Genomic DNA, 144,179 nt, shown 5'->3' on the forward strand with positions numbered 1-144,179 from the left:
TTTTCTTTTTCAACAGCACAAATGAAAATGTTAACAAAGAAGTGTGCATGAAGTTAAATTCTTGCTTTTTCCTCTCTACAACATTTATGATGGATGTATATTTTTTAGTAATTTTATATATTAGTATTAAAGGTTAAAGCAAAGCATCAGTAAAGTCAAAATGAACGTTTATGTTCCAGAGTAAAGCAGTCAAAACCCATCAAAAAGAAGTCATAACGGGAGAAGTGATTAAAAAAAGCGGGAGGGGGGGATTAAACCCATGACTATTAACAGCTAAAATGATACACTAGCATGAAAGGCTGAACATGCTTGTGTTATGCAACATGCTTCTCAAGTCCTGAGTGACAGGAGTACCCAAAACAGGGAGTGATGAGGACTTGGGTGCTGACCACCAATCTGTACCGCCAGAGATTTTTCTTATGAGACAACAGAAATAAATGAATCGTGCAGTTTGTTCTTTCTTCCCTGCCTTCTCTATTTCTACATCCATGCTCATCTGTTTCTCACCCATGCTTCTGTGGGCTGTTTGATCCAGACTTTTTCTCCTCTCCACCTTAGTCTTCTCCTTGTCCCAGTTCCCCTCATAAACTTCAAGAGGTTGCAAATCACAGGAAGTGACAAAGGTTCAGAGAAATGGTTGCTTAAATAATCTAATCTGTGTGAAGCAGTTAAGGTGACATAGTTGAAATAATTAAAAAATGAGTAAATTAAAGGAGTGTGAAGAATTTGAGCCCAAAATATTGAAATCTGACAGCATTAGAAGCAAATTAAAAAAGTATGATGTGGCCTTTAATGAATGAAGTCTTCCTCTCGTGGAAAATTCAATACAAACTCACATATGTGCACTCATCTATACATATATATACTTATATATAAAAGCAGATCCTTAATTTATATTTCAGGTTGGGGGAGGTTTTGGTTCTTAGTCTGTTCTTTTTTAAATTATTCACCTAGGTACTGCTTTTGTGAAAAGTTCTTAGCATAATTCTATTGGATTCTCCTAGGAAAAGAAATAAGGTATTTCTGGAAAGTTTATTTTCCTTTCCTTTGAACTGTAGGCCTTTTTTTTTCTTTTTAATAGTAACTCAGCGGTTTTCTTTCACCCCTTTCACCCCCTCTGTTGCTATTCCTTGAGAACTGTGGGTGGCCGATGAAGTGGTGAACATCACGTGATGTCACTTAGCAACCTGATGTTCATAAATAGCAACAATCATTTTTCTAATGGCTATTTTTCTCCATCAGAAAAAATGTTTAGACCTATTCCATTCTGAGAGTACTGAATTCTTCATCTGACTTCCAGTATATTTATTGCTTATGCTTTCCTTTCTGAGGGTCCAATTTTACATGATGATATCATGGCTGGTGCTATTAGGATGCTTCTAACTTTTTTCTGAGCTTACTGGTAACATGTAATGACAGTAATTGTTAGCATCATTAAAGCTCTTTAAGAATAGTGTCCTCTTCCTAAATGCCTGCATTGTGTAAGTCTCAGATGTTCTCAACATACTGTTGGTGAGATGAAACCAGAAGGGTGATCCACAAATTATTTTTTATTTTTAAATACCTTTGGGGAATTCTCAGGAAGCTCAGAGATTTATCAATTCTTTCAGAAAGAATCTGGTAGGATTTGTGTGTATTCTCTTAATATTAGTACAATCACTTAAAATATTTGCTTTGCTGTGAAGGACTGTCTCTGTTGATTGACAGAGTTTTGCAAACATCTTACCTTCACATGTGTATTAAGACAGAAACCAGAAGATAAGATTATAAACTATGGAAAGTAGAATTGTGCAAGCCTTTGAAAAGTATCTTGCAAAAAATTGCTTATGAAATGCAGTGAAATTATGCAACCACCTAAGCCCAGCTTGTCCTCAAGGAGTTCAGCCCCAAATCCTGTCCGAGCAGCATCAGTTCCCCTCTCCCTAACCATATGGCTGCTCCTCACAAAGCTGGGGGCTCTGTAACTGAGAAGAGGGAGTAATGTGGGTGAAACCAAGACACTGTCGTCGTGTGTGCGTAACCGCTTCCACAAATCCCCCAGCTACTCCCTAAATACTCCTCTCCCTCTCACTATTTGCATTGGTAATTCATACACCAAGTAAGTAATGGCTGAATGACACAGATAGGGAAAAATATCTGGCTTTCTTGCTCCCTTTATTGTCTCTTTTTTTTTATTTGATAAAAAAAAATTATACTACAGAACAGAGAAATAAAGAAGACTGTACTTCCTTTCTATTTCCAAAACATCTTTGTCATTCATACCGTCTTTCTGTGGATCTGCATTTCAGTTCTATGAAACTGGAGGGAGGAAACCCTCTGACAGAAACACTTATGATGGCCCAGAGCTCTCAAATGCTCTCACATAGATGCAGTATCTTGCATCAGCAAAGTATTGCTATCTAAGCCACTTTAGGCACAGTGGCTCATGTCTGGAGGACATGAGCTTGTAGAGCTTGTAGAGATTTCAGCAATGAAATCTCTACAAGCAGTGTTGAAATTTCAACTTCACTGTGCCTGGTGGAAGCCAGAAGAATAAAAAAACTGCAGAATAAACTGCTTCCTCTTGTTGAGGGAAGTGAGGACAGAGGTACCAAATCAACAGCTCTCCGTCTCCTAAAACCTTTCAACTCAGCTTAACAGGAGCGGCAGATAAAGAGATATATGTAACATATTATTTTCTGTGTTTTCTTCCTGTGAGCAAGCAAAATTCAGACTACTGTAATGAAAGATGAATTAATCCAAGACTGGATTTGATGTGAATTATGCAGACTGAGAAAATGAATGAAAGATTATGGCCTCTGCAAATGCAGTTTTTATTCTCTGCCAATACAAGGGTTTGTTTTGTTTTGGTTTTTTTTAATTAAAATTTTTATTACAATATACATGATAGGACTATTCACAGAAATCATCACATTCAGGGTGTGCTGGCTGGAGACATCAGAAGAGAAAGTCTTTAGGCTGATTACTTCCCAACACATTTTTATTTGCCTCATAATCCTTTTGCATTTTATAGTGTGAATTAGAGTTGGAAGACATACCTAAATCAAAGACAGATTGTGGGGTGTAACAAAACTAAAATCTCAAAATAGTTATGAGCTGCAATGAAGATAATTTAGGAAGGAAGAGTATTTCATGCTCTTTGTATGTCAGTAGATGGTGCTCTGTATACTATCTACACACACAATGTATATACATAGAATGTTTTTATAGATGGTGGTTGTTATGTAGCCTTCCCTTGGTGCAATGGAAAGAACTTCTGGAGAAAACCCCCTATATATTAAATTCAAGCTATTCACAATTCTAGTTACATTTCCTTGAAAAATATACGTTTTGCTCCTTATTTTCTAACTCGTCTTTGAGTTCAGGTGTGTTCACTGAGGGGTATTTCCTCAGTAGATCTGGATTCTGAGGCAAAATATCACATAGCAAGTAAAAACAAACTAGTAAATGTTTGCTTTACAGCTTAACTGAATTTCATTGTAAGCTCCATACTCAGAGCTACATGCTGCATTTAGATCCATTTAGAGATCTGATATCTGAGAATGCTATTCCTTCATTGTCTTTTAAAACCCCCATTTTAACAATAAACTTACCTTTAAAACATTTGATGTTAGCTCTTGATGCTGGCCTTCCAAAATTATAATTCTCCTTATTTTTTTTGAAAATTAGGGGACATGTCTGACACATTGGTGTTATTTAGGATGTCTTTTGTAGGAGCTTTTGATCATCCTTATTTTATTTTTTTACAATATAGGCACTCATTCAGACATCAACCTACCTAGAAGATTTCCAATCATAAATAGGAATAAAAAGTAAGTAGTGCTGAGACATGACCAAATTTTGAGATATGCTGTTTCCTATTTATTTTACTAAATGAAGAGTTCAGCATGTTGCAAGACAGGTAGCTCTCTGTTTGTTGCAAATCACAGTGTAGAAAGAAAGTAAAGAAATTGGTTTCACTGAGAAATTTCAAGAATTAAGTCTACCCCTACCTAGCTGCATGCCTTGGAAATGTGCCTTTTTGACACAGCAAGTATGTGTTCCATAGAAGAGAAATTTTCTAAAGAGAATTTTCAGAGAGCCTGATGGATGGAACAATCGCCATCACTTAGGAGCACTAACACCAGCACTGATGGGATCCAGGCCTGGCACTCTTAGCCCAAGGGGTCACTCAGACAGGCTGAACTATTGGCACTAATTCACACACCTTCCTTACTGGAGAATTTTAGTTAGCAAATCAAGGATCGTAGATGAACTATGAGGAACCATCATTTTGTGAATCCTGGCAGATCCCTGGAGTTGCCCAGAAACTTGCTGTTTGATATGACTGCAACCTGATGCACCTGTATGTCCAGCCAATGTATAATATAAATTCACATGTGAAATATTAAGGTGCTTTTTAATGTGGAGTGGATCAGGCAATTGACTTGTCTGTAAGTGCCTACAGAAATACCTGAGGAAAAAAAAAATCCTTGCTTTGAATTTAGCTCACAATCCCTATTGAGACACAGTTGGCTGTCCATGAAAAGGGAGCACCTCCTGGAAACCACTTGGCAACAGTGAGAAATGTAGAGGCAGTACAACTGTACAGAAAGGGGGGCAGGTTAATGTACTTAATTAACGTACTCTGTTGAAATATAGATTTCATCTGGAGAAAATACATTTTCAAACCAAAATGTTAAGTAAGTTTCTTCCTAGATTCTACAACAGTAGTAAACATTTAAGAAGAAATGACCCATTTGAGAATCAAAAGGAAGATTAACAGCTTTAGTTTTATATGCTAGGAGCCAAATTAATTTCTCACTTTGTGGAATTTATCCAGGATTCTACTCTCTAACTTTAGTGAGTTATTCCAGATTTAAACCAGTGTAAGCAAGGGCAAGTTAAAAATACTTGTGCCACAATTGGCCTTGAAAATACATTTCTCCATGACAGACATTAAACTGACTGCTGAGGCAGACAGCATGTCTTGCCCATAATAATTTTGTATTTGCTTCTTTTCCTCAGCCCTTAAAATGAGTTCATGACTTCATGACTCTATGAGTAAATGCATTATATAATGAATACACTTTTATTCAATATTTGGGGGAAATTAAAGTAAATGTTGTATGTAATAATACTGCTTGGAAAAAGCAGTGATAATCTGATAAGGGGGTCAATAGGAAGACAGTTAATCCTGTGATTTGAGGTAAATGGCAGACAATCATGTATGACTAACTAACATCATAAAACAAACACAAACAGCAGTAGCCCAGTAGTTCTTGGCTAATCTCTTACTTTCTTCAGAATACCATTGCATGAAAAGGTTAGGGTTTATATACTCAATTAAATCTGATTCCATAAATCATGTGTCATGCTTTAGCCAAAATTGACCCAGTCTACACTCCTGCAAGGAGATCTTACTCACAGAGATGGACCTTTGGAAACAAGCTTTGCCTGATGGCATTTCCTCCCTATTATTCAGGTACCTGAGCATTGCTCTGAGAGAGGGGGAGTAGTGACAAAAGAGAAAAACCGCACAACCGTTGCAGTAATTGTGACGTCAAATTTCAGTGCAGACAGTTAAGTGAAAGGAACCTTGCTCAAGCATCAGCACCTGAGAATGAGTACATTTTCTTTGATTATATTTTTGGTTTGGGAGAAGAATTTGTGACATTTTCTTTGGGGTTTTATAAAGCAAATATCCATAATGTATCAGCAATTTTAATTTCTGGTCATTCTGTTGTTTTCTGCTGCTCTTCATTAATCCTGGAGGATTTTATAGCATTTTTAAGTAGTCTGCCCATGAATATGGCACTGTGGCTAAACATTATAAGATGTACTTTGGATGTCTCAAAGGCCATTTCTTCACTCGTACCTTTATACACAGATCTGAACAGAATATGAGAGGACGAACAATATGAGACTTTTTTAAAAACTACTTATTTTTCACAAATTAACTTAGAATTGAGTAAATAGGAATCTCAGAAGGATTTTTGAAAAGTGAGTATTTCTTTATCTACCTGAGCATCTGAGATAAACTAAACTTCAGCTCTCAGATGAGGACGATTATCAGATTAAAACATCTACTAACACAGTATGATGAACTAGCATGTTTTACCTAGGGAAAATGGTAATACTGGTTTTTTGTCTGGTTTTTGCTGTTGTTTGTTTTTCAGTTTGGGTTTTTGTGTGGGAGGGGGGTTGTTTGTTTTTCTGTTTGTGTAGTACATATATCTTGTTTAAGAATAAACAGTTTCCTTATTTCATCATGTAAGCTGTTAAAGGGTGAAACGCTGAAATCCGGTGCCAGCCCTGAATCCATGTCCCTGTTCAGTCCTGACCTGGCAGTTGGCCATCCCCAGCAGAGTCAATGAGGATTTCCCCATGAATCTTAGGAGCCACAGGGAAGACTCACAGAAGAGTTGTCCATCTGCTGCAAATCTCTTTTATGTCGTCCTGCTCAATTTTACCTATGTATCTTCATTTCCAAATGGAAGAGGAAAATAAAAAAAGACTACTGGAACAGAGAACAGCTTTTCTACTTTCAACTCAAGAATTTATGCAAAATATTGGGTGCTTTGTACATGATTCACGAAATTTGATGAGCTTTAGCTACAAGCATTACAATTTTTTGTTTTGCACAGATGTCACTATTACAGACTTTGAAGATTCTTTCGATGCATTTTGTATTGTCATACTTTGTTAACTGTATTGCTCTTTCCTGTTGCCCTTCTTGAAGTATTTTTTCTCTTAATGACAAAGCAGAGTGTAATTAGATTTGTAAAAAAAATTACCCAACAATTAGTCTTTATTGAGTACTAATAGAGTAAAGAACTCACTGTTAAGAAATAAAACAAATTAAGAGGGATACGTGCATGTAGTAAAGAGGTGTCATGGAATGACCGGAAAAGGGCAGCACCTTTAAATTAAGAAAGGAAAATGATGTAATAATGATTAAACCACAAAACAGAACTCCAACACAGTGAATGAGCAATGAAAATAAGGTAATAAAAAGGAGTACTGAACTAGCTCATGAGACATGTTATTACAGTGAACATTATGCTAGGACTGTTTATTTTGCTTAGCATTATGGCCACCTTCAAGGTTGCTATGACAAATGTGTGAGCGTTTAACGGAAAATGAACATTTTTTCAACTAAAAAGGCATCTACCAGCTCTCTGCCTACTCAATTTCCTAAATTACGTGCCACATAAATTTAACTTCATTGGCACTAAACAAATGTTAATGTTAACCACTTATGGGTTAAAGCAATTTTTGAAGTGTTCGGTGTGTTTCTCTGTTGACATTCCTCATTCCATGAATTTTAATCCATGCAGTTTTGCTTTACCCAAAATGTAAGGCACAAGAACAGCACCTTAATAAGAAGTTCTACAAGCTGAAGGGCTGATCTGGTTTAAAAATGAATATATACAGCTTCTACTAGATTTAAGAGATATTAAAGTTTTTTTCATAACTGGCCTTTCAATGACTTTTTTTTCCATGGCACTGAAAGGGTCTTATTCATGTGTGACTAAGTGACACTAAAATTTATGCAAGGTCCTTACAGCAGAGGGAGTAAGGGAAGAAAAGCACAACAGGGTTTCTCCATGCAACTTACAAAAACATTATCAATGTACTTCATTCATTGAGCAGTGACAAACTCAGAGGCCTGTTACCTGCTGGAATAGAGGTGCTGAACCAAAGAAAGTGGGAAAGTGGAACTGGGACAACCACAGTCTGAAAGTGAGCTGAAAACAGCACAACAAGGTCATTGGAACCCAATGCACAGGAGGGTTGCACATTTACAGGGCTGTTCTCCCTGTTGTAATCCAACTTGTAAACATTAAGATGCACCTCTAAAGATTAAGTCTTTGGGATGTTTGGTGACATAGGAAGCAGGTAAGGGGTTCTCACTTGGCCTGTCAGGATGTCTAAGGGGACTGGTAGAAAGCCTTGCAGCATTTGAAGCTGTGCAAGTAGTGCTTATTAATGTAATTAAATAACAAAAATACTAAATGGTGAGTGGGGTCACAAGGGAAGCTGTGAGATAAGAAGAAAAGATGGTGTAAAAAGTATGTAAGATCAGGAAGCCCAGCTAATCACAATTCAGCATTTCAAAAGGAATAGATTGATTTCCTCTGCTGGGACCTCAGGCTGAAGCTACACTGCCCTCTCACCTGAGAAATAAAGATATTATGTGTGATATTATTGACAGAAAACTTGTTATATGCTTTTTCCTTCCTGAAACGTTGTTTAAGAGTAGCTATTTTTGGCAAGGTTTTTTTTTTTTTTGTTTGCTCCTCCGGTATGACTGGAAGAAAACTGCCATGGTTTGTACATTGTAACACACGATTTGCAATTTCATCGAGGTGAATGGTACTTGCTGCTCAGAGAACAATGTACATAAGCAAACAAGTGACTGAGAACAAGAGAGAGAGAGAAAAAAACAACAAAACACAAAACAACACAAAACACTTTTCTAGGATGTACTTAGTGATGGGAAAGAAGCAGAATCTCCTGGCTGTGGAGATTTTGCTTGAGACACCACAATTTGTTTATCTGGCTATGGAGATTTTGCTTAAGACACCATAATTTGCTTCAACATTGGGTTGGGTATATTTGCCATTCCTCAGGACATGCTGTGGTTCACTAAGCTCTGCTCAGCTGAAAAGAAACTTTTCATGCCATGCCTCTGCAGAGTGCTGCATGCAATATTTATGTTGGTAGAAGAGCTGAAATGACTGTGTTTGAGTTAAACAGATGACCAGAAGTAATGCAGGGGTTGAGCAAGGCTGAATACCAAGCTGTTAAGGTAAAACCCAGCTCAGTTTTCTCATTCTGGTCAGTTAATGGCTTGAAAACATTGAAACGAATTCACACAGATTATGTGTAGCATCAGCTCTCAATAACTCATCTGGAGGTATTTCTCCTGAAGAAGACTGTCAATAAACCACTGTAATACACTGTTTACATGTTATCTCACTGACTGGTGAACTGCTGCTTGCTCGCTGACATACATACTGGATGGACATAAAAGTCTTCAACAAGCATAATTTTTTTATTAAACCAAGACTGTGCACTCAGCAGTCCTTGGTATTCACCACATTGTATATGAGCCCAGTTAAGATTTTAAGCAATTGTACATCCCCAATGCCTGAGATCTATGACTACTCTAAGTTTCTGTAGTCAGACATATAATTGACTTGGAGGATACTATGAAAAAAAGAACATTTGGGAAAGATCTTTGCATCTGACATCGCAAATTACTATCGGCTGTGATTTAACAGTCAGTATCAAAAGAAGACAAAGGTAAGTTTTTCATCTACATGATGAATGTTAGGCTTTTGAATAACTCTGCATAACACAGCTATATCCATCTATCTAATCTAACTATAAATAACATAGCTAGACTATGCCTACTGACACTGAGCAGCACCTGTAGATATCTACCTCTTTATTATCTTTCTCCACTTTGGTAAGAAATCAAGGTAAGAGTGAACTGACAGTCTTTTGAGATCTTCAAAACTCTTGCTGTAGATGTGTTATTGGCAAGTAACTTACTGTCCAAAATAGGAGGAACTCACTGAAAATTCTATTAGCGTGTTGCTACCAGCCACATTTCAGAAGTTGTTTAAAGTCTACTAAGTGACTATCCAAGCTGGTGAAATTACTGCAAGTAGAGTTGATCTTTAAAGTCAGAGATATAGTTAAGCATTTACTGCGCCATGTAGTGGAAATAGGGAAGAAAAGATCATTGCAAGCCAACTGCAGCTGATGAGGTGCCATCAAATCCTCCATGTAAATATGCAATCTGAAATTCCTCTTGGGCTGCATCACAGATGTCGAAGTTCCATCAAGTCCAGGCAGTGTGTTCACCAAATGCTCTGACAGCCAAGGCTTTCATCTCGAGTGATGTTGTGATAGTGTGTCAGTCGCTGTGTTTTTGCAGACATGAATCATTAATGATGTCAGCCTTTCCTAAATGACCTTTGCAACACGTGGGAGCAGTTCCATTTAAATGTTCTTACGTCCAGTGGCCACACACAGAGTTTTCAACTGGGCATGCTTGAAGATCTTTTCTACAGTACAATCACTGATTACACAAGGTGAGATTTTTCACTTACGCAAAATTTGAAGAATCCCAGAGGAGGTCCACACACATAGCAGCACCTAGTTTGTCCATTTACAAATCTGTATCTTTTTGACGTCTCCCAAAGGACAGTTCTTTAGCCAACAAATTGATAAGGGAGCCTACATTTTTTAAAGGTCATTTGTGGATAAATTATAGTAATACAACCCATCACTGATTTAGTACATGCTACCTATGAATCAAAGAGCAAGCCCAGGTGGTGTTCTGTCCAGGGCTACAAAAATACTCCACTGTATTACCTTATGATTGCCTCCTTTATGAAGGGGAAGGCTTCTTTATCTCCACCAGAAGATTAAAAGTAGATTCTCAAGTGCAAGCACTTAGGAAAAGTGAAAAAATACACAAATCAAGGGAGCAAGGACTTGCCCAGTGCAGGCAGCTTTGCACTCAAGATGTAACTGAAGCCTGTTCCAAGGGCTATGGTTAAAGGTAACTTCTATGTCATATTTCAGTAGATATATAGCCAAGTGGGAATACCTGCACCGGGCAAAGCACATTGTAAAGGTTAGTTTGGAAGAAACTATTCTATGTCATCTAGAAATATAAAAGGCATCTGGTTGAGCATTTTCTAAATTATTCCAAGCAATAGCAACTGTCCCACCAAACTGTTACAACACAGATCTGCTCATGTTCTCACCATACTTTTCCCTGTAAATGTAAATGTTTATGTTAAAGAAATTCAGAGGGAATGGAGATAACTGCTGCAGTGAAGGAGTTTCAGTAGATACATCTGGGCCACACATTCAGGGTGTGAAGTCAAAGTGAGTCTTGCAGCTCCAGTGCCTTACAATCCTAACTCTGGTGCCAAAGGTATATTACCACAAGACTGAGGAGTGATAGCATGGAAAAGTACAACCAACATAACCACTCCCACCCTCCCTTAGCTTACTTCCCACCTTATGGGAGGAGTAGGGGATTTTTTGGTTCATCTTGAGACAAAATCCTTCTACTTTCCTGACACTACTGTAAAGCCTCACAGCAGCATTTACCAAGAAATATTTACAATCAACAATCATTGGAGGACAATACTATCAATAGTGAGAACTGCCACCACAGTCATCATGAATGTGAGTCAGTTTGGAGGTATCAGACTGAACAAATGAGGACTGAGGGGAAAGCAAAGATGTGACCGGTCTAAAGGGAAGAGAAACTTTAGGCAAGAATTGAGCATTTTTTGGAGACACTGGTGGGTTAATGGAGAGAAAAGCTACAGAGAGCACAAAGTCATCAAGGATAGTGCAGGAAGGACTTGAGTCACGATCAGCATGTTATTGAGTAAGCAGATGAGCCAGACTTACCACCTCACTGCTGGCTGGAGGTAAAATAGCAGGAATCGGTTTGCAGCAAGACACCCAACAAGCAAATGATGCAGTTCAGGTACTTTTGAATTTTCCACAAACACAAAAAGGGCCAAAGTTTTTAGAATTTTCTAAATTTCATTTTTCTAAACCTCATAAGAGAGAAACAGGACTAAGAAATGTGAACTGGCAATTATATAGTTAAAATCTATTTTAGTAACCACTTCAGAAAAATGTCTGTCTAAAAACAGGATGAATATTTGTGTGCAGTAACATTACTTCGATTTTTTAGTAGTGGCATGAAGGGGAATGACTCAGTCTTCTCAAGTCCCCACCCATCCTCTGGCTCTGGCTACTAAGAACAGTTTAAATTTTGTAGTAGGTACAGGGTCCCAGATTCACTGACTAGCTGCCAGCTCTGCCTGTACTCACCCACATCCAGTCTCACCCTGCTGCTGATGCTTCAGCCTGACCAGATGTGTGTGCCTTCCAAATATAGTGTGCACAGGCATTTTTACCTAGCTTGGCTCAGGCCCCAGATTCTAGCCAGAACCTAGCCAGGTTTCAGAGGTGCTTTTAAGATAGATTGGTAATCTGGAAAAAGTTTGGAGGTCCCGAAATTATTTTTTTTAACTAAATTATCTTGAAGTTAGCAATTCTGTGAAAACATTTTTGTGCCAAAAGAGCATGTGAAGCAGCAGTTCAGTACTTATGCAAACACCTGTGAATATTTTTAAGCTTACTAACACTTAGCTTTCCCCCTCACCTCAATACCATGCTAATAGCTATTACTTATATTGAAAAGCCTTTGTTCATGAAATATATTCATATTTTAATAATTCTGACAGTGAAAAACATTGAGTTATAATGATGACACGACTAAAATGACAATCCTTTGATCGTAACTTGAAATATTCAAGCATTAACAGTAGGATTTGCCTCAAAATTAGCGATCAGATTTAGCAGGCACAAAATCACATTGGTTATTCTGAAAGTATATTTTTTCTTCAAAATTCATAATTTTCTTGAAAACCACAGAATTGCTGATGCAGTAAGCGAATTCTGGAGTTCACCTGGTCCAACCTCAACTGCCCAAAGCAGGGTCAGCTTGAGCAGATTACTCAGGGACCTGCTTTGGTGAGTTCTGAAAGTCTCTGAGAATGGACACTCATCACTTCTCTGGTCAACTAGCTCTAGATTCGTTAAAGCCTTCAGAACCATGACTTTAGAAATATAAATTTTCTAATGTAGCTACACACAGAGAAATGTGTGCAAGTCTGCCACAAACTAGAATTAATCAGAAGTCTGCGTAGCACCACTGTTTCAGAACAGCACTGTTAATTGAAATGTCTGGCCAGCAGTCAACCTTCAATACCAATCAATTAGCTATTCATCTGTGAAAATCCCAGACACGCACCCTGTACAAAGAGGAGTGTTCTGTACTTTGACTTGGCAGATTTCTGAGACACTGCCTGTTATGGAAGAGCCAGGACCTTGACTGTATCAGACTTTACTTATTAGTTCAGGTGTGCAAAAAGGCTCAAAGGTGCTGGGGAAGTCAGAAACTGCATGGCTATAAATCAGAATGTTTGAAATTTCTTGTGAATGCTTCATCACTTGCCAACACATCCTGAAGAGATTAATTTTGTGAGCAGCACGCACATGATGCTCCTCTTCCTCTTCTCCCCTTCTCTATTCCCATGATTCCACAGAGGTAATTTAACCTCAGTCCCACAGTGTACCTCTTTGCCTTGCAAAGATCACCATTCTCATTTCTTATGTCTCCACCAATTTCCAGGCTTCCAAGAACTATCAGAAGACCACTAAGCCCAAGCAAGCAGGAAGAGTTACTCAGCATTTTCATGAGAGAAGTAGCCCTGAAAGAAAAAGAGTTCTCTCCTTCATAAGCAGCATTTTTAACACTTAGCTGTAGAGTCATGGAAAACAAGAACAGTGGATCCTGCACAGCTGGTGACTCAAGTGTCTCTAGTACTGTTGAAGGCCAACAATGACAGCATTCCCAAAGTAATTTGTTCCACCTTGTAGTTTCAACATAGTTCCAACAACCGTAAAAATTATTTAACTCTATTACCAATGTGATTGCTAGGGCAAGAGAGCAAACCAAGGGTTGTTTAGAGCTTCAGTGTTTGAGTTTTCCTGCTCCCCTTGAGAAGAGTCACCCAATAATGTTTTGTAGAATCCAGTCCATTACCCATATTATAAACAGTTAAATGCAAGTAGGCAAGAGACAAAAGAAAACTTAGGTGAAACCGTATCAAACTTGGAAAACAGTTCTTTGGTTTGGTCAGTCTATGGCTGAATGCTCATGGAGAATGCTAATGGAGACAAGTTCTCAGCATTACCATATTCAAGAGTGATGCAGTATTTCAAACTCTTTTGAGGCTTGCAATACAAACTATTTATAATGGGCATTTAGTAATCAGCAGCTATCATCATCAGATGCACACACAGACTATAAAAACTCTATATGCTGGCAGCGAAAGCTGAAGATGATTCCAGAACACACATCAAGAGAAAGGGAACAAGTTATGGAGAAAAGGCAGGGAAGATCAAGTCACTGTAACACTTCCCTCACAGGCAATAGAGGCAGCAGAAAAGCACCTAAGCACATTGTCAGGTACAAAGAGACAGCCAGCTCCAGCAAAGGGCAGTGATAACTGCTGACAGCAGAGATATATTTTCACAACCCTTTTCTACTTCAGAAACAATATTCTCATTTCTTCAGTTTGAAAGAAGTAGTTCACTACACCACTTGCTGTTTACATGGGATACAAAATAGCAAGTTATTTACACAGCAGGCTAGGAGGTGTCAGGTGTAAATAATTTGTATCCTACAAATGTAGTACTGGAAGGAGAGAGCTAATACAGAATGGTTTGGCAGTTTGCAATATTGGAGTAAGGAAGATTAGCCCATAACTCAAAGCCAGTGTAAGATGCAACAGTAAGTTTAATCATCTTAACAGGCTTTCTTATAGCTACTTTTAGCATTCAGCACAGAAACAGATTTGATTGATCAGTACTGGGTCTACATTTAGAAGGGTGTCTCCTTTCAAACAGTTATTATTTGGTCAGCTTACTTACCCTGATTCATATTATTCATGATCAGAATGCAGAAGAAGTTTTTATTGGTGGTTTAAAAAACAAAAAACCAGAAAATACCAAACATGAAATAATTGTTCCTGTGCATTACCTCAAACTGACACAGATAATTGCATATCGCTAAGAACATCAGATATAATTTGGTGGGTACTGAGATGTGCCTGGAGTCTGCCAAACCACCACTTAGCTGAAATCACAATTAATCCGAGAAGCTTATTCTGTCAAGGCATTATTTTCTCAAATATTCCCAAACCCCTCAAGTCAGGGCATAGCTATCTAGAGATAAAAGTTTCTTGAAGAACTGGCTTATCTTTTTTTTCCCCTTTTCCTTCTAGGTAAAGCCAAGGATTGCTAGTGATTCACAGTATGCGTTACTTAAAGCACAATAAAATCAGATCCCATTGTGTGTGTACACACACTGTGTACTAAAGGTATAAAATGTGGATTATTTTTAATTGTCATTCACTTACTTGTTATGTCTGTTTCCAAACTGTTAAATTACAGCTCAGTTTTCTCAAATTATGGAAGTGACAATAGAATCCTACAGATTGAAGTCTTTCTGCTCTGGCACAGGATCCCATAGTGATTCATCACAGGAAGCCAAAAGGTTCAGGAAACAGTGATACAAAAGGCTAAACATTAATTGCTAAATGACTTAGATATTTTTTGTGAATTCTCTTCACCAGCTCTGCGAACTCCTGCAACTGAGTTTGACTCAGTTGTAAAGAAAAAAGGAACAAGGAAAAAAAACCCCAACCTCCCTGCCCCAAGCCCCAAAATAATAATAAAAAGAATGAAAAAAAAGAATAAGAAATCACCAAGCAAAAGAAGAATAACCCCTTGCCTATCCTTTTTCTTGTTCAAACCCAGAAGACTGTGCATTAACCATGATATTAAGGTTGATTTTTCCAAGATGTAACACTAGGTTTCTAAATTGTACGAAATCATGTTTAATGCTGAACTACTTTCTCATATGCATTTTTCACATAGTTCTATAGTTTTCTCTACTAACTCTTCACCTTATTTGCCATTCAGCTCATTTGTCTTTCTTTTCTATGGTAGAGGTACATTTTCACATCATCAATTAAAAGCTCAAGTATCTATACTTAATAGTCCATGTAACATTAGCACCTGGCAATAAAAATTCTTCAAGTTAGCAACTGATCAAATGAAAAGGGAGAATTACTCTATTGGCTGTAACCAATAAGAAAGCATTTGTAAAACCTAGAGGAAATACAATTCAATTTAAAACAATCTATCCTAAACCCTGACCACTGAACTTTCAAATTATGGTCTCACAGATTTCTACTTGTTCATTTTTCTTCATGGATTGATTCGTTTTCTTTCCTTTTCTGGTGTACATCTTATTCTGTAACTTACACAAAGCTTAGAATTATAATCAGAGATATGCATTTCTGTGGTGGGGTCAAGTGGGAATAGAGACATATACGTTTTATGTAAAGGAATCTTGACCTCCTCAGCATGATGTCAACAACAAGTACTGCTGTGCATAAAAAGCAGGCTGGTATAAGCCCGTTTTTGTTTAAAACATTATAGTAACTCTTAAAAATGGTTCCTATAATGAAAGATGCTGGAGTTCGAAGGTAATACTTGTAATTTACTTCTTTTTATTCTGTTCTTGAGCTGCAACATTTCATTTCATGTTCACTGTTCGGAGCAAACCCAACACAGAATGGAAAAACGTGTTATTTTTTTCATTTCAAGATAGTTTTAATCAGGTAATTACAGGAAAAAACATTGAAACAGTTTTTATGGTGTTATCTACTATGTCAACTTACAAGGATATGATGTATCCTTACAAGGATATTGATAACAAACCAGTTACAAACTTAAAGACATATTTACATTATATACTCAAAGTAGCAAGTTGTATTCGTATTCTTTAAGCAAACACCTGTGGAATGAGTTAATTAAATTATACATCATTTAGTAGACACAAATAGCAGTTGAGGTTTAATGGAAACAATATACACATGAGGCACTTTGAGGTCATTAGGGTGAAAAGCATATGGCACCAAGCAAAAGAAGGAAAACCATGAACAGCTTACACTGCAGCTTTAAACATGTAGGCTGCTTTTTCACCAAATGCTTTGATTTCTTTAACGAACCATAACTTTTGCAATTAAGGGAAACTTTCAGAGGGAAAAACCCCCCAAAAACAACAAAATGAAAAAACCCAACAGCCCCTTCAACCCCTCTTTATACTTGTAAATGCACCAACGTAAACAAGTTTTATCCACCCAGCTGCTGGACTAATAGTACCATAAGGCATCTTTTTCAAGTTCTTGTTTTTGTTGCCAGCCAGTGATCCTGATCTTCATTTTACTAATATGAATGTATAGCTGTACTGGCTGCACACTGTGCCATAAGCTTGGGAAAGATTTAAAGTCTAATTTAAACCTGGGCATTATTTACACAAGTGTTCAACATTATCCTCCAGGTACACACGAACAGATTATTCTGAAGAGAACTCATCTAAAATGGGAATGTTATTTCCAACATGCACAATTAAGGCATTCTTCAAAATACCTTTGCTTCTCTAGAAGAAATTTTATTGGTTAAGACTGTTTGAAACATCTCTTCTATAGGCTCTCAAAGAGTTTTATGACAGCATGCTCTTTACTGAACAGTTACCATAATAATTGTAGATTATTATTAGATACTGCTTTAACCATGCACCCAGCTGTAGGTCTATCCTTCAAGCTACTGAATTTCATGTGTGAGACCACACACCCACCTCTGCATACTCACAACTTGATTTGTATCACAAACCAAAAGGTCAAATTCCCTTTGCATGAGCATCAAAACTCCATCATTTTGCTGTGGGAAGAACCTTCAGAGGGGAAATAAATAAAATAATCATCGTAATAAAAAATAATAATAAAATCCCTTTCTTATAAGCCCAGTGACACAATCAAAAGAATTTTCATTTCATTATTGGTTCTTATGCTCCTGTAACAGGCTATGGCAACAATTTTAAACCTAACAAAATATATGGTTAAAAGATTTTTATTTCAGTATTAATGAAACTTAAGAGGCATGATGTATCCCAGTCAGACTGCAATGACTATTCTGTAAATTCATGCTAAAGCGTATCCTAATGGTGTACCTCGAGCCGTGCACAGACAGCCCGTTAACTGCGATGTCCCCAAGAGCTGTGCCTGAAGGCCGCCCAGCCTTTCCCCGGCAGATGGTGCCCGAGCGCCGCTCGCCCTTGACTTCCCCCGCTTTGCAGGGAAACATTTTCACAGTAACCGAGGCTTCCAGCCAGAGAGGGACTTAATATTCAGTGACGGTTTCCAAAGGCTCGGGTCCCCTCCAAGCAACACAAAGCTCTGCTGCTACATGCCTGACAAACTACAGCTCCGATGTTATTAAGGGCAAGGATCACGGACTGGGGAAGAAATTTCTCTATTTCCAAATGCTCAAGAAAGTATTTCAGAAGAGATAGGATGAACAGTTAAGTGCCGCCAAAACCAGAAGATGTATGGATGCAACAAGCTGTTCTGGAATGGGTTTGCTGTATGTCTGCCTTCCACTGCTCATCTTCTAACTAGAACAGTGGGTAAGATCTCTAGCATCAGAGAAGTACATGTGCACGCCACTAAAACCAAGCCTTATGCAGCCTCGGATCTTTGCATCTGTTTGGTCTCTCAAACCAGGCAAGCTGCCTGACACTTGCAGCACGACAGGAACAAGCAAGCATGGGCCCATTCAGTTTTTTAGATGATACGAATCTTCAAAGAGAAAAGCAAAAGGTGAAAATATTTTAGCAGCAAAGTGGTTAAATGCAAGGTGAAAATATTAATGCACACATTTAATAAAAATATTAAAGTATATGTGTCATATAAAATACAGTACAGGACCAGGAGTTTCATTATGTTGTATAGTGCTCAGAGGAAATTGCTAAAACTAATTTCTTTCTGAAGTATATATACAATATGATTATATAGCATTTTCTTATACAGCCAGCAAGTTCTTTTCTTAGGTTGTTCATACCTTTCCACCTTGAATTAGGAACCTAGCACTTAAAAATATTAAATTCCTCTCATTCACTAGAAAAACATCACCATTTTAAAATGAAAGTTGTTTTTAAAGTTAACAGTCTATTCTAGGTAACCAAGTTTAGCTGAAAATGTCTGAAGCATGAAAACCAACCAGTGTAGCAGCTTTCAAATACATAAACAGTAAAACCCAAGACTGCTGCTACCATGTCATATTCTTGGACTTCAGCCATCCAATCAACTATTAATACAAAACTAGAAGCTCTTCCATAACTTCTGTAGTTATCAAGATATTTGTCTTCTTTTTCAATGTGAAATAATACTTTGAGATGATCTATGTACACAAGGCGGTCAATTCAAGCTGTAATATAAATATAAATGTTTTCTTTTAAAAAGTAATTTACAGACAGATAGTTATATACATTTGCTCATTTTACTTCTGGGCTGATACATGAATTAAAAAAATTACACTAAATATACTGAAGAAATGTATGTAAGTGAGAAAAGTAAGTAATGCATTTTTTAAACGAAAATTATTTGGGTCTGTGTTTAATAAAAAGGGCATACTAAACACAATCTATCCCACTCCAGCCAAGATGTCAAACAGGCACCTGTGCTAATGAATTATGACTGTCTTTAGTGTTTTACAGGTTTTTAACAAGAAGCAAGTTATTCTTATTTCATAACATAGCACAACATGTAATGCTTTAAAAAAATTCTCTGTGGGTTAATTGATTAATTCTTACCTGAAAGTTAGACTTACTAAGTACAAAACCATAAGAAATACCATACACAATATACCAGCACTCATACACATACATACACACTCTCTCACTCTCCAGCCTCCCTCCCCAGCCCCGCCTTCAAATTTCCCCAATTAAGAAGTGCACTCAGTTTTGCCTGGGCTGGAATTTATTTCTCAAGCTAAGTCTTTTGTTGTTCTTTTTGAACAAAACACACAGCACTTTTGTTCCTGCCCGTTCAAATTAGCAAAAGTTGTGGTTCAAAATAATGAAAACAATTTCACTTTTGTTATTAATCTTTTGTTTTAATCATAGTACTTGATAAACAGCTGAACAGGATCCTAGTTTAACAGAAGGATAAACAAGAACACTGATGACAATTTGTTACAACTGCCTTAATGTACCTTTTGCTTAACGAACATTTGAATATGCAAGAAAGTATTTTTGGAGGACACCCCAAAAGAAAACAACTTGCTGGTTGAACAACAGAAACAACGTCCTTTTTGCTATTATGTTGAAATCAAAGTCATTTATATATAAAAATAAATGTTATGTTCTAACAAGAACATTTTAGACAATTACATCTGTGCTTAACAAAAAAAATATTGGTCACTCAAGACTAGAATAATTAATATTTTAAAGGTTTTTAGATTATCAGAATGCATGGATACAACTCAACACGAACTGTAGCTGAAGGGAACCAGGACCGAAAATACCAATTTGTCCATCTGGAATAAAAATGCAACTAAATTAACTATTTAAAATACTACCATGGAATGTGACAGTAGATATGGTCCATACCTACTATATCGGAGGGAAGGAAAGTTTAACATGTAATAATTCGTACCTTACACATTTAGTTAAATATAAACATTTGTTATTTATACATAAAGTTGCTTCCAAAAAACTATTAATAAGTGATTTAGTTGCACTTAAAATCAGTTTCATTTCTCATTTGCTGAGTATTAACTTTTCTTAATCTTAAATCAACTGTCACTAGTGCACTTTTAGTTAAAATTTCCCCTCAGATAAGTTTTAATCCTTTTAAAAGAGCCCCCTCACCTAAACCATGAATGTACAAAGTGGCAAAAGTTAATCCCTTTTAGTATAATCATAGTTTATATACTCATTTTATAGCCAATAATAAGAACAGGCTTTCCTTTGCAAAATCTCCTTCACAACTCGCAACAAATGCCACGCACTCAAAAGGAAATAGTTAGGCGTGGCTAGCACTTGTAAAATGCCAAGGTCTGACAAGTCTTGCTGCTTCCTCCACATCAAGCATCTCTTACGTGAAAGAAGATTCCCTTCAGCTTGCCAAAAAGCTTCCACAAATCCAAGTTAGATGCTTCCTGGAAACAAAGATTTTTCAGCTCTGTTTGGCACAAGACTGATTCATCCTGCAGCTTTATGCTTTCCTCCACAGCACCCACACACCTCACCACAGTGATGGCATGCTCTCAAGGGGAGGTAGCAGCACATACATGGAGCAATGAACGAGAGTGCCACCAGTGCTAACCAGCGTAAGCAGAACTTGTCATCACTAGTGTCACACGAGCAAGGATCAGAGAAATCTCCTTCAGAGTCTGACATGCAGTGATACAGCATGCTCTCTGCGCAAAGCATGCAACTAACTTGGTAGATACATCTTTTAATAGGATCTGGTGCATCTTGACATTTTCCTCTGCCATTATCTTCATGATTAAACCTTTCCTGGCAGTATATACAGCGGGAACGCTCACCATCCTCTTTTCTTCTTTTTGAGTTCTTAAATTTTGATGAGGAAGGCTGAGTTTTAAATACCACAGAACTCTTTGAGTCTTTTAGGGAATTCAACTTAGTTCCATCCCCACATGGGTAAAAATAGTCAGATTTTTTACTGTCTGATTTAGAAAATGGTATATTTGAGTCTGCGTCATCCCTCTCCAGGTCATTCTTCCACATGTCAGGATGCCTGTAGTCTGCATAACGACGTATCAAAATGTCACGAGGGTTTATTCTGACAATTTCATCTTCGTCCTGAAAACTAACGTGTCTGATTGACTTCAGTGGAACCTGAAATGGCAAAATAAGAGAAGTTTACTACGCTGAAGTCTCAAATTTATGTCCACCTACAATGTAAAACATAGATTAGAAAATTAAAAAACCAAGACTTTTTTTCTCTTGCTGCCTGAAGACAAAAAACTCAGATTATTTTCTCATTATTATAATTTACAAACATCCCCACCATAATGAGTCTTCTGCAGGGTATTAGGTCTGTGAGCTTTACTATTCTTTCCTGACTTTTTAGTGTCTCGTAAGAGCTTTGGGTATTTTGGTATCCGCATAAAACTTGATGTTTCTCTGTGAATTATGCTCAAAATTAGAGTGTTAATATCTTAAAGTGAAAACTAATTCCACAGATTAATTTTGCCTTATGTGCTGATTTCACGTGATGATCTGCTGCTTTAGGACTAACTCCCCGATGCATTCACTCTTGTGTTATCCAGGAGAAGCTTTCCTTAATTCCTGTTCTAACTTTTCAAACTCTCTCCAATTTATAACAAGACTATTAAATACTGGTAATTTCTTACCAAAGCTGTGTTCTAGATAAGGATTTTGCAGTGTGAAGAACAACATTCAGTATGATGATCAATCATTAACCGCATCTTCTGAATGCATCTCCCCTTAGCTGATCTACAGTACTTAAATTGATTAGTTTAGAACACCAGCCCGCAAAGACCCAAGTACTTCTTAAATTCTCAGTTTGTAATAAATTGACCATAATTTAAAGACTTCTTACTTCAAAAGGCAAGTAATAAGGAATGTGCTAAACACATACGAAACCAGCAGAGAAATAAGATAAAGTTCATGTTTATTCCACCTTACAGTGGAAGGGTGTGGGGGCATGAAAAAGTTGTCAAAATGCAGAGAGTCATCCAAACTGAAATACTGCAGGCCTTAGATATCCAAGTGTAAGATAGTGGATTGCCACTAAATGTTACTGAAATCACATTGCAAGTGACTTGCAAGAAAACATGCAAATAATGACAGGATAAAAATTTAGCATATGTATAAAAGTAGGTCCAGAAATTGCAGACAGTGCAGCAAAAAAGCAAGGTTGTCAGTATGCCCCAGTATTTCCACCTTACAGGCAGGCAATTATTTTCCTGCACTGTAGGGCTATTATAATCCGAGCCAGATTATGAATGGGCTTCAAGTCAAATTCTGCCTTTTTCTCTGTCAAGTGCACAGCCTGAAAACCATCTCTCAGAAAAGACAAAAAAGCTCCTCCCCTCCCTAACCTATTAGTCTTACAAATTCTTCCAGAATCATGAATTACTTGGGAATAACCTTTGGCATCAGTATTGTTGCTTTGAGAGGGTTTACCTTATTAGTACTCAAACTAATGGGAATCAATGTGTCAGCATTCCATAGTCAAGAACAACAACTGAACTGCACATTTCTAATCTGTTGCAGTGCGTGAAACTGAAGATGATGTTTTAGGTTAAAACACTTGTAAGTCACTTTGCATGTGTCTATGTTCCTACTGCGCTGAAGTCTGCATGTCCTGGTTTTGGGGTAAGAGACAGAGAAGGGAAAAGGGAAGGCAGCTGGAAAAGAGGAAGGAAGAGCTTCTGAAAATATGCTATCTTCTGATTATGTAAGAATATCTGTAGCCTGCTCTAACCACCACTTCCCTGCTCAACAATCCTTGTGTGATGAGTACAGAACTGTAATTAGAGATGCTTTGCCCTGGGACTTTCAACTGGAGTACGCTAACTTTTTTTTTCTTGGCTCCAAGCCTCATAGTTGAACTTCCACAAGGCTTCAAGGATACAGGGAGGTTATATCCTATTCAGCTAAAAACTGATTCTCTTCCATACTTAACTGGGCTTCCAGGCAAGCAGTTAGGCTTCCCCTTTGCTTATAAAAGCAGACTGTTTCCTAGCCCCATTCTGTTTTCAAACAAGAGGAAGAATCTATTGTTTAGCAAAAATAACTAACTATGGCTAATTGCCTTATTTGAGCACTTTACAGCATAAATTTACTTAAGGAAAAAAGCCACAAAAGTAATTAGAATTCCATATGTTATAGGCATGAAGGATCCTTACCCCACTGTCCACACAAAATATTATGCGTGCACTTAAGACAGTAAATAAAACCCATTGTTTAAAAGAAAAAAACCCCAAAATCCTCAATACAAAAAACCCACCCACCCTCAACATCCCATTGTCCAGACTGCTAATAGCCATTAAAGATCACTACAAATACTAACAACTGTAGAATCTGACCTCTCCTTGACCTTTCAAGGCTTTTTATTTGTTTGAGCAGAACACACCACATCCACAGAACTCTTATTTTTCCAAGTCTTGAGCCCAACACCTAAAAGTGCTTAACTGGCATGTTACAAATAAGGCACGACTACATTCTTTATGGCACTGAATTAAGAATTATTTTTGAGCAGAAGAATAATTTTTCATCATTATTTATGATGAAAAATAGGCAAGCTGGAGAAATGCTGGAAAGAGGTTACTCACTGTGTATTAAATGGGACCTCTGTGAATGCAGGAAGCACATGAAAACTTAGGAACAATTCACAACCCAAATTCAGATAGGTACAAATAGCAGCAAAATTTAATGAGAAAAATGCACTCAGTCCTCTAAATAGTCAAAATTAAAACTCAGTAAAATGTCATCTATGTGAAGCTGAAGCAGGAAGTGAGGAAGAATGTTACAGCAAACTGAAATTCCATAGAGAATCTGATTCTGAACATGATTAGTCAGCTGGAAATTAGGCAGAAAATTTTTGTTGACTCAACTGAATCCACAAATATTGCACCTTACTTGAAGGGTGCACCTTTAAACAAGGCACAGCCACTTCCTTGGTACTGTAGCCTTTGCTTTTTCTCTTCAAAGGGGTATGCCTGACTTTGCTCACCTTGCAGCTTCTTAATATGAAGATGCCAGCAGCTGCCTACATCATTGCAAAGTACTAAGTTTAACACACATCGGTGTATCAGAAGCTAGAGGGCTGAAGGACTTGATTATTTTTTTACTAAAAGTCAAAATATTACAGGTAAAATCTGAATTGTCATTAATCACCTCTTTAGTTGGAGCATGTACTTCTTGAGCTACTCAACTTGTGAGCACACTCTTAAGTAAGAGTGATCAAACTTATTTACACAAAATTGAAAACAAACATAGTAATTAGCTCCAGATCTGCTGTGCCACCTGATCACATGCATGGAGTTTAGCAGAGCCAGTGTGCAGTGTGTGCACATGTAGAATGAGAGGTTTTGGTGACCTGCCTATGTTCTAAATGTGTGTCTCACAAGACCATGCAAAAAGCAGAGTGCCTGTTGCTTGCAGGTGATGCTACAATATAAGAAGAATATTTTAAATATCTCCTTAAATTTTCATGGAATCGCCATAACTTCACTTTTCAAGAACTGAATTCTAACATTGTCATCTGAAAGAAATTTCTATTTAATTTCTATCAGAGAGACACAGACTAATCAGTTTAACACAACCTAAATTAGCGCTTTCTCAGTAGTCGATTGTATACATGCTTTTAAAACATACACCTGTATTTTTATTTTAAGCTACTGCAATTTTCTTTACAATGTAGGGAAGACTAACAGGACATACATCACTGTTACTGTAGGCATTACATATTAGCTGCAATAGCCTAATCACCCATCCAGCCTATTCTAAAAAATATTTACAATTCTCTTGGTAAGTAGATGGGAGGAAGGAAAAATATGTACCTTAACAGAAACAAAAATATGAGGAGACATACAAAGAGATAACTGGAGTAGATCCATGGTTATAAATCAAAAATTAATAATTTCAAGCTTCTTAGTTCTCCAGATAACACTGTTTGCTTCTTTTGCCCAATAAAGCAGCCTAAGAGTAGCTGATATAAGACTTAAGTACAATCATATTTTTCTCTGCAAAAATAACCGAGGGCACTAAAATGCTTTCTTTCAAGCAGCAGAAATATTTTTTAAGTCTTCAGAACTACTTGAATTTGCATTCCATTTTGACTTCTGTTATTCAGCATATTCTAAAAGCTTCCCATATCTTTGGTTCTAGACATAAGACCATAAAATTAATTATAATCCAATTTACTAAGACTACTTCTACAGTCTACAAAAACTGTCAGTTCTTTTAGCTTTAGAAACGAAAAGCATATAGTGCTTAAAGGAAAAGCTGTACCAATGGCTGAATACTTTTCATACATAACTGATATATATTTTTTCCTTCCTGCACCAAAACAGAGTACTTTAGTTTAAATAGGTATTTAGAAAACATAAGCAATGTTTCAATAAAAATATTTAGCAGAAGTGCCCTACTGTACAATGCATCTAAGACATCAATTTTAAAGATACTTTTCAATATTTCTAAGCAGGACAAGATTAGTATACATGTAACCAAGATTGAGCTAATGCCCAATTAACATTTTCTGAAAAAAATTAAACAGCTTTTTAAGGCTTCAGATAATGAAATCTGCAATACAAAAACAGACTTCAAAGAAATTAGAGATTTATTCATGTAGTCTGGTGCACTACAAAGACAGGTAAATACCTTCACAAAACTTTAGCTCTGGCATAATAATGCTATAATATTTCAGCTGCAAAGTTTATATTGAGCATTTCAAGAAGCTGAGAGTACATTGATTTGGAACACTGTGATTTCTTGCAGAAATTACATCCTGTGCCATTAATGCAGCAAACAAAGTAAGGACTGCTTTTTTATGGGTATTCTTACCTGGTTAGGTTGGCTAGGAAAACAGGCTCTCCTGGTGTTGAAATCCTCAAATGTTGAAGGCCTTAAATTTGCACTGTTGTAAGTTTCACTGGTTACTACAGTTTCATGTTGAAAAAGGTGATCTTTCATTAGTGCACCTGATGTATTTTCTTGAGCAGTCTAGAATACATAAGAACTCCCTTGAAATGATTTTTGCATTTATATAAAAACAACACCAAACAAGTTCATACATAAAAGCGTTAATATTCTATATAATGTGTGTTAGAGAGACCTATAAATACAAGTATTCTTAAATGCACATTTTTAAAGCATTTTGAAGCAGGCAAGTATTTTCTTTACTTTGAGTTAGCCTTGGTAAATACAGAATTTCTCAGTATATATACAGAATACAGTACACAACTTAGGCACTAGAGATACATGCCTTTGAAATACAGTTGCCAAATCAGACTTCTTTAAGGAAGTAGAGATTAACCTGTCTTGGACATGATGTTTTCTCTTAACTACCCATGAGGCTGTCAGTATTTACAAAAACACAATTGGAGAAAACATATTTGAGACTAATAAGGCAAAAGCTAGTCAGATCTCTTAATAAATTAAAAGCAAAATCAGCTGAAAAGGAAGGGAAAGTAATTTTTGACCTATACTGGCTCAGTTAAAATAGCTAATTGAGCAAGTGTGCATTAAACATGTAATGACTCTTTGCAATTAAAGTTTTATCAGGAAATTTGATACAAAAGTGAGACCATGAAGTAATATATGATCAGATAGCTGCAGGACCTGTGCCATTCAGAAGAAGGAAGAGGAAGTATGTTTGGGTGGAATACTGGCTTGTAAGATGATCCAATTTCTGAAATGAATTGAAAAAGAAACAGTTCTCATTCTTTAAGCTTGACTGACTAGGACATACTTAGGATATGTGCTCTTAGCAGAGCATTTTGACACAAATTCCACTGGGTCACCAAAAATGTACGGTATGTTTTGTTTGCATTGAGGGATGCTGTAAAATTAACTGGCTGTCATCATGGATAGCACTGATAAAATTCTGGCATCATCAAGCTTCCAGTAATGAGAATGTTTCATCTTTATTATAAGGATTTGTATGTAATAAGAAAACATTTAGAGGAAAAGAAGAAAAATACTACAGAGAAATACTGAGGCAGAGGCAAACCTAAAATTTTGGCAGCTTAAGTATTAACTCAGAATCATTAGTTTCCACTTATCAAAATACTTAAGGAACTTACTCCAAGATTACATTAGCACCTCACATACATAAAAGCCTAATTGTATCAAGTTCTAAGACATTTAGATAATATGAAGTAGTTGGTCTATAGCTGATTTTGTAGGAGAAAGAAAAACATCATTAAGAATTTACATATTGTTTCAGAAGCACCATGTGGGAAAACATTAAATATAGGAATTAATTAATGAACAGTGTAACTAATACTAGAGAATGTACACCACAAGAAAGACAAAAGCTCACTCAATCAGGTTAAAGTTCCCCTGAAAAATTTTGAAGACAGGCAAAATGCCAAAAAAAGTAGCATTTGCAGATCCTTGAGCATGACACCGCAACAAAGTAATTGACCCTGTTATTGTCAAAATTAAATTTTCTGGTCAAACATTGTTGGGAAAGGAGTCTAAAAGAAGTATTGGAACAACTGACAACAATTAGACTTTATATATGCATACTTATTTTAAGAGCAAAAAGCATCAAGTATTAGTGCAATAGCAAACATCTTTGTAGCAGGAGGTACTCCTGCAGATACGTTGCCCAATGACATAAAAAGCTTCCAAAACAGTGGCTCAGACCACAGAAGAGCTGTATTCAAAATGAGCTAGAAATGCCTACAACTATTTTTGGTCTGAGCAATGTTTAAAATGACTACAAGCATTTAAGCTAACAGCTAGAAGCTATTTTACAGAAACCACAGTGATAAGCATCCCCTTTCCCCTTCTCTTGGTTATTACAAATTGGAGTGGTCTAGGGAGAAGGGAGCAAGCTGCAAAAACTTCTACTCCTTCCTTGCCAGGGAAAAAACACATACTACCCACAAGCCAGTCTTTATCACTGGGTGAGATTTTCAGCAGCCTGCATTACTTCCTGTCCCTGCAGGTGATTCATACTTCTTTAGAAACAAACTATCTCCACTATAGAGCAAAAAGGACACATGCACATGCTCACACAGGCAGACACAAGTACCCCCCTTGGCAGTCAAGGAGGGCTCCATCTGAGGAAGGACACAGGCACAGATCATCTCTTACGGTGCTAGCTAGCAGTTCCAGATGATGTACAAAATCCAAACCTTAATCTTAAAGCAAACCTTTGTGCCCTATACACAGCAATTATCAAAGAATGCTTTTAGAAAATTCCTACACAGATACCACAATTCAAACTAATTGACTTCAAGGACAAATTTCGGGGTGGCAGCAGACAGAGGAAAGCATGTGACCTTTTGTAAGGCAAGAACTCGCCAGACAGCATTTCTGAAAGCACAATGCTCAGCTTACCAACCTATACACGACAGCTAAGTGGACACAAACTAACTTCTGTGTGTTAAAATGAAAAGCAATCATGCCAATTCTTTAGCCAATAAATATTCACTATGCTGAAATACAGAAATGCCAGATGAACATGCTGAACTCTCTGCTTTAATCAAACTGTAGTTTAGATGCAGTCAAACCACGTTTATTAGTATCCAAAATCCTTTTCCTTGGACAACACTTTCTGCTCCAATGTGATGTTTTATTACAACACCTGAAAACCCACATTTATAATGGAAACACTGACAATCTGAAATAGGAAGCCCTAGAAACAAAAAGGGTATTATGTTGAAAATGCATTTAAGTAAGAAGCAAACATATAAGGTTTTCCACAAGAACATATACAGAACAAATATACAGAGTATCGCACACTAACACAGATGCACACATTCTCCTTTTCTACTGTCCAAAGCAATTACACCGCCCACATTCAATATTCTTTAACCATAGCCTGCAAAGTACAGTACTGGCATAGGTTATTCAGTATCATCTGTAAAGTAACCTACGCCAGTTTTTAATGCACAACGGAAATCTGGTTTGCTCCCAGCTGCTGGTATAATAATTACTGTCCTATGGTTGCTAAGAGATACTCTGAATTTTTTTCCAAGACTACTAAAACATTTCTGTGCGCACAAGCAAAAGGATGCTGGGTAAAGCAATAAAATGACTCCAGCTGTAGCTCTCCAGCAGAATTCAAAGCCAGATGACAGCTGTAGAGAAAATGAAAACCAGACTGAGCTTCTCTTGTTCTTCAAATTTTCTCTCCTTACTTCTCCCAGTTTGCCAGAGTTAAGTCTGGGAGAGAATTCAGCATTGTTCTGCAAACATTGTTAAAAATGTTCTCCTCTAAGGAAGTTTAATGATTACACAGAAGGATGGATGGGAGACCACATTTCCGCTGCATCCCAGTTCTTGCATTTACTTCCCATGAGGCCTGAAAAATCTGCTGTTTGATGCTAACAACACAAGAAACATTTAAATGCTTTTTCCTTAATTTTTCAGTTTTGAATAAATGATACAGGTTTCAAAAACATCTGAATGACTTCCTTGTGCTTTGGCTCTTTCTGAGATTGATGGAGCAATATATTTGGCAGAGAAGCTATTATTTTCAGGTATGTGTTTCTGACATAGGCTGAAATATTACCTAGACTACTCTGAATATTTCATACAGTTTAAACTAAAAAATAAGACATTTGACACGCCTCTTTCTTCAAAAGCTTTTCCACCTGAATATATAGAGAACACTACATGTAAAGAGGTTGCTAGGAACACTGGTGAGGAAAAACAACATTAATTCCTCCTGATTTTTAAGATACAATTTCAACAAAAAAAGCTTAATAAAGCTTTTATTAATTATTTATGCCAAAATTATTTAGCATAATATATGAATACATTTATTTGAAATTAGTAATATGAATTAGTATTACTTTTAGTTTTAAGAACTGGACCTAAGTGATTTATTAACTGCACTAAATATTTCTCATCTTTCTACTAAAGATAGTAGTAGTAGTTACACTACTACTATCATGTAGTATTGTCTTACCCATAGAACAATAGTGTGTCAAGGGTAAATTATTTCACATTTCCTTACAATACATAATGTTATTTTTGTAAAATGAAGCTTCTGCAAACATTTTGTTAGAGACAAAAGAAACTGGGTGGTCATTAAAGGCCCTTATGAAGAGGTCAATAAACAGTGTATTTACAAAGTGGCACGTGAACAATTAATATCTTCCCTGCCTCCACCAAAACCTCTTAAGATGCATGTAAGCTGCAGGCCTTTCCCTCTTCCTATTAACAAAAAGTCCAATGCACTTATTTCTGAAAAAACAAGCCAAACTTTTTATGTTCTGCTTACAGTTTATAGTCTACAGTTTTCTTCTGCCAGTAGTAAGAAACTCAAAAGAGTAAGTGATCCAATTCCTATTACTTCAAAACTGTTAAAATATGTTGGTAGCCTATAAATAACATCAATATGGCTGAATCAATAAAAACTGAAAGAAATTAAAGCCCAACTACTCTATTTTTCAGCTCACAAAAACAAGATTTATGCATTACAGCATCCAGAACCTCCACAAAAATAATTTTAAATGTATGAGCTCTAGATTTCATTAAAAAAAAAATTTCAATTAAGCTAGGTGAGTTTTAGAGCATGAGGTTTATATCTGATAGAGGAAAAGAACCTGAGTAAATCTTTTAACAAATAAGGAAACTGACTTACACAAGCTGCTCATTTACTACATTCAAAATGCAAGGTTTTCTACCAAAACCATCTAAACTTCCTAACAAAACAAATTTCCAGTCTATATTTCCATGTAAGTACATACTCTTTTCCAGGTTCCATTTACCAACATTACAGGAAGTCAGATAGCTCTGCCTTAACTCATTTGTGCAATTCTGTTTGAAATTAATTTGGTAAGACTAGGGCTTATTTGATGATATGAACAATTTGCATCTAGTAAGTTAATTAAATAACTAAAAATAATTGGAATAATTTAAACAACCATGAAAACCCTTAAGTGATCATATTCTTTGAATACTAGGATTTTAACATTATTTGTAAACAACACAGAGGCTAAAGAAACTATAATGAAGCTATGTCTTAAAATGATAAATTTGATCTTCAGCAAAAAAGAATGCTTTCTGTGGGAGATTTTATTTACAAAATGTAAATTAAAAAATAAAAAATTTAGTGAACCAAAGTATAACACAGCAAGCCAATTGCTAGCCTAGAAGGCACAAGACAAGAGTTCAGTTTCTGGATTTACATTTAAGATATGCACATACAACTTTTGGACAATCACTATTTCTGCTAACTACTTCTATAAAATGTGATAATACTTATAACAAAGAAGCACTGACATTTCACACTGAGATGATAATTTTTGATCTTCTTTGGATCATTTTATTTGCTTTGTAGAACCAAATATAACCACCCAATAAAATAACCAATGAATCATGTTTAGCTTTCTTCCTCATCTAGTAATCTTCATTAAAAAAACTAAACAAAAACAAGCCACTGTTAATGAAATTTATGTACAAACTAAATACTATATTTATATTGAAAATGTGCACTAAATATAGGATTCCTGCTGTGTAAAATGACTAGAACAGTATAGGAAAAACTACTCTTTAATACTGTATCCTCCACAATGCCCTCCACAATCCAAAATGCCCTTGCACAGATATATTCCAAAACACACTCAAAAATACTGATGGAGACTTTGGAAAACAGCTTATAAAATAAACAGGGAAACAAAAAAACATTAAACCTTTTAAACTACGTAGAGATGGCAAGAGGTAGGGGAGAAGTCAATATGACTCTTCAAATACTCAATACATTATCTTTAAAGAATGATGGTCTTATGCATGAAGTTAAAAAGACCCTGGGATTATCCAGTTTCACTTATTAGAGTATCAGTCTATCAGTCTTGGAAGAGGAAGGAACTAACAATTTGAAAGAGAACGTGGACTATTGGGCATTTCAAAGGTATTCTTGGAGACTAGACCTGATGCCTATAACTAAAATGGTGTAGCTTTTCTACACTCATGTTAATAACGCTGCAATTACAGCTTTGTTAGTGATACATAAATCTGGTTTAGAAGAAGCATAGCTAAACCAGGGTAGATTCAGTTTTCTCTGCATTTCTGTTTTTTTTTCTCTCTTCTGGTATTTTGGTTGATAGGCAATGCTAGTATCACTTATTTCACTTTGGTGTGCAGAGATATGGTAAAAGATATTGGCTAGCTTTTTCATTTCTAGAAAACAGGACATCTGTCCACGACACAAATCTACAGTTAAGCAAAGTCCATCGTGATGAAGTCATTAAATGTGACTTCCCATCTAGAATGTAAAAAAAGACAGTTCTGCCAGCAGTTTGTACCACACAAGACTGTTTGTACCTGTAATACATATATATGGTGTGTGAGTATAGGTGTAAAATCTGGTTTATAGACATTTTAAAAAATACATACATTTGTTTTTTAAAATGGAATATGAAGTAAACCTATATTTACATATGTAAATAGGTAGTGTATTGATATTCACATATATATATAATAGATGTTGTAAATACACTTTTCTCCACTTCCCCAGTAACAAATTTGTAACTATAATGAATCTCAGATATTTTCCTAAATTTTGGCATCCTTATATAGAAACGTAGTAAGTAGGCAGCAAAATCAAGAGGTAATTGGTTTGTTCTAATCTCATTAGACATGTAGAAACTGTTCAATTATTTATCCTTGCAACAAAGTGCGTTTAAGCAAGTCCTTTAATAGCTGATTAAGGACAGCATTAACTTTGGCACACATTTCCTTCACCCTGTCAAAATCTCATTTCTTTTTAAAATCTGAAATATCTAATATTTATACCAATTTTACTTTCAAGTGCCTTAAAAAAAAGCACTGCAAACAAAGAACAACAGGTTGTTACACAGGCAACACTTACACAAAGAACTACATTTCTTCTACCATAAAACAAAAAGACACCAGGAGACTTCTGTACTGCCACTGCATTGCAGTATCCTTTCTAAACACTTGACTCTCAGTCTCCTATCATATCTAAAAAGTCAGCTACTAATTTTCTTGATTTTGTGTTCTAGAGGTTCTATGATGGATCTATTTACACTGATACAGGATTTATTATTGCATAAGTGACAAGATTCTTTCCCAGAAGAAATCACTTAGCAACAATATCAGTTTTCTGAATAGTCACTAGGACTGCTGAGTCAACTTGTTTCTTTATATTAATTTAAATTTCTGCACTCTGAAAACTGAATATATGTGTGAATGAAGACACGGCTTTCCCTAAAACCATAAATAAGAAGGAAAAATGACAAGCATACATAGACACAAGTAGGATTTACTCAGTTATATTATAGTTATTTACTCTGTGTGTGTATATATATCTCCCCATAATATCGTTTTATACTGGCTTTTTAATTACATAGATTCTTGGATATTACTAGGCAGTGCTAGGCATCAGTGTTACAGTACTTATGGTATATGATATGGTATATGTGTAAAGCACTGTAACTCTGAAGCATGGTTGGACATAAATTTTTATCTAAGCCATTATGACCTACAGAAATTGAATAGTGCAAAAAAGGATCAATAAAAATCTTGAATCTCAACAAGTGACTACTTTATCTTCAGTGTGTTTTTAAAAATTGTCTCAACATCTGTCTTTTTTTTGGACTAGATTCTCTTAACCATTGTCTCTCATCTTTTCAACTCTAACTAATTAATGTTTGAAGTGTTGTATCACTGCAAATTGAAATCTAAGAAAACAAACATGATATACAAGTAAAAAGATTTTTCATCCCTCTATTTTCTGTTTCCCAGAAGAATAGTTCATATTTCAATAAGATCAAAGAGGCTGTATCATATAACTTGAACAGACATTTTGAATCTAAAAATTAACTCAGGATACTTAATGATCCTATGGATTAAATAATAACTACTTTGTTTAGGACAGACATTATTATAAGTCTTCTAGATAATTCTTCTGGAACTTATTTCATTAAACTGAATTTTGCTATTGCTCTTATTTTGCTTATTCATGCTAATGAGAGCAAAATCTGTTCAGTACATTTTTAAAAGAAAAAATGCACAACTAATTTAAAAATTTACTCACTGGAAAGCAGTCTTCTGCCACTTCAACATCATTTTGGGAGGGTGGATAACCTTCATATAAAGAAAAAAAGTAGACAAGGTTATTTGCTTTGTATTTACTGCTTACTGCTTCCAGTAATCCACAGCATCTCCCAATATCCAGTGAAGATGATATAAATACTCTTGTTTATTTTTTTAACCTATAGATCACTGCATTTCAAGTTGATTTAGTAAGCATCATTCATTTCTACACTCTGCATTTTCTTTACTGAGTATTCCTAGCCACACTCCTCTCTCTTGTTCCCACCTTCCTTATAAAAGCATTTTCAAAGTGTCATCAGCAGTCAGAAGCTTTTAACGTAGCATTTTGAAAATTAAAAGCAGACACATTTGGTTGGCATGAATGCACACTGTGTTGTATTTTGCTATAAATCAGTAGAGATTGAAACTCTGAGACCCTAAGAGAAAAAAAAATTACTCGCATGTTCTCTAATTATTTGTTTTGAAGGGATATGGATCATACCAACACAATTCCAAAGCAGTTATTACAGTATGTCAAAAAGCATTTCCCTTCAGAAACATGCTCCTCCCTTCATTAGTAGGGTAACACATACAAAATCCCTAAAGTTATTTTTTACAAGCCTGAAATTGTTCTTTCAATTCAACAGACACCTGTTTTCTTCCCTCCCTGTCTCAATCCAGCAATACACTTATCATATTTTCAGCTCAGAATCTAGGTTTGATGATATCCTTCAGGTTGCTCACTGTACAGTGAAGCTCTGGAACCACTGGCCATACTGCTATCTGAGTAAATTCTTCTTCTGTTCCTAAAAACCCCTGTCCTCAGAACTATGCTGTCAGCTGTTAATGAAAAATAAAGCTATTAACTGAAAGTATGTGCAGATAAAGAGAGAAACTCAACAGATCACAAATCATTCAACTTCCCAGCTTATCCTATAAGAACACAGGAGTTGCAAGAAGTTTCTAAGATCCAAGTGAGAGAATATAACACTCCAGCTTCCTTCATTTCTTCATGTCTAAAAGAAAGAGGCAATGCTTTATTATGTAGGGATGTTTCAGGAAATTATCTTATTAGTGTTTGTGAAACAATTTAAGACACTTGGATGAATGGCACCTTAGAAATGCCAGAAGTACTATTTCAAAACCTATTAAAATCCCAGTATACTGTAGTTTAATCCACATCCTTAAATACTTCAATGTAATGTTACACAAAGTGCTTTGACATATTTTCTAGTAAACACTCAGTATATCCTCCATTCCATCAAATCTTTCACCTGAAATATATACCTTGAGAAATATCCTCTACTGCTCTCCGAATACCTCTATCAAATGCTCTTGCATCAGCAGGACTCTGAAATGTGAGGCCAAACTTTTTGTCATCAATCTTCCAGTGGTAAAAAGTAGGAGTAACTTTGTTGTAAACGAGGTCTTTCTTTAATGTGCATTCCAAGACCACCTTTCAGAAAGAAAACAGAAGAAAAATATATCAATGACCAATACATCAAATTTGAAAACAAAAGGTAGTCTTGTGAACTACCTAATAACCTGCACCATAAAAGTCTCTTTTCAAATTTCTTCCTGCTACAAGAATGTAATTTTAACTTCATTTCCATTGTGGCCAAATTGTTCACTATCAGTTGCTGATAAGTGGTATGGGTTGAAGACACTACTTTTCTGAGCCAACCTTCCTATTCAAAAATCTCATACCCACAAAAGTATCTCATACCTGCAACAACCAGTACAGACTTGGTAGATGTTCAGCAAATGAAATAGGTCACATCTCCCCCCCACCAAAAGCATTATGTGTCCTGCTACCAAATTTTACTGCATCACTGGGATCTACAAAATCTTTTAGCAATAGACAAACTTCATGCTGCTTTCAGATTTCTCCCAGAAAGGCTACTAGATAAGTGAAAGTAATACAAGAGGATTGTTTAAAAAATGGAATTAATAAAATCTAAAATCTTTATGAATGCACTACTACCTGCAGCTAGACAAAAATACACTTGTGGCTCATGTTCAAGTATAAAAAAAACCTAGTAACTGTGAATAATTAACAGAATTATTAGGCTACAAGACCATTACAGGTATACATGCACATTCAGTTTCAAAGCAAAGTGACAGTCTTCACAAAGAATCATAAAATGGTTTGGGCTGAAAGAAACCTCAAAGGCCATCCAGTTCCAAGCCCCCTACCATGGGCAGAGACACCTTCCACTACACCAGGTTGCTCACAGCTCCATCCAAAATGGCCTTGAATACTTCCAGGAATGGAGCATTAACCACTTTTCTGGGCCACCTGTTCCAGTGCCTTACCACCCTCCCAATTCAGAATTTTTCCTAGTATCTAATCTAAATCCACCCTCTTTAAATTTGAAGCCATTCTGCCTTGTCCTGTCTCTATATGCTCTGTTAAATAATCCCTCTCCATCTTATTTTGCAGGCTCCCTTCAGGTACTGGAAATCCTTATCATTTCCCTTTAAATAGTCTGGTTTTAAAAATATATTTGCATATTAACTTTACCAGCAAAAAACATTTTAAGCAACATTGTTACACTGAGTGTTTATTGATTAAAAAAAAATCCAATGTGAACAAGAAAGTATGGAGGGAGATGCATTGATCTGCTCCCACAGCAGCATAATAAAGCTCCCAGCAAGACAACGTGTCTCTCTTTATTGGTATTTGATGATGAAGGCCTACACTGACTAATGATGAATTTCAATATTCAGTCATTTCAATACTATTCTTTTATTTCATTGATGCATTTTTAGAATTTTAATTTTTTGTTTTGTTACTATGTGGCTTTTTAGAAGAAAAAATACAAAATTCCTCACAGGATATGGTAAAATTAGTTTAAGTATAAACAACTGAGAAACCCCCTCAAACTTAAAAAAAAAAAAAAAAATATATATTTATCTGTACTTGGGTTATTCTTTGTGTTCCTCTTCTCTTTTCATTGTCTAATTATTACATAGGCAAATAGGTTTTTTTCTCTTGCTCTTCATTATTTATTGCCCCTCCAATCCACCAATAATCATCTCCTCTCAACTGTTACTCCCTTTTACCTCTGCCTCTAGAAGGATAATATTCTTCCTGCACATAGAAACTCCTTCAGCATTGAAATAACTTTTTGTTTCTCCACTTGGATCTCCCTAAATGGTCAACAACATGTAGGTAAAACTGCCTACAAGAAAACATAAAAAGGAATCCAATTGCTGTAGGTCTGCAGGAAAAGTTGTTGCAGGAAGAAAAGAAGGATAATTCTGCAGGTGTAAGCTGCATCAAATAATTGTTCTTTGTTCCTGTGGATCATTTTAAACTTGCTTCCTCTTTCAAAGAGCAGTTAAAAATGAAGATTTCTCACATCACTGCCTTTTCTAGGTCTGACAGCTCTTCAGGGGATCTCTAATACATTAACACCAACTATTTTCACAGTCTATTTTGTGCGCAGTGTCATCCAAATCATCAACAAAAAGTACTGCAAGCCTGATTTTTTAGCATCACAATCAACTTCTGGTTCCAACGGGATTAATCCAGATTACTTCATACTGAAAATTCATACCCAGTAACAATTTGACCACTAGAGATAAAAACTGAATTAAAACTTCACTGAGTAGGAGCTATGGTTTTCAAAGACACACAAACCAAACTAGAAAATCCCCAAACCAATGCCCTCCAGTCCAAAAAGCAACACTCATTCCCCACTTCCAACACTCACATTTTATACAAGCTATGATTAACAAAACAAGTAAACATCCCATCCAACACTGTAATTGTTTTCAACTTGATTCAAGGAAACAACACATTTGAGGGGGCGACACTGATTTTTTCCCCATCTACTCCTGTATGAAAACAGACTGCTTAACACAGAAGATATAAGTAAAAGGGCACTGAAAAGGGAAAAATACAGTGCATAAAAATTGTATGTTTTATCAGGTATAAGAATCTATACAAGCAAGACTTGATACCTACCCTACCTGAGAGAAAATTTAAAAGCTATAGGTCTCAATTAGCAGTGGGACACAAATTTATAAACATCCAGCCCTTCAACAGTATTTGTTACATCCAAAAAAATCCAAATCAAATAAAAAAAACACACCAACCATCCCTGGAAGCATTTTCTCCCTGAAACCCTTCTATGTTTTGCAGCAATAGTGAATTTTTAAATTGTAAAACCTAATTTTGCCAAAAGCTTCTTGATGCTCAAGCATGCGAACTATCATGGGGAGGAAGTATCCTCATACACATATTCTCCAAGGCTTGGAAATGGAAACCAAGCTTTTTCAATGCAGATGTAATTTAAAACTTCTATTATTTTTTAGTGCACTTTGCTATGATTCAGAAATCTTCACGTCATAGGTGAAGATCATATAGTCTTCCACACGGTTAACTCAAAACATGCGCTCCCAAACATTTTTAGGTAGACTTTCCCCAAGATCTCCCGGGATAAGCATAACAAAGACCTGAAAATTTATAAATAAAGTGCCCACAGCTTCACTAAGTTTCATTAAAAAAAACCACCAAAACCCCATGGGTTACTGTTCAGAAGGTTTTCTTCATTTGGAGACTTAATATAAGACTTCCATGCCAATATGAAACATCTACCTTGGCACATAATGGAAAATATTGCAGAATCGTCAGACCCAAGACAGAAGAAAATCAGATCCACATGACCAAAATTTAAATACTCAGAGCAAAAATAGAGCTGTATGTCTCCTGTTATTTAATGAAAATATCCTTTTAATATCTAGATGTCATTAAGTGTAACACTAATGCATTCATTGCTACTCAAAAATACTTGTTTGCTTAATGTTTCTTTTCACTTCTAAATATGCAATACTTCAAAGACAAAAAAATCTATTTGGCTTACGTAGACAAGATCAATCTACAGAGTCAGAAATTTTCTACTTCAGCACTTAAAACCCAGACATTTTTAAACCGAAATAAAATGAGTATTTAAGATCTAACATCATTATTTAGAGCTTATTAAAAAAAAAAAAAAAGGAAATAACTTTTGAATTTGATACATATTTCTATCTTGGTAACAGACCCAATAATTGAACAGTTTGAGATACTGGTGCTTTTTTTACTGGTTTCTAGCTGTACTTCCAAAGCTTACAAGAGCACATGTAAGATAGACAGCTTTACTGTTTCTCATTCCCAATCCAAATCTACAAACATGTAAGCACATAGTTTTTGAATGCCTTTTCTGCTTTACTCTTGGGAACTAGCAGCACGACCTGAGTATATTCATGCTAGAGAGCATATGAACCCAGTGCCACAGTAACCATATGACATAATTATTCTGTGCCTACTTCTTTTGATTCAGTTAGAAAAAGATGATGTAAGAGCTGTACTACAGCCCATCAGAATCAACCTTCCCTCAAACTTTAAAGACAATTTTAAAAGTAAATATTTAAGTTTGCAAACAGCAGATTTTTAGAAGAGAATATTTATATTCAATTTTTGCTTTATGTCTCTCCCTTTACACAATCAGTTTTTATTCAAAGGAAAGATTTTAAACCTTATCACTCCTGATTCATGATGTAAAAGATAGTAGTAATATTTTTTTTCTCCTTTGATAAAAACTTGCATGTCAAAGGTCTGGAGAAGAAAATAAACCAGAGAAGTCTTTTCATTCAAGAAGGCAAAATTCACCAAAGCCTAAACACCAGTAAGTTTGAGCCCAATATATGTTTAGCACTCTTTTGTTATTAAGACAGAAGAGAGCTACTGTAAACACAGAAAGAGAACAGCAGATCTGACCAGGTTACCACTGAGTGCAATTGTTCCAAGCAGACTGGCTGGAGCCCATTCTAGGAAGGTGATTATAATAAAGGGGGAAATGTGTAATTATGTGAAAAGTCTTCATGAAATTCTCTTACATTCCAACACAAATATAAACAACCTGAGAAAATTAGCAGGGAGCATTCTCTCTCAGATTAATTCAGTGGTACCATCACTTTGATTTTCTTCTCAGATAACTAGGATGCTTTCTGTGAATGCCATAAGATGCTTTAAATAGCTGGGTACTGCACAAAAATTTTGGAAGTTCTACATGTAGTCTGAAGTTGGTTCATAGAAAGGCTGACAGCAATCTGCCTCTCAGGTAGCCCTCTCCAACAAGTATCTTCAATATTGTGATGTTCATTCAGGAGTATTTAATTTATACAGCACTTACAGACTGAGATCTATAGTTGTCATTAAATGCCTGCACAGCCTATAAAATACATGGGAAGATCTGGCACACTGGAATGGAACTGCAATGTAGTGTCAGAAGCAGCAACTAAAGCTAATTAATTCCTCTTCAGTATAACAATTTAAGAGGCATTTGGAAGACACCTCCATCAAATACCTCACCTATGGATTTCAAACTGCTTTGCAGAATTCCCCCTTTCTACTGACGCATTAGTTAAACAGTTATACTGGCATTATGAGTCCCATTTATCTTAGATAAAAGCCACAGATCTGAACTCTGTTTACTTTCTAACCTAAGATATTTCAAAACCTATGCTTCCCCATGTCACAGGAAAGCATTCCAAGTTCCACACTCTAAGTTTCCTGGGTAAGCGAATTTTTGTACATTTTCTGGAAGCTAAGCCAGTTCACAAAAGAAGAGACTTAATGGCCAGAGAAAACCAACATATAATCTTGATTAGAAAGATATTTTAGTGATGCATAATGTGACTTTAGAGAATGTGGGGAAGTTTATTTGTAAAGAAGGCTTTCTTTTTTAGTCCATAGAAGCTGTGTGTACCTTGCAAAAAATTTAGTGAACTGGAAACCATGGTCCAACTAACTTGTAGATATTACACTAGACTATTAAACATTTCTGAAGACACATGTACGCAAAGTCTGAAAAACTGAAATGCTAAAAACTGTTTAGGAATTTTTTTAAAAAAAAAATTGTTACACTCTCTTTTCAAATATGGCACAGCAACCAACTAAACAGCATACTACTAACTTCAAAGATTATTCAGGTACTGAGATTTACCAAGGGCATTCTAAAATGAGACTAGAGGGAAACTGGTGCAAAGAAACAGTGGATTCAGCATAACATGTCCGCAAAATCTGAAGATGATCAAAATATTTGGTATCTACTCAATAGTAAATACAGTGGCTTCCACTTTTAAATAAAAAATAAAATATATAATTATTATGAAATATAATAGTCGTCTGTCACTTCTATTTGGACTAAACCCCCAAAGGTTTGGCTCCATTAAAGAAAAGGTTAAATTTTGTGCTTGAACAGTGAATCCGCAGGAATCCTAAGAATGAATGTAAAATGATTAACCATATTGAAAGCATAATCATCAGTGCAGTTTTAGAATCAGTGACGTGTCCAACAGAACTTCTCTTTCAGTGCCTGCTATCTTCTGCCCTTCTGAATAAGTGTCATGACCTAATTTTGCATCGCATATCTTGGCATAAGATCTTGTTTCTTCTGTGCCAAGTGGGGTCTTGTTGCATACCATGCAACTTGGTCCTTAATTCACTACACGTTAGCTGTTGCTTATAACTGTATTATCTGAAGTCTGTGGAAATACAGGAATACACTGCAACCTTTCATTCAGTCATCAAAGAATTACTGGTTTTCCAGTGTTCTCTATACTCTAAATGTGCATTTGTTACTTCCCTGAGCTTTTTTCAATATACACAGGAGAGATGTTCATCCTAGCTGCACTTCTTCCACCTTTTATTCTGTGTTTTTCAGGAGCTGAATTCTAACAGAAACTTCCCATAACTACAGCAACAATCTGCCCTGATAGACTAGTTAGGTCATATTTGGGGGGCAAGTACAAGGAAGACAGATGGACCTAGGATGGGGCACACACAAAAAACTGAAAATAAAACAAACTATTCAAGACAATAGAGGTTTGGAAAACATATTCATGCTAATTCATGAGCTTGATTTTAGACAGGAAGAGGATGAGAAACATTTAAAACCTTCTACCAGAAGTGGAAACAAAACAAGTCTTGCCTAGGGGAAATGGGAGAGAGAACATTGCAAACAGATCAGGACACTGATGGCTGCACATTTTTATATGCATGCAGTCAAAACATTAAACCAGTCTCTAGTTCAGAGCATTTATTCTTAAGGCAAGCTGTGAATATTCCAAGTATTAAGAATTCAGAAAAAATTATTAAGTATCTCTAAATGCAATTAAGCTTCTCAAAAAGATCTTCAACAAGGCTAAAAAAAGTTCTCAAAGGAACTACTGCAAAGTGAGGAAGGAACTGCAGGTGCACGTAGCTGTGCGGGAACACAGGGTACTCTCCTAATAGCGCTACGCCCCACTGAAACAACTGAGTCAGCAGAATTTCTATTTATATGCTCTCTTCCTACAATAGTCACAGTCAAGGCACAAAACTCAGCAGCCCTGCCTCAGGGGAGAAACTGGTGTGCTTGAGGAAGGGTCAGCAGTACAGTGTAAGAAGTAATTCTACCTTCTAAGCTTACAAAGGAGTCAAAGGTCATTTGCAGAAAAGAGTAAATTCTTGATAAAGGTCATTGAGATGGAACTTTTGTGCCTTCTCCACTTCTCTCTGTTTCCACAGTAAGACACAGTCCCATTCAGAAATCTGTTTGCCACACAAGTAACGAAGCAATCCTTAGTAAGCCCATTTTGTCTTCCTTAGGTCTGCATGTAGAAATGGCTGAGTCCTGCACCAGTTTTCCTTTCTGAGTTTGATTTTCATGATCCTTCTTAAGAGACGTTTATTACTGGTATTTTATGTAAGGTAAGCTGGTGATTGGATACTGTCTATGTGTTCAGAAAACCAGGTCAATTCTTGGACCTGTCAGCTTCATGCTATCTTTCGATACGAAGCTGTTCTCATGTAAAATGGCTTCTTTTTGTCATAGACATATTCCACAGCTAACCAAATCACTGTTGAGGAATTCCACCTGATTTCACATTCTTAATAAAATTTTCATTTCCAACACTCCTCCTAAATGCAGTATCAGTGGTATAGAAACAAGATTTGAGTCTAATCTTTCATTGGAAGAAAAATTAACAGAAAAATTTTTCCCCAAATGGATGCGAAGCTCCTAAAAATTCAATGTGCTTGATTCTAAAAAAGCAAAGGGTAAAAGGGTATCACATTTAAAACAAATAACTGGCTCTTTTGGCACACAATCATTGATATGGACATAGCATTAGACTGAGACTATACATTTACTTTGTAGTCTACAGGCTACAAGCAAGCATCTACCCTTATGTCCCATATAGTTTTATGATCATTAAAGAGATGCAAATTGTTACCGTTTTATCCCTGAGTCGTTCTCCATGGATAAGAAAATCAGCACAGCTATTCTCTTCCTGGGGAATGACTTTGAAGACTGTGACACAGCTTAGTCCACCCCCTCCAAGTGGTAACCATCCACCACTTGAGTCATCCCGGGTCATCACCACAGCTCGCACTCGTGCATAACTATTACTGAAAGAGAAGCATAAGAAGAAATTAGTTATTCATAAACATAAACAACCTAAGTCTAGTAAAAAACAAAACCAAACCAACAAACCCACAACCAAGATCACAATAATTAACACTGTCTTCCTACAAACATCATCAAGAAAAAAACAAATTAAGAACACCCTCAAAAAATGTTCCTCTATATTTTTATGCCTTCATTAGGACTTCCCAGAGCTCAAGATTTTTTGTAAAGAGGCTTAACCAGAGAATACAGTTGCCAAATCAAAACTCATTTTCTTCTAAAAACTTTACACTCAGTGATCTAGCTAGAGGGCCGGAAAGAGAATAAGAATCAACTTCTGATTTATTTTAGACTAATCATGAAGCCAGTCAGCCACCATGAAATTGTGCAGAAAAGAGAACAAGAAAACAGAAAGAGGTCAGGCCTTCTGTCACTAAAATATAAACAAGAACAGGCTTCTAGCCAGAAACCCTGCTTCCCTGCATCCCTCCCTCCTCCCCATGCATATAATCTGTCCTTTGCAAGGGTAGGTCAGGACACATACTGTGGGGTTTGAAAACAAAACCAGTTACAACTACCTAAAATCCATATCTGCAGTGTCTACTTGCCACTCCTGTATTGGCATAGTGTATAAAATTACTTGCATTTTACATTTTAACATATTTTTCCATAATTTAGTATTTTTATAAAATAAACAAAGTATTATCATGTCATTACTTAAAAGCCAAATTCCAGAAAAAAAGGGAAAAGAGGTCATTTTGGTAATTTCCCTCTCCCTCTGCTCTTAGTTTTTTCTTTTAAATTAAATAAAAACTTCTGGTTTTGGTTATGAATTTGCCACTACATCACTTGGCAAAACCCCAGGGTTTGTTGTAAGGGATGCTGCCAGGGATGTTGTAAGATGCTACATTTGAAGTACAGTTTACTGGGTGAATGTAGCAGTTGATGACTGAACATATCAGCACCTTAAAATAATGTGTTATCTTTTTGCAACATATTGCTGACTGAGGATTTAAGTACTTATGCCACTTAGCACCAATGATGTCAAATTTAAGGGCTGAAGAGGAAATATTAGAAGACATCAAAGTTGTTCCTTCTGTATTTGAGATAAAACTATTCACCAAGCTGCTGCACTTTTAAAAGATTACTGCTTTATTTCCAACACCCCCCCAAAATCCCCAAAATAACAAAGGTAGGCTTTTTTGTGTAATTAATATATTACATTCTCATACACATGTATGATTCACAAATATGATTCACTTGTATGTGTGTATGTATATATATATATATATATATATATATATATATATAAAAAAGAGAATTTTGCTGCAAGCATCTAATGCTTAAATACATAATGGTTTGTAAAATGGAAAATTATGCAAGACTATAAATTTTTAGCTTATAGGCAGCTAAATTTTATTTGCTGCCTCTGAGCAAAGCCCCCTCCTCTCTCTAAATCTCATAGTTAAAATGATGGTTCAGTCAATGTTGCTCACCATTTCTTTACCACCATCTTTTACTTAAGTACTCAAACACAGCAGACAAATCTTTTAAAAAAATCCAGTCCTTCGTTGTATGTATCTATCACAATTCTAATATCTGCAAATAAAACTGGGTACATCTTGATGCTTAATATTATTACTGGAAGTTGAATCATTCATTCACTGGTCTCTATCACTGTGGTTCACTCAGATCTAAGATCAGACTGTAGCTGTACATTTCATACACAGGTAGTCTTTCATCTCATTTCTCTCAGAAGAGCCTCTTCTGACAGAAACTGAGGACTCCAGGACTCTCCTCTAAATTAAAAGAAATAGAATGCAATGATTGGTTAAGCCCCAAAACTGTCTTTGCTATTCTCAATTTAAGTGAACCACAAATTTAGCTTTTAAGTTATTCACTCTATACTTTATTTGTATATCAATCAACTGCAGCAAGAGTACAGTTAAAGAGAACTTCCCTTAGGCTGCATGAGAAAACCTACTACAACATTAATTTTTTCTTAAAATCAAAGTTCACACTCCAAATCTATTTTCTTTTCAAGAGCTGCTAAGCAGAAGCAAAGACAGAGGCTTAAGCTACTTCCATTCAATAGAATTCTCTGCCAGTGTTGGGGGTTTCCCCCCTATGCTACAGTGAGATCCCTAGTCTGGTCTAGTTAACAATCTTGTGATTTGCTTTCCGTATTTTCCAAATGAATGTTTTAAGCATTTATCCTTTCAAATATTTTAGAAACTACTATCAAATCCACTGCATTAGTTCAAAATAAAATTCCCCGAAACGTAATATTTAATGAACAATCTCTTAAATTGAAGCAAGCCATTTTTCCATATAACCACCCTGTAGATTAATTAGACAAATTCTGTACTTATAATAACGCCTAAGTCTACAAAGAGATTTTTAGTTTAATGTTTCTTTTGGTGGCTGGTTTTTAATATTATTTTTTATATTTGAATGGAACTCACGATTAGTAACAATAGATATTTTTAGCAACAACACAAGCTGGATTCCAATTAACCAGAATGCATCTGGTTTCTTTAACATTCATCTTTACTCTTTAAAATTCTTCACAAATATAAAAAGTACATTTCTTTAGAGAATGCTTCCCTGAAACATTCAGATATATGATTTAATCCATAAAGGTGATTGTCCATCTTGTCCAGAAGCAGAATTTAATTTTTGAAAATGTTATTCTGGCAGGAGCCATGAATGATTCCCATTTCCAAAATCCTCTGCAAACAAAACAGGATCTGCCTGTCACACTCCTGGCACTACAAAAGCACTCAGAAGTCTTGTATCTGTAAGCATTACAGTCCATCTACTCTTGGGAACTTTAGAACAAATCATTAAACTGCTGGTGTACCTTAGCAGTGGGGAAAAGGCAGACAAGGCCCTAGTGTTTTCCTAAGACAGCCTAAGGTTTTTACCTGCTCTTGCATGTTTAGCAGCTCTATCAGGAATACCTGAACAAAAGAAAAACCAAACAAACAGGGCAATCAGTTGAGCATTGCTCTTAGAAAGCCTTTTACCAGAGCTACCACGAGCATGTGAAGATGGAACATGAAGAGCAGCATTGCAACAGCAAGGTCCAAAGCTACTGTACTGAAGCCAACCTTTCCTGAGACTCCCTGGTTTTGGTTGTGGCCACTGGAAATTCTTGAGGCAGAGTAAAGTTTAAAGGAAATGATATTCTGGCCAAAGGAGAATGCTGCTTTCTTAAAGTCAGTACTGAGGATCTGTAAGACTCAGGACAACACCACTGGAACCCAAGATCCATTTTTAACAACTAAGGAAATAGATCTCTCTAACATCTGAATGCCTCAGGAGATAGAGTACGGTATTCTTATGTGATTAAAGGGAATTATAAATTGGAATAAAGGAGAAAAAAAAATAAAGGTTATCTACACTGTTTTTTCCCTCTAGCAGTGAAGACTTACTGAGGAGTACAGCATGTGTCTGAGTGCCATGCCTAGTAAACTTGAAACAAAGCTATTTGAAGACAGCATAATAATGTGTGAAGTTTCATTCTAAAAATATAATCAATTGAAGATTATTCTTATACCAAAATCAAAATCTGAAGTGGGGTGAATTAAGCAGCCTAAGAAAGTATTAGGGGCAAAATCAAAGGGTTATAAACCACAAGAGGACAGGAAAGAGATGACCTAAAGTCCCCTTGCCTGCCAGCAGCAGGCATTTTAGGAGCATCAGGCATTAAAATCTGACAAGAGGTTTTAAGGGCTCTCTCTCCTCCGTCCAAAAGCTGTGTGTTTCTATCACTGCAATGCTCTTGGGACCAAACTGACTTATGAGCTGGATGACCAAACTGTTGTACAAGCTCAGGAAGCACCGCGCTGGCCAGGACAGGCTGGGACCTTCAGCTCAACAGTTAAGGAACAAGCCTGCTTTTGGTGGCTGGGAAGGAACACAATTGTAATTTCATCTCCATGATTATTTTCTTCTTTTTTGTGAAAAATAAATTACTTTGATAATTTGGGGTATTTCTTACATTTAATATCAAGACAATAAAGATAACAAACTTGTCATTTATGCCATTAGTCAAGCAAAAGAGAATGAATATTTGGAATTTTCTGCCAAAATACTTTTCACAGAGAAAAAGGTGAAGAGATGTTGGGGATAGTGGGGAAGCAGCCATCTTGTTGCTTTACATGTATTTTAAGCTAGTTTCAACAGTATGCAAATCTTCCCTCTCCTAATTCATATTAAACATTGCCATTTTTTTACTTTTACTGCATTTTGCACATTTCTATTTTAATATAGAACTGAGAAACAAAAGTGATTTCAGAAACGTTGCTTAAAGCAATTGTACTGTTATTACAAACTGGTTTTTTTAGCACTATACAGCTACTACCGTTACCATCAAGAAACCTGAATCTGCAAGTGGAATTATAAACTGAACCATACATATAAGGAGAAACTGACTCTGTCAACTTCGGTAAAAATATTTAGAATTATAATTTCTTTCAAAGGTGGAAAAAAGATTTGAAGAAAAGGACCTCAAGTTTCATACGGACACCCAAGCTGAACACAAGCAAAAAACATGCCCTTGGGACAAAGGAGGACAACAATGTCGCCAGCATGTCACAGAAGCTGATCCTGTCTCTACTCAGCCCTACTGAGGCCACATCTGGAGAGCTTTGTCCAGTGTTGGGCTTTCCAGTACACAAGAGACATGAAGCTCCTGGAGTGGGTCCAGCAGAGTGTAACAAAAATGGTTAAGAGACAGAAGTATCCATCATATGAAGGAAAGCTGGGAGAGCTGGGACTACTTAGCCAGAAGAAGAAAAGATTTGTGGGTTTTTTCTTAGTGTATACAAATAACTCAAGGGAGGGTGCAAAGAGGATAGACAGAGGCCCTTTTCAGTTGTGGCCAGTGAGAGCACCAGAGACAAGGGACACAAACTGAAACCCAGGAAGTTCCATTTGAACATCTGCAACCACTTTTTCACTGTGAGGGTACCTGAGTACTGACGCAGGTTATCCAGAGAAGTTGTGGAGTCTCCATCCTGGGAGAGCTTCAAAAGCCATCTGAACACAATCCTGGATAAGCTGATTTAGGTGACCCTTCCTCGAGCAGCAGTGAAGATGACATCCAGAGATGCCTTCCAATCTCAAATATTCTTTCTTTTCTTTAATATCGTATTTCAGAGCACAGTAATTTCAATAAAACACAACTTCATACATATAACCCATAAATATATGGGTTAACATATAAGAAATCATGATACTTTGAAGCAAGAGTTGTCACTGTGCAAACTGCTACTTAAACACTTCTAGCAAGGCTAAGGGGAAAAAAAGGCTTTCTGAAAAATTGTGACACACTCTGCTATGAAATTACACTATCTTTGGTGGCACCCAAGTAACAGCTCCAGGCTGGTCTCCCAATGTGACACGGTCATAGATCAATGCTTTTTACCTTTGACTGGCACTTTACACAGGTACTTTAGTCCCTCCAACTTCTGGTGCAATATACTTTTGTGTTTGTAGCCTTACCAAAAGAACATGCATGAACCACACTTGGCTTTTTATGGTTCTTATTATCCAAACAGCTCAGTGGAAGACTTTAGGATTCCCTGCTAGAGAAGTGCTCACGAGTACATGCATGTCCACATAATAAAAGGTACTGTCAGACCACTAAACTAAAGTCTGTTTTACTTGCAGATAGCATTTTTTGAGTATTGACTCAATATAGAAAGAAAAATAATGTCACCAATACCACATGACCTTATCAGTCCACTGCTGATGTTGTAAACCCTTCATTACTAAAGGTTTAGAGAATGAATGCCACTGGCACAAAATATTAATGACTTACCTAAAACAGAGGGAGATGCAAATGTAGCTCAAGTGCTAAAGACATAATTTATATCAAGAAAATGTATGACAGCATATCTTACTATTTTTTAATGAAGACGATATTGCCATAATAACAGCTAATAAATGTGGCTCTGCTTAACATGACTGTTACCTTTCTCCTCTCAAAATTATATCAACACATCAGAATACACACCAAACTCTTACGCTGGTGGAATGCAAGACTTTTCAGATTTTCTCCTTTAAAAAGAGGCAAGAGACATTCCTCACAATAAACAGAAAATGTGCATGGCCACTATGCCTAGGAAGTTTATTTCTGTGAGTAGTTTAGCAAAGAAAGACATGGAAAGACATGTAGTTCCAGGAGAACTACAGACAAATGCTGTTACATTTAGGACAGGGGTAACTGATTTACTGAAGAGCTTTGGATTTTGTCAAAAAACCTGAATGGAACATTTCTGCTCAAATGACAAACCCCAAAAAACCAACAAAACAAAACAACAACGAGAAAACCTATTTACAGAAACCTGAACTACCAAGCAAAATGGCTTGAACTTGAAATGACAAAAGGAAACAGCTACATGGGAAACAGTATTATGTAAGGAAGGAACAGCTGGTCTTCTCAAAGAGCCAAAAATACATGACTACAATTATTATTTAGTAGAAGAGGCTCATAAAACAAGTTGTTTAACAGCGCACCTACAATTCAAAAGCGAAAATGAAACACAAATGAACAAGTGTCAAAATACTATGTTGCTCTCACGAATTGTTCTCTTGTACACAACATAAGAATAATTTAAAAAAATTTTAAAAGTATGAATGAGGTTCTAGTGTTAATATTTGAATATAAACAATTTATGTCCATGTAAAGTAATCAATACAAGGAAGAATGGCTGCTGCTGTAAAGCCCTTTTGCAAAGCACAAGAGCATATGAAGAACAGAGAAGCTGCTAAGATTTGAAATGCATCAAAATCACATATAAAGTACATTTTTGACATTTGTATGAAAAACATTTTAGCCCTGTTCCCCAGCATCTTCTCTTGTTTCATAATTGTAGCTGGTTTTTATTACTTCTGTATGTCATCCATGAGGGCTGGTTAAATGAAGTAATATTTTGTCACACTAAAGGAGATCACAACACATACTTGGATTCTACTCCTTTTAAAGAAACTGCCTTCTGAAGGTCTAAGTTTTCATTATAGAAAGAGGTCTCTAACACCATTTGGGTAAAGCATATTACTTAGAAAATGGCATCTAATATAAAATACACAATAAAATAAAAAACCCAAACAAACTTATTTTTCATTCTACTCCTCTCCACAAAAATTAAAAAGAATCAAAGTAATGTTCAAAGATGGCTCCACAGGTTTTGGACACATGTAGCAGAATTAAATAAATAGCACATAGTATGTCATTCCCCTTTGGAGTAGTTTATGAGATGAACTGGACACAGAAGATACTTTTTGACCATTTCCACAGCTGCCTGTTCACAACAGAGGACTGCTGGTACCAAGGACTACTGGATTAAATTCCATCTAGTTCTAGGCAGACGGGTAACGTAATTTGAGTGGTCAGACCCTGGCATTCATGTATCCTCCAATTTTAATGGGCTTCTTCCAGAAAACCTTAAATTTGCCTAATTTTTAAAAACTGACAGCATAACTCCAAAAATATCTACTCTCAACTCTAGCCTGTTTCCCTTCTCTGCATATATTCTCAAACTTATAGCTTCTTCCTTACCTCAGAACTTCTGAAGATCTATAGGAATCTCTTAATTCCATTTATAGCACAGAACTGTCTGTACAATCTTTTAATACTGTAAAATCATTGCTTGTTTCTTACCAAGCTATTGGGTACTGATGCCATGTATTCTGATTTGCTTACCATGGAAGCGTGTAGAGAAAGAGCCCACAAATGAAACAGAAGAAAGAGGTTTAGTTTGGGATTTTCTTAGTGAGAAAAGTTACCATCTCTTTCCAACCTTGCAAAAACAAACATTTAAAGAAACGATGGAACACAAGCTTTTCACTTTCTTCAGCTCTTCAGCAAACCTTAGGACAAGCACAAGTCTGCAGCCTAAGGCAGGTTCCACTGAAACTAAGACAACTTGACACTTCCAGTAAATTTCATCAGACACAACCATCCAGTCTAGTTTGTCTGGGTTTTTTTTTAAATGAAGCTTACAGATTCAGTTGTGCTTTTCATTTTCCTCGGAATAGCAGTGATGACTACAGTTTAGGACAACAATTTATGGAAAGTTTTAGGTAATATTTGTATCTCTACAGGTCAGAATTCTCTTTTCTTTTCCAGCCATTTTCCTCCAGTCTTACATGCTCACAAAGTCCAAGTATGAAGTATCTAAGTGTAATGAGATCACTCTCATTGTCAAAGCTGGTCATCTAGCCACTGAAGTTATGGATGCCAAGACTAGAAACCCTGTTAACAGAACTGAATACATTAATCAACAAGCCATTTTGTAATAAAGTTCTTGACCACTACAATAAGATGCAGGTAAGTAACACGTTCCGTATAAACAATTTAAGCTACCCTAAGGTACAACAGACTGTACTAAGTATGTTATTTTTGAACAAGTGCCTGTGTACTTTTTATTCCACTGCTTGTTGTATTTAGGTATAGTACTCCACAAATGCTCAGATAGTTAGTATTTTCCTCCCATAAGAACTTATATAGCAAAAATAAAGGACAAAGCTGTTACACTTTCTCAAACAGGTCAGAAAACATCGTCACCGATTTTTTTGTATTCATTCTCCCTGAATTTTTCAGGTTGTCCTAGACTACAGACCATTTGAGCCAGAGAGCATCTGTACTGAGCATCATTCAGTGAAGCTCAGAGTAGCTTGTTGGTGTACAGAGCTTAGGGGGTGAGCTGCTATATACTTTTGAACTTTTGGCAATGTATTATGGAAGAAAAAAGCATCAGACCCACTGAGCTTACTCACCTAAATTAACACTTGATATTAGGTAGACAAGCACAAAATCTTAACTTTATTCTTATCACATTAAAAGAAATTTCTAAAAGGTACAGGTCATTTCTGGCATACATTTCCCACTCAGACTGCACAGAAAAGGAACAGAACCTGGAACCAAATAAGGTATATCCACACTTACAAAAATATTTTAGCAGCCTTGCTGAGCTGTGAGATTGCTAATGAATGTTGTATACAAATAACATTCATGTGTTTAAATCCATGTGAATTGAAGTTGTAGCATCACTTACTGAATTTGTTAAATCTAAAGCTTGTCTCAACATTTACATTGACGTGGATTTCCAAGGACTTTATCCACACAATATGAAAGTGATCTTGCAAAATAGATTATATCCTAAGGAAATCCCTAATGCTAAATTTCTCCTTTTAACATAATAAGAAAACAGTAAACATTCAAAAGGATGTTTCAAACACACACAAATGGACAAATCATAAATGTCTGCATTGACAAAACAGAAAGACTACAAACAAAATTGCAAAATGTTTAACACCAAAGTCAGAGTAAAAAAGAAAGTCTGAATGAGCCTTAAGAAAGAAGCTTGTGAGCTTACAGAAATTTTTGAAGGTGTACTTTCACTGACCAAAAAGAGAATTCCCTTGCTACACAGCACCACATTTCATTGCTTGAACTAGTCTTTTCTGTAGTTTTAAAAAACCATGAATATTTCAGAGAGAAGAAGTAAACAAAAATAAACAAATGAAAGACAAATGCAAATACTTCTATTACAATAATCATCAAACCAGAAAAAAATATTACTAAGATTATACAAAATGTTTCAGTAGTATGCCCTTTATATTTGCCATACATCAGCGTGAGTAATGTAACTTACATAGCCACTATATAACTGCATGATTATGTTTGATATTCTCAGTAATAATTAGCCCCTAACCAGCAGTCTAAGCATAGAAATAGGTGACTCATGAGCCCTAAGGTCAAAACATAGGAATTCTAACAGCACATCCCAAAAAAAAGTTTAACCAAGCTTTGATTTACTACATTCTCCGTTCCAACTACTGCCAAAGTGTTATTCTTCACAAGTTTCTACAAAAAACTGCATGTAATGAATACAGGGGTCATGTATCAACATTACACAGAGCCAAACAATAATAAGGCAATGCAACACCTCTAAGTTCAAGATGAAGATTCTTTAAATCCATTATTTGCTGCTTTTCCAGAAGAAAAGTTTAGAAACTCGTAAGCAACTGCACAGAAAAAGAATAAGGAGTACACACGCATTCCCCTTCCTCACCAAATATGTACTAAACCAAAATAAGAACTAATTTACACTTTATAAATGATAGTCATGAGAACTACTACAATAATCACTGAATCTCTACTTAGCAACTTAAAAGGTATCTATTAGATACATTTTCCTTGTTTTGGCAACAACACAATCCTAAACAAAGGGTTAGAACCGAGATAAGGTGAGATAATTTAGTGTTATAATCACATCTCCTTGTTTCTTCTTTGGACTTTTAAATTCATTAACACCATTAAGCGCGATGGCCTTAAACTGATGAAGGATGAGTTTAGATATTAAGGAGAAGTGTGGTGAGGCACTGGAACAGGTTTCCCACAAAACTGGTGAATGCTCCATTTCTAGAAGTGTTCAAGGGTGTCTTGGATGGGGCTTTGAGCAACCTGGTCAAGTGAAAGATGCTCCCTGCCCATGGCAAGGGGTTGGAACTAGATGACCTCTGGGGTCCCCTCAAATGCAAATCATCCTACGATATATTATGGCTTAGAGTGAAGCTTCAACCTAAGGAGGAAATTCTGAAAAAGGTGATGGAGACAGCTAAGTCAAACTGCACAAAAGATATGATGAGAATAACAAGAAAACAAGTGCAACACTGTGCAATACAAGCTCAAAACAGTTTTTAGACAGTAGAATCCAACCAAGGAGTGAAACAACGGCCCTTCAGCTGCAGTCAATCTATGAGACAAAAATGTTACGTTGGACCAACTAAGCAGATTTTTTTTTTGTGCAACTGTGACATCAATGTTGCACAGCTTTACTAGACAAAGCTGATTGCTATCCACTGTAAAAATGTTTTAAGTGGCTATTTGCATCTTTTAGTATACAAAATAAAGTGTAATAGCTTATAAAATATAGGCTAAAGTACAAAGCTAAAAAAACTTACTATGTTAATGAGATATACATTAAGCCATTCCAAAAACATTTGTGTCCTTGTATTTAACAGTACTGGAAATGAATCATGACTGCATAACTGAAGAAATACAACCAGAAAATTAAATATCTCTGCTTAGAGAGACAGAAGACATTATATATTCAATAAACATAAGGAGAAATTAAACTGGTAGAACAGACAAATAGGTGTAGATGGAGAAGATCAAACTCAAAGATTTCAATTTGGCTCTTTTGTTAGTACTCACATCTTTTCTTACAGACCTTTGCTCTTACTGCAGCAATGGAAGGACCTTTTATATTTATACTCCAAGGACAGGGTCTACGATCAAAACAGTGAGGATTACAAATCATTTTCCCTTATTATAAAAAACAATGAATTTTGAGTACTTTTATCTGCAAGGATACTGTCCAAGTAATTCAAATAAGCCAGGAGAAGGCATTAACTTTTATTAGCTGAGGCAATCAGCATTTTACTATGCTGAAAAGCAAAGTCAAAAGACTAACAGCATATTACAAGTAACTGCTTTAGAGGTGCTAACAGTCTCTAAATTTTGAGCTAAAATGTTCACTATTTAGGAATTTAAGTCTCAAGTCTCAGCTGCATCACACAGGTTCATCTGACAGAATTCTGTACATTTTGCTCAAAACCCAACATTGGGAATGCATTTATCACATATGAGCTTTCCATACAGGATGTAAACTAGTGTTTTTGAAGGTTCTGCTTCTTAAATTTAGTTGCTCAAATATCAAGAAATTAAATTCAGTTGGAAGGGAAAAAGAATCTTCTCTAGTCATGCAGCAATTCCTAGACAGATTCATTTACCTTTAAGTTCAATAATACTTGGAGGAATGGATAAGAGACTTTTTTAGTCAGTAAGTTCTTAAAAATAATAATACTGACAGAAGTGATTATTTGAGTAGAAGAATTTTACAACTGTCACTGCAATTTTAGATACATTAGGTAGCTAAATCCTTGAAGCTCAGCCTTGTTTTTCTTCAGCCCTGTCTTGACTGGGAAGTGCGTGCCCAATACTCAATCCAACCATCTGTATGAGGCATTTTCACAGAAGACTGAGTAAAAATCTAATATTGCCTATTCTACATAAAAAGATGATAAAAAATACCAAGCAAAAAAAGCTGACACAGCTTTTTCTTTAGGAAGCAGAAAAAAAATTGCCTAAGAGTTATTTAAGGGGAAGAAGAGGGAGCTAAAAATGCCAGGACTCAAGCAGCCAAAATGAAGTAATAGATATTTCAAAAGTCAGTGACATGAAAAGATTGGGGTGGAAAATATGGTTTCTATAAATTGTCTGCTGCCAAGTAAGTAACAGTAGTGGAGTAAAAAGAAAGAAGGAGCAAAAAAGAAAGAAGGGATGCAGAAGAAGTAGGAAAGAGAAAGGAAATGGTATCTCCTTTTCCCAAACAAGAAGCAGACACGCGAAGAAAAACTAGGTGCCCTTCATCAATGACAAGCATGATCACAATGCACATCACTGTTTAACATGCAACTGTAGCTTTCTATAAGGCTGTATTTCTGAATGGCTTTCCATAATACACTGATTTTTTTCCTGGATTAAAAGTATAAAATTTTGTAGCCAAATTTAAAATAGGAAAAAATTGGTTAGATTGGTTCCAATTAAAAACACAGAGCAAGAAAGAATATATTAATTTTTAATTGTATATTGATTAAGTAATTTCCAGCAAATACAAGTTATTGTATCAAAATGTATACCATACTGAAAGTTTTAACAGGTGGAAAATTGGTAAGCATCATGAAGAAGTGGAAAGAATGGTTTTAAGGTTTTAAGAAGCATTTCCAAAGAGTAAGCAGAGACAGCTGGAAATGCAGAGCAATCAAATTTCTTCTAAAAATCTTTTGTGAAACTACTCTCTGCAGCATGATGTCAGGAGGTCCTTTAACAGAGAACACAAAAAACCTGACAGTTCTACACGATCTCCTGCTAATAAATCCAAGGCAACTTGCATACCAACACCACAATTATTGTTATAAGCACTTTAAAGTAATATGATCTGGCACTATTGTCAGAAGCACTCTCCATCCTTCTCCTCCACTGATCATTTATTTCTATCATGCACTTTCTCTGCTGCTTCTACAGCTTTGCAGTGATCAACACCGGGAAAGCTGATGTGAATTAAGAATAATCCAGAAGAAAGAGCAACTTCAATACAGAACAATTATCCAGCCTTGATCAGTAAATTACAGCCCAGTTGGAGTTTGCCTGCTTATCTACATTACATATGTATTTTGAGATTAGAACATAACTAACAATATCAACACCCAGGATTTAAGTCACCAAGTTTGGCACTTTTGACCCTTTTCTGCAGTATAAACCCAAAGAGAAAATCTAATGATCAACTTTTTTTTGCTTCATATGGGAGGAATTATGAGGACCAAACATGTAAAAAAGTAATGGAAAAAAATGTTCTTCCTCCCAAGAAAGATATATTTTCTTTCTCTGAATTCTTACTGTAAGAGGTTGTGGCCTTCCTTGTATTAGTGAAGTCCAGTTTACGTGCTAATAAAACATTTTCCTTTATGTAATGACTGAATACACAAAAGGAAAGCAGTCTTGAGTCCAGAAGGTGCAAAGGGATTAACTCCAGTAGCACAGAAATTAGGTATTCCAAACACTAAAAAGGTCATCCCTTAATGTAGTGAGAGAAACCACAATTTTCAAGAAATACAATTGAAATACATCACAAGAAGAGAATCAATTATAAGCACATATAACCTGCTTGTAGCTTTAAATCTGCATGTCATTAATCCATGCAAAACCTCATAGTTTCAGTGCAGATATAAAGAAATTAGTACCACCCTTCTGCACATTAAAATACTGATACAGCATATATATGGCCAAACTTTTATACTAATAAACTAATAATTTAAAAAAAAATCAGCACTAAAGATAGTAGTCCTACGGTATGAATTTCGAAGTCTGAATGCAAACTACCATAAGTTTCAGAAAGGGTTAGGAGTATTCAGTCTGGATCTTTTCACTGGAAAGGAATTATATATAGCAGCCTCTGTTTAGAAGCAGCTTAATTTATACCAAACAAATGTGATTTGCCTGAAGTGATTCATCACCTCATCTTCATCGATGCATAGTCACCAATACTCAAGGAAATATCACCCAAAAAAAGGTTTTCAATTAGAAAAGTCGCCTTTAAAAACAACCAAGCAAAATTCACTTGGCAACTGAACCTTTTTTGCATTTATTCACAATAAAGAAAAACAAAAACTGATAAAGTGACATACCATTAACTAACTACTTGTAAAGGAGATGTTTTAAATTGAGATTAGTCAATTTATTGGTAAAACACATTTTCCAAACTACAGTACTACTGGCATCATGAACCACTGTTGCTTGTAACCACTTCGCCCCCACCTCCCCCCCCAGTTTGTGCTCCTGCATCATTATGCCAAGCACATAAGGGAGAGGAAATACAAATCCCTCTACTAAAGAGGAAGAAAAGAAAAAAGCCCCAAACATGAAAAAAGAAACCCTCCCCCAAAAAGCCCCTACAAGTTTTGCAGCTATTCATCCTTTAATAGGGATCATTATTTACAAAAAGTTATCCAGCATTTGTTGAGAATAGAAGGAATACAAATACAAAATCCATGGATTCCAAACTTTAAACAGTGCGTTCCAGTAAACTGGCACTCAAAAGAAAAAAGATTGCACTCATGTAAGCATTTTGAAACAGACAGACGATGCATCTCCAGGAGACAAATTAAAGGGCGATGCTCCATTGAACAGTTATGTGATAGGAGTACACTGTACTGTGCATAGCACATAAATGCTATGTAGATCTCTCATTTTCTGAATTCTTTGTTAATTGAAAGATGTTATTCATAGGAGTTGTCTGAGCAGCCATAAATGTAGAGCTCTATCAGTGATTCAGCATCTGTAGGTCTGCAGCAAAAATTATGTGCTTTTACGGGATAATGGGAAAGCAGCTAAACCTCTGCACCTAAATCCAGCCTGAATTCCTACACCTTTCTTCTCCAGACTTGGGATACAATTCTCCTACCTGCTTTGTGCTAACTTAAATCAGCATACAGCTGCAAAGAGAACTGGTTGTACAACCAAAACAGAAAACCCATCCTCCCAAAAAGGTTGTGTTCATAGGTCAGTGCACCAACTTATCTTTAGTCATGTACCCCTTATGTCAGGGCCAAAGCTGTGTAGGTGAATACAAACTATGCCTTTCATTGGCAGCTCAAAACTATATTTCATAATTAGAAATGCAGTTTACATAGGTTTTTAAAGACTTATCTATTCATTTTAGGGGACACACATATGTATAAAATCATTTTTTTATCCACAGGAAAGCCATAGAAGTTGCTCTATAGTCTAGACAAATTTTATAATTCTAGACTGCCCTTTCATTGTTTACTACTTTAACTCAGTAAAGCAGTAAAGATTTAAATCAGACTGAAACTGATGACCAATATCCAAGCCATTTGTCTAATATAAAAATCCATTTGTTCCTCTGGTATATCTGGGAAAAAGTAACATTACCCCTTTGCTTTAAGGGACTCAGAAACCAAGAAAAAACTTCTGTCACATTTGGCATATTTCAATCACTGTAGATCTATTTATGAACGTACCTCCTAGGTGTGAACCCTAGGAAAGTCTCATTCAGTCAGAGTACTGCAACAGCAGTGTTTTCCAGATAAAGACAGTATTGCATACACTCAGTCAAATGTAGAGTTTGAAAAAAATGGAAGTTAAAAACAAAAAAAATATCAAGTCATGATTAACTTCACACAGCTAGAGGCTGAGAGCACCACAGCCTTGTTTCAGATATGAAATAAACACTTTTATAATTTTAAACTGAAATGATCCCTTTAAGTCTATTTATGCATTTACTCTTCATACTCATATTCTTCCTCAGCAGCATACACACAGTTAAAACCCGACACTTATTAGAATAGACTTCTGGTGGGAAGTGCTAAGAATTCACCCCACTGCCTACCAATCTATCCAGAAATCTGTTCTCACTCCTACTTCCTCCTGTCTGTTCCTTTCTGAAACAGCAGTAGGGGGGTTGGGAGTTTGCCTTTCCTCTACTGGATCACAGTTGTGTACATGAACTATACCAGACCATATGGCAATCTCTCTCAATTCCTAAGAGGCAAAACAAGCTTCCTACCAAGCCAATCTGAAGAGAAGCAGGTAAGAGCAAGAGCCTACAGACACCAGTGTCCACATGCCTATGTTCACAGAGACCAGTTACTACATGTATGCCTAATGTAACAAGCAGAAAGAACAGAAAATGTTACTTCAAGGATAAGAGCAGCCCTGTCCCTACTCACAGAAGCATGCTCCAGCTTCTATCTAACTGCCTACATGCAACTTCAAGTGGTCCAGAGAAAAACCAAAGACTTGGGGATATTGTTTAGCATGCAGGAAGGCTTCGACATAAAGAAAACACAGTGCCTGTTTGATGAACAATGCATGCAGAAGATAAGCCCACTGCTGGAGAGTGAGACTAAAGAGAAAGGTTAGAATCGGAAAAGAAAACCTCCATGGCTGCCTGGAATCTGCCAGACAAAACCAGGCCAATCAGAAACATTGTGAAGATGGATTTTTCTTTCATGAAGGGGAAGCACTGAAGTTTTTTTGAACACAAAATTGCAAAAATCCAGTAGGAAAACCACTCCAAGACCCAGCACCTGAGGAGATATTCCACTACGCACTCTCAGTAAAGAGCTGATAAGATTCCCAAAAGGGCCCAGCCTTTAGATCCATGAAACCTGTGTTTAACTCTGGTAAAACCAGAATTGTCTAATCAAATGTACTGAAATAGGATCTTGCTCATGTTCTTTTCTGGGAAGTTAAAAATTATTTTTACGCAGATTTTATTTTCAATCTAATAAATTAATAATTGCACTTTGCAACAGCTTTTAGCCCAGCAACCAAGTTCTTGTGTAAAATAGTACAAAATTTTATCACCATTTTTATACTAGGTTTTAGGGTATACAACATACATGAGAATGCAAGAAGTGACTTGACAGAAAACAGTTCCCTCAGCTGGAGCCATGTAATTTTTACTTTTTAATTTAATTCAACTAGTAGAGTCATTATATCTGTATAACAACACAGTCATCTAATTTTCCTATTTAACTTCTCTGCTCACTGCTATGTTCTTAAATTCTTTACTGTCACATAGACAACTTACTGAGAAAACAAGAAGCAGCTTTACTAGAGGGAATAGGGAGCTAAACTGAAGCAGCAGAAGGCATAGCCTATTACCTGCCCTAAAGAAACATAAAAATCACCAGAGACAAAGACCTGTCAAGTAGCTGGAGATACATCCGGGATCTGACTATATTGAAACATTACTGCAATAAGGACCAAAATGAAACCACAGTTTTTCATTGCATCATTTCTTCATCAATATCCTACACAACATGGTAATAGACATGGGTCAGTCACTCAGCATAAGAATTGCATGATAGTCTGCCTTTAATTTATAAGTATTAATGCACCTGTAACCTGCAACCTATGACATTTGATACACTAATATCAGAAGTGTTATTGTAAAGAACCATTCCATCCTCATGTTAAGGTTAAATATTCAGCCCTCTCAATTTAAGATTGTACACTTCAGTCTGTCCATATTACATTAAAAAGTACACTAACAATAAAGAAATAAGGGATTTTAATAAAATCCCTAAGCACTAAACTAAGAAGAAGCCTGACCACACATGTATTTCTCTTAGAGAGAAAAAGTCGTCTTCTACTGAAACACTGCTCTAGATATGACAGAAAAGTCACACTTCCAGAATACCAAGGAAAAATAATTTTCTTTTCATTGATAAGCAGCTAGGAAAAGATGGCACCTTTTTATTTTCTTGGTTCTGCTTTAGGTCATAACTTCACATTATGAAGATTAAACATCCGAAAACCTTAAGGGTTCAAATGTTAGTGTGAAAAAGTTGAAGGGTTGTAACTTCCCCTCACCTAAACTTTATAATGGATACTCTCTGGCAATAGAATGTCAAAGATACCACTAGCCTATCACATTTTCAACCTTCTGAAGACAGCTGTAAACAATAAAGACCCAAACAACCCCAACAAAAAATCACAACCCCCTTCTCCCCCCACTTTTGACAGAAACTTAAAATCTGTGTTTAACAGCAATGAGTTTAAATACTAAATCTTAGAAGTCCTATACAGCAATACAGATTTGAGAAATCTCATGGAACCTCTTTAGGAACGAGGTTCTCTAATTCACACAACAATAATTTGAGAAACTTGAGGTTCAGTTAGCATCAAACATTATTTCTTAAGGGTTTTTCCCAGACAGATTATATGTCAAATAAAATTAACCCCAGAGATGTAACACGATCTTATAATAGTATGACTAAATTACAAGTTTTAAAGTAGACAGCCATCAAAGTCTGGAGAACAGGCAATCATGAATTCAGGAAATGTACATTGCCCCATAGTCAGCTAATGGCAACTTTAATAGGATGTGATGGATTTTTCTCCACCAGGAGAAAATACTGCCTGCATTTTTGCTTCAACAACCCACGCCAGCTGACTAATGGAGTTATATTTTTGTCTCATATGAGGATGGTTACTTGCCCATCCTCTAGCAGTTGCAGAATGAAACATTAACAACAGCTGTGCGGTGAACAGAAAAGCTGCTGTATTTGGTAGCCAAGATCCAAAGTACAGGCCTTTCCTCTCAAACAGTGGAGCTCATTTTCTGTCACAGGGTGACGGAAAGACACAGCATGGAACAAAGCCACTTCTAGGGCCTGAAGTATCTAACTGAAGGTACTTTTAAGGAGTAACACATCTTCATGGGAGAGAAAAGTAAAGGATTCACAGAAATTAAAAATAGGGTACTTGGATACATAGTAGCCCTTGGCAGCTTAGAAGTTGTCGCTGAAAAGAAATACCAGTGGATCCAGACAGGTTTCTTTAAAATCTTATCAAATGCTATTAAATATAAAACTGTTTAACTCGGCATTCTAACAATCCTAATTGTAACAAACCAATCCCAAAGAAACACTCCTGTCACGCTACTGAATAATCAGCATATGCCTGCAACTAGAAACATCTTTTTATGCTAACACTTGGGCTTCAGTCCTGCAAAAATTTAAATATATCACTCTGAGTAGACCCACAGATCTCTGTGGAAGTCTGTAGAGTTTATCACACACATAAAAGCTAACACATATTTATAAGTCTTGCAGGATAATTGCTTTTGGCAGAATATAAATAACATTGCTCTAATGCGCTTCAGCATCATGGTCTCCTGCTTTAAGAGCCAGACATTCTGGTGAAGCCTGTCATTCTTCATACAAAGAGTGGCAGCTGTATAGCCCACAGAGACATTTAAACTTCTCTTTGCATTTTCTTTAAAGTTTCAGAATAGTGTTTGGGCATTCTTTTAAAGTAGCAAGACAGCTAACAAGTGAAGCTGATAAAAATTGCCTAAAAATGCTTCCTTACTAGTGCCATGGATACCACTGGTAGGGCTGGAAGCAATTCTTAGACAGACTATCTATAGCTTCCAACACTGCCAAACAGAACACCAGTTAGGCTGAGGAGTTTACTAGGTATTTTTCCAGAACTCAATGCACTGGCCAATAGCACAATAATTCAATATGAGAAGCAGTCTCAATAAATGCTCTAATTGTCTAATGTTCAGTGTATTATATACTTCAATGAAAAACCTTAAAAATCTGCTAAAAGAAGAGCTTTTAAATTGCAAGACAGGCATCTGAAATAATTTTAGAAATTTAATGCCAGCAGTTTGCCTAATTGATTTTTAAATGCACACCTAAAACTAGGCCTCAGATTTCTCTCCTTGTCAGTCTCTCTTTTTTTTTTCTTTTCTTTCAGCATTGTCTTACTGTCTCTATTGCCTTTCATTTCAACTCCTAACAAGGATAGACAGGACCAAAGAAAAGTAGCTTCAGGTTCCACCAGTGCCATTGAGAATTAAAAGAATGGTATACATCACCTACTGCAAGCCCCAGCTGGAACAGCAGACTTGTCTTGGCAGAAGGTCTAGTCTAATTAGGGGAAAGGAATTACTATGTTTTGTAGACATAGGTAGCCCTTACAGCAGCTTTGCTTTTGCCCTTCCATGCTCCTGCCCTTATTTTCATTTGATACCTTCATATCTATAATACCACCTTGAAAAAAAATTTTACAGCTGAGGAAGTGTTGCATGCAACAAAACCAGCTCTGGTATAATTTAACTGTAGTTCAACAACACAAAAAATATAATTTAAAACACTCAGCAGCTCTCTCTAACCCATATGAATTACATTTACAGTCAGTATTGCCTTGGCCCAATAACCAGTTAGAATTTTCTTGAATTCAACTGATTTCCTTATTATTATTTTGTTACGGTTAAGTGGAACATACAAGTAAATTTTGAAGTACCTAACTTTTAATCAATATATTCTTTGTTTGTGCCTCAATTGTATTTAGTGTAAAGGAACATCTTAAACCCCCCCCCCCAAAAAAAACAAACCCCACAAAAAAACCCAACAAAACAAACAAACAAGAAACCCACCCAGTTTCCAAGCATTAATGAGTGAGCCTTGGCTGAATGGAGACTGAAGGAATGCGACACAGGCAATCTCCCCCCTACTTCATGAGGTCCTTGCTCAAGGCCAAAACCCAAGAGCACCAGCACCTCCCAATCCCTTCCTCTATCTGCTAAAACATCACCTTCCCATCAGAAAGAAAGCAGTTGTCACTGACATGACCATAAATTCAATGCATTTCCTAACAAAACTGAATTGCTAAGTTCTTCCCTAGAACATCATGCTTACCACTTTCCCTTATCACCTTGTTCACATGGTTCTTGTGACACACGTGGTTTCAAAAAAAGAAATACCCATGCAGTACACAGACACAGGAATATTTCATTTAGATAAGACTAATTTCAAGTTCTACCATCAAGCATGAACAGCAAGCTACATCAAAAGATTAAAACTGCATAAGCTGACATAGCTATCTCATTTTGCTTGAATTTATAAATGCCTGAAAACACAACACTTCAATTACAAACAGATAAATCACTCAAACCTAACTTTCTGATAAGATCAAATTAAGCCCTACCAAACAACCACATGGTAAAGTTCCCCACCAAAGAATCCAGAAAGAAATAACATATTTCAGCTCGAATCTCCTGATGAGGAAACAGATACATATGGAATTTAACCAAGTTCCATAGCAAATGGAAAAGTCAGAGGAAGGATGTCAACAAAAATTTTTGCCAGATCCTTTATGCCAACTCTTATGTTTTTATATAAAGCATGATTTTCAGGTAACAGCAGCATTAAGAAGTTAAAATAATAACATATAGTACTAAATCATTATTGGAACACTGTACAGATATTAATGGTATCTCTGAACATCTTCAGTGTCTATTGAGTTTCTCAGACATTTTCAAAGGGACAGTTCCAATCTCCCAGAAAGGAGAAACCATAGCTGACCCCTCTGTGGTCCTTCAACAGTTCTAAATCATCTGCCTTGTCACAACTTCCCCAAACCATTTCAAACCACAGATCTGTTTTACCACTAAAAAGCAAACAAGTGAGCATTTAAGTTCAGTAGATTTAAAATAAATCTACTCCCACTCTCTCTCATTAACTGATTTCAACTGTAATTTGCTTTAGTTGCTTTAAGAGGGGACTATTAACTACATGGAGACAAAGTTATTTTGTGTGTCAAAATGACAGCACCAGTACTCTTATATTTAGTGAAACTGGATTTTTCAGTGTTGATTAAACACAGTGTATTAATGGAATTCTCTTTTATTTCTATTTTAAATGGCTTGTGTACTTATACAACTGTAGTTTATTCTGAAATACTTCACAGGTTAACAAACAGGGTCTGAAAAAAAATCCAAATCAAATCCTCAAACCTATCCTGAAGAGTTAAGTATTTCAAAATATGTAGGCTATCAGAAACCTTTACAACAAACCCACCACTAGCACATATCAGGTATACCATTACAAATCTTCATACTGGTTCAGGGAGGGGGCATTTACTTACATCTCTTAAAAACACCCATAGAATTATGAAGATCTGCTTGTGAGTATCCTTTTCTGTGTACTTTTACAAAGGAGCAACAACTTCGAGACCTTTCAGAGCCACAGATAAATAGTTTTGTGTAATCTCAAGGAATATGATTAATACTGAATTCAACCTAACTTCTGCGGATCTAGGAACCTCACTTGGTAGCAGCCAAGACTGCAGGGAAGGCTAGAATTGGAATGAATAAAGCACACACACAGCATTTTCCTTTGTGAAGAAATGGTACATAATGGAACTTGAGAAACTGAAGATTAATGAACCTAAGTTTATCATTAAGAAAAATCAAACCTTAAAAAACAGATAAACAGAAGGAACACATAAACCTCCCTACTTGCACTACCAGATGCTAGAGCAATTTCTGATCATACTGTCATGGAAGTTAAGGCATACAAATAGTAGCTGGCTATTTAAACTGTGAGAACTATTGATTAGAGCTTCTCATGATCTACTGGAATATTGCACGAAGAAAGGGTTTGACCAAAAGATTTTCCTACTTTTTGTCCAGCACTGTTATTGACAAAGGACAAATCCCAAAGACAAACAGGAATACATCCTGACAAAATTATTTGCTGAGTTATAGTGAGAACTTATTGCAGAGGAAAGCAAAATCACTCCTTTGGAGAACACCATTTCCCAGCGTAAATAAAGCTAACAGAAGTTATATCCTACTGAAAACATGATACAACCAAATTTTTTTATGGTTAATGATAAAAGATTGAACAGCATCTCTCATTTCAACTGTTACGACTGAATTCCACAGGAATCAAATATACTGTTTTATTCTTTAGACAAAATAAGCGAAGCCAAGTAGTAACAACACTGAAAAAAACACCTCTCACCAAATACACCTTAGATCATGGACATTAACGCTCTAACTGAGAAATGAGTTATATTATCTCCACTGTAAAATACACAGGTATAAGTGAAGAAACAAAAAATGCAGAAAGCAAATAATTTCTACTATAGGATACTACAATTTCTGCACTACCTGATTGTAATTGCCTTGAAAACAAACTGTGAAGCAATCTCAGAAAAGCTGACCAAAATCTCACTTGCCCTTTAGAAGTGTCACTTGATCCTTCCTCCTTTGCCATGTGAAATACAATTACAATCTCTCTTGCAACTTCTCTACTGAAACAATCTTTTACTGAAGTACATGGCAGAGATTTGGATCATCATGCCTTATTTGGGATGCTAAGTTGATCCAAGCTCATACTGAAAGAAGCATGAGGATCTTAAAACTAACTAAAAGCTCTTACTTCATCCACTGAGCTTCAGTTGTGTGGCGCAAGCTCAAGCAGCATAGATTTGCCAAGTGGTAGAAAAGCCAATCCTGTATCTGCCAAGAGCCACTCAGGCCTAAAAAACCAGCTGAAATAACAGACTTGCTAAACTTATTTCCAGTTATTCCTCCAGTCTAATCCATACATTTTGGTTTTGTTCCAAAAAGGAGCTATACATGTAACTGCAGTTCTACTTCAGAAAGATTTGTTTGCAAATATCAAAAAAGTTGAGTCACTTCTCTGCTACAGAAAATTCAGCATTGATTTTCAGCATTTCTGTAATGTCTTCTTTCACTGATGAAAAGAGGATGAACTTGTAGCCTGTGGGAAGCATTCTCTCCTTCTAGAGCAAAGGAAAAACATGTTTTTATTTGGGTTATGTTTTTATTGTTTCCGAGTGGTAAAAGACAAGCTTCTTGCAAGGACTGCTCAAGGGTAAACCCCTGGTATTAAGACCTGTAAGGATGCTCAATGGGCCAGTGAAACATCTCCAAGATTCACTAACCAGTGGTTTACTTTCCAGAGAAGCTTTTCAGGATAACCTGTATGAGAACACTAATAGAGAAATACTCAGAAAAAATGCTTCCTAAAAATACTAAAAATAACCGAAAACCTATGAAGATGGCTAGAAACCCACACACTTCAAAACAAACATATTTAAAACATGGAAAAGATACATCACTTTCAGCAGTAATAAAACAATAAAATGAAAAACAAACAAACAAACCCCAAAAAGAATCAAAACAAAATAATTAATGCAAAAACCTACAGTTTTTAAAATGTATAGCAGAGAAGGGAAGAAGGGAGGACCTGAAAAAGCTCCTCTAATTAGCTGACTAAGCTTATAAGTTTTCCCCTAGTTAACCACAACTTACTCCAGAACAAGGAAAATAAAAGGCTCCACAGGCAATTACACTATACTAAAGTACAGCACTCTAAATTCAAGTGTTGTTCTGGAATAGCTTCCTTGAATAGATCTGTCCTTTATCTGGAATTCAACTAACAGATGAAGAGCTCATGTTTTCTACCTTGCTTGAGGGGAATGAATGTGGACATGTTCTCCTTGTGCAGGTTCTGCAGGCATCTGTAACTGAGAAATGAAAGCTTGTGAATTCATGCAACGTCAGCCCGGGTAGTTTCAAGAAAAGCAAAATGAGGTTTGTGTCAGTGACAAACACACATTTGCCCAAGCCTCTCCTTTACATGATGCAGAACACTCTAAGTATATGATGGAAGATGCTTAAAAGTACATGATAAGGCTAGACTACTTCACCTTCTGAAACCATTACCAAAAAATCATCTTCGCCCCTCAGAAACCTGAGAACAGGGAAGCACGTAATCCCATAACAAGATTCCCTTAGCCTGCCTGCAGCCAAGAGGCTGGGGTGCAGGTATGATCACAGACTCAGTTTGCCGTGCCCCAGGCAGATGCTTACTGATTTCTGCAAATCCTCCATTACCCAACGCGGGTTGTTAACATGCACGATTCTTCTGCATCACCATAGTAACAAATCACGTACATTTTAAGGTGCATATGGGGGCTCTTCTAGAGGATGTGTCAAGTTGAATACACCTAAGACAATGTAGGATATTTTAAGCTAGCCCCGTTCAGTACAAATACAGAAAGCATGAAAGTACTGTGCTAGAGATGATCACAAGACTGCTCAAGCAGTGGTTACACATCCATTAAAAAGTTTTCTGGAGGCTGAAAGAAGTAGAAGGTGAAGCAAGATTCAGTCAAGACATTTATGGGTCTTAACGCATTAAAGCAACTGTATAATTAATAATGGCATGATTTACACACACTAACTTCTTTGGGAATCACAGAGCACAACACAGTAAAAGATTTTATGAACACAGTTTACCTACAAGTTTTCCCACCCATCCCACTGCTCCAGAAAGAGGAAAAAAGATCCAGATAGAAAACATATTTACTCATTAAGAAATGACAAGCGACTGGCATTTTCATATCAGTGAGAGTGGCAAGTACCTTGCACTTACAGGCCTGAACTATGACACCATTGCTATAGGAGACATGAGGGACAGAAAACCCAGGCTTAATAGCAACCCGTACATTAGGTGTCTCCACAGCAAATAAGCCCATACATTGTTAACAGTCTCACTGGCACATTGTGATGCACATGTCTAGTGTGCATGACTTCTCATAACAGATGCCATTACTGCCTTAAAAGAACCAAACCAAAATAAAGTCCAACATAGCAAACATATTATTCCCTCAAATAAACTTCTCAAAAACCTAGAGAGGTTCCAAACTAGTGGGAAAAAAAACCCCAACACCAAAACCCCAACTTTCAGATAAGAACTAAGAAAATCACATTAGCAGAAAGAATATAAAAAACAGCATGCTACAAGTCTGGATGAAATCACAGCAACATTACCAACATTTGAAATACTCCCATAGTTGAATCTGAAGATTAAAGACTAAAATCAGACTAAAGAAACAAATCAAACAAAAACCCCCTAACAAATCTGTTAGACTACTGCTTTACTTTTCAATATTAGTATTTATAGAATTTTAATGCTTACTAAGATGCAGTCTTCAGTTACACAGAATGACCTGTGTATGACCAGAGGACACAATCCTCCTCGCTGGCACAGGAGGAGAAGTAAATGAAGCAAGGGGTTGAAAAAAATGAAGGTTTGAGAGCTGAACCCAGGCAATCTGATCTAAGCCTGTATCTGTTTTATTACCAAAATCATCAAAATTCATACACCCTGGCCACACGGATTGTATCTGCACAAAAAATCTCAGTTCTCAAACCCAAAATTCTCAAGCATTTAATGTTACAACTTTGTATCCCCTTAGCATACTCATTATGTACAACTGGTACCAGCAATCAATGTTTTTTTAAAAACATTCCAAAATTAGAGACAGCAATGCCAAAATTTTTTTGCATCATCAGTAGCACAGTCATACATCAGTAGCACAGATCAGTATCATTTGAATCAAAAGTGGAACTTATAATGAGATAGTTAACTACCCCCTAGAGAGGACACAAACACACCTATCCAAAGCCTGTCCTACTATGAAACTTCCAAATTATTGTTGGTCCTAAAGCGAGCAAAGACCAGTGATTACCAATAGTAACTGGTGCTTACAAACGTAGAGTTTGTTACTTAAGGTCAGCTCTATACATAGATTAAGAAAACCCTCAGAATTTCCCATTTAAATGTACAAATCTCAGCTTTAAATCCTGAATTAGTTCTTTTCACCTTTTAAAAATGTATTCCTCTTCAAGGTTCAACATATACCAGCCTCCATCACAGGCCTCATATTAAGACATGGTGTACTGGGATCCAGAATAAGCACACCATGCACAGAAAGGAATATCCAGGGCTCAGAATACTTTATCACATCTGAGAGGCTAAAAAGTTTCTAAGAAGCTACATTAAAATTCCTAAATCAGAGCAGATTCTATACTCCACCTTTCACTACTCTTACTTAATCCTTTCAAAAGGCTAAGGAGAGAGAAATCACTTCTGCCCTCAAGGTTTATACCACTTCACCAAAAAGTTCTGCACAATTTCTGAAGGAATGAAAATGTCTGGCAGGAATCCTCACTGACAGCTATATCTTACCAGTTCTGAGGTTATTTAGGGAACACAGTCAGTCTCCATAACAATTTTTAATAAACTTTGCACTAGATTTCAGTAATTACTTGTTTCTTTAATGAAATTCTTGTTGGTACGCTTATTGGACGACAGCATTTGACTGTACTTAAAATTGAAATAAATCAGTTTCATCAGTCAGATCATCTTGGGGAAGGCCTATTCATTTATTACTGTTTTTCTGGAGTTTAAAAAAAAAATCAAAAAACCCCAACTCTTCCATAGGCTTTAATGATATCTGCTCTTGCAAATCATTCCAGTCAAAAACTGACTCCCAAAACCACTCAAGCCAAGCATAATTCCTTCAGGTGTTCTGAACAGGTGAGCGTTAAACTTGCTCTAACAGAGTTAGACTTCCTTACTTAATTAAAGCACCATGAACAGCAGTAGTCAAGACAGAGGAATGAACACATCCTGGGGGGGGGAGTGGGAGAGAAGAAACAGATGCTATACCACCTAATTTTTAAGATAGATGTTTCAATGATACACATTTGGTGAACTCTTGCATAGTGTACACATGACAAATATTTCCTTCTGAATGGAAGTTTGGTATAAGACAGCAGTGCAGAATGGAACACAGCAATTGATGAAGTTTCTATGGCCCATTTTCCCTGTTTGAATTATTTACTGTAATATGACAATGAGTTCTTACAGAGAAAAATGCTTGTGAGTGATCTCCTTTCACAGACAGATTAATTTACTCTCATTATATTGGGACAAAATTAATAATAGTAATAACAATAGTAATAATAGTATCATCATCATCTGTTTTCCCCACCTTAATTGGAGCATTGGGAGTTACGGCCTGTGTGTAGCAAGTGAATTGTTATTTGATCAGAACCACACTTATACACAAATTCTAGCACTCAGAGCACTTAAATGCAATATTTTTGTCCTTTACCATCTCTAAAGACTTGCAGGTTGCTTGCGTTTTCTTCTTTTTCTTGTTCATATGTTGGAGAAAAATAAAATAAAGTAACAAATATAGACAAATTGATATCTATTTTTAAGCAAATTGATATCATTTGATATCAATTGATACACAGCATGAACATTACTGTAAAGATAAGCTTGAAAACACTAGAAAAAACATGCACTTAAAATGTCTGCTTACTTTATACAAGTATAAGTGCTGTTCAGTATCACCACAGGCCTATACATTGATTCCTATTACAACTTTCACGTAGGAGAAATACTGTGCTTATGCCCGTATGACATTCCATAAAATATTTTACATATTTTATGGAATATAAAATATACAAAATGTTTTCACTTTATGAATGAGAAAAACCATAGGGAATAGTGACAGCCAACAGTTTTACTAAAGCATAGTCTAAGCATTAACAAAACAAACAAAACAAAACCCCCAAACCACCTTCACTTACAGAGTACAAAAAATCAAGCACAACAAAGTATGTATTGCTATTGTCACAAGTCTAGAAATGTATAGCAATGCACAAGAGCCTTCAGTCCTCTTCCTTCCACCAAAAAATAAGCATTGCAGAAGACAGGAGACACACCTAATAAAGTATTAGAAAATACAAAAAAATGTTGCAAATGTGTTTATGTCTCATTGAATTATAATTTGAAAACTTTGTAGCACATTAGTTGCCCAAAATTAAACAGACACCTAACAACAGAAAGTGCTTGCAGAAAGAGTTAGGGAACATTCCATTTTTGTTTGCAATCAATTCCAGACATTCAATACCTGTGCAAACTCTGCTAGTTAAAATTTACTTGCTGAAATGTTGTTGCACACTAGAACAGAAAGGAAAAAGAGAGAGATTTCCTTCTTAAAGCAGCCATAAAAAAACCTGGGATCCTGAACAATATGGCAACTTCCAGACATCTTTCAAATTCCTTTAAGTAACCTGTGACACGTTCTAACTGAGGAAGAAGAGTAGAAGGGAGAGAGCAAACATTTAAACAACAGCATTTAAGACAACATACACTCTATGTCATATCATAGTCACTCTTTTTGAATCAGTGGAGTAAAAACCAAAAGACAAAATTTCTCTTCTTTTTAAACTTGTGTTAATACACTGAAGAGGTTTTTTTTTTTATTATTTCTGGGGAAATAAAAAGAATGAGATTATGTTTGTCATAATCCCATTCAGTCATCACCTATACACACAATTTCTCCAGATACACACAAGAAGGGGTAAATAACAAACAAAACTGCTAGTGTTTATCCCCAAATGCACCAGAATTGCCCTCACTCAGCTTTAATCCTGTGACTTCTGATCCTGTCAGGATATATTCTTTTCAAGAAACATCTTTACTTTTAAAAATCACGCTGATGTCCTCACAGTCACTTTAACACATCAAGAGCATTACATTTTAAAAGAACGAACAAGGGAAACACTCGGCTTTACTGAATTCAAATATTATTGCTGGTTCCAGTTATGCTGAAACATCCAAAAGCATTTTTCTGGAATATCACAGTAATCAAGGACTGTTGCTAGGGTGAGGCTTTTTTAAAAGAAAAAAGTAAAAATAACCACCCCCCCAACTGACTCTCAGATTATGTAACATGCAAATTCAGTTTCACCTTCAAAACAGTGTCATACCACATAAAGCCAAACACACAGCAAGAATCAGTTCATAAGGAAAAGCATCCCAAGGACTCTATAAGCAACCTGCCCTCAACTGAAAGTATATCAGTATTCCAATGATTTAATATAATCAGTTGCGTTAGAAAAACCTTTCCTTCAAAAAAAAAAGAATAAGTTCTATTTACAAATTCCTTTCATTAAGGGATGAAGAATTTCAGAGTCTACATATGCCCTTAACAGCAGAAAGAAAATTAGCCTGCTGAAAAGTGTTAAAATCCTCCAAGAACTAATAAGCTCAAAGTAATAGGCATTACTTTCTACAATTTCACATTCATCTTTCAGTATCTGGGCTTGTAAGACAAATTCAATATGATTCTGAAGCACAAATGAAGTACAAACAGTATTTTCATATATATTGAAGGAGACATGAATAAATACCTTATTTAAAAATTTAGTTCACCTTTACATTTTCAAATCAACACTTGAGGATGTTTATAGCATCATAACCTGAGGCTGTTAAGCACACAGCATTAGAATATACTGTGTTTCATTTACAATCTCTTTAATTAAATTACCTAGGAAAATGAGTATATTTATGTGGTAAAACAAGCAGCATGTGACAGTCTGAATCTGTAAAAATACAGTATGTAAAAACAACTCTGAATATGACTGAAGAGCAGTAGCATTCCCTAAAATAAAAAGCAGCCACCTGCAATACAGAGGAAAGTAAACAAGCCAGTAAAGCAGTGCTGCTACTTTTCGATTGCAGCAACTACGACTCCATCTTAAGCCTGTCATCATTCATCCCTACTGAATGAGGACTACACAGCACAACAACTATTCTGTTTTCCCTAACACTGAAATTCAGTCACATCTCTAGACAGCAATTAAAACCTGCCACCAAAACAGGAATTTAGTACAGTGCTCACTGACATGCCTCCTTTAACATTATTATGTTAAGTTGCATGAGTAGTGAATTGACCAATGAGTCAAAAAATTCTACTAATTCCTTCACTTAAAAACTGATTGTTTTTGGGAATATATTGTGTTGATGCGACCATTGTGACTGCAAAATATCACTGAGGAAGAAAAAGAATAAAATTACCTGGAGGTATAGAAATACTTTCATTTAAGTAATACCTAACTGACGAATACAATAACATCATTACATGAACAATGTAAAAATCACCAATGAAGACTCATCCGTAGTAATCAGAATTTTATAAGGCTGTCTTCCGTATGTTCATGATCAAGAAGAAACCTAGTAGTCCTCAACATAGCTTCTTAATAATCTTTCCCACCACCACTGAGAATTTATTATTTATTGAGGTCAAACTCTAGACACCACAAATATTTATATCTGACTATGTAAAATGAAGTTTTATAAACAAAGAATAACGCTCAATTACCAGAATATTCCTGATAGCTACAATGACACAAAATGCATTGCAAAGTACCCGTATTCACCCTCAAGGCCATTGATGTCATCAATTCTACTGATAAAATTCAACACGGCGAACTTTTAATATAAGATGAATTTCAATTTGCAGATCTGTCCTATTTTCACAAACGGTTTATCTGGCATTTCAATCATATTTCCCAGCCATTTAAAGCGACATGCTCGTTCTATGTGCAAAAGCACAGAGAAAAATAATGACTCTGGCCACGCCAAAAATGCTGTCAAAAAAAGCAACCGAGAAACATTTTTCTTATTTTTCTTCTGATATTTTAACAAGTGAAGCAAAAAACCAAAAAAAAAACCCAACAACCCCCCCCCAATCTATTTTTTAAGAAAAAGCATCGTTCATAGTGCTTTGTAAGGGTATTTATATAAGAACACATTTAGTTCTATACCACTGAATAAACTCTAAGCAAATACTGTATATGAGCTTTCCTTTCTTGTATTAAGATTATAATATTTCAGGTATTCTCTTAGGCTGTACTAACAACAAGCCTCCTCCACTCCATGAATGTATAATTAAGGATCACCTCAGTGTAATTTGTTAAGATAATGAAAAAGCGCACTCATGAGCAATGAACATCACCATTTTAACATTGGCAACCACAAAACAGTTACATCAAATACGCTGTCTGCCCTGGGGAGCCTTCATCAGTAAATTTCACTGTGGGTTTTTTTAATTGTCAATAAATTTAAAATCAAAGATAACACATTGCCCTAGAAACAATTTAAGCCATATTAAAAACATTTCTGGTATTCTGATATTTCAGAGGTCTCTTTAGCCACGGCACAGGTTAAGGATAAACTACAATTGCTAATCTGCGGTAAAATTCTCAAAGTGAAGAGACAAAAAAATGAATCGTAATGTTGATTTCCATCAATTTAGTTGTCTTCACTGTCACCTGCATTTTATAATAGGCAACATTTTCAGATGCCTCATTAGGTATGACTGACTTCCTTCTGTACCGTGTTAATCTCTTGCAGATGTAAGACTTCATTGTTTAATAAAATGTAAATTACTCCAAATGGATTAATACACTGTCTTGAAAATATGTTCATAATAATGAATTGGATTTTCAGTATTCTATTTTTGACTCAGTATTCCTGAAGGGGAAAATATTTCAACATTTTCTAAATAAAATTCTTCCTAGTTTAAATGTAAGATGGTACAGCGAGAAGGTACTTCAGAATTAATGCTCCTTTATAGGAAAAGCATAAACATAAACCACAAAAATAAGATTTTTCTCGTCCCTCCATATCTCCCTTCAGAGTGACTCCCCATGCTCGCAGCCATAAGCCCTCTTTCTGCTGCCCTCTCCGATAAACCTGCCGGCCTGGCTGCCTCTCCCTTCCCATGCAGGTCTGATCCGCGAGGCTGCTGAATGCAGACACTGTACTGCACTGTGAATGGACAGCCAGGTATTTTATGAATGGAGCGGATCACGTGCTCCCAGCACCTCCCCGAGCTGATATTTCCCACATAACTGTGTCAACAAGCAGCGAACAGCACATATTAATACAGCAGGTCCTGGAGACCTTCCGCCGCCGGCCGCGGGCCGCAGGCTGGCCCTCGGCCCGGGAGCAGCCGCTTCGGGCGCTCCGCAGGGCAGGTTCCGCCGCAGGTCAGCAGTGGTGACAGCAATTCTTTTTTCGTAATTTTTTTTTTTATGAATGGAGATTGTGGTATGCAAATGAGAGCGATTCACAAAAAAAAGGAAACATGGCGGCGGCGGCCCCAGCTCCCGGCCCCGCGGGCGCCGCGGCGGTTCCCCCGGCCCGGCTCCCCCCGGCCCGCTCCGCGCCCGGGCGGCAGCGCCCGAGCCCCGCGTCCCGCCGGGCTCCGCTCCCCGCGGGGCCCGGCCCGCGCCGCTCCCCGGGGACCCGAACGCCGCGTCTGGGGAGCGCACGGGAAGGTGCGCAGGCTTTGCTCGGAAGAAAGCAGTGAAATGGGAAATCCATCTTCCCTGCCGGAGGAGCCCCGTCCGCACCCTGCCTGTCAGCTCGGCTGCTCCCCGGCCGCTCACCGCTGCCTACAGATACAATGGGCGCAGCGCTCCCTCCCCACCGCCATGGCCGCGGCCGTCACCGCATCATTCATAAAATCAGCCCCAGCAAACACCGACATCGCAAATCATAACGCTACGGCTCGGAGACCGCAGCAGTCAACTTTAAACTTCCCGATCACAAGGAAAGTTTCAAAATACTTTATATTCCTTTTTCAACGCCATAAAGAACTCGGATGTTTTCTGACAAACATTTATCGCCTCCGACCAAAACGTATTTTAAAGACTGATTACATGCAGGAGAATACAGCCGCACACACACAATCTCCTCTGGATTTCCTCCAAACCAGCCACAGTAAAAATATTAGAGATCCTTGAACTACCTCTTTCCTCTCTGGGGGGTAGGGAGGGGGAAGGGGGAAAAAGTTCCAAGTGCTCATTAAAAGAAAAAAAAAAAAAAAAAAAGAAAAGAAGGGCTTTAGGGTAGGTTTAAGCTGTATTTACACTGCCTGACTCATCCAATTAAAATTCAGGAGCAGTTTCCTGCAGGATGAAGCTCCCACACACTAGTTTCCATGTGAAATATCTACAAGTAATAGGATATTTTCAGAGGTAGTACGTGCCGACACCTCTCTGGGCATTTCAGACCCATCGACCCATCCTCCCCCTCCAAGACACCATCGTTACCTGCACCGTTTTCTACCGGGCTTTAACTAAACCAAGCTTTCCTGGCCGGCGGCTCGTCGCCCTTCCAAACCACCTCCTTCACAAAGAGGGAGCTTCTGGGCTTCCATGTACGCGAGCAGCAATGCGCAGTCCGCGCAGGGGAGGACAGCACACGTACGTGCGCGGGCAAAGGCCCCGCGGGGCGCGGAGCCGAAGGGACGCGTCGAGCCCCATGCCCGTTCCGATCCCGGGGCGGAGGAGAGGGGGAGCACAGCCACTTACTCGTTAGAAGTCGCCGTCTCTTCGCTCATTTTCTCCTCACCACGATCCGACAGGCACACGGAGCAGCACCGACGCAGCTAGGGCGCAGCCAGAACTCACCAGAAACTTCACCATTGTTACCCCCCCCCGGTCTGCCGCCCCCGGCCAGGGCACGGGCCGTGCGGTGAGTAAGGGAGGGGGACGGAAGGAGTAGGAAAGCGGTCTTTATCCTGGAAACCCGAAATCCTGTTGTCCGGCGGTGCAGCGTATTTCCCCTGTCTTTGGAGACGATGATGATGGTGGTGATGGTGAAGGTACTGGTGCAAACAGAAGCAAGAACCAAGGATCTTCTGCTACTGAGCTGCTCCCAGTTAGAAGGGGACAGAGTTGTGGAGACAAGGGAGGGCTCCCCGCCGCAAAAAGCTGCACCGCACCGTCCTCCCGCTGCAGCTCATCTCCCGCTGCAGCCGCCTTCGCTGCTGCCCTCCTTCTCCTGCTGCTGCTGCTGCTCGGCCGCCTCCCTCTCTGCCCGCCCGCCTCCCGCGCACAGCCGGGGCAGGCGGCGGCAGAAATTCCTCCAGACACCGGAGCCGCCACAGGCCGGGGCAGGCGGAGAGGGAAGGGGAAAAGGCGGGCAGAGAGGCTCGGCGAGGATCTCCCACCCCCTCCAAAGCGACGCCGAGCACTGCGGAGGGAGGACGCGCCGGCCCCTAGGAGAAGGCTGGCGACGGGGGGAGGGAGGCGTTTTAAACCAGCCTGGGGGTGGGAAGGGGGGGGACGGCGGAGAGCGAGGATGCGTCACGGCTGTTTGTGTGAGGAGAGGCGCGGGAAGGGAGGGGGAGCGGAGCTGCCAGGGCGAGAGAGGAGCCCTCGGCTACAGGATGGGGGGAGAGGAGGGAGAAAGCCCGCGGGGAAGTTCAGCGGCGGCGCTTCCTCCCCGGCAGCAACTCCATTAGCGGCCGCTGCCGCCGCCTCGGCTCCTCGCGGCCGCCCCCGCCTCCTCCTCACAGGAAAACTGGGCGGAAGCGTTGACTTCAGGCTCCTTCCGCCGCCACAGCTTGATCCAAAATAACCACGGGGGAAAGGGAGGCGGGAGAGGAGGGAAGAGCGAGGGGAGGAAAGTAATCCCCTTGACCCGCGCCCGCCACCGGACGGGCTCGCGCCGCCGCCCTCCCCGCGGCGCCCGGCGCTGCCCGGCGCTCGAGTTTCCTGAAAGTAGTTCCCTCCCGCTGGCGCTGCCTCTCGCGCCTCCCGGGGAGCCGCGCCGCACACGCACGCACGGCGCCGCGGAGGGATACGCGGGCTGCCCGCTGCCCGCTCCTTCCTGCTCCGACGGGCCCCGGCGCGCCCGGCGCTCTCTGCTCGAAGCGGGGCCGCGCAGACACCCGGGGCCCCGGGAGTGGGGGAGGAAACGGGCCGCCGATGGCGAAGGGCCCGGCTCGAGCGCTTGCAGCGGCTGGGGGGGCTCGGGGGAAGCGCGGCCGAGCGCCGGAGTCTCCGCCTGCGGGCTGGGCTCCCACTCTTTTGCTACTTTTTAAAGCCGGAGTGAGCGCAGCCGCGAAAGTACGGCTGTCTCTGGGCAGCGCGGAGGGCTTGGTGAGGCGGGACCCCTGCCCGAAGCCTGCTCCGGGCGGCTCCTCCCGGAGCGCCCGCCCTGCGCCCCCGGGTCCCGCTGGGACGCGGCGCGGAGCGGCGGCGCTGGCGGGGCGGGCAGAGCAGAGCGGTCACGGCGGCCGGGCCGCGCCGCGCCGCCGCCAGCGGGGCCGTGCGGTGCGCCGGGGCGCTCTGCGGAGACGGCGAAAAGCGGGGCCCTTTTGGTAGTTATCGCCCTGAGTCCGTAACTGCGGTTCTAAGGGAGTGACGGCACGAGAGGGTTTGTGTAAGCTCGAGTTGTCCCCTTTTTCTAAATGCGCGCTGGAATGGAAGCATTTGTAGTTGATTTCGGTAAAGCAGTGGAACCAAGAAGCAGCAGCTACCAAATCCCTTTTCAGGAACTTACATGGTAAATGTGCTGTTTGATCTGATGAAAAAGTGGAGCAGAGATGCAAACCTGGAGGACTCAAAAATCATGAGTCAGACCATCAAGTAAATTAGGTTATAATAAAAGATTATACTGTGGTTTTGTCCTCCGGTTGGATTTTAATTTCTTCCTTTGTCTTTGGATGCACGCTTGCCAACTGATATATTTCATTGTCCAAACTTCATGGAGAACCCAAAACATAGTGGTGCTGCTGCTGTAAGACATCACTTTCCCAATGTACATTCTATTATCCTGGCTTCCTGTGTTCTTCCTCACCTTTTTGCAGCTGCTCTCTAAGAACTTTCTCTATTAACTGTAATCCCATTTCATTTTTTCCTGGAACGGTGAGATTTTTTTCCCCAGCTCTGGTGGTACTATAGGAGTGGCAATGACCTTTCTTTCTGTTTGAAAAAGATGGGGCAAGCTCCCCTGGCAATAATAATGTGTCTGATTCCCACACTACTGTTGATTGACTTTTTCCCAAGGAAGAGAGAGGCAGGAACATGGGAAATCAGGAGGAGTTTTTACCACGTCAAGGGAATCTGGAGTGCCTCACATCACTGAGGGCCAGACTATAAACTTGCATCAGTTGATGGAATGCCCAGAAGCAGGACAGTATTGCATTTGTGAAGTGTATTTGTTCAGGAAATTGTTGCTTTTCATTAAGCATATACAGTTTTAGTCAGATTTTTATTTTAGTGGAGTGGTTACTTGGAGCATTTTAAACAAAATCTATTTTTATCTTACATAGAAGGCAAAGAAAGTGTGGATAGTTTATGTTGCAAAATTCCTATGGACTGAAATTCCATGTTTCTATAAAAGGGTTCTACCATAAACTTAATGGTACAATTACAGTAAACTGCTATCATACTACTCTGATAAAGACACTAACATGTTTCAAGCAGCACACATCTCAAACCTGCAGTATTAAAATTTGCTTCTTTTTCTAGGAGGCTTTTGGAAAAATTTTCCAATTGTTTTGTAAATTTTTTTTTTCAGAAGAGTACATTCAAAAATGGAACACACTGATGGCACAACCTCATCTGTATACTAAAAATACATTACAAATCCAGTTTTATATAATTCTGCAATTCACATGAAACGTGTTTAAAACTCAGCTGTGGGCACAATTTAATATTCTATTTAGCAGTAAGAATCCTTTCAGAGAACTTCCTGTCTTGTGACTGGCAAGATAATGTGACTTCCTGCTAATTTATTTCCCATTTTCTTTTGGCTTGAAAGTTGAAATATTTAACATTCTGTAAGTTGTTGTTTTCATTAAGATAAGTCAATTAACATGATTCTGTACAAGAATGCTCAAGAATAGTTCCGTTTCTCAGATGGTGGGGTAGCTCTATTCACGGCACCTGACGAATGAGACACGATACTGACGAGATCATTAATCTAGGTGTGTGTTTTTTATTATAATTCCTTAAATATATTTAATGTAAAAATATTTTACACTTATTTTCACTTATTTTCATAGTGGCAATTCAATAAAATTAACTGGCTTTTAATATACCACAAATAATTTCAAATAATTTAAGTCTCCTTAAGGTTTTCATGAGCATTTTTGTTTAGAATAAAAGGTGTATTCAGCTGTCAACTGAAAAATGTGAGACTCATCCTGAGCTTCTATTTTTCTGGGTGGAGGTAGTGAGAGGAGAAGGACCCATTGCCTCTTCACCTGTGGTAGGCCCTTCGACTTCTGCAAGCAGTCTCATGCAGTAGCATGTAAAGCAGAGGTACTGCAAGCAGTTTTGCTCCCTTTACCTGAATATCCTAAAGAGGACAGAAAAGCTGCTCTGATTTGTGTTTCGATTCTGAAATTCTGTTGGCTTGTGTTCCTCTGTCCAGTTAGAAAGGTTGAAGAACACAGGTCCTGGAGTAGTGGTATTATTTTGCTGAGCAGCAGTTGGTTTCAGGGCTTTCCAGGTTTGATTCTTTTGGGGAGAATTAAGTGAACAGAATTAAGTAAACCAATGCAAATGATTTCTTTTGGTAGTACATGTGAGTCCTGCCTGTGCAAGCAAGGGAGAAGCAAGTTAGGTATATGTGTCACTATTCAGACACCTTAGACAACTTACTATTTTGTGTCCCAACCACCACATGTTTTGGGGCCTTGTCTTTGTAAATTCTGTCCCTCTTTGCTTTCTGTTGTTAGAATCTGGACAATTTAAGTGTTCTGAGTTGAAATCTGGCCACCTTCTCTATGACTTGGAAAAATCACCTCAAAAAAGGAAAGCTTCTGTTACTCTATTCACTAGAGCTGCTGAAATGTCCTCACTTTTTGGTGTGGGTACAGAGGTGACTCCTTAGCTAGAGACAAGATATGCTCAATATGGAATAGGGCAAGTGTGATTAAAAATCATTATTTTTTACATTGCATTCGATGTTTTGCTATATCAAATGCCTCTTAAGTTGCACTGTAAGAAAACTAATTTATATCTCAGTGCCATTACTCTGCTGTAACATTTTGGTAGCTGTGGAACTTGGAAATGAGAACTGGGGAGGCAACCATTACTGCTAAAGCAAAATTAGGGTAATGTATGTTATTAGGAAGCCATATAACATACCAGAGGAAATCTGTGTAAGAGTGGTGTGGCTGGACACACGGCACCCACCAGAGCATCGCTGTCACTCCCCTCTGCAACTGGACTGGGGAGAGAAAACACAATGAAAGGTTTGTGGATTGAGATCACTCCAGTAGAGAGATCACTCACCAAATACCATCATAGGCAAAACATTTACAGACATGTACAAACCACATAGTTTTGGCCCAGTCTTATCATTCACCATTCCTTGAAATGGTTCCACGTGTCTGTGACACCTCTGATGAAAGAGGTATCAGGAGTGGCCATGGAATGTAGCAGGACTTTGAGTCTGTGGCAGAAGAATTATATATAGATGTATTATGGGAGTTAGGTTGCATAATTCTGATCTACATGGCATTCACATCTTAAAATCCATAATAGGATCAGTGGAAGTTAAGTAATGCAATCCAGATTAGTCAGTCATTGCAGAACTTAAGTGACCAATTCATAGCGCTAAGTCCTAAACATGAAAGTTTTGAACTCTGCCTCCACAAGACACCATGCTTGTGTTTGTATCCACATGCTAATGACACATTTACAAAAAATGAAGGTCAGATATCTATCTGCCATTTTGAGGTAAATTATTAGAGGTCATTTGGAAATTTATTCTGCAGTAGCTTTCATTCACAATCCTAGTGTGAGTTAAAACACTGGGTGGTCACTACACACATCTTAATAAGGATTTAGCTAAACTGAGCTGATTAAATCTATATTAGTATATCAGCAAAGTCAGATTTTGTTAAGTTCTAAGCAGGAATCCTATTACTGCACATGGGATTAAAAATTATTTGTTCTACTTGATGTTACTGGTTCAGAAAATGTTTTCCAACAAGATACAAAACAATGTTAGAGTCAAATCCCTATCCCTAATGTACTTGAGTTGGATGTAACTCATCAGAATATCAAAGTTTCATGAATTATTCCAGTTAATGATTTGCAATAGGCTAGAGCTATCTGGATAGAAATTACTGCTATGTGTTGGAAAGATGGAGACCAGGTGGGAGGATGGGGAACATATCTTGAGATGTGGCAGATGTGGTTGATGTGCACAGCAGTTGCAGTGGTGATCTGTTGTTCAGGGTGTTTATTTTATCCTTTTTGAGCATGCTCACAGGGTGCTTTGGGATTAGTATATGTTTGATTTTGGTGGTATCTTACATGCTTTAGGGTAAGGCCAGTTAGGACAGCATTGCTACTGAAACAGTCAACATTACCTTCCTCCTACTCTGTTCCCTTCCCTATCTGGCACCTTAGGTGGCCCAAATATCTGTGTGTTGGGCAATGTACTTCACTGGGATGTTCACTTAGATTAAAACTAGCGTGGGAAAAACATCCTGATCAGCCTTTCAGTATTTCCAGCTAACCATGTGACTGACTAGATAAACACTCACACTCGCCAAGAATGGATAACATGGAGTGGGGAGCAAGAAGATGGTGACAATGCAAAACTGCTTTTTATGGGGGCAGTGGTGAGTTGTGCCAGCCTGAAGTGTGGCTTGGTACAAAATTTGGGTAAATCCAAGGAAGAAAACAGACTGTTTAAGTACACTGAAAAAGGCTTCAATCTCATTTGTCCTCAAATGGTTGTGCTAAGAAATAATTATTCTGTGAAGAACATGCAAAAATCTTATTTAGAATATTGTTTTTAATTTAATACAAGCTTTCATACTTTTTTTTTCCGTTTACTTCTTGACTTGTTATGATCAATACTCACCTAGAAAATCAGTTCTCAGGATCCTGCAAAGGGACAGCCCTAAATAGAAATTACAGTGGTACCTGCTGGCCAGCAACTGGGGAGAGGCGCATTGCAGTCATTTCAGCCCACATGAAACAGGACTAGAGCCACATTCTGTACCAGATGCAGAAATGCCCTGTCTAGGGCAAACTGTGGCCTGATGCACTGAACACAGAATTACCCATCAGCAGTCCTGGTTCTCCTCCCAGCCCTGCATCCCTGTTTTGTGCAGTCTTTGACAATTCATTTTAAATATTTCCAGGGTATGGTGTGATAGAACAAGAGCTTGCAATGTAGCTGAAGAGATTTCAGCTGAGATGCTGTGGTCAGTTTTATGCAGACTTTTAATGTATTTCAGGGCACAGTTGGGTAAGTTTCAACTTACCACTGCAGGGAGTTCAAGCAGACCTGTTTCTTTTTCAGTAAAATGAACAAGGAGCATTTACACAACTGTTTAATATGTTCAGTCATGAGGAAGTAAGTTCCTACATCACTTGACTTCCATGGGAGGATAATTCTTATTCCACCCTGATTTCCCTCACTTCTAGAAATGAGAATGGAAATATCCACTCTATTTTTAAGGGTCCCTCAGATATGCAAACAGATACATAATTCTGTCGAGCTTTTCTGGGCCGATAGAAGCAGAAAGAAATCAGGAATGGATAAGCAAGGTCTGAGTGTTAACTCAAGTGCAAGTGAATGTTGCACATAGTCTTTGCTTTAGAGAATAGACTGCACAGTAACAGCATAGCAAAGAGGGAACTTGCCTTCTACCACTTCATGTGCCCAGTTACTCCAATATCTTCTTCCACCATGCTTATTTTTCTAATTTTATCAAAATAATTTAGTTTAAATGAATGTTAAACCCAGAGAATTTTTGCACTGTACTTGTTTATTTTCCTACAAATGGTCTTGTGCTGCAAACCAATGTGATGACTACTCTGTATGTGCCATTATTTCTAGAAGCCATACATAGTTGTGCTTAATTAACTAATGACATGATTGTACCATCAAACAAATTCAGTTTAATCATTATACATGCATGCTGCCTCTTGGAGAAAAGCTTTAACTCAGAGAAGTATAACAAAAATCTAAAACACCAATATAAACTTATTTAAAAATCAAGCATCCAGTCATCATCATAGATGAGTTTTTTGGTACTTATAATGCATGTTTCCATTCCTACTTTATTACTGCAAGTTTCCATTCTTACTTCTTTACTATGGAGCAAATTCATCCTTTTATTTTAGAAAAAAACCTCTGTATTTCATCTGGAGTAGTGGAGATTATGAATATTATCTTAGAATTCTAGTCTGCTTCAGATCTGGGCTATTTTTAATTCAATTTGCCTAAGAGATTTTCTTTTCCCCAAGAAGGACTTGAAGGAAAAAGTACTGTTGCTTACTTCCCCAATTCAAGCTCACCATGTGTAAACCTAAAAATTCACTGCTTCTAGTTATCAGCACTGGGGTGTATTTCTGGTTTAGTGCTTAGCTTAAACCAGACACTCACCTTTTAGATGGCCAAACAAACCCTACTAAAGAGTACTTTCTACATGGTAAAAGATGATCAGTCTGGCAAATTGGTATGATACTCTAGGGTCTCTCAGATCCTCAATTGCTCTGATGTCTCTCAGCTGAGAAATAAAACAAGGTCTTGATTAGCAGTGTTTATTAAAAGCCCTGTGGCACTTTTTGCCCAAGCTGACTATAGATGGGTAATCACATCAACGGTTACATAACGAAGATAAACATTTCATGGCATTATAAACTCTCCTGCTGTGAAGCACAAGCCACCCACCAACTGCCTGATTTTAGGAAGAGCCCTCTCTATTACATAAGTGTTCAGTATGGGGGTTTCTTGCACCTGCCTCTGAAGCATCTGGTACTTGTCACCTTCAAAAACAGGATTCAAGACTCGATGGACAACTAATCTGAGCCAATCTGGCAATTTTTATGTAACCAAAGGCTCTTTGTGACAGGGGGACATGTCATAGTTCTCATTGATGTATCTGCTGAGTTCCCAGGGCTATTTAAAATGTGTATTATATGTTCTTCCTTAAAAGTTCATTTTTAGGCTGCTTGATACAAGGTAATATTATAGGAATCGCTGTACAAATGTGAGAGTGGGACTGTATTCATATGTGTGATTGTGGGTGACTTTTAAGTACATTTCTGTTCATGAAGAAGCAATGAATTGCTAGCAGAGAAAGTGGGAGTACTATTACATAAGTTGGAGCTATTCAGGATATCTTTAACTCGTTCTCGTATGCTTGTGCATTTTTCCTCTCCTTGCAGAAAGTGCAGAACAGGTGTAACTATTTAACATTGTCTGTATCTCACCCTAGATTCAACTCCTCCCTACAGTGTTAGCATGGATTCCTGATTGCTCTCACAAGCAGATCACACAAGTGTGGCCAAAATGCTTGTGAAAGAATTTACACAATAAATTTGTTCCAAGGGACTTTATTATTTATACGAAGAAAAATTTTAGATACCCTCTAATGAAGTAACATTCTTGATTTCAAAGCAATCTTCAAATTGCAAATAGGAAACATGGTATTTTTCAAAAAGATATATGGGGCTCTGGGATGGTCCATGGTCATAATAAAATCAACTGATTTTATGTCTAGGCCATATTTAAATATCACTGATGTTTCTAAGAGTTAAGCTTATGCATACAGTTAATGACATTCTTGACCTCTTTTTGGCTTTAACATAGTGTAACTTGCAGCCTGTATTAAAAGATGTCTAAGCATTTCGTAAACAATAGTCTTGTAGTGCACAGCAACAGTGAAACATTTTATTATGGGGCATTAACAAAACTGTATCTAATTGAAGCATAAGACTCTTCAAATAAAGAAAAAAAAATGGCAGCTTTAGATGCTGTATACATGTTCCTTGGTAATGATCTTTAATATTTTAGACATCAGTTTAATCTGAAACTCTCCAAGCAATAGACTTCTTGAAAAGCTCTCCAAACATTTTCGTCCACTGCTGTGCATTCCAAATGTATTGGCTCTTTGTCTTTTTCCTGGTTGCACTGATTGCAACTGTCACTGAGTCACACAGCTTGCTTTGGGCCTGCAGCCAAGTTGATTACAACAACAACTTGTGAACCATAAAAAGGTAGTCTCGGATCTCAGAGAGAGCTGAGTTATAAAGAAAAAGGACACTCTTAATCCTTCTGAAAAAAGACTGGACTCAATAAATACTTTTGCATTGTTCTCTCTACTTTCTCAAGAATAATTTAGTTATCAGTGGTGAAATGAATTCTTTTGAGACATCACAGTCAGCTACAAATGGAAAAGATGTTGAAGCTGTCTGTCAGATGTTGAGGCAGTACCTGTTAGTGGTATAGATCAGAGATATATAAATTTAGGGACAAACGTGCCAAAAAAATTTATTAGTCCTTTTCAGTGTATTTCAGTGTTACATGGGCATGCCAGTAAAAAGCCTGCTCACCAGCTCTCTAGGAATATTTGATATCTCCAGGGTTTAAACAATAAAACTAACAAATTTCTTTTTATAGTAACACTTTATACAATGGATGGTAAACATACCAAGTAGGAAGGAATTAAACTGTTGGCTTTTGGGAAGCCCTGGAAAACACTGTATTTAAAATAATATCACAACCTTTTTGGATGGCTGAGTCCCCATCTTACACAGCACAACATGGCACATATAAATCATTTGGGCACAAATAGTTGACTTCCAGTATTTAATTCATATATTTTATTTGATTTGTTTGGTGAGTTTGTGGATATATATAAAGGAATAAAGGATTCATTTAGTCTTCTGAAGCATCACTTTGATTCAAAAATGAAGTTTTGCATAGACAGGTGAAAGAATTCTATGAAGTAATAAGGACAAAAAGCCATTAAGTTAATTTATGTGGCTCTGCTCACATGAGCACCTGTGTTAGATAATTTCTCTGTTGTACTGACTAGTTAGGGTTAGAGCAAACTGCTGTGTTAGAACAACCCAGTGTGTTTCTCCTCCATACTCAGTGGGAAGCTGGTCTCTCTCTTCATTGCCTAATTAAGAGAAAACATCTTAATATCCAGCCTGAATCTGTTCATTCAGTCTTTTCAGATTATACGCCTGTGTTCTTATGACAACACTGTCTGCTACCTTAAATAGTTATTTCCCCCCTTGATATATTTAGTCCATCATGCCATCATTCTCCATACCGTAGATGAACCAGACCACAGACTTCCATTTTCTTCTCATATGCCTGGCTCTTCATTTCCAAGACCAGCTGAATAGCCCATCTCTGCAACTACTTTAGCTTGAATTGGTACTTCTTGAACAAGAAACACAGTAATTGTGCCAAACAGTTGAGTTATTGCCAGGGTTCTGTGCTAATGGTATTAATCCTTTCCTATCCCTAATATAGCCTATGAAAGTATTTCTCTTTTTCTTTGGTTGTAGCAGATTGGTAGCTCAAATAGTTTTGTATCCAGTTGATGTTTACATGTCCTTTTCCTCCTGAGTCTCCTCTAGCTGAAAAGCTTGTATTTTACAGTAAAACTTCTGTTCTTAGTTTCAAAATACTTGATTTTAGTGTTTGAATTTAATTTCTGCTACTCCAGTCCTCAAAGTTACCAGTTTTTCTGGTGCGATATCTCTCTTTGTTGCCATTATTTTGCTTTGTCAGTCCATCTCATAACCACAGCTGTTTTCAGTGACATCTACATCCATCCAGATGCAAATAGGAGCAATCCAAGAGCAGTGCTTTAGGAACTCTACTTGCTGCCTTTTTGCAGCTTGATGATTTCCTTTCAACAATTGATGAGAAACATCTGCACTTTGTAAGGTGGCATGGAGACCACTGCTCATGTATATTTTTTAAATGAGATTTGAGAAGATATTTTGTAAACAGAAGTAGAGACAGAATAACCAGGGGTTTTTTGTTGTTGTTGTTTTGTTGTTGCTTTGTGAGGGTTTTTTGTTTTGTTTTGCTGTGGGTTTTTTTTCCCAAAAAAAATAATAGAATTATCATTCAAGACCTTAAAGCTATTTTTTCCATCAAATTTCTTCCTGCTACCTCAGTCTGCTAACATTTGCAAGCAGTTCACTAGTTTATATGAGAGCATTTTAACAACTTCAGAACAATTAAGGGCAAATAAACAGTATTAATATTCAGATTAAGTATAAAGAAGTGTGATCTGATTTTGATGCCTCATCTGATTTAGAATTCTGATTAGAAGGCATGAGAAAACCTTCAGCATGTCTCCCCTTTCATCCAAGTTTGATTAAAAACCTGTGGAAGTAAAACTAAAAGCCTTTGTGAGAAAGAAGGTTGTCAGGTTCATTCAGATCCAGAAATTCAAATGTGTCTTGGAACAGTAGGGCAGAAACCATACTTAGTTTCAGTTTAATCTGCAAATCACAAAGCTACATCAGAATTAGCAACAATTTATATAATTCTTTACAGTTTCATTATACAAGACAAGACATAAAGAGTAACAACCCCTATCTGCTTTCTCTCATTCCTTAGGTTGTAAACTGTTTGAGGTAGAGCTTGTTTTAAGATTATTCTGTTTCCATAGTGCTTAGAAAAATGGGCTCTTTTTCTTAGTTGGCACTATTGTAAGAAACACCATTTCTGAAGAAGTATGGACAAAAACTGCCCTGTTGTCAATGAATCATGGATAATAGTAATGCTTTACATATTTCCTCTTAGCCTCCACATTCTGTAAGGATAAAAAAAATCTCCCACTGTAAATAACAAAGTACATGTATTTGCTGTACAAAGAACAGTGTTCAGTTAATTTAGTGACTAAATCCAATTCACAAATATATGAAAAAAATTAGTAAGATTTTAGAAACTATTTTTAATTCTTTCCATTGTACACCAGCTGCAACATATATGATGACATTCCTACATCTCTGATCTTTCCTGAGAAGGGAATTTTAAACCCTATTCTTGATTTTCTGAGATTGATTAAAATGCTTCAGCACAGCTGAATTGTGCAGGTGTAAATTGTCTGTGTGTGGGAGGAAGAGACAGAATTGCTTCTCTTCAGCCTGATCTGACTTACACTACAGCAAACAGCCTTTTCTCCTTTACTAAATGTGTGGTAGTTAAGAAGCATCCTGCTCCTCTTGTGATCTGGTGTACTGACAGAGTGTTTCCAGTTATTCATTCTAGATGGAAATGCAGACAAGTACAATGAGGAACACATGGCTGGAAATGTGCTCTGGGTTTTTGGTTGAATTCTTCCATTGCTAAATCAATCTTCTAAATGCTTGTGAAGTACCCTTGTTTTTAAAACATCTTTCATACACATACACACACACACACACACACACACTCATTCACAGACACACATGCATGTGTAGCCATGCACTCATTCACATACATGTACATGAACACATATCACATGCATGAATCACAGTGGGTCGGGTTGGAAGGGGGTGGGTCATCTGGTCCAACCTCCATGTCATCCTAGAGCACATGGCACAGGATGGTGTCCAGACAGTTACTGAATACCTCCAGTGAGAGAGACTCCTGTTCCAGTGCTCGGTCACTCGGCAAAGAAGTTCTTCCTCATATTCAAGTGAAAGTTCCTGTGCATCAGTTTCTGCCCATTGCCTCTTGTCCTATTGCTTGGCACTGAGAAGTCTGCTTCCATCCTCTTGAACACCTCCCTTTAGATGAGGTCCCTTCTCAGCTGTCTCTTCTTGAGGCTGAACAGGCGCAGCTCTCTCAGCCTATCTTCAGAAATCTTGAAAAATTAAACATCTCAAAATTGATAAACATTTTCAGCTAATTTTCTTCCATGACATTATACCTGCTTGGTAGGCTCTGGTGCTGCTGGTGTCAGAGTGTCTGCAGTTCTCAAAATCTGGGCTTCATTGCACTGGCCATTGAATGAGCATCTAGAGAATAATCCAATAGGGAGTGGAAGTCCAATCCTGTTTAAAGACAGAAATGGGAGACACCTACAACTATTATCTGTCCATTGCCTGGAATTGGCTAGGGAGACTTGATTGTGAGGGATGCACCTAGATCATCAGAGGCCTGAGGATATGTGTTGTATATTTTTCTGCTATGATTAGCCCAAGGTTGTACTGAGCCCCTGTGGTAAGAGCATGAATTGATTCTAGATCTCTTGATTTCACTCTAATATGTTAACCGCACATTATTCCCCTACTGTTACTAGAAAATGTGAACCTCAAAATGCTGCATATCTGAGATTGCTGGGAACTGTTATTTAGCTTGATTGGCTACCCATCAATTTAGAACAGTAAGAGTGGGCATGCTGAAAGTGGATTGGTAAAGCATTTTGGGAAATTAAAAAATTAAACCTCAAGAGAGCATCAAAGAGTGAAACTTTCTTGGAAGTCAATGAAGAAAGCAGCTCACTGACACATATTTTATACAGAAATCCACCTGGTGTGCAAAAGCAAATGTTAATGTAAAAGCAAATAATTTTTTCAGTCATTTGACTAGAAATGTGCTGTGCTCAGGACACAGACTCCTGGTGCACTGCAAAAGGCTGACCAGTGAAAAATACACTTTGAGCATGTTCTTTGGACTCTTGTCTTTTAGATTACCATCAAAGAAGTCTTGAGATACCATCTCTTTGCTGATATACCCTCCTGAATCAACATAGTAATTACCTCTGTTAAAATAAAAATACTATCCGAGAAGCACTCCTATAACCACTGCTCAAAACAGATAAAGAAAGTAAGTTATCCACAGGAATGAGGAGTGAAGAAAAACAATCATTCAGCACATTTTTTGTCCCTGATCTCCTGAAACCATCAGAAAAATTTTGCTTCACAGTATTAATGCTCTGATAGGATAAATAATTTTTGTTAAAGTTTTTGAAAGTGCAGGAATAGACAAAATGAGACAAAGACATGATAGAAAGACTCAAGGGGGGCATTTTTCTTGATCTGGTACTAAGTTTCTCAGTAATTATAAACCTTCAAAATCAGCTGCTGAATTTTGAGGTGGAGAACTTGATTACAATACGTATCAGTAAGTTTTTCTGGCTTTTATTACTTTAGCATTTATGTAGATGACACGGACTGTAGCAGTTAACTTGGGCTTTCAGGCAGTCTTTGTTTATGGCCTATTGTTCCTGTATATATTTTCAAATTTTTTGCCGTATCAGTCTTATTGTTAGGAATTTTCTGTGCTTCACTGTATTACTGATATAACAAATATTACAGAATTCCAAATATGTATACATATATGTTTGCATATACATTTTCAATTTTGCTTTCAGAAATGCTGCTGTGCTTTGTATGGTTTATAGAAGTTTGGGATCAAATTTCTGCCTGGTGTGAGAATGTAAAATTATATTATTGAGAAACATAAGCTTATGGCAGCCATAAATATACGAAATGTAAAGAAATCATATTCTTCTAGATTACAGGAAATAGTGTCTTTGATATCTGCCAACCCAGCAGTGTAAGGGATGTCTCCAAAGGAAAGACACTGTTACTGGGAATGTATGGTTTTGCAATAATTTGCTAAGAAACACTCTCCAGGTCTCATGATTTAGGTACAAGGCAGCCCCAAAGCAGTTTGACCGTGGGACCAACAACTTCAGGACTTAGAGAATGCAAAAGGAGCTGCCTCTTGCCACTACTAATCTTCAGAACATTTCAGCTGCATTCAGCTGGGTTCAGCTAGATCAGGGTGTCTGTCCTTTAATCTTTCCACATGGCGTTTTCCTTTCTTCAGCAGTGTCAATGCTTTTATTTGATTTTCCATTAGAGTTGTAATCAATGGCTTTCAAGATTGGTGAGAGGCTGACATTTGCTCTGGGATTACCTCAAACTGTGAGACCATTTCTATCTCCTATGCTGACCATGAGTATATTTCACTGATCATATATGCTAGCTACTGTATAGTGATTGCTTCTATTAAATGAAACACATGGAAGAAACGTTGCCAGCATCTTAATAAATCTTCTGAAAGTGATTCTCTTGTGGTTCAGCTCCCTTGCTGAAGCTCCCAGATCTTTCATTTTCAAATCTATCACTTACATTTCCATAGACTTTCATCATTAGCTCACAGATAAGGTAAAGATATATGAAGCCCAAGATTTGGCACATCCTCTTGCTTTCCAAATAACACAAAGATTCTTCAAACAATGTAGATCACAGAAAATTTATTATGCAAGTCAAGCTATTTTAAATGAAAAAAGTCAGATGCAAAAAAACCCCAAACTGTTGTACAATTATATATATTTATGTTTCAAATGTTCTCATGGGATTCAGAAACACAGAATAGATGCTGCTCTCAAATTACTCACAAGATTGCTATAGAAGTCATCCTGCTATTCTTAGAAACAGTTCTGAGAACATTTCTTTTGCTGCACCATCACGAATAAATCCTACTTCATCTCAAAACCCACAGAGACTCAGAAGCCCTTTCTGTACCACCTTTGGATGGATCGGGATACCCCATTCCATCATTTTGGATGAATCAGGGGATCTTTCCAAGCAAGATTGTTATTAAGTCATAACTACCACCCAGGTAAGAGAAGTGGTGCTCTCTCCTCTTACTGCTGAGCGAATAATAACCAGCTGGAAAAAACAGTAGCAGATACCAGGCAATACACAAAAGGCTAGAAAGTCAATATTAATCAGCCAATGTGATGAAGAACAGAGCTGGAGTATTTTTCTCTAGCTTCAGATAATTCTCTTTATCTTTAATATTACATATGAGCCTCTTTACATAAATCATGGTTCTCAGGCTGCACCTCACAAAATATGATCAGAATTTAAAATAAAATCCCTTTCAGTCTGACTGCAAATAATATTTTAAAGAGAGATCCCCTATAGAGGATCAGACTAATTCTACTCCTATTTGTATCTATTTGAAAGCTTTATTTTTAGATTTTAAAACTGTCCCCAATTTGGCTTCACACTTTTCTGATTTAGTGTTCTCTTTTGGCATCCATTTCCCAGTTTTAGATATTTCTCTCCCTTCTTTTTCTGCCCTTTTCTTCTGTGACTCATTCTTCTATGTATGCTACACATCTTTTTTCCCAAATGCATGTGTCTGGTAACTCTTACACGGAAACTAGAATTGGTGAAAATTGCAGTAATGTACCTGAAAAAGCTACGAAATATTAAGATTTTCATATTGCTATCACTGAAAATTTTATTTTCCACTTTCAATAGACTTCCTCTGCAATATATTAGTGATCTAGTATATTTAGCATCTCATATGAATCTCTTATATGAATACATGAGTAAGCAAGTCTTAAGGATCAGGAAGAGGAATTATATCTTCACAGAGAGCAGAAATGTCCAATAAGTCTGGCAGGTTCACTAATGATCCATTGGACTATCTGCATGAGAAAGCCTTCCCTAGTAAAACCATGCAATCATATGGCACAGAATATTCCTATGAGGCATCTGCTTGGGGTTTATTTTACCACTTCCACGTTCTGCTATTTTGGCATGACCATCATTAGGCTTTTGAGGTCTGCAACAAACCTACAATAAAATGCTATTTTTTCAGTATAGTTATAAAACACTCACAGCATGAAATCCATCACTGCCTCCTCATACAGCACAAGTTAGGAAATTATGTGGGATCACATTAGCCTGTTGCTATTTTCTTAATGTAATTTACTTTTTGAAACTATTTTTTAATCTATTAATTTTTTTATTTACAATCCTTGTATTTTCAATAGAGCAGCTAACACACAAAGAACTCTTCCATGATATAGGAAGATAAGGCAAAGAAGAAAGAAGCCTGAGGAGAAAAGTGTTACATTCTTTGAGAAGACAGTAGGGAAACCCACTGATAAAATGCAGCTTGTGCCCATTCTTCTTACTCTCATTTGAAAGAGATGCAGTATTAGATGCTGTCTAACAATAGAAAACACACAAATGCAAATCTACATATGCAACTAATTTAATCAAAGGGATGGGAGGGATAACTAGGACAGATCAAATGTAAAATTTGACAGTGGCAAAACCAGACTTTGCCACAAGAAAACATGGAACTGGGAATAGAGTGGGTAAAAAATTTAGTCCATATGGTTTCATTATTGATGTTCAATGTCTTTATCATCTGCTAAACACAGGGAGATGCAACTTGAAGTATGTTGTCCTAATTGAGCTGTTTGATGGCTTCTTTCCCCATATTTTTCTTTAAAGAACAATAAATTACCAAGGGCTACTGCATAACAACATTTCCTGATTATTCAAGTAGAGGCTGTACTTGCTGTCACCTCCAAATGTAGCTTGATATAGAGTCCATGGAGAGAAGGACAAGACAGAATGGGGTGTTACTGCCCGGTGCCCTGTGGCACCCAGGGGAAAGCTTTAAGCAACATCATGTTTCTTTTCATCCTGAAAAAGATTCAATAGTAAAACCACATTGTTGGTGCAAGTGTCCTTGGATCAGGGTAAGGTTCCTGCTGTTGGGACACGTGCACGAGACTGTGCTGAGCTTGTCCAGGGAAAGTAGTAGGAGTTGCCACATTTAGGGAACTGGGCCAGGCAAGTTCTAGGAAATGGACCTTGCAGTTATGCAGATGAGATATTTTCCTCCTGACCAGAAGAGTTTTCTACATCCCAGACTCCCTTGGATTATAAAATAAGTATATTGGAAGACAGGGACAGACCTTTTGTTGCAGTTCCTCTGGGATCAGGAAGGAAAAATGAGCAGGAAGTATAAAACAACCTAGAATTGATGTTTTTAGCATTCAAATAGTGCTTAAATAGTTAATACTGTTGCCATTAGTTCTCATGAGCTGGAACTTCAGCTTGGGAGTCATGCAGCACAACAACATTACCAGCAGTGTTTTTGTTGGGATTCAGTTTGGCACAGGATGGAGGGGCCATGGGACCTGACTGGCAGGTACACAGCACAGGTGTAGAGTGAACGGCACAGAGCTCATCCTCCAGGTTGTCTCATTGTTATTCTACTGCTTTATCACTGTGGGATGTGTTTTTCCCCACTATGAGAAATAAATTTAAGTCACAGTACTCTCATTACTCAGCTGGGATGAGGCATACATGTTTAATATCAGTGCCGGCATTTTTGGAAAGCATTGTAGATTGTGTTTCCTGCTGTGTTCAGAATTCTCATCCGTTCAATAAAACAGTCTCTACCCCTGTCCACTCCCCCAGGCAATCACAATTGCCAATTTACCAAAAAAAATACTCCAGATCTTTTGAGCATCCTCCTCTCAGAAAAGGCATATCAGAATTAGTGCCAAGCTTCTGCTCGATCCAGTCACACATTTTGATCAAACTTTCAGAATGGAATAAAGCATTAAGTACACTTCTTTCAGTATTCACTTTTTAGTGAATTATTCAGGAAGTCTAAAGCAGTAATTGGCTGCTGTGTCTCATGAAAGATAACCTCTCCCTCTGCTGAACCACAAGTATGAATATTGAAGGAGCCATCTAATTCAGACTCAGGCGGATATTATTGTTTTACAGGGGTTTCTTTCACATGGACCAATAGCTAACATCTTCACTTATGGGCAAGAACATTTTAATCCGCAAAAGGATTAAACCTCCAATTGATGTTTACATGAATTTTACCAGCAAATTTAACAAGATCAAGATTAGGTCTCAAACAAACCATTTAAAATCTAAGCAAATGCTTTTTTACTACACAGATTTTTATCATGTCTGTGTTATTAGTTGCAAATAAGTTCAAGTCAATGAAAGAGCAAGTATCTGTCATTTAGCTCTCCAAGAAAGGTGCTTGTATATAAGCTGCAATTTGCACTGCCTTACTTCAGTAAAATCTATATGAGTAGCTCTTACCAGTGTGGAGCTATACTGTGCTCTAGAGTGGTCTAATCAATTGCCAATTTTAATTTCCAAATCAAAACTGTTTATTAGACATTCAAGAGCAAATCTACATGCACACAAAAGCCTGATTTTTAAGGGAACTCTAATGACTTAGAAATAACCCTGGTTATTAGGAAGAAAAACAAACAAGCCCCCCAAACTTGAAGTAAAAAAGTATGTTCACAGGCTGAATTTATTCTAAATTTGGAGAGAAATTTAAATATTGCCTATAATTTCATGCAAAGTGGTTAAAGTATTACCATTATAGTTCCAAATCTTTGCCCTATCTCTGCATGAGTGTAATGCCAGGTCTCAACTGATCAGAATAATTAAATCGTATGGTGATAATACAGTAAAAAAACATTACAAGCAAAATAATATAATTTCTTTCATTAGCTCTGCACAGCATATTCTCTGGCAGAGTATAAGTGTCAACAAAATGCATAACACAACACCTTATCATGCAAATATTACACATGTAAATGAAATGAAACCTGATCATTTAATTACCAATTATCTTGCTGATAAAAGACTTTAAATATATTTGAGTATATTAAAATATACAGTAAATATTTCCTAAATTTTAAATCCACATTTCATTCAGCAGGCAGGGAACAATCCTGTGTGTCATATTATTATCCTGGCACTTTTGCTTCCTAGCAAAGATCAGTAAGATTGTTTGTACTGATAAGACTGAGGGGTTACAAATTTAGAAAGCCCTTTGTGGCTTGGATATTTATGTGTACTTTCCAGTTTTCATCTTAATTTGTGTGTGTGTTTCTGTACACATGTATACATCTATAGAACAGAAGATGGAGAAGAATGTTGTAACTGGTAAATGAGTAACTTGATAGGAACTTGCATACAAAGAGAATGTTACCTACCTTAAGTGCTAGGCAAAAGCTGTCCCTATATCTGTCTATAGGCAGATCCACAGCTTTGCCAAAATGGAGGAGGCTGTGGTGACTGTGGTTTTTACAATGAGGACAGCAGTGTTCAAATAAGCCCCCTCAAGGTAGATTTGGGCAAGCTCATTCAAGGAGTTTGTGTGGTGTAACACATTTACTAAGGGTTTCAGGAAGAACTTACTTTTGGTTTCAGGAAAATAGATCAACTAGTTTTATTAATGAATGAAAACAATTTTGGGCTGCTAAGACATCCAAAAACCTCCAAAATCCTTTTCAGAGTTTCATAATACAAACAGTCATATTTTATAACTTAATGCAAATATATTATCAACTAATGCCTGACCAGTTCTTTATTTCTAAATTGGAGCTTTACAATCACATCACACCTCAAGAAAAGATGTGCAGAGAGAAAAGCTTTTCTTACTCTGATGTGTGTCAGTCTCCACCTTAGTCACTCTTCTTTCCTAAAGAGCAGCATTGAGTTGCTTATGTGTTAGCACTTCTCTTAACATTATTTTAAAGCATTCAAGAAATACATACTACAGGAGCTGCTGCTGCTGCTAACAGGCTTAGCTCTAAATGAAAAGTTGAAACAGTAATTTTGTCCAACAAAAAGCAGAGAACCAATCTAAGTTTTGGTAGTGCTTTAATCACAGTAACCTATGGACATCCATGCTGTTGTAACTCAGTACAGGTTAGTTTTTGTCCAGTAACCCAAATTTTGTCAGGTCTGAGATCATAGATATTTGGGTATCCTTGGTGCTCAGAAACTGGTGTTTTGGACATGAAGGGAATAATAACACATACCACTATTGCTATCACTACTACTGAAATAATCAAATGTAAAACATACATTTATGACAAAAGATTTCCAGCACTGAAAATTGTTCCAGAGATGAATGGAGTTAGAAGGCTGAAAAGACTGGAAATTCGAATGCAGCCACTCTGGTCTCAGCACTTTCTTTGGTGTTTTTCTTGCTGACTTTCAGATACTTTCAAATTATTTTCTTCTCAGTCCTGGCTGTTTTGATGATGATGAACAGTGAAGCTAATATCTTACAGTGCTCTTTCTGTACCCCTGAGCCCACATTAGTATCAGGATTTCATGCTAGGGTTGTAAGATTTCACTTAGAATATTTGTACAGCACCTTGGGTGTCTTATGCAAAAGGAATAGTGGAGGTAGAAGTTACTCTTAATAATGAAATTTTCACGAAGATCCTTTAGTACTTCAAAACATGATTTAATTATTCCTATTTTATAAGTCAATTAAAAATAAGAAACTAAATTCTGACTTACGTAATGACTACTAGAAGCACTTATAACTCAGATATTATGCTACAAATACAAAATTAATGAAATGAGCATGTTAATTTTTTTTTCAAAACAAGCTTTTTCTAAAGCAAAGTTAGCACTAGTAACTGGTTTAAAATAAGTTCCATTTCTTTTTTTTATAAATGTAAGATTATTTCTAAACCCTAATAATAGAATCTTTGGCCCAAAGCAATGTGATAAGTAACTAAGCTGCAAAATAAATAACAGTATAACCCTTTTTTTGTGTGTGTGAATTTGTGTGTTTTATTCCATAGAGCATATCACATAACCAGAATATTTCGTGCCCTGGATTTTCTTCTTCAAGTTCTGTTTGCCATTGCTATTTATGGTGAGTAATATTTGCACTGGAACTAACTGAGTGCAGAGAGTATAAAGTAACATCTCCACATTTGGGAGCATTTTATACCCAGTTTAGGCTGCATTTGTGCAATTGTTGTGCAAGGAGAATGTGAAGCCCTTCAACTAAAAATGGATGATTCAGCAAACTATGGCTGATATGAGTCACACTTAATGAGATTTTTGATCTTAATGACTGTCTACACCATCCTGAGAAAGCATTCTGAAGAAAAGTTGTAAGTGAAGTAGCTCTGACCTCTTGCATCCCTCCTTTATAGGCAAAAACTACATATAATCAGCTTGTCTAGAGCTACCTGGCAGTTTATAAACTGTACATGTTCAAATTCAGGTTTGTTTGGCTACAACAAAAGCCATACTTTCAGATTTGTTGTCCACATACGTAAGCCCAGCACTGGCAAATAAACCTGCAGTGCAGAATGATTTTATTTAGCAAATCACTAATTTATCATTGGGACAACCAACCAATTTCAGCAGTTATGCTGGTGGCCTAAGCTTTGCACAGAAATTCCAGGCATAGGACTTGTTTTGCATCTCATGCATGAAAGCATGGAAGGAGAGGAAAGCCAAAAGAAAACATTCAGAAATTGCTTTAACTGCTTTTTCAGGGCCAGATTTAACTCTTTAGTGTCAGAAAAGCATTCTATCTTTGTTGTATTTGTAAAATGCTTTTTGGAATGATCTCTATGTAAATTAAACTTCCAAATCAATTGTTGTCTCCCTATGAGCAAAACTCACAAAACTCATCATAACTCAAATTATGGTATTTTTTTTTCCCTGTCACATAGCAGTTTTCTACGCAGGTCATAAAAAGTTCAGTCCCAAATGAGAAATCTTTCAAAGATTATGTCCAATTACAAACCAGTAATTTAGGTCAGCATGAGTATGTGGCCAATTTGTAAGGCAAGATGATGCAAGGACTGGGTAACTGACTTTACTGCAAAAGTGGTATGTTCTTTTACGTAAACCTAACTTTACAAGGTTGGTTACTTCTATATCTGTTGAATTATTTATCCTAGTAAAGAGCACTGCCCAATGTAAGATTCTCTAGTTTCTTATTTGCCCTATTTACATAATTGGCAATGACCTGCACATGCAAAGCAGTAAAAGTTTCATTGCTGTCCTGTACTGAGAAGCATCTGCCAGAAATGCATGTTGTCTTTTAAAAGTGGCAGTACTTTTTGGTTAAGTAATGCTTTCCTTAACAAATTCTACTCTTAATATTACCAACATGCATACCAAATGTGGAAACCTTTAAAATCCTCTGACTTTCCATTTACATGCCAGATCACGGACTAAGGTGAACAAGGGTATCTATTTTACTGGAAGTCCTCAGGTAGATGCTCTGTGTTATACATCACCTAGTAAGTATGTCTGTCACTCACAAATGGAGAATTACTTGGAGGGCAAAAACTGCAGTCCAGTCACTTTTGATATCCAGAAAAATGTCTTGCTTCTGTACCTGCGATGAATGGCAAGGAAATCTTTGGCTTATATTCAGTGCAACCTTTAGGGTTCTAATCATGATCACTATAATAAAACTTAAGGACTACAGAAACATTTCTCCAGTTCATCTTATAATACTTTACAGAGAAGTGCAGTTTAACACCATTTTATAGCTGCAGAAATTGAGTGTGGGAAAGATAAAGCAACAAGACTGATGCCATGAAAACAGCTAAGCAGGGACAGAAAACAATTGAAGCTGTATATATTGTAGTACTTTAGCCACATTCATGAAGGATTTATACAATTTTGGATAGAAGAGATTCAAACATTGGGCTCTGCTCTGAGTTTTGGAGTTTTGAGTTGTGATCTCAGCTGGGATCAGTCTCTGACTGATTTATGGTTATTTAATACTAGACTATTCTTGGAAGAATGAAAATGTACATATTTTCCCTTATATATTGGCTAATACTGAAGCATGCTTGAAATCACAAAGAAGAGAGCCTATCTTAAGAGGGATGTGAACATAGCTGAAAAAAATTCTTTGTATGTACTGAATTGGGGGCTAAAATCAGATCCAGTCCCACCAGAAGGTAACGGATCATGTTCTCCTTTAAGTGAACTAATTCTGAAAAAAACAGAGTCAACAAAGAAAAAATTTTCATTCAGAGAAGTTAAAGGACCACGGCTTAAACTCCACATTTCAGGCAGAGATGAATCTGACAGGAACACACCCACTTTCTCCCAGAGAGCTGTTCACGCCAAGTCTTTGGAAAAGGGAAAGCCAAACATTCTGCAGCCACTGAAGCTACAGAAGGAAAGTGAAAACCATTATCTTTCTATAAAGCCTATCAGCAGTTAAAACTGTTTTGTCTCACTGGAGTAGTGCAGAGCTGCTAAGCTGGCATGTAGGTCAGTGTCTTCATTTTACAGATGAGAAATACAGAGATTACTCAAACTATAACATCAAGTAAAGAAACTTGATTTGTGGCCTTCATAAATCCAGTCTTCTGTTTAAACAAGAAAAAGGCTTTGGGATTGATTAACCATGCCAAGAAGGGATTTGGAAATACCAGAGCAGAAACCTCTAGCATTGCTCTAGTTCAGAAAGATAATTGTTAAGTAAACAGAACTTTCAAAGCAAGAGCTTTGCTCTGCATAGCAGATAAGCACTTAATCAGGCATGTAAATGGAAGAGAGGCATCTCAGGTATTTTCTGAAGGTAATTTTGGGGCACTTAGGGCTGCTGTTACGCGTTTGAGTTGGTAACCCTGACTAGATTTATAGGAATGGTCAAAGGAGATTTTGAGAAACTAGATAAAGGTTCTCTGCAGCTACACAGAAGACTGAAGGTTATCATGGAAATGCAAAATTTGCCAGGAAGCACTTCAGATTTTTTTTGTTGTTATTGTTTTCTAGTCCCACATTGGAGAAATATGGAATCATGCTAAAACTGAAAAAGGATACCAAAAATCACAGAAGAAGCTGTGTAATACAGAATTGAATTATGCATGCATATATTTGAAGTTCTATATTGAGAAAGAAAAGACGCAGTGAGAAAGATGAGGAAGTACTGGGAAGAGGATGTAAATGTTGTGAGGGGAATTACTGTTGTTCATTTCCTCAGCTGGCTGGTCTGCCTTGGGTTGAATTACTGAGAAGATGCATCACAAGCTGTGCTCTGTGGCTGCAGGGGCTGTAATTAAAGTGGACTTCACGCATGTAATTTGCCTGGGTCTGTTGCCAGAGAAGGTTTGGTTGGTTGGGAGGGGTTCCTGGCTGGGTAGGAAGCGTGGCAGCACGGGGAGGGCAAGGCTGCTGGAGGGGAGCTCTGCACGCTGGCTGCTCTCCTTCCTCCCCTCTGCCCTCCACACTGCTCCAAGGAGTTCTTCTTTTGGCCAGCTTTGCCACTGGGCTTTTGGGCACTGTTACTGGGGAAGGGAGCAACGTGGATGTTCTCTGTGGAAAGGACTAAGTGCACTGTTGTCTGCTAGTTCTCAGGTCAAAACACAGCATGAATTCATTTGTGCAGCTGAGGTGTGACTTCTGCAAGCCACTGCACCGTGTTCTGTCCCCTGCCATGTGTTTCCTGTTTGTAAGAGATCATCACCAGTTTCCAGGAATACTTGATAGGATACAGTTAGATATTTTTTCCTCTATGTACATCGAACATATTTAGAATAAACACATAAGTGAGTTCCCTAAGCCTTTTTTTTTCTTAAGTGTTGTGGAGGAATGTAATCTCATCTGCAAATTGGGACAAAATTTATCAAACATGATTTTTTTTCAACTTTGACTTATGCATCCATAAGAAGAAATTAATTGCAAAACTAACAGAATTCTCCCTGTTAATTGTTCACATTTACAAATGAAAATAATTGCTTTTAGAGTCTCTCCCTCAAATAAGTAAAGCTAAATTCAGTGAATAGATTGAATGATATATTACACATTGCTTCAAACAAAATATATTTTTTGAAAAATAATGAATAATGAATATTAAAAAAGAAATAGACAAACATTTAGAGGCAGGCTGAGACTTCAGCCCATACAGTAAAGGCATATAACACCAATGTAGGATAATTCTGTGGTTCTTAAAATTACACTCTATTATATTGTGCCAATCATTTGCTAAATCTGCCATCAAAACCACATACCTCAGTATGAGAGTTTTTTTTTACAGGCAGCAAACCTGTTATTTTCCTGACTTAAAGCCATATGGTCTCTCTCAGACTTTCCTCTGCAGCACAAATTTGCTTGTAATATTGAGATTAATTCTCTGTTCAGTAAATGCTGGTGAATCACACCTTTACCCATCTGTCATCCTGTGTCAAAAACGTGGCACTCCTGTATCTACAAACATTTCATTCACCTTGGTTTTTTGAGTGATGCTCTCAGACTATATTTTCCACAGATTTTATTTTTATTGATTCTTCATTTTCATGTCTGTCTGTCTTGTGTTCAGTCTCTTGTGGTGAATGAATCACTGAAATGTGATTGCAATGGGTGAAGTCACCAGACTGCTGACCTGATTCAAGGTAGATTTTCTGAAAAGAAGCCAAATAGTCCCATTTTAATGGACAATAGACCAGAAACTGTCCTGCACAGAGGCTTTTTGCATCGCCATTATGTGGTTGTGCTTTTGAATATGTAAATATTGTTTTAGATTTTGTAATTAACGTTATTCTGACAAAAATTGATTTTCTGTCCATGTGATAATAATGCCTTTAGTTTGTGTAAAACGATTTTTTAAAAAATATTTTTAAAGTGTATTTTGACAGTGGTGAGTATGTTGCCATTTCCAATCTCACACTGAGAGAAATACTTTAAGATTGCTATTTAAGGAGAAGACATTCCTTTTCTCTACCTGTGTACACAGGGCTTTCCATAGCCCTTGGTGATGCTAGTCCTTTGCTGGACCTTGTAAATCCAACTGTACAATGGGAGTAATATGACATTGGGAGGAGATTAAGGAGCATAAATCAACAGTGTTTCATGTTCCTGCTGACTTCTACTTTTTAATAGATACAGGTTGGAACTAATTTGGCACCACACTTAAAATATTCCAAGACCCGTTCTTCTTCCTGTTTTCAGAGGTCTTGCCAGTGTTATGATAGAAGTACAAATCCCTGGCTTTACTTCACACCCCATTTTTTTTTTTTTCTAGGTAAAACTGCTGACATTTCAAATGACAAATCTAGTTTCCTCCAGTTCTCAAAAGAGGAAGCCTGACTTCAGTAAACATTTGAATCAGAAACTACTGCCAAATGGAAATGGTGTCTTTTAGGGTTAAAGCTTCAAAGAAGGGATCCTGTATTATCAGGATCACTGACAGGATCATTATCAAGAAGTGATCACTGAGCTTACTACATTAGTAGCACAAAGCCAGACAATGACCTTCAAATCTGAATATGCAGAGGGTACCTTTACTAGCAGGTCTCCCAACTCCCACAAGAAAAGAGGATTTGGCAGCCAAACTAAAGTAGTTCTGCTGTCACTCCCATGTCCATCAGACAAGGAAATGCTGAGTGAGGTAAAAAAGGGCAATGAAGGTGGGTGGCAAGGTGGGGTGCATATTATTTTTACCTGCCCTTTCAAGTTCTGAGGGGAATAACTGGATAGATAAATTAAGTTGTAAGCCACATGAATAATTTTGTAATTCTTGTTACTTTGCTAAACCTAAAGGGGCAGGGAATCAGGACTTCAGCACGTTTGTGAATTTTTAGAGATAAGGTCACCCATTAGGTTCCCAGATAAAGCCTCTTGGTATCTGAAAAGGGAAAAATTCTTCTTTTCTAGTGAAACAGCCTGCACTTCTTCTCCCTATTTTGCTCTACAGGGTTCTCTTTTTTACAAGCTTCACTATGATTGGGTTGCAAATTAAAAGACAGGGTGAGGAAACATAAATTATGACCTATGACAGAGTAGTTTAAAATAAAGTGAAATCTAAATACAGGTGTAAATAATAATAATAATAAAGATGTATAAATAAAACTTGAAGTCACATCTACTCAGCACAGTCATGTTATTTTTATTGTGGGAGTGACAAGGGACTCCAACAGAAGCACAGATTTCAACTGTGCTCATTGCTGCTCGAAGACAGCATACAACAGGCATCTGCTTCTAAGTACCACCTAATTTTATTCAGCATCTTTACTGAGAACATGTTCAAAGAGGGAAGACACCATAGAATATACATACTGTCACACAAATTGTGTCAGAAATGCTTTTGCTGATTCCAGTGCAAAGAAAAAGGTTTATATCTTTATACCTTTTCACATAGATCTCTTCAGAGATCATATTATTTGCAGCCCTCACTGTCTTTTTTAACCCCCTTTTGGAAAAAAGGTGTATACTTAAAGAATTGTACTGATTGGCATTAAAGCAAAAGTGTCTAGTGTGTTCTGAAGAAACACATAATATTTAGGACATTATATCACTATATGAATCACCTTTATTATCACAGAAGGAAGCATTCAATTAGAAACACACATCTGAAATTTCGAGTGACAACACAGTAGACCACAGAAATTGGTAACATGAGAAAAAGCACAATGAGACCCTTGTGCTGGGCTGGTATAATGTTGAGTACCAGGGCAACTGGGAGTCAGAAAACTGTTACTTGCCAAATAGTTGGGGGTTTTTTGTTTTTTTGTTTTCTTTTTTTTCATTAGTGGATACAGTTACAAATAACTTTGAATGGCAATCTTGGCATATAAATGGTTAGCAGATACTCATTGCAGAATTTCGGCAGCTGTCTGGTGCAACCCGATACATTTTGTAAGTAGTTTTCCATATAAAATGTCTCACAGAAGGCTTTGCAGCTAATCATCCTTTGTATAGGCACACACAGGAGGATACCAATTGCAATATAATCCCTATTTGGCTCATAGAGACATTGTATAGGCAGAGGCAAATGAATTAGGATCTACAGTAGAAGCAGACACTCATAAACAGCAGCTTAATTAAGCGTTTATCAGCATGTCACTATGCATAAGAAGCCCCAGCATTTCTGTGGAGCGTGGTGGCGTGTGCAAGCTCAGCTGTCACGCCTTGCCAGAGCGCAGACTCTGCGAGGTGAGGCCGTGACGCTGCACACAGCACTGTGCTCTGCGTGGGAGGAGCAGGATACAGGATGGCAGCATGGTTCTTCTGCTAATTCACATCACTGCTTGCATGTTTCAGAATTAAACCCTTATAAAAATGCCCACTTGATACAACATTGTGCCTTTAGTAAGGTAAGATGTTTGGGGACTTTGTCCTAAAAATAGAAGAGAAAAACAAAGTGTAAGGTATTAACATGAAAAGGCACCTGCAATATCAGAAGACAGATGCTTTCACAACACCAAAGAGGCAACTGAGCAAAGGAACGGTGTCAACTGCTGCTGGACATTCCATAATGTGCATGTGCTCTGATTCTATGAACTATGTGAGCTCATCACCCTTCAGCGGCAGAACTATGACAGTACTTACTATGTCAGAGCAAAAAATCTTCTTGTTTCCTTGCATTTTCTGTTAGTCCTACAGAACTTACATTTTTTCTCAGCACAAAGGTGCAAAGATTGCACAGAAATGATATGAAGCAGATACTTTCTATTTAAGCTTTAACTTGTGACCTCTCCATCGTGATCACTAATTGTGCAGTTTAGGGCTCGCTCTGAGTCTCACAGCTTTGCAATATTGCTTAGAGGTCATTTGGGACAGAGTCAAAGTATCCTGAATGATCAGGCTACAGTTTGGCAGCTGCAAGTCTCTAATTGTCTGATATCTGTATTATTACAAAAAGTCTGGTTTTCAGGTTTCCTTGTCTATTTTCTCAGCATTGGAAGAGAATTCTTTACTCATGCTTGAAATCTTTCAAGTGCCTTCTGCCTCGGTTCTGGATTTCCAGGGGCTTTACATAGAAAGGGCTACTGAAATCCAGAAACTCTAAGAGAATTGGAAAAAGCTTTGATCTGGTAAACTTTCCTAAAAAAAGGAAAAAAACTTTCCTTTTTGTCAATGCAGACAGTAGGCATGACGAAGAAATTTGCTTTTTGAAAAAGAGAAATGTGATTCTGAGCTACATCAGTATCCCATTGACTGTAATTTTAATCCTTGTAACATTTATTATCATGAAGCAACTTCTTGCAGTCTCTATCAATTGCAAGGAGTGACCATCAAATTAAGCTATTGCAGTAAAATTCAAAGCAGAAGGGGTAAGAGGCTTGTGAAACTAGTTACCAAAGGGCTTGTTACCAACTGGATCATGGATTTTGGCAATTTACAGCATTTCAGGGAAAGGTTGTCTAAGCGGGAGACCTGTTGGTGGATTACTGCACAAAAGGTATCAGGATTAGGAAGTCCTCAAATCTGAAAGAATCAAGAGACTGGGAAAGTGTATGTTTAATCCACTTTTACTGGGTTTTATGCATCTAGTTACAGATATTTTTGGTGATAGAATATGGGGCTGGACAAACCCAAGGCTCCCATTTAAAGAAATTTCTGAATTCCAAACTACTGGTCGTTGGGATCTTCCAGATACCGGGGAATGTTGACAATGCAGTCTTCCTGTTCTCATACTCATACTGCAGGTCCCTGCTCTTGACAGTGCTGGGGACAGGATGTGGGGCTATGGGGTCCTGCAGATCTAGTACAGCTGTTCTTAGGCTCAAGAGCAGCAATTCAGGATGTAATTCAGGATACTACTTTTCCAGTCATCCTTTTTATCAAGACTTTTCAAAGGCATCTTCTGACATATGCTACAACTTTTCATCTGTCCAGTAGTCTCTGTGGGTCATTCCAGAAAAAGGAAGTAAAAACAAAGTATTTAAGAGAATGACTGTGATCATGACTTGGTTCCACAGCTACAAAGCTTTGGATCCTCCCACTATTCACAGTCTCAGAGAATATAAGACCATTAGAATTGGTCACAAAAATTTTTGAGAAGAGTTGTTTATATAAACAACTCTTTTATCTTCAAAACATTTCTTTTTGGCCTAAATATTGCACCTATGATCAAAAATTTCTGCTTATTATGTGGCTTAAAATAAATAAACAAATGACAATAGAAAAATTGCAACGGGCCTTTTTGCTTAATTTCCTGAAAATACAGAAGTGGCTTCTTGGTGGGACTTTCCAGACGTATGTACTTAAGTCAGTTTTCTCTGAAACCACAAAAATGTCTCAGAGTTTATGCCTGTTTGTAATTGTACATTTTAGAACATTTCTGTTTCTCTGTTAGTCAGAACTTGATGAAATATTACAGGAATGTGTGCTTCATTTTTTTTTAATGCTAAACCTAACAAAAGATGATCAAAAAATATCCAAGTCAGGCATCTAAGCCCTTTTTAAATAGTGACTTTTCCATTCAGAAGCCCGAGTTACAATGAAAATTAAAGCCATGTATTCATTAAATGCTTAATCAAGAAAACAAATGCTTTAAGTAATTAACGAGGTCTGTTTTCACACTTTATGAAATGTAAAGTGTCATTCAAGGTCACCAACTAAGCTTGTTGGAAAGTTCTTTTTTCTGCCCATATTAGTACCATTTGCAAAGTATATGGGAAAAGGTCTACAGGAGTTACCAGAATGGGAATTTAAACCCCAAATTTAATGTCAGAACAGAGAGACTTGTTTTTTCACTGTCTTCTACATTATGAAATTTAGTAACATCTATGCTTAAAAACACAGTGAATGGGAGAAAAGCTTTCTGAAGGTCCATGGTGACTTTTACTGACTGTAAAGCAACAAGGTAGCAAATGTCCAATTTCAGCACTCTCTGCATATCATGCTTTCATTTTAAACTGAGTCATGGTGGAATGTGGCAGTTCCCTTATCCAATGAGGTTTATGCATTTCTCATGTTGTCCACAAACATGTTGCAAGTAAGTTGCGGCCACATTTTTCTGGTTTCATGTCAGACATTGGAAATCTAAAATGTGAGTGACAGACTTTGTCCTCAAAACATAGGAACCTGTTCTATATCCTCAAAACTGCAAGTATTGTGCAGTGTAGCCACTTCCATTAGTCATATGTATGTATTCTTTCATTGAAGGAATGTAAAGGTTTTGCAAGGAGGCATGATCATAAAATCATACAGTGATTTTGGTTGGAATGGACCTTAAAGAACATCCATTTCTAACCCCTCTGCCATGGGCAGGGACACCTTTCACTAAACCAGGTGGCTCAAAGCACCATCCAGCCTGGCCTTGAACACTTCTGGGGTGGGCCTTGTAATTTTACCAAAAAGGCTGCTAAATTACCTGGCAGGGATTTTTTATACTAAATGTATCATTCTCACTAGCTTGCTCCTGTAGTTTGAGTACATACTTTCTAGAAATTCTTTTCATATTGATCCACTGAAAGGAGTTCCTGGATTCCTTTAACAAAAAGGTATCAGACTATGAAAAAAATCTGGATTGAATGGGAAAATGGAAGAGTGTAGGTAAAATTTCAGAACCATGTGGCTGTACTGTGGAAGAGCATCACAAGTGGCAGTCTAGGGAACATTATTATCTACTAATCTAAGTAAGTCTGCATCGGATTTGATACTTAAATTATGGAATGACCAAGTGTCTAGTTTTCAAGAGGATCACACAGAATACAATTTTTCAGTAAAGGCAGACAGAAAGGAAGAAACTATGAGCCAGGAGGGAGAGTCATTAATGGGTTTGTTTGTTTGTTTTTGTTGTTGTTGTTTTTTGGTTGTTGTTTCTCTAAACAGCACAAGGAAAATAGCAACTGAAAGAAGGGATTAGGTCTAAAGCTTTCAGGAATGGGCATGGAAATTGATCAGTTGAATGAATATAATTCTCAATTTTGGGTACAATTGAATGGAGAAAGAGCTAAAAGCACAGTCATTTATGATTTTAATAATGTAGGAATGACTACATTCAGGTTTTTTTGTGTGCATCTTTGGGCACTACAATATAAGAATGATATAGAGCTATGAGGGGATGTCAAAGGAGGGCTGTGAAGCTGCTAAAGGGTCAAGAGAGGAAGACATATGTGGAGTATCTGAACAACTTGGCTTGTTCAGCCTGGAGAAAGAGAGGCTCTGGGGAGACTTCACAGCTGTCTACAACTTCCCCATGAGGAGAAGCAGGGGGGAGACACTGATTTCTTCTCACTCAGTGACCCAAGGGATGACATGAAGCTGTGTCAGGTGAGATTTAGGTTGGCTATCATGAAAAAGTTCTTCCCCCAGAGGGTGGTTGAGCACAGGAATGGGCTCTCCAGGGGAGTGGTCACAGCACCAGCCTGACAGAGCTCACAAGCATTTGGTCAATGCTCTCAGGCACTGGGTGTGATGCTTGGGGTGTCCTGTGCAGGGCCAGGAGTTGGACTCTGTAATCCTTGTGGGTCTCTTCCAACTCAAGATATTCTATGGTTTTATGACCTTAGCTCTTGCTAGTAACCTCTAATTGTTGATAAAACTTCAAGCAAAACTTGAACAGAACCTCAGGTCTCTGGCCAGAAAACTTGAAACATATTTATTGATTATGGTTTCAGTCATGTCTCTAAGCATTTCAAAACAAATGGCTCTGATTTTTGGCTATTTTACAAGTATTTTGAGAGTATCTTCTACAGAAACTGTGTAATTCATCTGGTATATGAAAGAAAAAATAAAGTTTATTTTGAAATTCAGGACATTCATTGAAAAAGCATCTGAAGTAATTAAGAAAGAGATAATCTGCATTCAGAAAAATATAATACAAGTTGGTCTTTCTAAAATGAAAAAAAGAAATATTTTCTTGAATTTGCAAAACAACCACTATTCAAATCTATACATTTTTTATAGATGTCTAGATAGAAATCTGTTTACAGTGTGTTGATATTAGATTTTGGCCTCTACATGCTCATTTAGGCCAGGAAGCAAGTAGACTGAAAATGCATATATTGTTAAATAGCAAAGACAGAGCTGATTCTTAAATAAGAACTTTGAAAATATTAAAAGCGGGCTTGGGAGTTCTTTACTCAGGGTGTGAAAAAAAGGAAGCTGCTGGAGCCAAACTAAGGCAGCTTCTAACAGACCATTTGTACAAATGAGTCTGAATGTGTAGCTATCCTGCCTTGAAGACTGTACAAGCCAGAGTGAAAGACACCCTCAATCTGGAAAGAAAAAACTTTGTGTGCACTTGCACCTTGATCTTTATCCCCGTGCTGCTGAGCTTCTCGGTAGCAGCTGCAGAGGTGGCTTCAGGGAATGCTGTGCTTCTGCTTGGTCTTATCTTTCTGTTAGGTTTTTTTTTATAGAGAAATCCAGAGAGGATTGTGATTCAGAGAACAGCTGCTTCTTTGATTCGCCTCTTCCTGTTCTCCCTCAAAGGCTGCTGTACGTAAGCAAAAGGGCATCGGCGGGGTCGCAGGCAGAGAGGGGTGGGAGCCGTGCCCGGAAACAGGGACTGCCTTCCCCAAAACACGGGTGGGGAGACACGCAAAGATAGGTACCTGCTTCTTCTTGCCTTCAGCTCCAAGAGGAATTTGGCCTGCCTTTTTGAGTTAACCTGAATAAAGGGGTTTGGACGTTGAGTAATTTCCCCATTTCAAAGTAAGGAAGCGAGAGGAAATAGTGCCATTTTTCTAATGACTTCTACTTTTAAAACGTCTGTGAAAAATCTCAACACAGTTAGTAAGGAAACATACACTAATTGTTCAGAATTAGAAATCATCTAAAAATCTTAACAAAAATCAGGATTAGAATTTATATCTCACTCGAAATATGATTTTCCTGTTCTTCACCAACACCTGGAATTCACAGTGCATTTGACTACTAGTGGCAGGCAGAATTGTTTAATTTAGCTTTCTATATACAACCTGTAGGTTAGGAACAGTGCACAGTACTCTGCAATTTTAGTGATTGTTGTCTGTTTACCATAATTACAGAGATATTTTAAACTTCCACATTTTGTTGTAGACATAATATTAGGTAAGGAATAGCAGCAGAACATTTTGAGTAATCTGTTATTGTGGACACATCCTGAAGACTAGCTGATGCTATATTTAGTCATTATGTGGTTAACTCTGACTAGACTAAGGATGTTATTTTATGTCTTGTGTTTGAAGTTGCAAATGTTGATTTTTTTTTCAGTCTGAAATTGCTCAATTAAAGAAATAATAATAGTTTTAATTCAAAGCATATGCACACAGATTTTTCCTTTTGCTTTCTAGCAGCTAGTTTATATTGCTGTAGTTCAATTTAGTTCAGTTAAGTTTCTCTTGAAACAAACAAGCTGAACATTATAAAATATATAAATTCACACCCAACTCCAATGTAAAATTTATAAGGGATATATCCATAATATATTTTTTAAATGTTTGTATGTGTATGTTTAAACATGTATGTGTCCAGATCCTATATCCTGATCTTGTTCCTGCTAAATAGAATCAAAGAGAGAACATTGTAAAGGAATGGAAGTTTAAAAAAAGCACTCAGAAGTTATTCAGCAGGTACATTTAATATTATAATTCTCTAAAAAAGGGCTGTACAACTAAAAAAAACCCCAAGTTTTTTGAAATGGTAGTATTTCTAGCAGAAAGGACCTGATTTAGCATTTCAGGTTAAGCTGTAACTGGCATAATCTCCATTTAGTTTTGTGCCTACTGTTAGGTATCAGCAGCAAATGCAGACTGTTCAGAGAAGTTCAGGAATTCCTTTTGAGCAGGGTCAGGAGCCCACAGACATGGAGGAATAAGGGAGGAAGCTGTGTCATGCTGTTTCCTCTGTGCAGGACAATACAGTTAGCAAATTACAGACAAATACAGTTTGCAAATTACAGACGTTAATTGTAAAAAGCAGAGGTGATCTGTGAAACAATTTTATTTGATTTCTGAATTTCAAAACCAAAATTCAGCATCACAAACCTTAGACAAATACTAATTTGACAGCTATCAGTCAGTGCTTCCAGATATTGATTTTCCCATTTTTCATGACCTTTCTGCAAGAAATTTCCCTTCCTGCTTCTCTGCTAGTAGAATGGTTCTTAATCCACAACAGATGAAACCAGGAGGTAAATTCAAGTGTCAGCTAAAGGAGTCTGCCTGTTTTTAACACTGTGAGTTAGGGAGTTCTCCAAGGACCAGCCACCTTGAAAATAAGAGAGGAAATGTACTTGGAGATTTAAAATTTAAGTGACAGCACAAGAATTGCAAATTGCAAATTGCTCCTGCATTTTTTCAAAAGACTTCTGCTTTTTAAGTCACGTAGGTATGCCTAAAAATTTTACCTTTTGTTAGTAGGAAATGATTCATGTTTCTAGGCGATCCAAGCATGTTAGTGATGAAAAAATCCTAGGCATTTCAGGAGCATACCCTGGGTTTTCTAGCTTATAGTAGGCACACAATTCAAGTGACCATTCTAGAGACAGTCTGAAATAGCATCCCTTACTTACAGCACATAGCATTTCAAATCCTCAATACCGATTGTTTTAGTCTCCATACCCATTGTCCTTTTTGCCTTTTCATGGTCCATCCCATTTATTGCAATTTGCCAGCAAGCCCATGTCTACCAGCTGCCAGCTGTTTAAAGAAAATAAAGTCAAGAAGCATCCATAGTGAAGTGTTTCTCTGTCTTTCATGAAAACAGTTTGCATTCTACACAAAAAATTCTTTCGTGGTGTAGGGGAATTGACGTCAGTACTGTTACACCCAGGATGATTTTGGCCCTGCATATCTATTATGCAATGCTTTCAGATGCACAGCTCTATGATGAAGAAATGACTGCCAGATGTGAGAGTAGTACTTTCCCTTGTTTTTTTGAGACCCGTGAACAAATTCTCATGTGTGGACTGTGTACTTCCTCAGTGTATGTATGTATATGTACTCTAAGAATAATTCCATAGAAAATATTTGAAATGGCAACATAAGAAATAATAACAAAAGAAGGCCTCCATTTATTGCTCTAAAAAAAAAAAAAAAAAAAAAAAAAAAAAAAAAAAAAGCAAGCTCTTTTAATTATCTTTTATACATGTGATACAGGCTCCTCCTTCCTTCCTTCCAGGCAGAAACTGATAACGTCTACCAAAATACTGACCCCTTCCAGCTTTGGGAGAGAAGGCCCTGGAAGCAAGAAAAGATACAATAGATAATTTGGCCTTGTCCCAAAGTTATGATAGAAAGATTTATAGAGACACCTGTAGTTAAAGGTGGTCAGGGTCACAGGATGTGTGGAAGAATCCAGTGGCTTGGAGCCACTGTTGGCTTTCTGTTGGCTTTCCAAGTATATCCACAATTTTTTTCAAATAACCATAGTAAAAAACGATGACATTTTCAAAACTGTATTTCTGCATTTAACAGAATCATTGTTCTAATGGATTGAATCTTGATTTCATGAGAATGGCTAACTGCAATGATATGCTTTGGAAGGATACTGCACCAAATGCTGGTTTGCTTCCCTCATGTTTTTTTTCCTCCCTTTATGATGAACATCTTGGATTCCTGGTTCTTTTTGAAAAGATCTTCCCACCTAAATAGGTTACTTTAGAACTGATTCTTTTGTCTACTGCCTAGGATCCTAATACTACTGTTACTGCATCTAGCAGTTTACTGCAGAAAATTTACAGCTCAGGTGAGGAAAAAGGTTCCTTCCAGATCATGTTTCCACAGAAGTTTGGTCTTCTATAAATGTGGGTAATAAGTAGAAAATATTTATTGCTTTATCCTTTAATCTATTTTAATTTGTTCTTTGTGCTTGTATTTGGTTTGTGTGGCATGATTTTGGTAGCAGAGGTCTACTGGGATGGCTTCTATGAGAAGCTGCCAGAAGTTTTCCCCATGTCCAAGTTCCAGGCAGCTCCAGGATGGACCTGCTGCTGGCCAAGGCTGAGCCCATCAGCAATTGTGTTAGCACCTCAGGCATTACAGAGTTAAGAGCTCTGCTGCACAACACCAGCAGCACTCAGGAGAAAGGAGAGAGAATATGTGAGAGGAACAACTTTGAAGACACCAAGATCAATGAAGAAGGAAGGGGAGGAGATGCCAAAGCAGAGATTCCCCTGCAGCCCATGGAGAAGACCATGATGAAGCAGTGTTGCCCCTGGAGCCCATGGAGGCCACAGTGGAGCAAAAAGCCACCTGCAGCATGTGGAGAACTCCATAATGGTGCAGGTGGTTGCCTGAAGGGACTGTGATCCTGTGGGAAGTCCAAGCTGGAGAAGTTCTGCAGCATGGTTTGTGAAGAACTGCAGCCTGAAGGAAGGACTCACATTGAAGAAGATTATGGAGAACTGTCTCCTGGAGGAAGGATGCCATGGTGAGGCAGGGGAAGCATATGAGGAGTCCCCTCTGTGGAAGAAGTGGCAATGTGTGATGAACTGACTGCAGCCTCCATTTCCCATCCCCTGTGCTGCTTGTGGGAAGGAGGATTTGGAAGGCAAGTTAAGCCCTGGAAGAAGGGAGGGGTGGAGGGAACATGGTTTAAAACTTGGTTTTGTACCTCACTACCCTACTCTGATTTGCTTGTTAATAAATCAAACTAATTTCCCCCGGATGACTCTGCTCTGCCTATGACAGAAATTGGTGAGTGATTTCTCTCTCCTTACCTCAACCCATGAGACTTTAACTGTATTTTCTGTTCCCTATCCAGGTGAGGAGGTGAATGACAGGGTGGCTTTGGTGGGTACCCCACCACAATGCTGACCCCTGCCCTAGATGCCAAATGCATTGGACTCTCAGTATTTAGGGCTGGGACTGAAGTCATGGCATTTATTCTGCTCTGAAGAAACTGAATGAAAAATCAAAACATTTTTACATGACTTGGGTTCTCATTGCAGCACATCCAGCACGTGAAGCTCAGTCAGTCTCCTGCCCAGAACAGTTGTACTATTCTAACAGTTCATCTGACTATCAGTACTGCCTGATGTTAATAGTTAGATGGAGAGGTGGACCTGGTTTGAGTTGTATGCAAAAAGCAAATGCAGTGCATCTAAGAACTTCAAGATTGTGACCAGAGAGTCCTTTAACAAGAAAAGGAGGGCGGGATTGGCAGAGATTCCAACTTTTTGATTTAACAGTTAGGTAAAAGAATGCAGAAAATAGGCCTATGTAGTTCTTGATATTTCTGAGTGTTAGGTCTCCTTCTTTGGGTTCATCTCAGGTTTCTGTCTTCCATCTCCAGTAAAGCTAGGAAAAATTGTAGAAGCTCATAGGAAATACTTAAAACAGGTGAAAGTTTAAAGGGCCACTTCAGATGGATGGCATAGAGAAACTTAGGTCTGATACAGGAAGTCACAGTTGCTGCTGCATGTATATTTTCAGACACAATGTATCTTAAACAAAACACAGTTTCCTAGTGAATAAGGATCCACTATTTGTTTATCTGCTGTTTAGCTGAAGAATGAAATGCATTCTTTTTCTGACAGACGGGAGGCCAGATTCTGTATGGAGCAATACTCCTCTCCTAGTCATGCCCAAACATAGTAACTCCTCTCCCTAGTCATGGTGGGGAGGAAAGACTGATGGAGAGCAACAAAGTCTTTTCCCTGGCAATAAGAGACTTAGCTTGGGAGATCCAAAGCAGCAAAGCCAACAGGAAGGAAGGGTGCACAGAACAGAATTGCAGAAGCAGAAATAGTCCCTAGTGGAGAATAACTTTTGGGTGGCTCAGCCCGTTTTTTTTTTAACCTTACAAACACAGAGGACTGCAAAGCATGGAAAAACAGAAAAGCCCTGACAAAAGGCCAAGATACCTGGAGTGGAAACAATCTTGAGGTCTGTTTCTAGTCAGTGCTGCACATCTGTATGTGTAACAAAAGCACTACCCAGCTCATCACAAAATTAACAGCATGGAGTGATCCAAACTGAGAGCAGCAGAGGAACGGTGGATGAAGGCAGAGCTGGGGGAGCTGGGGAGTTGTGTAACACCTGCTTGCAATGCTGTTGGCGCTAGCTACCACTCTGTCATTTTCCAAGTTTTCTGAAATAGCATAATATAAAAACCTTAAGACAAAAGGACTGCTATTTCTGTAGAATTCCCTCTCTCTTATTCATAGCCATCATATACCGACCAATTTCTGAGATGATATATTCAGTGGCCCGTGGAACTCTAATGAACTCAATGAAGTTCTTTAGGGCATAAATCAGATTCAGTTTTGCGCTGTTTCATTTAGATTTCACATGCTTATTACCCTCAAAACTAGCTGGTCCCTCCTCCTTTTATTTCTGCAACTCATTTCCCACAGCTGTAGTATTTATTCAAAATCCTTGGCTCTTGTTTTGCTTCTCATTCTGCTGCCTGAATAATTTGATCCTCTGGAGTATACTACTTTAAAACTGTTGCACACAGCAGATGAGAGATATTTTTGCACCTCTTTTCCAAGGCCAGATTAGACATGAAATTATTTCTGTTTTTCTGTTTAGATAGCCAAAGACAGATTTTTCTTTTTTTTTTGCTTGGGCATGTGTCTCTCTTTTTCAGGACACACATTGAAACACAGTCTCTGCCATAATTTTTAGGACTGCAAGCAGGGAGTTGAATGGGAGCCAGGGTATTATTTATTAAGACAGTCTGGGCAGTCAGTGAGGTAAAAGCAAGTATTGTTTTGTGTATAATGCCCCTTGATGTTGTTTTTCTTTATCATGCTAATAATTGTTCTAGATCTCTGTGTGTCAAGACAGGAAACTAGTCAAGAGTGGTGTGTCCTTGACAAAAAGTACATTTAGAAACAATAAAAAGTAATTAGTTTGAACATTCAGTAAGAGCATTAATTGTTAATTTCTGAGGTCCTTGTGGAGATAGCTGTTTTTAGAATGATTAGCATTGAAACAAAATTAACTAACCACAATTTCTATTCACCTCTGTTTAAATTCTGGAAGGAAAATGTCCAAGGTTCAGGCAGCAGACATGCCTTCGTTTCAAACAGAATCCTAGAACCATTGAACAAGATAATGGTTTGGGTTGGAAGGGCCCTTAAAGATCACCTCATTCCAAGCCCGCTGCCATGGGCAGGGTAGCCACCCACTATATCTGGTTGCTCAGAGCCCCATCCAACCTGCCACAGAACGATTCCAGGGATGGGGCACCCACAGTCTCTCCAGGCAACCTGTTCCAGTGCTTCACCATCCTCCGAGTAAAGAATTTCTTCCTAACATTTAATCTAAATTTGCCCTCTCTCAGTTTAAAACTCTTGTCCTGTCACTATTTGCCTGTATAAAAAGTCTCTCCACTTTTTATAATCCCTCTTTAGGTGGAAGGTGCTGTAAAGTCTCCTTCAAGTCTCCTCTACTCTGGTTGGGCAACCCCAGCTCCCTCAGCCTGGAGAGCTGCTCCAGGCCCTTGGTCATCTTTATGGCCCTCATCTGGACTCTCTCCAACAGGTCCTCATCATTTTTATGCTGAAGACCCCAGAGCTGGATGCAGGTAGGACATTCTGCTCTCTCACAAGGGCAGAGTAGAGGTGCAGAATTCCCCCCCCTTGCCCTGGCCAGCTGGCCATGCTGCTTTTGGGGCAGCCTGGGATGTGGCTGGCCTTCTGGGCTGTGAGCATGCACTGTTGGCTCATGTCCAACTCTTCATCAAATAGTAATGTAATAGCAAAATAAATACTTAGCTTTAAACATAAGGATTGAAATCTCAGTCCTTTCATTTTTAGCACTTCAAAAAAACAACTTTGTAGTATAACTTCTGGTATGTTTCCTCTGAACTTATTATTTTTATGTATTACAGAATCACAGAGTCATTTAGGTTGGAAAAGACCAAGATCATCAAGTGCAATATTTGACCAGTCACCAACTTGCCAACTAGACCACAGCGCTCAGTGGCACGTCCAGTTGTTTCTTGAACACTTCCAGGGATGGTGGCTCCACCACCTCTCTGGGGAGTCTGTTCCAATGTGCGACAACCCTTTTAATGAAGGATTTCTACCTGCCTGATGTCCATCCTGAACCTCCCCTGGCATAATTTGAGATTATGTCGTCTTGTCCTGTCATTTTTCACCTGGCAGAAGAGGCTGACTCCCCCTTCACTATACCCTCCTTTCAGGGTGTTATGGAGAGCAATAACATCTCCCCTGATCCTCCTTTTCTCCAGGCTAAACAATCTCAGCTATCTCAATTGCTCCTCATAGAACTTACTCTCTAGATCCTTTGCCAGCTTCATTACCCTTCTCTGGACATGCTCCAGCACATGCTCAATGTCTTTCTTGAAGCAAGATGCCCAGAAAGGACACAGAAATGCTTCAAGTTCCAGATGAAAGTTCAAACTGGTGTTTTCTTTCTAACTGGTGTTAATACTTTGGCTTGACATATGTTTGCCTGGTTCCTGAAGATATGTTTCAGTTAAAGAGTGACCAATAGCGCTAAGTTCAGAACTTAGATTTAGAATGTAGTCTGCCAAAATAAGAGCTGGAAGTGACACGTGTCAGTTTTTGTCCATAGATCCTTTTATTTATCAATAATATGTATATATTGACATTGAAATATTTTACACACATATAAATGTATCTGTGGCTCTATACAAACATGCTCATACATACAAGAGGCAGGACAATGTATACTTTGTGGCTAACTGTAACCATTATTTGTCATTGCAGAGATCTGGCTTAGTCCAGATCAGAGAAGTCTGTAACAGTTTCCTCTCTGCTACCAGGAAGATTCTCACATTCTCTTGTAAGATACTAAAATTTTCTATCAGTTTGACCCCTTCTATGGTGCCTGGTGAAATGTAACAGCAATCAATTGTTAGTTATTGGCCAACACACAGTTTTTGAAGTGTAGGAGTGATGTAAGATGCCTTAGGGCATACTTTGATCTCATGTGCTTTAGCAAAAATGGAACAGGAGGGAGTAAAAACAATAACGATATCCCCTTTAACTTGCTAAAGAACATCTTTTAAATTTGGAACAAAGTTTCACACTAAATGTTTCTCATTACTATTGTCAATACAAAGCTAATGTTGAGGACAATGGTTAGAACATTAATCATGCAGAGTGGAGGAAATGTCCTAGCTAAACTGAGTAAGCGGAGGCATTCTGGAGAATGTTTGCTCTAGGAGTTAGTCACCCTTCCACAGTCACAGAGCTGGCTTCCACTAACACAGAGGTAGTTGGCTGTGGGGTTGACTATTTTTAGTATGAATACATAAAGATGACTAACACTGCATCATGCCTTGGAGTGAACACGTAGCATTTGTCAGAAATACATGTTCAACAGAATTTAAGAAATACCATGAGTGACTGTATCTATGTCTAATGAATTTCTCATAGAGAGGAAATGATTGAGCATACAAGGCAGCTTCTCCATACAAAGAAATAATGAGTTTTGTGAGCACAGAGGAAGAAATGCATCTCTCTTAAAATAATCATCAAGGAAAAGAAGGTAATGGAGTAAGCCAGAAAGATCATCATATTCCAAATTGTCTTGCTATCATGATGCTTGTGAAGTCCAGTGGAAATGGGTGTATATATGAGATCAACCCAATCTCAGTGGGGAGCACAGGATATGAGAACTGTACACTTTAAGTATTTGAAAGATGTAAATCGTGTAAGGCTGTAAGATGAGGTACTGAAGGAGATATGAAATGCATCTCTTTGTGCTATTATTTTATCACATAGAAGAAATATGATTGTGACATCAATCAGTGGATGCATAAAACTGAAAAACAGAAAACAAGTATAAATAGCAAGGAAGCCCCATGATTATTCCTTTTCCACATATACATGATACATATTTTCAACAGTCAAAAGGGGAGTTGAAGCTCAGCTTCTAGGACACGAAGATGTATAGCAAGTACTCAGTCCACTTGCAGAATTTAGCATTCAGCCAACTTGTAATACAACCTGAAGAGAAAAAAGGGAGGAATAAAAGTAGTGAGCTAGTTCAGAGCAAGCAGACAGTGGGGCTGTTAAGCAAATGGAAGTATTGTTTCTTGTTTCGCATGCAAATCATCTGCAGATTTCTTTCTATTGCTGCAGTGTGTTCACTTATTTCTTTTATTGTCTTAGGATGAATATTTTATCACCAACCAGTACTACCCACATAAGTGAGCTTGTCCTGCGCAGCCTGGCATACTGCACTGTGGGTAGTGCAGTACATGAGAATCCATGGTGTCACTGTGACATGACAAACTTTGCATCTTCTGGCTTGGCAGGCTTGCTTGAAACTGACTTGGTTGAACTACTGTTGAAATAACAACACCAAACCATCAGACAGGAAAGACTCCCAGATACACAAGAGCCACACGTAGCTTCCATGCAGTGAGAGCTCTGGCCAGGAACTGAAGCTGGATTTTCAACAAAATGAAATTTTTTGAAAGGTCTGGACAGAAATTCTGCCTCAGGTTTTATTCCATGCACTTCAGTGACTTTTGTATCCTGATAAAAGTAGATACTTGAGAGAATGTAACCTGTAAAATCCACAGTGCAAGCATGTCAATTTTGATGTTTTCCATTTACTGTGAAGGGTCCTGAAAAAATCTTAAACATTAATCTTCTTTTCTTTTTCTTCCCCCAGAAACAGCACCAGCTGTCCTCTCTGTATGTGAGAGTATAGTAATTTATACTAAATCAAGGATGCTTCTGTTTGAAGTTACATAAATAGGTCGTTTTCAAAAACAAAAAAGAAAGGATGAGATACTGATTGTCACAGAAGTGCATGGATGACAGAGGTCTTCTCATTAGAATCATAGAACCGTTAAGGTTGGACAAGACCTCTAAGATCATCAAGTCCAACTTGGCCATACATCTTGACCTCTAAGATCATCAAGACCAATTTAAACCATATCCCCAAGTGCCACATCCACACGCCTTTTGAACACTTCCAGGGATGGTGATCCCACCACTTCCCTGGGCAGCCTGTTCCACTGAATGACCTCCCTTTCAGTGCAGATTTTTTCCTAATATCTGATCAAAACCTCCCCTGGTATAACTTCCATAACTTCAATTTCTCTTGTCCTGTTGCTGACCTCTGCCTCGTTACAATGTCTAGAGTCATAAATTAGGGTTGGAAAAGACCTCTAAGGTCATCAAGTCCAACTGGTAACCCAGCAGTGCCTTGTTCACCACTAAACCATATCCCAAAGTGCCACATTAGGGGCCTTGAGAGCCACATAGGAAGCACAGTACAGTGTATTGTAGAGTTGAACCTACTCTGTGTGTTACAGACCATGTGTGGAAGAACACATGGTCAATGAAATTTCACTGTAGGTTTTCCAGCTGTCTGACACGGGTCCACTGGAAAAATAAGGGGAAGAGACATATTTCACAATTGCTTTATCTTTGCAGCTGGCCATGTCTCAGCTACTGCACATAAAGTGGGGCTTAGGAGATCAGACATGCCATCTCCCCACACAGGAGAAAGATGACCAAACACAACACAAACTGAAAATACAGCTCAGGCAATGAGTTGCTCATTTGTGACATTCTCTGCTATGGTATGGGAAGAAACTTCAGCATATTCTTTTCCTGTAATGTTCAGCAGTGGAGCTAATTTCAAATGAAGCCACACACATATCTGACACACCCAAACCCATACCTCATTATGCGGGATGTCCTATGTTTTATACCTAAATTAACATCAGTCATGTAAGGACAGAGTGTCCTCATTTCAGTTATAGTAAATTACTGCATGAGAAACACTGAACCATAAAGTTCAGACTTAAAGTCTTTATAGTTAATTTTTATCTCCTTGCACTCTTTGTTTGTATATTCATTTTAAGATTTTGACTATGTCATCAGGCTTTATTACAAAACTTCCCTAAGCGTTATTGGGAATAACTCTTTTCTTTATAGAATTTAAACCAGTAAAAAAATTATCTTGTAAGCAATGTTCTGTAAAGACCTTATCTCAGAAAATATTTTTTTTATACTTTGTAATCAGTAGCAAGTGATAGCATATGGTCTCACTTTTCAATTATCACAGAAAGTTTTACAAATACCAGGAAAACAACACAAAACAAAATTTTAAGAACAATTCTAGGGCACAGTATTCTACTTTTGAAGGAAAATAAATCCATTGACTATTTGTTGCTTATTTATTGTCTTATTTTCTTTGATCATTAGTTTGTTCTTGTTTTGTTTTCTGAAGAAATATTTTTGAAAGCGACTTTTCTAAATGGCATTTGTTCTGGAGAATTTTCTCTATTTGTTACAGTGATGTTTGTATCCTCTTTTGGAAGGGCTTAGACACTTCATATCTATCACTCACATATCCATTACTTCAGTACAGCCGTCTCTGAGATACAATACAGAAAGCATTGTAGTAGCAAAAATATTCACTAGTGGATTAACTAATAACTCCTCTTTTATTACTTCTGCCCTAATAACATACTAGTTATTTAGATGATTATATACTGAAAACATCTGTGAGCATTATTTTTTAGTAAGTCAAAATCTGTAAAAGTAGCTGGTCTCATCTTGCTTTTATAAATGCTATTTGTCAAATTTGTCATCTTTCCATAAATCTCTGAATGTCCAACTTATAAAGAGATCACTGTAAACTTGAATAGCTGTGATTTTCTAAGAAATAGATGAACTGGAGAATGTAGGGGAGAAGAGACTATTTTGCCAAGCTGTGCACATTCTTAATATGCATATATAATTTTCGGTCCTGCTGCTTGCTTATTTTTGTTTTAAACAAGTCTTTGTTCGTGTTTCTGACACTGAAACTATGTCAGATGCAAGGAGGGGACCAAGCTGACAAATTCAGACACCATCACCTCTCAGAATACTTAGTGACTCAGAGAAATACAGTAAAAAAGGGTACAACACTGCCTGCCAGCTCTCCTTTAACCCCATTAGAAAAAAGATGAAGTATTTAAAACAGGGCCAAAGAGACAAACAGGGAAAGCAGAAAGAAGCTTGATTATCTTGTTCTTACTGTCTTAAGCAGGAAATACATTGAAAGAATTTTATTGAATTGCAATTTATTGATGTATTGAATTCATTTGCTGTCATTGTTTGTCTCAGTGAATAATACAGAGCTGTGCAGGATTCAGGTATATTGTAAAATCAAAGAAAAAGCATCAGCTGAAATACAATCATATTTTTGCCTTAAACACATATGGTTGACACTACTAAACATAATGCATCCCTGAGTCATACAGAATGGCAAAACACATTTATTTTTCTCTATATTTTATATTTGTTTATGTTAGCTTTTGACAGCACTTTTGCTGCTTCTCATATAAAATCTGTCCCCACTGTTGCTTTGTGGATCTTTCAGACAGCACAAAGGATGTTAAGGACAGGGTTCTGAGTCATACTCCAGCTTGAAATATCTTAATTTTCTTTTTAAAGATCTGAGATTTCAATAATGCTGATACTTTATGTAACAAATGGTAACTTTATATGCACATACACCACTAGAATTACACATTGTGTGGCTTTTGCTTATTCTCTTATTTTGCTTATTATTACATTATAATAAATCAATTTACATATTCAAAGCCTAAACATGTAATATAATATAAATATGTATTTATTCATCTTGAATGCTCCCCTGTGAGGTCAGTCAATATTGCTCTTTCTTTTTGCCACCACAGAAAAATAAGGGTCAGTAAATATCTTATTCAAGCTTACAACAGATTTAATTAAATTCTCAGACTTATGAAAATTCTCTTGATTTTAGGCCTACAAGTGTATTACAATATTGTCCTTCCTACAGAGCCCATTAAAATTTTCCCCCTCACTTAAATGCCCTGGAGATTTTAGATATCCTTCCATTCCCCCCTCCCAACAATGACTTGACTAGGATGTAGCCTACTACAGAGACCAGTTTTATTTTAAATGCCAGTTTCCATCAGGAATCCTTTTAACTGCAGAGAAGCAATTTAATACCAATTAAACTGACCTACCTGTTACCTGGGAAAAAAAGTAGAATTTGAAGTTTAGTTCTCGAAGTAATTACCTGGATCTAACAGGGAGGACTTGGACTAAATCCTCCTTGGGGCAGGCTTTTCTGACACAATAATTAGCCCAAAGGAAAAGAAAACAACCAACATAAATCCCCCCAAACCTCATATGAGTGTGATCAGGTAACAAAAGCTGAAACTAGAGGGGAAAGAAAAGATTCCTCAGGATTTTCCTGTCTCAAGTAGACTAATTTTACCATGTCCCCAAATACAGCAGCAGTTCTCTGTGCCTCAGATTGGTGGTGATGCTCTTATAAGCCTTGAACTTTTAATGTAATTCATTTTACTGTCGAGAAATTTGCTCACTTCACAGAAGTAGGGATTTGTTTACATTAATCTAACAAAGAAAGAAAAAATCCCCTTCAAATTATTAATATCAGATAGAGAAACAGGAAGAAACTTTGTAGTCTTAAGTTAATGTGTATGCACTACTGAGGAGAAAGGAGCATGGATGTGTAAATGATGCCTGAAGGTGTTTCAATGATTCAGACAAGACTGGTAAAAAAAATAGCTGTCAGTCACGTTTTTGATGGCTTTTTTTGGCTAGTGAGATTTTGATTTTTTTATTTTTGTACTTCTCTGTTTGTAAGTTTTGAAGACATGTCAGGCAAATAACATTAGGATCTTGCATAGACGAAGATGGTACTTCTTATGATGATGTGTACAGAAGCTGTCCAAAACTCAATAAAACCATAGTGCCTGTGACTTATATCTGATTTGTTTGTGAATCTGAGTTGAAAGGGACCAATATTCTCTACATGCATGTATGTTACATTTTCACTCATAATTTCACTTTATTATAAAATTCAGAGTACGTTATAGGCAGTCCCACTGATTTCTTGCTCAGACCAAAGTAGACCAATGCTGGTAATCACCTAAAATTAAGGATGGTACCATTGCTTTAAAAAATGAAAAAAGCTTTGGGTGCTCAATTTGCTGGACTCCATGAGGGTACAAGAAGAATTAAGACAACTTTGCAGCACTGCATCATATTTGACAGGCTGCTGCAGTACAAAATTTAGTTAACTGTCTATGTATATTCTAATTTATGGCAGGAATTTTAATACACTTTAGATATTAAAGTTTGGAGTATTGCCATCCTTTCATACTCCTGCACATATGGCACAGGCAGAACAAGAGAGTATTACTGAGAAAGGTGCTTAGGTAGAAGTGTATTCTAGAATGTTAAATACGATTAAAAAAAATGGGTGAGGTTTTGAACACAAGAACTCTCTACAGATGAAAAAAACTGCAGGACCATTCTGTGCTGCTAAGGAAGACACACTGATTCTGCAGTCAGAAAAGCCTAACTTCAAACAGCCACCGTAGCTACATAAACTATTTGAAAAAATAATTTGTTAAGTTTTTCCATTTACAGCTGAGGATGGTGATTCTGTTCTAATTTCACAAGCATAAAGAAACAACAAATTTTTAGATTTTTATAAAATACTTTCTTCATCTAACTACCATGTCTGATGGAAAACAGATGCTACACAGATCTTAATGCAACAAAATACTTAAACAATTAACATGTTTAAACATGTCATGTTATGTTGATGGAGGCCTAATATACAAAGCTGCTAGATGCTTTGGATGTCTAAATAATACCAGTATTTTCTAGGAATTCTACAAACCGGTAATTATTGTAAACTGGTTTTATTACGTTGCCACAGTAGTCACAAAATGACTTATTTATGTCTCTGTTTACTTATACATTCAACTAATTCAGTGCTGTAAAATAATTTTGTTGAGTTTTACACAGTGAGAGTAGAGTAACCTGCTTTTTCTGCCTGGTGGTTCTGTGGTAAGTCAGTATCCCCACATCTCACCCACCCTGCTTTGTCAATGGATGATTACAGAATGGCCACAAAGAGGAGAGAGCGGTACATTTAAAAACCCCCAGGCTGAGAATGACATTAGTTCTCCATCTCCCATGTCCTAAATAATGTCACTAACCATCATCCCAAACGCAACTGACAGCAAGTCAACTTCTGTTTTCTGTGTAAGAACAAGTATGGGATACTCTCTTTTATAGAAGGCTCGTGTTTCTGGAGTGCTAACAGGCAGAGACTGAATTTTAACACACAATCTTTCTGCATATTCTGAAGAGAGACAGGGTTCCTGGAAGTTTGAGGAGAACCAGAGCTGTTATCATGGGAAAACACTGAGAATATGGCAGTCTGAACATTGATACCTGTAGTTCATTTTAACTCGCCTGCATGTGGCAGGAAATAAATATTCACAAATCTCTGCATAGCAAAACCATCAAGTTTCACCTGTCCTAAAGATGCTTAAGGAATTTGAGAGGCCTAAAGATCACTAGCCAGATGAATGTAAGTCCATTTAGATTCTAGCATTTACTGCTGCATTTAATTTTAAACAGATAGGAAAAATATACTCCCTTTTTTGTTTTTTTTTTTCTGGGTCTATTTTTTGTTAGATAGAAGATACAGCATTCCCCATGTAGTTTCAAATTTTACAAATGCCACAGTCATATAAATGTATTGCATTGCTTTAAATTACCAGAGGACTTCCATTTCTTTTTTGTCTTTTAAAACTGCCTCTAAACAGAATATGGGCAAAAAATATTGTAGGCATTATTTCCTTGACTGGTCATTTGACTCTATAAAGTAAGCTGTCCCTCATGGGTAAAAGATAAAAGCAAAAGCTAGTCAGAAAAGTAACAGAAACTCTCTGAACCCCATTAGGTGAAAATATTGCCCCCTTTTTTTTTCCTAAGTTACCATGGAGCATATGATTATGATTATTTTAAAGCCATGCTTCATTTAGATAAGTAATCAACTCAGTAGAATTGGCTTTATAGAACTGCTGAACTAAATCTAGTCAGACATGTAAGCTTTGTGAAATGAGAAAACATCTGTCACACTGATGCACCAGCATAAAAAAATAATTGTGAACTTTACATACCATAGATATGCAAATTAAAATAACAGCTGGAAATTTTCAAAATAAAAAAGAAATTGAGCAGGTAGTAAGGATTTTCTGAAAAAATCTGCCTAATTCTGTCAAATTAAGGAAGTGTAAATTACTTCAACTTGTAATTACTTCAACTGTAATGGCAACTTGTTACATTACTTGTCCTGTTAAAAGAGTCTCATAAATTTGATCCTTAATTAAATGTTGATACTAATAATTCTGACTGTGTTAGGGTATCTCTCACAGATATTTTAATTTTGAAGGCTGTTACATGGCACTACAACCATTAAATACCTTTTCTGCACAGAGGTTATGGTAAACTCTGAACTGTGTATAGGCATGGCTGCCAAAAATAGCTACTGAAATACATGAAGAATTAAATTCCTTGTAAAGTCTGAATTTCAGTCTAAATCAGTTTGGAAACTGTAGACAAACACTAAGCTAAAGGAAATTCTGATTTGATATTTTCATAGCAAGGAATAAATATATGTACTTGCACTGGACAAGTGCAGCCCTAGTTATCAAAATGAATGCTAATGATATTCTTCATTAAGTATAGGATCTGCAAGTACAGGATCTGCAATCACATCAGCATTTTCCCCTTCAGTAAGTGTAACTTTAACCAGATTTAAGGTGCTTCTATAATTTACCCTGTATAATCCAGTAATTACCAACAACAAAGACCAGAAGACAAAAGCAATTGACATGGCAACTTTAGAGTTAAGGACAAACAACATGTGGTGTTAAGAATGCAGAACTGAAAACCAGGGCTCCAGCTGAGTTCTCCTTTTGTGGTTTCTGCTTGTGTGTTGCCTCCTTGCTTGCCACAGTCTGACATGAGCCTTCCCAGCCACGGTTTCTATCAGCACATGCTGGCTGAGTACCAACCAACAGACACAATCAGGGAAGGTGCACTCCCCTCGACGCTGCAGAAGCATAACATGTCTGAGCTGAAATTGTCACTGGATGAGTGCAGCTGTGCTCTGTTTCGTCAAATGGGGACAAGAATCAAAATGACCATCTGCAACACCTTTTCTTTTGTCTCCTCAAGTCTTTATTTTAGTGGTGCAGGGATTGGCTATTGCTGGAAACAATTGCAGTTTCTGTGGGAATGATTTAGCCAACAAACTGTGGAACCACACTTTCTGTCCTGACACTGGGGGCTCAGCAGTCTTGTACTGAGAAGCTCTAGGTAACATGAAATTGATTTCATTAAACTCAGACTTCTGTCTTCTCACAAATTAGCAGAAGATGTCTTAGATCAAAATGTGTAACTCTGAAACCAAGAAAAATGTCTCCCATCATTATAAATACTCATAGAAATGTGTGTGTAAATCTCTGCAGATTCCAAAAAACATGAAATCAGCAACTTCACTGATTTGGATTATCTTATTGGTTGTGGTTGTTTTAGTTGCTTTTCTTACAGAGAAAAGAGACAAAGTATAAAAGAAAGAAAATAACCAGTAAAAATATCATCCAGGTTTTATTTGATGCTCCATGGTGATAAAATCAAGCAGTGTTATGTAGCCTAAAAAAGCTGCAGTAGAAAAGAAAACAAAGATAGTGTAGAATGGATTGCAAAAGAGCTCCACCAGTAACAAAGTGATAGGTAGCTTTCTTTACCAATTATCCAAAATTTTAAGGGACACTCATAGCGCTAAAGTAAACCTGGGCTCAAAATTTTGAATATCTTGCTCCTTTAAAAGGAAAATTCAAAGGATTTTGTGTCTCTGTGGGGGGTACGGGGGGGGGGCGGGGGGAGGCGGGTTAAGTTGACTTCAGTAAGAGATGTTTTGTCTGACATAATTACAGCAATACGTTACAAGAAAATGTATATAGGATATTATTGCATTGATCTCATTTTTCATGTGGGTGAGTACCCTCTTTTACATGGTTACCATTTTATCACAGAACGGATAAAGAAAACCTCATGGTTTTCCATTTTTACTTCGAGGGTTCCATGAAGGAAACAGAAGTGTCTGTTTTAAATCATGTAAACTACCTAAAAGCATCCTGCCAAATATGAATAAAATAAGGCAGCAGTTCTTGATGTAGTCAATCACAACATTAGCCATGGGAATTCAGCTTGTCAGAAATACAGCTCTTTGGTGCTAAAGAAGAATGAAAAGATGGCATTTTGCTGCTGTGGAATCATAATGCTACCCACAATGGAATCTCACTTCTTGGGTAAGTTCTGCCTCAGGAGAACTTGAAAATTACCTAACAAGAGCAAATAATGGTAAACATGAAGTGCTTCTCAGTGAAGCTGGCAGTGCTTTGCAAGAAATCTTTTTTGATACATGAAAGTAGGGGCACATGTGAAAGAATTTCAATCCCATACCTAGAAGTTCTCTCAGAGCAGTTTTCGATACTAGTACCATAGTGCTAGTACTACATTATGCAGATAATCTTCACGAAATTCAGGACAGTTTGTCTGGTAATCATTGCAGAACAGGCAAGGCAAGGCAAGGCAGGGCACAGCAAGGCAAGGCAAGGGCTATATGTGAGCTGCACTAAGTCCCAAATATTTAAAGCTAGAGATGTTACTGGGTTTCTGTCAAGAGTCCAGGACATCTGTCTGGTCGCCCTGGAGGGTTTGGAGACCGGACAGGGGGGCCTGGGATCTGTACAAGGGGGTCAGCCAGCCTCACACAGAGCCCTGGAGGACACTGCTTCTGATCCCTGTCCACGGGAGTGAATGCTCACATTGTATGAAGAACCAAAAGCTGAGAGAATTCAAAATAAGTAGTAGTTAGTTTATCACAGAGTGTGAATGTAGAATCTAGGATTTTTAGTATATGGGCTTGAAGAGGCTAGATGGAGGAGTTGGGGAGTGGTCCTGTCCTCCTTGCTCTTGTCCTCGTTTCCCATTTTCTGCTGAGTTGGATCTCAAGGATTGGTTTAGAGTAGAAATGACACGTTAGCATAGGTAGTAAGTATTGGAAAGATTTTGTAAATAAAAAGTACGTTGTGGATGGTGTTGGACCAAGGAGACCATACATAAGGTCCGGGACCCTCTGATCCGCCCCAGTCCGCCGCATGTCCTGCTCTGCTGGGGACGCCTTGCAGAGCTGAGAAAGAACTGAGAGATAATGAAAGAATAAACAACCTTGGAAACACGGACTGGAGGACTCAGCTTGTGTTCTCTGGCTCTGGCGTTGGAACATTTGGGCAAGAAAAGCTTGAAAACCCTACATACCTCAGGGAACAGCAACCCCGAGGTGAATCTCAGGGAAAAGCAACCCTGAGAGGTTTCTACACAGAAACTGTTTTGAATGAAAAAACCAAAATCAAGCAGTTCATGTAGGTACTGCTTGTGATCAATGTACATTCTTTATTTTGTTTTACTTTTAAACACCTTATCCAAGATAGCTAAAGAATAGCCCTGTGGATGCTGTTTCTCTGATCAGAAGATGGACTAGAGCCTAAAACAAGTCAGGTTTTTCATGATCTACTCCTTCTCCCTATCGGAGCGATGTTAGCAAGCAACTTCAAACACAAGTGAGTAAAAGTACTTCCACTTTCAAAGGTTGTTTTGTTATGAATATGGATAACTCAATTCTGTTACAAAGTGGCCATTTATAATTTGTATAAGCAAAAAATCACAGCAGGATGTGGCTTATTGAGAGATAACAACATGCCCAGTGGCTTTTCTTTTATACCCATAAAAATATTCATTTAAGACGATCCTCTCTCATTGAAGTTGGTGACAAAACATGCACTCCATTAGGTGGGAACAGACTCAGGCCTTAATGCAAGAAACACATAAAATGGTGTCTTCTTCTGTTTCTGGAAACCTTGTGGAAACCTATGGGATTCTTGAGCAAACTTGGGACCAAAGTATACAGAATGAAGTAATTTAGTTTGTACTAGTAGGATGGGAAATTCTTTGTAATCATGCCTGATCTGAATGAAAATCAGACCATCGTATGTTTGAGACTAATAATATAGCTATATATCCTTTCATCTCAGATTGAAACAAGAGCTGAAACTCCTATTTATTTTCTTGTGTTATTTTGAAAAATTCCAGTGTAGAAATAAGGAAATACTAAATTTCAGCATTTTCACAGTGAAATATTTTCATATGGCCAAACTGAAGTCTTTCATTTAATAAACAGGTCATGTGTCTTTGATGAAGTACCATCCACCTCATTGAAAAAGAGAGTTAGACCAAGGAACACTAGCCTGCAAGAGGGAATATGCATATGAGATGTATAGCAAAGCAGCTGCAGAGAGATATTGGTTTCAGTATGTGTTGACTTCAAATGAAACATTTCAGATTAGTTCAGTAAACTAGAATATTTGGTTTCATATTTAATCAACTGGAAAGAATATTTTTCTTGCTTTTCCTAATGGGAAAGGGAAGGGATTCTACACAAAGGCTTTTCGCCTGTGGGGAAAAAAAAAAAGAAAAAAAGAAAAAAAGAAAAAAAAAAAAAGAAAGAAAAAAAAAAAGAAAAAAAAAAAGGGTATTACAGCCCTGTTTTCCATAAGGTTAAAAAAACACCCAAAACATTTGGATATAAAGTCTTCAGCTAGCTCTGAGGTATATGAAACCACATGATAGTTCTGCAGGCCAGACCTATTAATAAAACACAAAAGAGGTTGCTTCTTGACTGCTCTTTGAAAGTTTTCACCTAACAAAGATGCAAGGTTGGTTTTATTTCATGGCTTCTTGCTTTAGTGTGACCAAGATGACATTTGCCAGGAACTTTCTTTCGATGGCCAAGAATTTTGATGAAATAAAAAAAATAGAAAACCTGAAACTAATTAGCACTTTTTAAAGAAATGTTAGATGATCACTCACTAACTTGGAGACCTTTTGAGAGTACAAGGTCCTAGAGTATTTTTTTTTAAAGCAATTAGTAGACAACACAGCAAAAGCTTCCATTTCCATGATTGCTGCTTCCCTTCATTTATTAACGTCAAACAAAATAATTTTTTTCCCAGTTGACACAGGACCTCTGGGTATGACACCCACAGCCCCAGCCGGCCCTCACTGCCGGCACCACGCACAGCAGGGCCCTGCCGCGGAGCGCCCGGGCAGCGCCGCTGTGGGGCCGAACCCCACAGCAGCAGAGCCCTGCATCCAGGGGAGGCACAGAACGAGAGAAGGGCCAAGGGCTCGAGCCTCCAGGAGAGTTTATTATCCAAAGAGGCTCACGGCTCCAAGGATCCTGCCAAAGCACATCCCTGGGCTTAAATTGTGGGGAGGGCCCCAGGGCGGGGACAAAGCCTTGGCCAACGGGAAGGAGGTGAGGGAGGCCCACAGAGGTGAGCAACACAACCAGAACCAATAAAGAACAGAAAGGGGAGGGTGCAATTCTGAGACACCAATGACAATTAGGAGTACATGGATTTTTCCAGAACCAAGGGAGGGTGGAATTGACAGGAAAGGTAGGAGGCACCCTTGCAGACTGACAGGGAAGGTTCCGGAAATAGGGGAAGAGCCAGGGAGACTGACAGCTCAGGGGGCAGGGATAACTGGGGTGGAACCATTGTAACCAGGAGGGGGGAATGGGACAAACCATTTTGACTGAAAACTGAGCCACAACACACATTGATTGTAAACAACTAGCATTAAATATATTTATAGATAATCTGAAAGGTCAGAAGAGAATAAAACAGAATGGATGAACTTTTCATTAGGTTATACTTTATATCTTGGTGACATATGGAAGACATTCCTTGCCATTTGCAGCTGCTTAGGCCATTCAAGAAGTCTTTAATACAGTAGCATCATATTGGTTGCATCATTTGGTTTCCTAAATTCCATCTATATTTTAGTTCTTTTTTTCTTATTCAAACTCTCTCCTCCTTCCTAGACCTCTTCAGTACAAACACCTAAACCAAATTGTGTTCATAATTCAAAAGCATGAGGGAAGAAGGAAAAAAAGAACAATCAGCCGGCTTTGCAGGCAACAAAATTTGCAGGCACTTGTATAGCTGGAAAACACTGCCTCTATTAAATTCCACTTGAATTCACTGACTTCAAGTGTAAGGCTGCCATATCATCAGGGTTTTTTTAGCAGAAAGTTTTATATATGAATTTTGTTTGGACATTTGTGTAAGAGACCGCTGCTTAAGAGCAGTGTAGGTGTGTGACTTAAAAGTGCAGGCTGCAAAAATTGCATTTCAGGAATGAAAGTCCAAATACATTTGTGTATGTGTTCATGTCAAAATACAGGAAACATTACAATGAAATAATGCAAAATATATCATGCATCTAAGGGTTGTTTTATTCAACTGCTTTCTCTGCAATTTATCTTCATTCTTCTGGAAGCTGGTTCTTAAGGCTTTAAAAACTGATTACTCAAATAAGTTTATGCAAATGACCAACTCATTTCAATTGCAGATGAGGACCATTTATTTCCCTATACTGAGTACAAGGAATATAATAAAAATAAATCAAAAGTCAGGAGTTTTAGGCAATGTCACCACTCAAGATTATTCTCCATTTTTTTTGAACATTAGGAATCCTGATGCAATTGTTCCAAAAATCCTTATTCACACAGCTATAGGACTTCCTAATATAAGAGAATACTGCCAGGTAAGATACAACAGCATTCTGCCTCGTTTGCTGTACTGTAAATTACTTCTTTAGTAACAACAGTCTCAATAAATCTATCCATGTCATTTAGTCTAAGGATAAGTACACAACAACTTAGGGATAGGTTAAAAAGTGCTTGGAAAAATACTTGCCAAGAATCTTTCTGTGCAATTATGTGCCAACTAGTTTTCACACTCTATTCAAATTATTTTAGTTTTGAAAAATGCTGCTGGACAAAATATATTTGGTCAGTAAAAGAACTAGAGACATTATTGTGTGGAAAGAGCTAGATCAGCCTATCTAGAATAAAATTAATACGAAATTCAAACAGGGAGCATATCTAATATCTTAAAAAATTTTGTAAGCTATTGCAAGGTTATGTCTTGGCACTTCTCTGTTTCAGCCAGAACTGAAATCGGAAATGCCAAAATACTGTTCTTGAACTACAGCTGACCTGAATGAAACAAGGAAGCCTCTGAAGTCACAAGACAGACTGTTTTTAGGAAATTGCCACCTCATTTCCCAACTGGAGAAGTTTGAATAAGATCAGGTAAACTCTGGAAACTGCTAAACTTCTGGATGTATATCTGAACTGAAGTACCAATCCCTTATGACTCAACTGTGACTGAAGTACACATTTTGTGGAGGTGACTATAAACAAAATAGTTTTACTTTGAGAAAGAAAGGAGGAAACACAACATACACAAATGAGAGGTTTGCCTGCATTATCCCTTCAATTAGAACTGTACTGTACATTCAGTTGTACTGATCATAGTGATTTAAATAAAGGGTACATCCCTGAAGTCATTGGAGATAAACTGCTTTACCTGAGAGAAGATTTCTGCCATGTGTATTCATGACATGCAGAAGTGAACTGAGGACGTACTGGGCCTTATTCATCCAAGATATAAACTTCCATTGCTTCAATGATATTTCATTAGGAATAAAATTGATCAACTAATCCTAGCTTGGTTATCTTTCATTTTAGTCACTGTTTTTTGTACTGACACAGTTGATAATGGTGACTCTGTGTTGAAATGGTGCTTATAGTCATGGTGGCTCAACCTCTCGCAATCATATCTGTTGTTTAACTATGAAGAAAAGCCTGCCTTGCAAATATAGTATGGGTACTACGTAGTTTAGGGCTTGAAAATGAAAGTTGGGACCTAGTTTTTCTCTTTAAAAAACAGATGTGCTGAAGATTGGTATGGACTCTTGCTAAAAAGTGTTAAGCTTTTTATGAAGCTTTAACAATTTTTTTGTATTCTTCATCAGCTTGACATTTGAAAATGAACCACCATTATGAATAAGGTGTTCCTTTTCTCTTTAGATACTTAGTTTATAACTTAATCCTAGTTTTATTATTTAAATCAGCAACGGCCTCTATATTAATTTTCTTTAGCAAAATGGTACACTAATTGCTTTTATGCACATAAGCTAGGAATATGAGAAAATACATTAGTTATTTACTTGGTTTACAAAGTAACAGGAAGTGGGAACTTTGAAGGGACTGGATTGAAATGACATAAAAGTCAGGAAGTGACCCCTGCGATGGGACTCCAGAGGCAGCAGATTAGTAACAATGTCCTCTCACAAGGTCTGTAACTTTGGGACATACCATCCCAGAACACAGCTGGGGTAGGGGAACCAGCCACCTGAGCTCCAACGAGCAATGGTTTCGTGAGGTACGATCCCAAAGAACACGTCTGTATGTAAAGAGTGGCGAAACAAAAGCCAGTCACAGCTGTCTTTCAGCACTCACAGCAGCACTGAAAAGGAAGTCTTCATCCCACTGGACTAATTCAGGATGCCAAACGGGTGTCCTTGGGGAGTTTTGTTGAGGCAGCGAATCCTGTGTCGGTCAGATAGCGTGCTCCAGCCAAGCTCGCCGTGGCCAGAGAGCGGTGCGGAAGGGAAGCTGCTCTCCATGCTGAATGGCGCCTTTGTTCGCCCTGCCGCAGCAGTTACATTCTGCAGGCCCTGCAGATACAACAGTGGCTGTATGAGAGCGGAATGGAAATGAGATGTTGGCTCCCCCCAAAAAGTTCTGCTTCTTTCCATTAAAACTGCAAAGGAATTCTGGCAACCGAAAAATAACCCTTCCTACCGAGCAATATTTTCCTGCCTCTAAAAGCCAAAGAAGCCAAAAGCACGAAGTGAAGCTAAAATACAGCCTAGATGGGCCTATTATAGGTTGAACATTTTGCAAGTTGGTTACCTTCCAAAACAGAACCAAGGCTTGCTGGTAAATTAAAGACAAAAATCACACACTGGCTGCAAAGCACCTGTAAATCCATACATTCACCTAACCCCTAAAATACAGCAGAACTGCAATGCACCCAGGACTGATCTGTTTGCTAAACAAGTTCTTTAGTATGTACCAGTTGTAACTGATAGTGCAGCCGTTGAGCTGTGCACCTTTTCAGTCTTTTTCTGGGCCAAAATCCCTGCCATTTTAAGAAAGACCATTTTAAAATGACCATAGAGTGAGTTCTTCTATGTAGGGGTAAACTGCCAGCAAGTTATGAGATGTGATAGTATCTTTTCTTACTAGAGGAAGGGAGTCTCCTTCTTTGGCTACTGTCTAGTAGGAATCAGCCTATTAATAGACAACTCTCTATTCTGTTTTCATAATTAATTTTAGAAAAGCAACATTGAGAGCTTTATTCCTTAATTGTCTGCTTCCATACAGATCTTGCTTATATTCAAAGCTTATAAAAAGGTATAAAATATCTATCTATATATATTAAATATCAACATTTCTTTAAAATGAGGCTTTGGGACAGTCTTCTCAGAGAAACTAGAGATTATAGCAAATGTGAAGCAAGAACTCTATCCTATACTATGGCTGAACTATGTTACTACTTGTGGCCTAATTTGCTTTTCTATCCAATTTTGTGTAATGAAAGGGCAGTTTGTTTGCAGTAGCAGAGCTATTTGCTATTGTTTGCTTATTTGTTATTGTTTGCTGTTGATTTGCTTACCATATAGCTGTGATTTGCTCAATGCTAATGTGTGTATTATAGTTCTAAGACTCCCAATAGTTTTTTTGACTCACAGTGGTTCCTACAGCCTGTATGATTTCTTTTCTAATACTTTTAGTTAAGGGAACTCATGAAAGAAAAACCCTTACAGACATGTGGAAAATCTTACAATTTAATTTTGGAAATGCTTCTGTTATGAGCCCTTTTTTAAACAAGAAGCCCCATTGGTGTAAGTAAATACAGGATGTAGGATAGATAGAACTCTTCGTTTGTAACTGCTCACTCATAGGCTTCAGCTGTGTGTTTTTTCAGGGAAATTAAGGCAAAGTAAGAACCTCTTATATTCCCTGGCATGGCCTAAGTATTTCATGAGAGCAAACAGGACTACAGGAGCAGTTCATCTTTGTACTATTTAAGTAGCATGTTGATCAAAGCAATGGCATTCATCACCTTCAAGGAGGTGCTCAGCTGCAGAAAATATCAGGTCAAAAATATTTAACTGTTCATGAGCACAAAATAACCAAAACTATACTTTTATGTATCTTCAGGAAATAACTGTTAAAATGAATGCTCTTAGTTAGGGGTGGATGGAATGCTTGAGAGGAAATCTTTTTTCGCACTAGATATCAGCATTGTCAGTGAATGTGAATGAAGAACCTGGGATGGCAGCATTTCCAATGAGGTTTCGTGAAGCCTTAAAGCTATAATTGAAAAGAGAGCTTTGTGCTAGATGCTGAGCCTTGAAAATCTGGAACACAGCAATCGCAAAAGTATGAAGCAAATCTTCTGAGGTAGTGATCAACCAACTACGGTTTGAGAACATTCGTTCATACCCATCCCTAGGAAGTATTAACATTCTAAGCTACATAAATATTGCGGCTATACATGGATAGCAATTGAACTGAAATGAAAAAATAAAGAAATGATAAATATCCATTTTTAAGAGTACATCTAGTCATTCTTTCAACTTAAGTTCAAAGTTAAACATTTGTAGCTCTCAAAGATACATAAAGATAAAATATAATCTGATAGACTAAAACAAAGCATTCTTCATAAACTGGTGCAATCAGTAACACATTCAAGATAACATCTGCTACAGTATCTAAGACAGATAATTTTTGAAAAGTTAAAAGCTCTATTTGCTTATTAACTTGTGGGTGCTTTTCTACACTTGTTATTTACCTAGAGGCTAGAAAAGTAGAACAAAGTCGAGCCTTTATTTGCTTAGCAACCTATCGAGCAGTTGCACAGAATTATTTTCAAGTAGGTCCAATGGCAGCTCTTTTGAATTGAGTGTTGAGTTTTTGTTTACCTTGCTGTTACAGCAATAATAGCAAGGTGGGGTCATATTCACTCAGTAGGTAGGACCCTAAAATTCTGAATGCTTCATTGTTTACCAAGTCACCAGACACATGAGTGCTGGTTTGGCCCATGTTTACCCAAATCCTGGTCCACTGACAACTAGGTGTGGCTTTATTGGACTGTTACTCATACAGCTTTGACAGAGAGGCTCAGCTTCTTAGCTGCAGTGCTTTATGGAAATTATGCAGACATACAGGGATGAATTAATAAATTTATGGCAATACTTATTAATTGGGAATGTTTTGATTGTAGAAACACAGTGACCAAGGGCTGTAAATAAACATTCTGTAACAAATTAAAAAAAAATCTATTTGGGCTAACTTTGCGAGAAGCAGTTAAATAAAGGGAACATCTGTTTATCAAAGGCAATGTGTTGTTTCTAATCAAACCATCACCTTTCTTGATACTAAATTAGAAACTAAGGATGCAGATCACACCTTTAAGCAGACACACTTTAAGATTTCCCTCTCTAGTCTGCTGTATTGTCAGAGAAAAAACCCCAAAATTTCCTCTTTCATATTTTGAATAGGTGGTGTCTCATAACTACACTTGTAAGACTGAGAGAGACATTATGTAATGCAGTTCTTGCTGCAATGTATGTTTAAAATTGCAGCTTAATCACTTAAGGGAAAATTTGAGTAGGAGTTTAGCTGCTGTGAACTTTAACCAAGGAAAGTTGTCATATTGTTTACAATGAAAAGAATTTTCAAATACTTCAAGGAATAATGAACAATTTGAAGTACCATAAGTATTGGTTATGGATCATAAGGCCTGAGTCTTGGAAATAAATTATTAAGCTCTGAATGTCTCATGTCCTTCAGCTAAGTTTCATTGCACAGCTGGTCTATTACAAAGGAATTATGACACTTCCAAGAAAAAAGGAAAATTTGTTTTTAATAGTCATAACCTAAAGCAAGAAATTGCAACATAATTTATTTTTTTTTCAATTTCCATTGTGCTTATTCACAGTGAAGGGAAAAAAGGGAATCTGTGCTCTGTTTCCTAGCAGAAAGGTGGGATGTTTGAAAACATTTTAGAAGGAATGTTTTGTCAAACCTGGTATAAAGTGGCTACAGTAAACAATTCTCTTTTGCGCCTCCCTTCCCTCACCATGAGAAATATCCTGTACAGTCAAATCTACAATAACACAAAAGGTTGCAATACAAAACATATCTTAAGATCACTACACATCCAAGAACAATTTTCAAGATATTGGTAAAGTCATTAATTTTAACATTATGATGTTCTGATCTACAGCTATCGCAATCTGATTTGGAGGCTGCTTAAAATCTTGGTTAAGCAGCTATGAGCTTCTCCTCACCACTGTCTTCTATTTTAAGAGAATACATCTCAAAACCCATTATGTTGAAGCAACAGCCACGTGGAAACCTATCATTGCCTCTTGGGATGCTGCTGCATGCAGCTTGTAATTACAGCATCCAACCAATACACATAACACATCCTCCTGTAGGGTCAGCCCCTGACCCTAAAAAACCATTAGATATTTTTTTGTTTTATATGTGTCCATAGCCACGGTGAACAAGATACTATTTTCTGTCCAGGCTGAATCTGAATTTATGTATGTTTGGGTGTTTTTTTGTTTGATTGTTTCAAGAAACCATAATCTGATACATTTAAGGAACAGCTCTCAGTGTTCAGATTCTTTTTAAACTGTTTGAAGGGGATAGAAATATACTGCACAACTACCACGTATGAATAATCTTAACTACTGACATCAGAAACTTTTTCTGAATAGACTCTCTGGTGGTCACAGTCCATACTTCATCGAACCTTACAGGTTTATTTAAAATCAGATTTTTTTTTTTTATACTCCAGGACAGCTAGCCAGAATAATAAAATCTCTAAATCTCTCCCATCCTTATACTAGATTTACAAATCACACCTTTTTTTTTTTTTTTCAGTTCAAAAGAAGAATCTTTTTTGAACACGGTTTACAATTTGGTAATTGGGTTAGCATTCTTCTGTAAATATACCCTCCTTCTATAATTTAAAGAGAAATAGTAATAATAAATGGAGAAACATTCCATTGTCAGGGGTTAAGGCCAAAGTCATTAGTTTCTTCTGTAAGCACATTGACAATTAATTACAATGAATGCCTACATGCATAAAGAACTGGCCCCTACTGATGAAAGAAAGATACTGTGGCCTGAAATTGAAGTTAATCATGGATGATTTAGTTTTGCACAAACAGTACATTAGCATTACCTTATTGCCTCTTTGAGGACTTCAAGACAGCATTTTTGTTTCAACTAACTCCCCACGTCTCACACACGTTAGAATATTTTTGTATTCTAATACTCCCAGGATGCTCTTTGGTGACTTTGATTAGGCACAACTCACTGCTTCACATTTCATCATCCCAATAAATCTGTATTCCTTGTTATGTTAGGTCTTTTAACTGGTCTGCTTTTGCATTCAGAACAATTTTTTATGCCATGCTGTTCAGAAATTACTAAGAACTAAGGAACTGAAGGATGTTTGCTTCATTAACTGACTCAGTTTTTACTAGTACACATTGTATAATTTGAATCTCTGCTCAGTATAACAATCCATTCTCAATGGGTGATGCCAGAGTTTTATAAAGGTGCTGCTCATCACAGATTAAGAATACATATATTTATTGAATACCTTCACAAGGATGCAAACCTTAAATTTAAAATACAAATTTATGCCATTTAATTATTTCTAGAAATATGTAACAGTGACTCAAAATTGATAAATACCCACCTATTCACTTTTGTCATAAAAGAAAATGTTACCTTTTTTCCATCGATCATCAAACATCCTTTGGAAAGTGAGATTTGGATGGAGTAAAAGGTGAGAAAATACACTAGAGCACTGAATTTATAAAATCTCACATAGTTCAGGAACTGGGCAGGCAATTAGTAATATTGAAAGTGATAGCGTTAATAGTATAGTTTATGGAAGGCTTCTTAAATGTAAAGCCTATATTTAGATTTTCCAAGGTTCAAAATGGTAACTTGATCCCATAATATAAATTTCCTAGTATTCATTCTCTTAATGGTAGTCTCATTATTTTTTGAAGAGCATAAAATATACGTAATTTGTGTCATGATTATTAAACTGAACAGCAGAGGTGGGGTTAGCAGATACATGATCATAAAAGTCATGTAAAATTCATGACTCAGTTCATAAATATGAGTTCAACAACAACAACCCTTCCTTCCTCTTTCCATTTTGTCCATACTTTGGTTTCCTTAGGAATGAAATATACGCGAGAAACCTCAGCACATTCCAGCCTTTGATCTGAATAGCTGCAGGACCGGGATTGTTGGGTAAGCTTTGGAGCATACTTCAGGCTAGACACAGAGAAAGAAAGGCTACAACCAGTTCAAGAGCAATTGATATTGTTTTTTTCTGGGAGGAAGGGAAGAAGGACTCATGGGGAGATAGTTAAGCACAGTACACTGTGGAAAGGCACAAGTACAAAAAGCCACACCAAAGAAACTGATGGCTAGGTCCTTATTATGGTTTTGTACACCAGGATGAAGAGGACAAAAAAAACATGGGAGAAGACAGTGAACATTCTCAATACACTGACACAACTATATATCATTAACTGTTTGCATGAGGAACACCCCCCCTCCCCCATCACCCTTTCTGATAATCTGTAAGTGATAGTATCAGTTTAACTCTTAGAAAAACAAGCTGCAAAAAAAAGAATATCCCATAAAACTAAATAGATAAAATTTATGAACAAAATTATTTGCTGCAAGCTGAACTCTGAATTTGGAGGAGCACTTAAGTCTGATGGTGCAAGGGAAACACATACTGAAACATATACTGAAACACATACTGAAACATATACTGAAATACATGTTTATGAATAAGCTGTCTCTAAATATGTTCTCATAGCATTAAAGAGTTGAAAAAGGATAAATCAAAAGCAACAGGTGGCCAAACAATCTCATGTGAGGAAAGGAAGCAGCATATTCAAAGCAGACAGCAATTCACTTGAAAACATGGTAATTGCTCTTCAAAGCTCAGACTTGGACATCAGGGAATTACTGGTAATTCCTAAAATCCTCTACCTGATACTAGAAATATATGAATTAATAAAAAGGGTGACCAAAGCAAGCATGAGTAGAGAAAGAGTAGAACAGCCTCATTAAAGTCTCCCATGCTTTTTGTATTCTTGGTGGAATGAGTCTGGATCAGAGAGGGAAGAGTGTTCATGACACATGTGGGTAATATGAAGCATTTGTTTGCCATTTAGTACTGTTTAAAGGTACAGAAAGCCACAGAACTTGGGCTGTGTTTGATATTTACTGGAAAAAGAGGTGCAAGACCTCATATCAGATTTGCTTCAGGAATGTAGCAGTAGATCAAAAAACCCAGCAGTGGAGAGAAGCCTCACCAAATAATTATTTAAAGAATCAAGAAAGAATATAAACACAGTACATGACAGTTCTGTACACAGGAAGTAAGTTTCTGTGTAATGTGCTTTAAGCTAACTAAAAACAGTTTTGAAGGATTCAAAATCCTCATGCACAAGCTTTTGCTATCTACTGCCGCACATGTTCCCATGCTTGAAATTAAATATAAGTCACACATCATGGTGGTAATAACTCCTTAAGTTGTGGGTTTGAACCCTGTACAGGCCATTCACTTATGAGTTGGACTTCGTGATCATTGTATTCCATTCCAACTCAGAATATTGTGTGATTCTGTAATCCTGATGTGCTGTCCTGACAATGAAAGGTCTTACCCAGCCTACGAGAAAGAGTCTGACCAGGCAAGGCTCACACACAGAAACCCGTATGTCTTCAGAGTCAGAGAGCACTCACTGGGCTGTATGGCCCTTACCCTTTGGTATGGTGTTTTTCATGGGGAGTTTGTTTCTTCTTGAAACTTTGTTTTGTTTTCTTTAGGTTTTGAACCATACACTTTTAGATCTTTTGTAGGCCAAAGAAATGTTTATGCAAAAAGAGCAGAGTCCACTTTCCCACTTTAGAGTCTGGGCATCAGGAGCTATTATATTTCTTGTAGAAATGGCAGACATTGACCATGATTTCAGTATGCCTGTAGAGGTCCAACAACTGACTAAACATATACTTTTATTAGTGATTATCAGCAGATATGAAACTAATTCCACATAATTATCACTAAGCAACAAACTATTTCATGATGCACTTAGCAAGAGCTCAAATAGGAATTTGCAGGCAATCT

At 37.5% G+C, this 144,179-nt stretch overlaps 1 protein-coding gene across 1 annotated transcript; it reads right to left on the reverse strand.

Annotated features, from left to right (window-relative positions):
* Positions 1-19,602: 19,602 nt before the first annotated feature.
* On the reverse strand, positions 19,603-77,799 carry SPRED1 (sprouty related EVH1 domain containing 1). Its single transcript, XM_063398821.1, has 6 exons — positions 77,658-77,799; positions 43,517-43,691; positions 35,537-35,705; positions 34,251-34,300; positions 26,072-26,230; positions 19,603-21,373 (listed from the first exon to the last, which is right to left on the reverse strand). The coding sequence occupies exons 1-6, from the start codon at positions 77,684-77,686 to the stop codon at positions 20,714-20,716; spliced, it is 1,242 nt and encodes a 413-aa protein (XP_063254891.1). The 5' UTR covers positions 77,687-77,799; the 3' UTR covers positions 19,603-20,713.
* Between the last annotated feature and the right edge of the window lie 66,380 nt (positions 77,800-144,179).

This window comes from Prinia subflava, chromosome 5, assembly GCF_021018805.1.
Source record: "Prinia subflava isolate CZ2003 ecotype Zambia chromosome 5, Cam_Psub_1.2, whole genome shotgun sequence".
NCBI classification, from domain to species: Eukaryota; Metazoa; Chordata; class Aves; order Passeriformes; family Cisticolidae; genus Prinia; species Prinia subflava.

Coding starts and splice junctions, on each gene's coding strand:
- SPRED1 (XM_063398821.1), bottom strand. CDS start 77,686: ATGAGCGAAGAGACGGCGACTTCTAACGA. Junction 26,231..34,250: donor TGGCAGAAGACTGCTTTCCA/GTGAGTAAATTT, acceptor TATGTATTCTAG/ACTGCTCAAGAAAATACATC. Junction 21,374..26,071: donor TTCCTAGCCAACCTAACCAG/GTAAGAATACCC, acceptor TTGCCATTTCAG/GTTCCACTGAAGTCAATCAG.